This window comes from Phodopus roborovskii, unplaced genomic scaffold (genome assembly GCF_943737965.1).
Source record: "Phodopus roborovskii unplaced genomic scaffold, PHOROB, whole genome shotgun sequence".
In the NCBI taxonomy this organism is placed as follows: Eukaryota; Metazoa; Chordata; class Mammalia; order Rodentia; family Cricetidae; genus Phodopus; species Phodopus roborovskii.
In genome coordinates, this window is record NW_026126517.1 from 43144062 (window position 1) to 43288240 (window position 144179).

The 144179-nt window shown below is 41.4% G+C and overlaps 3 protein-coding genes, 1 non-coding gene and 1 pseudogene across 4 annotated transcripts; 2 read left to right on the plus strand and 3 right to left on the minus strand.

Annotated features, from left to right (window-relative positions):
- Positions 1 to 2400: 2400 nt before the first annotated feature.
- Rab8b (RAB8B, member RAS oncogene family) lies at positions 2401 to 73633 on the minus strand. Its single transcript, XM_051197829.1, has 8 exons — positions 73411 to 73633; positions 19693 to 19753; positions 16374 to 16434; positions 9968 to 10045; positions 8836 to 8925; positions 7733 to 7798; positions 5088 to 5138; positions 2401 to 4292 (listed from the first exon to the last, which is right to left on the minus strand). The coding sequence occupies exons 1-8, from the start codon at positions 73532 to 73534 to the stop codon at positions 4200 to 4202; spliced, it is 624 nt and encodes a 207-aa protein (XP_051053786.1). The 5' UTR covers positions 73535 to 73633; the 3' UTR covers positions 2401 to 4199.
- On the plus strand, positions 26770 to 26860 carry LOC127232046 (uncharacterized; annotated as a pseudogene).
- Positions 73634 to 103806: 30173 nt separating the features above from the next.
- On the plus strand, positions 103807 to 106817 carry Rps27l (ribosomal protein S27 like). The gene is made up of 4 exons (XM_051197830.1): positions 103807 to 103872; positions 104518 to 104626; positions 105262 to 105372; positions 106629 to 106817. The coding sequence occupies exons 1-4, from the start codon at positions 103867 to 103869 to the stop codon at positions 106655 to 106657; spliced, it is 255 nt and encodes an 84-aa protein (XP_051053787.1). The 5' UTR covers positions 103807 to 103866; the 3' UTR covers positions 106658 to 106817.
- A 3964-nt stretch (positions 106818 to 110781) lies between these two features.
- Lactb (lactamase beta) lies at positions 110782 to 126761 on the minus strand. The gene is made up of 6 exons (XM_051197831.1): positions 126356 to 126761; positions 125960 to 126026; positions 122687 to 122877; positions 121852 to 122203; positions 118932 to 119097; positions 110782 to 111561 (listed from the first exon to the last, which is right to left on the minus strand). The coding sequence occupies exons 1-6, from the start codon at positions 126701 to 126703 to the stop codon at positions 111036 to 111038; spliced, it is 1650 nt and encodes a 549-aa protein (XP_051053788.1). The 5' UTR covers positions 126704 to 126761; the 3' UTR covers positions 110782 to 111035.
- Positions 126762 to 131173: 4412 nt separating this feature from the next.
- Positions 131174 to 131281, minus strand: LOC127232036 (U6 spliceosomal RNA). The gene has a single exon (XR_007835337.1). It is a non-coding gene; the product is annotated as a U6 spliceosomal RNA (small nuclear RNA).
- Positions 131282 to 144179: the final 12898 nt, after the last annotated feature.

Sequence of the window (144179 nt, forward strand, 5' to 3'; positions counted from 1 at the left end):
AGTTTTTATTTTAGATGAACATTATTGTAAAAAAAAAGTTCACCTGGAATAAAATCCATTTTTTAAAAAAACACAGCATCAGTATCAGTACAGTTAATGAACTGGCTTTAACAGACCAACCACATGACAGGTCTATATTATCCACAGGAGCTTTCCACAGTGAGCCACTGGAGCAAAATAAAATATGTTTAAGCACACAAATAGAAGCCTCTGGAAAAATTCCATAGTTCCCATGGGGATATGATTTTAATCAGACAATTCATGGCATTTTGCATTTAGGGAATTGCAGCATCAGTTATGAATAGTCAAGACAAATCCATCTGTAAGGCCATTGGAATGAACAATCATAAGTTCACTTTTTTAAAAAAAAGATACAAAAATGAAATACAAAATTCTGTTAGTTCCTGGCATATGGCACATATTTCAAGATACAAAGTTAAAAATCTGGAAAATTCTTAAAACAAATGCTTGCTGATTTTCATTTCTGTACTCATTTAGTTTATTTTTAATGAACATGTCATTCATAAATTTTATTAGTATATCCTGACCTATGTCCTTCTGAATCAAGGGATTTCATTTTCAGTCAGTTCTGAATGTATTGAGAAAGCTAAAGGAAGTTCTCTTTGTTTAGTTTATTTTTTTTACGTCTAAAAAATTGAATAGAAGAAATTTTGAGATCAGTAAACCAACATAATGAAATGTGGTTTTAAAATTCTAGGCTTAGAATCTAATCTTTAAAGATTAAGAACTATATTTATAAAAGCATCTAAGTCACAAGCTTGAAAAGAAAGTCTTCTTAATTTGTGTTTTACTGTTCATAGGAAGAACTTTGAGCCCTAATAGAAATTCTCAGCATTTGGAGCCTGTAAAATGCTAGTAGTTTCTTACTCATACAATCCATGTATATTGCACAACTAAATCCATTAATGGACAGGGCAGTAACACTTTTTGTATGCTACTGGATATTTACATGCATGCTTTATTCAAAACTAAGGTACCACATTTCTTTTTTCCAAGGATGCCTTCAGTTCAAAACAAGATAAAACAAAACATACTGTCTAAATTTCATTGAATGCTTAGAGGCTGGCTCACTGTTTTTCTACCATGTATTAGAATATTAGTTAGCTAAATGAGGTATAATTTAAAAAAAAAGTCTTTCAAAGTAAAGAGAAATTCAGGAAATTTATAACAAAGACTGCATAAAATGTCCACATGAACAGTAAGAAGCCCTGCAGCACCTGACTGATGCACAGGGAGACAACTCCCATCATCTGGAGTAAAAGAGGCTAGAATAGGTTCCCAGTGAAACATTCCACAACTGATTCACATGCTAGTTACAGCACACTTCACTGTCTGATACCTCCAGACTCAATTTCAAAATTTTGAGTCCAACTGTTGTCAAAAATTAGCACATTAATAATAAGGTGCAGCCACTGAACCACTAATACTGCTGCAAAAATCTCTATGTACCCTATCTTATCTGTGAGACCACAACCATGTTCATACACACACACACACACACACACACACACACACACACACACACACACACACACACCCTAGATTTCTTCAGTTTCAGCAGGGAACAGACAATTATCTGTCACTAAATTCAACTACAAATAGAAAAAATAATGCACCATATATACATTATTAAGCAAAGTAGACTATTTGTTGGGTTATTTTTGCCATGCAGAAAGTGAATTTCCTATGATCTGAGCTCAAATTATATACAATTTAGCAAAGCTAAATGTAAGAAAATAGCAAGGACAATTTATTTCTATATAACAGAGAATATAATCCCAGTTTGCTGCTACTTCAAAGAGCACTTTTAGACTCACCTAAACATTTACAGGCTCATTCAAAGAGAAGTTCATGGAGACTAGTTATTAACCCACAAAAGACACAAGAAGAGTGAGGAAATAAAAAAGAAAAGAAAGCATTCTGGGGAGGGAGGGAGGGAGGGAGGGAAGGAGAGAGAGAGAGAGAGAGAGGGAGGGAGGGAGGGAGAGAGAGAGAGAGGGAGGGAGGGAGGGAGGGAGGGAGGGAGGGAGGGAGGGAGGGAGGGAGGGAGGGAGGGAGGGAGGGAGGGAGGGAGGGAGGGAGGGAGGGAGGGGGAGGGAGGGAGGGAGGGAGGGAGGGAGAGAGAGAGAGAGAGAGAGAGAGAGAGAGAGAGAGAGAGAAGATGCTGACCACAGAACATGTCAGTTTTGGTTTGCAGACAACCCCTGAGATAGAAACCAAAGTGTTAAAACACCAAACAGTCAGAGGTAAATACTAACAATTACATTCGTATATGGTGTCAAAGCTCGTGCTTTTTGCAAAGTACTTTGTTACCATTGTAACTGCTTGAACTTTTTTTTTTCACAAAAGTAGTGATAAGACATCTCTAAGATAATACCGTTTCTTTTCAAAAATGTATTTAATTTGAAGATGTTAAACTTACAATCAATTCTCATTGAGACAACTACTTATACCTGGACAGTAATGTGTGACTTTAAGCTGGTAGGTAATTAGAGAAAAGGAAAAAAAAAAGGCTAAAGTTTGTCAACAGTACAGTCAGTGTATCCACCAAAAATAATTCTGGTATACTTGCAGCCACTGGAATGCTTTTGAGTTTTCCCACAGACAGGAAGCCCTGCTGGTCCACGCACAGAAGCAGAATCCCCTATGTAACCAACTATCTATTTTCATGTTCAGTTCTTAATGTATAGCACAAGAGCAGAAGGAGTAATTGCTACCAGTTCATTTCCCTTGTCAAGATTTCAGTGTTAGACACTGAAGACCAGAATAACAGCAGTGACATTGTGATCTGATTTGGCACATAAGTTAACACTAAATACTTCCCACTCACCCACCCCTAGTGTGATGGTTTGTTCACAAAAAGAAATATCAGAACCAGCGTTTGGTGAGAAAAGCAGCAAAGCTTTTGGTTGGCTTTGGCCTGTGTAGCCATACCACTTCTCTAACTACAAGCCTAAACGCAAAGGACTAGGTCCTATACATTCAGCAATGGCTGTTTGAGAGCCAAAACCTGGATCACATGTGCTCTAATAAAAAGACAAGATTTCTGGAGGATATTCTAGGTCTAATCACTTTTATGTATTTTTTTAATTCTAAATAGAACCAAAACTCATTATTTTTAGCATTATTAACAGCTTATACTCACATGTTTAATTTCTCTCCATATAGGTATGTTTTCTGAAAAATGAAATCTAAATGTAACCTTTGTTAACTCTCTCACAGACAGTATTATGGTTAAGAATTGGGTAATACAGGATAATGGGTGAAACTAAGAAAGAATATATTACATATTCTGGTGTAACAAGACCACAGTTGGATATGAAAATAAATCCCCAACGACCATTTCTCGCTTATGTGAAATCTCAGCTCATAAAGTTCACAGACAGACACAGCAGAGCTTGCATATATTATTGGTTTTAGATAAGTAAATAATGACAAGGTGGCAGGCAGGAAAAGGAACAGCAACTATGACCCTCAGAAACAATGAGACTGGAGTGGCTTTCTACATGCTGTTTCCAGAGAGAAGGCAGTGGCAGCCTACTTAAAAAGGCTACAGCTACTAAGGGATAAGCAGAGCTGATAACCACCTGAAAAGATGAAGATGAGGTGGCCTCTGGTGAACACATGGGCAATTTTATGAATTTTAAAAGTTTACCAGACTTTAATGATTTTTAAGAACACTGCAAAATCAAAGCCCTTCGGTAAATGCTACCAAAAAAACTTTTGGCCATATGACCCAGGCCAACCACCCTTTAACTTTAGATGAACCTCTGTTTAATGTTCTGTTGTCTTTAAACATCCCCAAATATATTAGTCTAGAACTTCATGCCACTAAAGTGCTGTTAGGAGTCTAAGATTATGCTGTACCAGAGAAAGGCTGACACTTGTGTGCAAAGAAAGATAGCAGCTTCCCAGGACAGGCAGTAAAACAAGGAACAACCAGTTAGGTCCTGCGTGTCTCCACATCACTGCTTCCATATTTGAAGAAAGGAGCCTGCTCTTTTGTTAGGCCATGAGGCTGGAATCCACTTGGCATTCTGTGTTGAGAGGTCTACAGTTCCATGGTGCTCTCCGCAGCAGCTGGGCGAGGTGACTCTGAGGCTGGGTAACCTGTGCTTTCTGAGAAGCAGGGAAGGGCCCTCTAGGTATACTGCAGTCTCTCAGAAAAGAACAGTTCATCAAAGCAATGAACAACGGAAGAAACTGGTCTTCTTGGACCGGTTTTCTGTTATTTTCACTGGCCCGCCTGCTCCTGATGAATTGCTGTCATTCTGAAAAACAGGATATGAAGTTGCTAAGGAAACCAAAATTCCATGGTTTGACCCCAATTACCTACAAAGTAAAAGCACACCTGGTGTGGAGAATGCACTCTAGTACACTCTCACCCATGCTCACTGCAAGGCTCTAGCACAGAAAGAGTTAAGTCTCAGCACCAACATCGTCTTCTTTGCAAGTGGTGGATTAAAAAGAATATTCTTAGGCTAGATAGCACTTCTGTTTTAACCATGTGTTAGGTAGGATGCTCCTATATCTAGTTTAAAGCAATTTCAGCCAAGGCCTGTAGGGTGTTAAGGATAATGACAGAAACAAGGCTAAGGCAGTAGACAATAAGGCTAGAGGCAAGAAGAATTAGTAACAGAAGGGAGATAGTTTTCATGAGGACCCACATTAAAATGAACTTTAGGGTGTCCTAAAGATTCATCACTGACAGTTCAAATTGAAGACAACTTCAGCAACACCAAGATCATCATTATATAGATATAAATATGTATTATATGAAAATTGAACTAGATAATTTTATGAAAAAAGCAATTTCTGCTATTACTATTTTCATTATTCTGATAAAAATTCAATTAACTACCACTTAAGGAGTCAGAAGAAAGAGCTGAGACAGCTGTAATGCAAAACAACCGTAAAGCAATAGAAATTAGAAACATGATACAATCATATAATAGCATCAGGAACAAATGAGTGTAATGTGAGTATATTATAATCATGCTGTCCATTCTGTTGAGTGTCAAACTAAAAGGCTGTAGCATGGAAATAAAAACGAAAGTGATACAAACCATTTTTCTGTTAAGTTTTGTCATTATATCCCGTGCAAGTGTAAAAAATGCCTAAAGGTAAAACAAACAAAATTACTGTTAAATAGTTATATTTCAAAACAGAAATATAGAATTTTTATTATTTATTTGTGACTACACCACTTCAGAGTTTCTAATTGTAAAAAATAATATAATTAAAATCTTAGCATAAAACAAAAATAGAAATTCTTTTCCCCAGTATATAAGACTTTAGACTCACAAAAATAGGATGATGGAATATTTTCTTTAAATCTTGCTAAATGTTATTAGCTGTAGTTTTCATTTGATAACTGTTTTGTTATATATTTTACTATGTTAAAGTTAAAGCCCTTCTTAAATAAAGACAGAAAAGAGGAGATGATGGGAGATGTCATTCTGTAAATATGTTTCGCTTATTGGTTAATGAATAAAGCACTGTTGACCTGTAGGAAAGCAAGGTAGGTGGGACTAGGAGAGGTGGAGGATTCTGGGAAACATAGTTGAGTTGAGACGTGATCTCAGGAAGAGAGGACGTGAGTTTGGCTTTCATGGTAAGATAAGACCATGTAGAAATGCATATATTAGTGATTATGGGTTAAGAATTAAGACAGAGCTAGCCAATAAGAAATGCTAGTAACTGGCCAACAGTTTCATAATTAAAAAAAAAAATCTTAGCATGAGCTGGGTAGTGGTGGTGCACATCTTTAATCCCAGCACTTGGGAGGCAGAGGCAAGCAGATCTCTGTGAATTCGAGGCCAGCCTGGTCTACAAAGTGAGTTCCAGGACAGCCAGAGCTACACAAAGAAACCCTGTCATGAAAAACAAAAACAAAAATTCAATTACATCATATTTTCCAATGTTGTCACATTGTCATTCATTCATCAGATATTTTATGCATGTAATGCCTATCACAAGTTCCTAATATGGCAACACAGTTATGAGTGGCTTCCTCAATACACTAAGAACAGGAGACAGGCTCTGTTTAAACCATCCTAATCCCCTAGGGAAAGGCTTCATCCTCTGGTCCAGATGATACTTGCCTTAGGGTTACCATCATTGTTATGAAACACTATGACCAAACCAACTTGGGGAGGAAAGGGTTATTTGGATCATTAAGCTTCTACATCACAGTTCATCATCAAAAATGTCAGGATAGGCATGTAAGCACAGCAGGAACCAGGAGATAGGACTTCAAGCAGAGGCCATGGAAGGTGCTGCTTACTGGCTTGGTTTACAAGGCTTGCACAACCTGCTTTCTTGTAAAACCCCAAACCACCAACCCAGGGATGACACCATTTACCATGAGCTCAGCTCTCCTCTATCAATCACTAAGAATTGAGAAAATGCCCTGCAGGCTTGCCTACAACCTGATCTTATGGAGGTGTTTTCTTAATTGAGGTCCCTTCCTCTCAGATGACTTTACACAGGCCTGTGGAAATCAGTTTAAAAGGAAACCCGAGAAACCCACTTCTCACACTGGCTCTTTAAAAAAATCTGTCAGCACTTTTGTTTCCACAGTGGTTTGAAATTAATTCTGTGGCCAAGATTGAGAAGTACCCCACAGGAGCTGGCATAAAACCCCCTCCCCCACTTTAGCAGAAGGATTCCTTTCATAGAAGGAAGCTTGCTATTCTTTTTTTTTCTTTTTCTTTTTCTTTTTTTTTTTTTTGGTTTTGTTTTTATCCATGCTTATGAAAATAAATCATTGGCAATTTCTTGTTTCTCAACAAAAGACTCAGTAGCTAACTTGAGAAATGAGTGCTGGTTATTATGAAGAATGAAAAGTTCTGACAAGTATCCATTGACTATTAAGGCCATTTAAGTTTTAGCCACTGTATAAGGAAGGAGTGAAGAATCTAAGACACTAAAGATTAGAGCTGCAAGGTTATTCAGCATAGGCACTAACTATTACACAGCAGTTAAACAGATCATCTAGAGTTTTCTAGAGCAGGTTTTGTTCACAAAGGGTATAAATACTGATGATATTTTCTGTTCATTTTTTAAAACTGATCATAAAATTACAATTTTTATTCTTTAAAGACCTTAGATATACTTTTTTAAATTGTTTATTATTTTATTTTCTTATTGTGTTTGTGTGTATGTGTATGTTTGCCACAGGGCAAGTGCAGTAGTCAGAGGACATGGATCTCAGAGCTCAAACTCAGGTCCCCTGCCTGGCAAACTCCTTCACTCACTGAACTGTCTTGCCAACCTCCTCAGATAATCTTGTCTTAATGGCTAACTTAATGGAAATGTATTAAAACTAACCTATGAAAAACACTGTCTTATATCTACGAAATGCCATAGCATTATAGTGTCATGCTTAATCTACTTTCAATGTGTACACAAAGGGAATCCATTCAAGAGACAATGGTTTAATTCAAGTGATTCAACTTGTCTGCTACAGGCTAATACAGTGTGATGACAAATAAGCAGAGGACACCGAGTCTGTGATTGCTAACTTCCTAAACTAACAGCTGCACTGAACTTAAACTGAACTTGTATCTCCTCTCTTCCAGGAATCTTAATTGAGCTGCATGCTAGAAATCCTCGAGCAGAGTCTATGTAAAAGCCCAAGGCATAGAAGTGCACGGGAGGTTTTCACTACGCTGAGCTGCTATGTAGCAAGTAACCATACATTTCTTACCTCCTCTACATTTGTACTGGATTTTGCACTCGTCTCCAAAAATTTAATTCCATAGTCAATTGCTAACTGAAAGATAAACAGAAAATCAAATTCAGTGAAAGTGCCCTGGACATACAAAGCACTCAGTAGATTGTACATTCTTCAAAGCCCCCAAGAGTCTATGCCAGAACTCCTATGGCTTTCAATTTTTGTTTGTTTTCTTGTATTGTGCTTTAACTTTACAATTTAACTTAGTTTAAAGATGACACAGCTTCTACTCAAAATGTCATGTTAGAAGTTTGTTCTGTTGTATTTGTGGGTCTCTAATAAACACACAAGAAAAACTATGAGATGGAGTCTCAGCCTTACCACCTGCCTGGGGTCATTTACTCCTTCAAGAATACAACTCTCCAAGTGTAACTAGCCTGACTTTCCCCTCTGAATGAACTACTTTGTGAAATAGAATGGCAAATTTGAACTCTTTTCACAGATCCATCTATTTTCAGGGTCCTAACCCACATAACACTACTCAAATTAAGTGAGGGTTTCCAAGGGCAAATTGGTAGTCAGACTGAAAAACAAAATGTATTTGCACCTATCACCTGAGAAAGTCTCTCAAGACTTGAGAAAATACCGTAAGTAAATGTGCACAAAAAATACCCATGGGCTGTACATCCAGGCACCTGTAAATGTCACCTCTATAGCCTGGCAGTCACCAGAAGCTTACTGCTCATGAGCTGAAGCTAAAGCTGTATGTACTAAACTCTTAAGAAAAACAAGCTGGGAAGTGATGATGGTTAAAATTTCACCTACCCTAGTATAGTTTTTCACAAACTGAGTTATTGTAACTTCAGAGCTGGGCTTTTCATACAAATCTGAAAGAGCCTGAACAAGAGCTGCTGGATCTTAAGAAAGGCCAGTCTGTATCTCCCAGCATTCTCTAGGGCTGAGTCATGACTGGATGGTATAAATGGGGTTGGATTTGAATACTAATTCCCACTATCCAAGTACAGACTACATCACACTGTTGCTTGATAGTTCTTAAAGGACTAAAACATTTTTAAAATGTAAATAAATACAAACAGGAGTAGATTCCATCCTTTATTCATCTGGTTCAAACTTACCTTCTCCCCTCTTTCTTTTGACACTTGTCTTTTGTCATTCATATCACATTTGTTACCCAGGATCATTCTTTCAACATCTGAAGAGGCATGCTGCAGGAGGAAAATAGTGTATTATAAAAATAGCCTGAGAAGAACCACAGAGCTTCTATGGGAAAACCCCAACCTGTTCAGCTTGTTCAGCAATAAGATGATCTTTCATTCAATACAAGCCTAATTCAGAGAAATGTTTAAAGATAGAAGGGGGAATTACTTCAGTTTAAAGTCTTCACAGAGCCTATGCAAACATTTTCTCTTAACTCATATGTAACAGCCAAACCTTCAAACAATTACTCTAGTCAAAAACATAATAAGCCTCCATGTGTGATTTATTTGGGAGCTGGGTAGTGGACCTTTCAAAAAACCAAGAGTGTGTGTGTGTGGGGGTGTGAGGAAACACACACACAACATGCTATGCTAATAAAGGTACTGCCATGTAGTAGATCGTAAATAAGTAATATGTGTTAACTTAAAATGTAAGAGCTAGTAAGTAATAAGCCTGAGACACTTGGCTGAGTCTCAGTCAGTTATTTCAGAAGCGGCTGCTGGGTATTTGGGAACAGACAATTGGGACAGGAAAACTCTGCCTACAGAAAGTAACCTAGGTTCTGAACTATTTAAAAAGACAAACTATGTGGGTTCATTCTAGTTGGTCTCTTTCTGAAATGTCACAGAGGTTTTAAAGAAAACAGTACCAACTGTCCTGAAACTAACCAAATTTCAAGTATCTACAGAGGAAAAAATGTTAGAAAGGCAAAAAAGTTGCAGAAGTATATTTGTGTTAGTGACACACAGCTGAGAATCAGGTATCTTAGCTGTGGTTCTACCCTCAAGGCTCTATGAATACTGGCAAGTTGCTTCTTTCTCACCTGTTTCCTTAGGCATAAAATGCTGTATCTAAGCTCTGACCTGTTACTATCTATATACAGCTGTTAACCTGGCACCATTGGGGATCTAATTTTTTTCCAGTGGGCAGGGTGGGCGTGTCCTGCCCATTCTGTTCCTCAGTAGCAGCCACTTGCAGGAGAAAGCAACAAGCCACCATATGTTTCTAGCAGGCTTCTGTCCAGCATTGCCACTCGCCTTCCAAATATACCTCTTCAATGTTTCTTATCCAATTCTTAATGTTGTCAAAGGATTTTTCATTGGTGATGTCATAGACCAGCATAATTCCCTATGGTAGGAAACAAAAGGTTTTATGTCATACTTCATATACTTAACAGCTCAAAATGCAGGACATGCCTACCTGCCTCTCTTCTGTCTTATTTTGGTCTTTAAAGAGGGATTCATAATAAACTTGAAAAATACAGAGGCAAAAACAAGTGAATGCTACTATTGTCTCACTGTCTAAATGAACTGTTATCATCTTCACTGTTAACATTAATGAATTAGTGATTGTGGTAAAGGTGAGCAGCTCTTTCTACCTGACCTCAGGTGATAAGGATCAGCCTCAACTGGAGCTTCAGGCCTGGTTAAGTTAGACAGGGACAGTGAATGCTCAGAGGAAGAGGGGCATTTCCAGGGCACACTTGCTTATTACAAACAGAAATGATTGTTCTTCTCATTCCTCTACTGAGACCGAGACCATACTGTTCTAAATACAGGCTTTCAATACAGGTTTACCTGTATTGAATACAGGCTTTCAACACAGGTTCACAATGTTATCATTTGTCCTAACATTACGAGAACATAATGCATCTATTACATGGGTTAGTTAAGGCATTGTCATCAAGTTTTTAAAGATTCCCCTGCCTGGTAAAAATCTAAAAGATTGAACTCCCAAATAATTCAAATAATATCGCTATGCTAATTGCCCAGACCACTGATCAGTACTATGAGAACTATATGAGCTGGTCATGGGTGCCCTTACAGAAAAGAGACTGGAAGAGGTTAACCATGAAAGCAGGAAGACAACTAAAGAGTGGGTCAGTAGCTCAAGGAAAAGCTAATTGAGGAGAATCTAGCACAAGAAGAGGAGGTCAGGCTCTGAAAATACTGAGTCATGGATCTCCAGGACCATTCTTCAGTACTGTGTATATTATGTGCTACACGCACTTAGTATCAGTCCATTCAACAATCTGGAGTGGGCTGGTAGTTCAGTGGTAGAGTGCTTGCCTAGCACGGGTAAGCACTGCAGGCTTGATGTCCAGCACTGTCAAGAGTAGATAGAGAGACAGAGATACTGATTCTATGGCTGACCATGCACATATTTGAAATCCTAACATTCAGGAGGCAGAGAAGAAAACTTCAGGCCAGCCTGGGATATGCAGTAAAACTTTATCTAAAATGCCCTCTCTCTCTCTCTCTCTCTCTCTCTCTCTCTCTCTCTCTCTCTCTCTCTCTCTCTCTCTCTCTCACACACACACACACACACACACACACAAACTAAAGAAAACCTTCAACTCCCAAGAATTTGATAAGTACCTACTATGTATCAAATACTCTACTTACACTAGGTACTCTGAGCAGTGATCAGGATAACCAAGGTCCCTTCTTTTCATGAATGGATAACAAAAATGGACCAATATACAATTAACTAGAATTCTATTAACTGCTACAAAGAAGCATGGGAGCTTTAAACTAAAACAACAGGAGCATAGTCTTATCTTGTGGAGTGGCCCAAGTGGAAAGAACTGTTTCTCTGATAAAATGAGTAAGACCAAGGCATGAAGACCAAATAGAGTGAACTTGGCAAAGGGCTGGGACCAATGAAGAGGGAAGTCCATGGTGCCAGACACAAAGCCGCAGCAACAACAAAAAATCAATAGCATTTTGTCACTGAAGGTCCAGGGTACACTCCACTGACTCAAAGAAAGCTTAGCAAGATGCACAAATTTATTGGGTTCAAGAAGGAAGACAAGGCAAAATGTCCTTTAGGGAATACTGTCTAGATACCAGCCATTAGGTATCTCCTATAGTCACCACACATTGTTGGAAGCAAAACAGAAGATTGTGAGTCCCTCCCAAATCTTCTGTTCTCCCTGTACTATCACATGGTGAAGGGCAATAAAACCCCAGCAGCCATGTAAACACCTGGGTGTTTCCCTCAAAGCCAGTCTCTAGGTTCTGGAGATCCCATGATTCAGTATTTTCAGCGCCTGACCTCCTCTACTCATGTACTGGATTATTAGATTCTCCTCAGTTATCCTCTTTTGGAGCTGCTAACCCACTCTTTAGTTGCCTTCCTGTTTTCACTCTGACTTCTTCTAGTCTCTCTCTTGGAAAGACATCCATGATCAACAACACTCAAATATCTGCAGTATTCTCCATTGTTCTCAGAATTAAACTCCACAGCAAAGCCCTTCACAGGCTAGCTTCCAACTTTGTTGGTAAATATAAATGTAAACATATAAAATTATATAAAATATATTAGACAAAAAAGCCAGGAAATAAAAAATATTAAGAGTTCTCTGGCCGGGTGGTAGTGGCACATGTCTTTAATCCCAGCACTTGGGAGGCAGAGACAGATCTCTGTGAGTTAAGGCCAGCCTGGTCTACAGAGCGGGTTCCAGGACAGCAGGGTTCCAGGACAGCTAGGGCTGTTATACAGAGAAACCCTGTTTCGAATAACAAACAAACAAACAAACAAAGCAAAAAGTCTCCTAGGGAGGTAAGATTTGGGATGATTTCTTGGAATTCTTAAAGCTTTTTTTTTTTTTTTAAATACTACTTAGATTCACTGTTAACAGCAAGGGAGAACTATTGTTTTTGCTTATTTGAAACAATCTCACTATATAGCCTTGGTTGACCAAGAACTTACTATATACGCCAGGCTAGTGTTGAACTCATAGAGAAGATCTGCCTGACTCTGCCTTCCTGAGTGCTCAGAGAAAAGGCAGGCATTTTTAAATGACAAGCAATACTCTCCTCTACCCCACTCCTCCTTGCCTCAGTGTACATTTCACTTCAGCTATACACTTTGTAAAAGATTTTTAAAACATAAAAGTGAAAATGTATACTTTTAAGATGAAAAAGTATTTAAAAGTTTTATGCTACCGACAGATCACCACAATTAAAAAAAAAAACAAAAAAACAAAAAACAAACAAACAAAAAAAGTAACAATAATTACTGATGCAGAGTACTTAGCTATCTACAGCTAAAACTAACCAGGTAACTACAATAGCACTATTATCCTTTGGGCTAAATGATGAAGCTATATCACTCATGTGCCCTGTCTATCTCAAATGTCCCTTCCTTTGGTCAGCACAGAAACTGAAGAGTGTGGTGTGAGGGGTAGAAGCTCTTAAGCCAGGTGCTTCTAGCTTAGACACTACCATGTATTTAACAGGGAGACCCTGGAAGACAGTATTTTAGTTTTCTTGGTCTCCAATGTGAGATTCTTCTGAGGATGTCCTGAGATGTTATTTGTAAACTACTTAACCCAGAATTCAGGACATAACTTGGCCTCAGCAAACAGTATTACTAACTTACCTCTTTGATTACAACAGCCAAAGCCATTACACTATTTCCTATGGTTATAAGGTAACTGATATTAATTTGGACCTGGTAGAAATATACATTAAGTATACCAGGTAAACTTTGTAAATCTAAGTTGCCTAAGAATTCAGAAGAAGTTGCTGGTCTATGAGAAATAACAATAATGTAGGATATGGCCTTTGTTCCCCTTACAGCTTAATTGTCCCAAGGTTTATTGTGAAGCCTATAAGGTTGCTGACATGTTTAAAACAAAACTAAGAAATCTATATAGTGGCATACTCCAGAAGCATGTTGCATGCCTGATCCATCCAACCAACCAAAGCTTGCCATGACCACCACCTGCTGGGTGGTACTCCATGCAAATACACCAGCCCTATAAACACCCTGAGAGATAACTTCAACAGAACAGCATTTTCTGGACAATCTTCCACTGATTCACACTGTCAGCAAGTATTTACTGAGCATCTACTGTGTCAAGAAGCAGCACTGTACACAGCAAAAAAAAAAAAAAAAAAAAAAAAAAAAAAGAGAGAGAGAGAGAGAGAGAGAAATAAAGCAAAATCCCTACCTTCAGAATGGAAAAGCCAGTACTATCCAGAACAGCAATAATCCGTAATTATATGAAATAATAGGAAGGAAGATGAGGCAGTAGAAACACGAGAAAGCCAGATGACCCTTGAATCTAAATTAAGTAATACATCTCACTGGCCTCTTTCTTTACACCATGAACTACAGCTACATATCCAAGTGAGACATCTCTACATAAGGTAGTGTTCCTGCCTTCTCAAGGGAAATGGTGAGACCACCTAGTCCCACAATGTAAAAAACTGACCAGCACAAACACCAGTGTGTCTAAGATGGTTCTAATCAAGTTACCTGTGAACTATACAAAACGTTCCCTGTTAAAATGTTTCTTTTTATCTTCTCTGGAAGAAACAAACATCAACAAATGTATCCCTGGCACACAAAGACAGTCCCTTCCCTCTGATTCCAATCTAAGCAAAATAGAAGAGCAGCAATCACTCTCTATGTGATAATAAAAACTCTTTACAATCTTAAAGGTTCAGCTAGTTTTTGTTTTGTTTTGGTCAACTTGACACATGCTAGAGTTATCTGAGAGAATTTTAATTGAGAAAATTTTAATTTTCATTTTAATTGAGAAAATGTTTCCATATGATCAGCCTATGGGGAAAGCCGATGGAGTAGTTTCTTATTGATGACTGATATGGGAAGTTCAATCCACTGGGTGGTCCTGAGCTGAATAAGAAAGCAAACTGAGTAAGCCATAAGGAACAAGCCAGTAACCAGCACTTCTCCATGGCCTCAGCATCAGTTCCTGCCTTTAGGTTCCTGCCTTGAATTTCTGCTCCAGCTTTCCCAGATGATAGAACTACAAGTTTAAGATGAAGTAAACCCCTTTTTCCAAGGTGATTTTGGTCACAGTGTTTTTATCATAACAACAGAAACCCTAACTAAGACAATATCACAGGGTCAAGTGTGGAGAACACATTAAATGGCTAGTGGTATGCTACAGCATTAAAAGGAACCTTCAATCTTATGGTAGAGATGAGTTATACTCAAATAATGGTGGACAAAGGGAAATAGAGAAAGAAGGGGTAACAGTATTGTAGTGGAAGGACCTGGGGATCCAGATCACCCCTTCTGTTCTGTTACCTTCTGTCATTCCCAGTAGGACAGGAATCTCAATAGCTATGCCCTACAACCTACCAGGTGGGCTCCATGAGTTTAATGGCTTAACTTTCAAAGACTATCTGAACATACCACAAAAATCCAAAGCTCAAACTTGGGCTTGGCTTATGTCTACTTAATTTATTTGATTTTTGGTGCTAGAGAGTTATCATCGGGCATGTTAAACCCATGTTCTACCAGCAAGCTACATCCCCAGACTCCTGCCTAAAAGCTAGTGATGAAGCTCTATCCTGGGCCTGACATCCCAGACACAGATAGCCCACAGATCTATTATTCCAAGTGCCTATCGACCATTGTATTACCAACACCACACAGGACCTGCCCAGAGTCAACAGGCATTATAAGTACATTAAAGAGAGAAGCATGTGAAGGCTGAAAACAACCAGGTGATGGAGCTATGACAATAAGGACATGACCAGGATTAGCCAAGAAGGTCCTGGCAGCCAAGGTCTTCTAGAGTTATGAATCATTCAGCCACTTCCTAGCCAGGCAAGAAGTCATAAGCAAGGCCAGATTGCAAGGGTGGAGAGAGATAAAGGGTGCTATGCTACAGAGCTGAGGGATAAAAGAGTAAAACAAAGGAACTCTTAGTCACAGGGTTTGTGGGTTACTAAGACTGCCATCAAGTATTAATAAAAGGAAAAATAACAAAACTGTAATAATACCTCAGCAGAATGTAGAGGAGTTCTAGAAAATCTAAGAGCTAATGGTTCTTAGACTAATAACAAAACATAGAGCCTAAAAATCAAATACAATTTTTAAAACCCTTAAAATCTCTTGTTTTCAGATTTAAAATTTTATTTTCCTTCACTTTACTATGTAGGGAGGAGGGGAAGCCCATAGTGAATGGAGTCCTGACTGAATGGTGAATATTGATAAGGACTCAATATCTTGGACACATGGGAATTAGCAAAGGCTACCCTGGGCCAGGCTCAAAGAACTGGCAAAGCCTTCCTCTGGTCTGTGTGTGAATGTTGACAGAGTACAAGAAGCATCTATGGAGGCTGCAGTTTCTTCCTCCTGGATGTCTAGTGCCTGAACTGCTCCCCAAATGAGACTTTCTATGGAGACAAACTAGCCCCTCTTCCTCTTCTGTATGCCATCAACACTCTGAGATGTTGTGTGGACATGCTGCACCATCAAAGAACACACAGGCCACTAGATACCAGCTTTTCTGTTTGTGTGTCTATGTATCTGTCCTTTCCTCATTCCCTCATTTGCTCCAGTCAGGTTTCCAGGATCAAGCTGGTCTTGCCACAGGCAGTAGTTCTAGACTCTAGCTAACTACATATAGGCAACAAATACCCCTATTTTATTTTCACTTGAAGGGTTAGAAACCCAGAAACACACTCACCATGGCTCCTCTATAGTATGCTGTCGTAATTGTTCGGAATCTTTCCTGGCCTGCTGTGTCCCTAAAATTTGAAACAAAGAAAGGAACGAGTGATTTTAAAAGTTACCAGCAACACAGGGGAGGACCCCAGGTTATAGGATAAAATCTGATCTGCTGTCAGTCAGTGCAGTATGGCAAGGAAAAGAGCAATGAGCACACAGACAGAACATTGTGCCTGCAGAGCTGGAGGCAGCGGTGGCCACAGGCATCTGTCAGAACTTACAATGACTTGGGTGAAAAACCAGGACTTGGTAAAAGCAGCAACAGGAAAATAAATGCGCAGGTCCTGCTAGGAACTGGCATGTGGGAGGAAACAGAGAATAGTTCTAAATTCTTGGGCTCCCAGAGGCAGTGACAGTCCTTTCTCTAAGTGCTATATGATTAAGGCATTTGCTTTCTTGACTGTATGATGTGTAATTTCTGTACAAAGCAAACTGCTGAACCGGACTTACTACTGTGTACATTGTGCTCAGCAGAGCAGAACAAAACATGTCTCTTCCAGGGCTCTTTAAGAGTAGAGCCTGCAGTTAATTACACATGGACCAGGAGTCCAGCATCATTCTCCAAGTTCCCAAAGACTAAATATGAACATCTCAAAGTGACACAATCTTTCACCTAGTCTTCCTTTTGAGCTGATCGCATACCACTAAAATATATATTACAGGGTGGGAGTGTAGCTTAACAGGGTCCCAGGTTCAATCTCTTGCAGAAAATCAGGGCTGTGTGAGGGGAATACACAAGACACACATATACATTCTCTCTCTCTCTCTCTCTCTCCAAGAAATATGAACATTTCTAATTACATTTATAGTCTAAATCCTACAAAAAAAAAAGCCAAATTTTCTTGATATTTGGGGGGAAAATCACTATTTTTAAATTTGCCATTTATAGCCAGAACTAGTTGTTGCTTCCCGTGATACTAAAACAATCTAATTTATACAATTTAATTGCAAAGAAAAGAGAGAAGTATTTGTGAAACTATATTGAAAATCTAATACACACAAAACCCTACTAAGGGATGAAGGTTCAAAAGAAATAGTCAATTAAAGCAGTAAATATCTTAATATTTATATCTACTTTACAAAATACTTCCATAAAGTGCTCATGTGATGCCCACCACAGCCCAGCATGAGATGGGGTGATACTATCATCTTTACTTTGCAAAAGATACATTGGGCTTAGGAGCGCTATGGTCCCATCTCTGCCACTCAACAGCTCAGACTTGAAGGAGACTCAAGCATTGTAGGTCTCAGCTGCTGAGCAACCCTATATCTTGTAACTCTCTTCCTCACCAGCATTAGAGATATGAGGAACTTATTCTGTGCTTAGTAAACAAGGAGGAACACAGAAGCCTAGTACCTTTGAGTGGATTAATCGCATCTCCTTGACTCAAATACACTAGTGATTTGGAACTAGTGTGAGCACATGCACACGCCCCCACACACACACAATTTTTAAGGGTAAAAGTGTTTCTCCAAGTTCTGTGATGGAACAAGAGGTATATGTGTGTTGAAGTAATAGGTGTGAGTGGGATCTGCAGTATGTGGGATTGTGCCCTCAAACTATGATATCTAAGGCTATCTCTAGGTGCCAGAATTGAATTAAGTTAAATAACACCCATGTGGTATCCTTTGGAGAACTGCTTGGGGGTGTGTGTGGAAGTGTCTTGTCAGTGAACTTATAACAGTGGCCACACCCCTTTGGGTGTGGCCTCAAGCAGATGGAAGCAGAAAGAGAGGAGCTTGAGGTGTGGCTTTCCTGTGCATGCTCTTTCTGGTGGGTCAGCGGATCTGGTAGGAAGCACAGGGAAATGCTCCTGCAGTTCTTTGTAATTTTCTGTGTAATTGTTCCCCAGTAAACACCCACTTATCATTTATCTTGGATTTAGTGATATCATTACATCATTGCCTTCAATTAATGTCCCACATTGGGTGCCATTTTGTTATGAGCACTCTTTCCCTCCAGTCTGGTCTTACAGCCACCTTGCCTCAAATGAACACACAGATGCTATATTGATTATGAAACTGTTGGCAGCTGATTAGGGCTTCTTATTGGCTAGCCCTGTCTTAATTATTAACCCATTTCTATCAATCTATATAGTGCCATGAGGCTGTGTATTACTTGGTAATGCCCAGCATGGTATTAATCCTCCAGTAGCATCTGTGACTCTCTCTGGTGGGCTCACTCTGCCTACTTTTCCCAGAATCCTCTTCCTTTCCCAGGCTGCCTATCTTCCTGCCTGGCCATTCAGTGTTTTATTCATCAACCAATAAGAGAAACACATACAGAAGGACAACCCCATTGTGTGTGGAGGTGAACCCCATATACATTTGGTTTAAAAGAGTTTTAAAAATCTAATTTTTTTTTAAATTCACAGTAGCCTAAATCAAGACAAGGCATTACTAATTTTCTTCCCAGTTCCTCAGTTAAATAGACTCTACTTAATGAATTATAAACTATCAGGGCTATAGAGGACCTCTACTCTTATCAATCTAACTCATTTACAGGCAAGAAAAAGCAGGGCCTGAGAAGGCACAATGGTTTGAAGAAGTTTCCCAATGGCTACATCTTAATGGCTTAGTCTGTGGGGTGGTGGTGGTACTAGGGGGTGTGGAATCTTTAAGGGACTGGGCTTATTAGTAAGTCCTTAGGTCACCAGGAGCACTTTCTTCAAGTGGATTGTAGGGCCCAATGGTTCCACAATGGTTCCATCTAGTCTAGGACTAACTGGACCAAAGCAAACCATTTCTCTTTATAAATCCAGTGTTTCAATTATTCTGTTTTTTTGTTTGTTTGGTTGGTTGGTTTTGTTTTTTGTTTGTTTTTTGAGACAGAGTTTCTCCATGTAGCCCTGGCTGTCCTGAAACTCATTTTGTAGACCAGGCTGCCCTTGAACTTGAACTCACCCTCTTGAGTGCTGGACAGAAGGCAAGAAATTTCCCTGAAGACCTCAGTTTACAATACTGTGACTAGACATTCATGGTCTGTGACACTCAGCTATTTTGCTGCAACTACAATGCAGCAGTATTCTATGCTTTTGAGAATTTGTTTCTTCTTGTACAGAGCTTTGGAAGAATGGGCTCTGGACCTCTTCTGGATCAGTTTCTGCTTCTCACCTCCCACTCTGCCTAAGAAGATGTGCAGTGCTTATTCTCTTTCATTTTGACAAGAAAGGTCTGAGGAATGGCTCCATGTTTCTAACACCTTGATTCACATTTTAACCCCACTTTCAATTCCAAATTCAAATTGGAACTCCATGTTTCTTCATTTTTTAACTTACCATATCTGAAGTTTAATTTTCTTTCCATCGAGTTCTATCGTTCTGATTTTAAAATCAATTCCTGCCAGAAAACAAAGAAGGATATGCTAAGTTCCTCAGATTCAATCCAAGTCTTATTAGGGAGGGAACAAAGATTTGTATTGAGGGAAAAAAAAAAAAAAAAAAAAAAAAGCTCTCCAACGCACTGGAAAATGTGAGCACACAGAGGGTGTGAATGGCATGTTTCCTCTGAATACAGGCTGGAGAAAGGAATGCTAATCACTCTGTAAAGCATTCCCACCATGTGAAATGCAGGATTACAGGCCTCATTATTTGGGCACAAATGGCCCACATCCTGTAAAGTTACATAATTCAAAAGGACTGAGAACATATTTTCTCCTTCCTGAAATACATATACACAATACTCTCAGTCCTTGTGTCCCAAGCTTTCCCTACAGAAGGACATGGAGCCTCTTTAATATAGTTTTCTTCCCCTCTCTTCATTTGTTTAGTCAGAACCTGCAAACTTAAGAAAAAAGAAATTGAGACTCTGCACATTTGATGGCAAGGGAGGGAAGGCTTATTTTATTTTATACAATTAGTAGGGGCTTCGTGTACATCTTAATAAATGTCCCAAGGGTTACTGCCTAGAACTGGAATAGCCAGCATGGTTTTTTAGTTCTGGCCATATTTCAGAATTCCAGAGAGAACAAAGAACTCACTTAACTAGGCCTGCCCCCTCCCAAACTTCTGATACCCATTTAGCCAGTCACAAGCCAGTATCAATATGTAGCTGAGTATGACCCTGAATTGATCTTTCTGCTTCTCTTCCTTCTAAGAGGTGGAACTGCCCATATGCACACCATTCCACTGCACCAGCTTAGGAGGTGGTGCTGGGGAACTTAGGGCTTTCTACATGCTGGGCAAGCACTCTCCTAACTGAGCTATAGCTCCAACCCCAGGAACAAGGGCTTCTGTGGGGATCAGCTGGGCAGCAATCTGCTAAATCCCCCTCATATGCCACTCAGCTGTACTTAGTTTTTTCCCACTCTTTCACCTTTTGAAACACTGAACTCAGTCTCCAATACTCTTCAAAAACACATATAAACTGGGTGTCCTATAAATGGGCTTGAACAGTAACTGCAGCATTTGGAGTGTGGAGGGGTATCATGCAGCCCTGTGTAATATTTCTTTACAGGGAGGTGGAAAGCACCCAAAAAGATTGCTTCCCAGCTCCAGCTTTTGGTAATGCATATGCATAAACCAACTGGATTTCACCCTCTCCTCCGGGTGGTACTTTTCCACAAGGAGCCTTTGTAGCTTTCTCCATGTGGAGACAGAAATGCCACCCAAGCTGTCTATCAAGCTAGTCTCTTAATCATTCTTTTCTCTCACTAATGGCCCTGGACTGTGGGCAAATACAACCTGATCCCAGTGTTTCCAGGTTATGCAGCTCACATTTCTTCCTACAGTAGTTGGCATTGCAGGGGCAGCTGGTAATATACCCAAAACTTAGCACTGTAGCATAACTATTAGTGCTAGCATCCCACAACACGTGTGTCTGCCCTTGCTTGTTTCAAATGTAGTTTTTATTGTGACTTGATTTTTTAAAAATATCTTCAAATCTAGTGTAACAATGACCCTGTAGAAACGCTCTTTGGAACAGGCAAGGTGTCTAATGGGTAAAAGCTCTTTTCAACCTGAGTTCAATGCTGGATCCTACAGTGGAAGGAGACAACTAATTCATTCCTTTAAGCTGTCCTTTGACTTCCACATAAGGATGTGGCTGGTGTGTGTCCAGACCCCCCCACCACCAGACACACATAAACCTTGAATGCAAAATAAATTAAAACTAAAAAACGTTCTTCTAGCCTCCATCTCTTTTTGACCCCTACATCAAGAACAATGCCTAACACCCAAGGGCATTCAATAAATGTTTCTTGAAATTAACATTCAAAAAATTTTAAATTATTTTTAATTATGTGTATATATGTGTGTGGGTGTATGTGTGTGCAGAGGCCAGAGGTATTGAATCCACTGGAGCTGGAATTACAGGTGGTTGTGAATCACCTTATATGGATACAGGGACTTGAACCTGGTGGCACACACCTTTAATCCCAGCATTCAGGAGGCAGAGGCAGGTGAATCTCTGAGTTTAAGGCCATCCTGCTACAGAGTGAGTTCCAGGAGAGCCGGGGTCATGTAGAGACCCTATCTCAAAACAAAAACAAAACAAAACAACAGCCTGGGTCCTCTGGAAGAGTATGTGCACTTAACTGGTGAGCCTTTCCAGAACAGAAATAAAGCTAGTAAGAGGGGCAAAGGGGACTAGAAGGGGGCTACAGATCTGCAAGTTCACACAATCAGGAAGACAGTACTCACCACTAAGCTATAACCCTTCCAAACAAGGCGGTGGATTGAGAAGTGAATCTCAACATATTACCTCAAAACAATGGAGGCTTGAGAAGGTATCCATTCTCAGGTGCTCCAACAGATGGAGAAAATGTGACTTAACTCAGCACTAAACTAGCTTGATAATTTGCTTTATAAGGAATAATGATCTCAGTTAATCCCATTAGCCAAGCTTCAGACAAACCAGGTTCAAAGTAAGGCAAATGCCAAGTTCTAGTCAATGAGCTGTCTCTGTACCTCACTCCCCTTTTCTGTATTGTTATCTAGCCAAGTGGCAGGCAGCCCTAGAGTATCACTGAACCTGCCCTGTTCTAGGGGCCACCTGATTCATGATCCACTCTGGGCTCATAAAATACCATTAAATGTAATTTGTTTGAGGCCTGTTTTTTCTTTCTTTCCTTATTATTAGCTTATGTGTGAGAAAGAGCTCCGGTGTGCACCACAGTAGTGTGTGGAAGTCAGAAAACAACTTCCTTTTTGAATGGTGGTATTTGGCATTAGCTAACATGGAAAAGTAATCAGGACCTTTCACCAGAAATGGAGGGAATTAATATTACTGATAGAACTGAACTGGGAAGTGAAAGACCTAGATAGGAGGCTTAACTGCTCTGGACCACTGTATCCTCAACTATCCAACAAACAACCAACAAACAAAAAAACCTGGGAAGGGGATGCTGGAGAGAAGGAAGGGGATGCTGGAGGGAAGGAAGTGGGTGCTGGAGAGAAGGAAGGGGATGCTGGAGGGAAGGAAGGGGATGCTGGAGGGAAGGAAGGGGATGCTGGAGAGAAGGAAGGGGATGCTGGAGAGAAGAAAGGGGATGCTGGAGGGAAGGAAGGGGGTGCTGGAGAGAAGGAAGGGGATGCTGGAGGGAAGGAAGTGGGTGCTGGAGGGAAGGAAGGGGGTGCTGGAGGGAAGGAAGGGGATGCTGGAGAGAAGGAAGGGGATGCTGGAGAGAAGGAAGGGGATGCTGGAGAGAAGGAAGGGGTGCTGGAGAGAAGGAAGGGGATGCTGGAGGGAAGGAAGGGGGTGCTGGAGGGAAGGAAGTGGGTGCTGGAGGGAAGGAAGGGGGTGCTGGAGAGAAGGGGGTGCTGGAGGGAAGGAAGGGGATGCTGGAGAGAAGGAAGGGGATGCTGGAGAGAAGGAAGGGGATGCTGGAGAGAAGGAAGGGGGTGCTGGAGAGAAGGAAGGGGGTGCTAGAGGGAAGGAAGGGGATGCTGGAGGGAAGGAAGGGGATGCTGGAGAGAAGGAAGGGGATGCTGGAGGGAAGGAAGGGGATGCTGGAGAGAAGGAAGGGGATGCTGGAGGGAAGGAAGTGGGTGCTGGAGGGAAGGAAGGGGGTGCTGGAGGGAAGGAAGGGGGTGCTGGAGAGAAGGAAGGGGATGCTGGAGGGAAGGAAGGGGGTGCTGGAGGGAAGGAAGGGGGTGCTGGAGGGAAGGAAGGGGGTGCTGGAGAGAAGGAAGGGGATGCTGGAGGGAAGGAAGGGGGTGCTGGAGAGAAGGAAGGGGATGCTGGAGAGAAGGAAGGGGGTGCTAGAGGGAAGGAAGGGGGTGCTGGAGAGAAGGAAGGGGGTGCTGGAGGGAAGGAAGGGGATGCTGGAGGGAAGGAAGGGGGTGCTGGAGGGAAGGAAGGGGGTGCTGGAGAGAAGGAAGGGGGTGCTGGAGGGAAGGAAGGGGGTGCTGGAGGGAAGGAAGGGGATGCTGGAGAGAAGGAAGGGGGTGCTGGAGAGAAGGAAGGGGGTGCTGGAGGGAAGGAAGGGGATGCTGGAGAGACAGTTCACAGCTTCAGAGTTTGCACTGCTCTTGCAGAGGACTCTCTCAGTCCTCAACATTCATACTGGATGATTCAAAACTGGCTGAAACTCCAGCTCTAGGGAATCTTCCCAAGACCCTGGGGGCACCTGCACTCAGGTGCACATACCCACATACATATACACATAATTATTTTTAAATAAATAAAAATACTTTTGTTGCTGTTTGGGACTTTTCTTGTTGGTTGGTTGGTTGGTTGGTTGGTTGGTTTATTTTTCTAGGGCTAGGAGGCAAGTCTGATTAGTGTATCCGTTGCTTGTCTTGGGAACATGAAGACCTGACTTCCAGCCAGGCTGGGTGGCTGGTACTTGACTCCCTAGTGCTGTGGGTGGAGACAGGCAGGCAGGTCCCTGGGCTCACTGCAGCCAGCCTAGCTTTACTTGATGAGTTCAGGTCAGTAAAACATCCTGTCTCCATAAGCTATATGGATGACACCTGATGAACAACGTCCACAGTTGACCTCTGGCCTCCACATTCAAGTGCACACACGTGTGTCCTCTCACCCACCCACACGAATGCATGTACTCATAATAGTTACTATCATGAAAAATCTCTCTTTAAAAAAATGAAGATATTTATAACTTGATTGACAATAATATCAGTAGAAATATAGTGGATCAACATTCTCTTTAACATTTAAAGAAGATACTTTTTTGAGACTACTCAGTGGTAAAAAGAATAATTACCAATAAAATTGTACCAGTTAGGATACCTTCAGTGGAAAGTACAGCCTTCAAGTCAAACTAGTTTAATGTAATCGGTTAACTGATACAGTAAGCCCAGTGGTGGTGGCTGAGGTTCAGGGAAGGCTCAGTCTAGGGGTTCCTTCTGGCTCATTTTCTCTGTACCTCCCTCGGCTCTGTCCTTCTGAGAGGATTGGGTTTATCCCAGGACTGAGATCAGATCCTAACAACAAAAGCAAAAAGAAACAGACCTCTTCTCTCTTCCAATGCACTGCAATGGCCTTCAAGACTAATTCTTCCTCCTTTCATTTTTCTTCTTTTCCTTCCATCTTCTCTCCTTTTTTTAGTATGTGCACTCATGTATGGAATGGGTTCACGTGTGTATGTATGCAGGCACATGTGAAAAGATCAGAGTCTAGCCTAAAGTGTAGATCCCTATATCTATTACTGGAGGTAGGGTGTGTCACAGTGGGGGTCAGAAAACACCTCGTAGGAATCTGGTCTCTCTGTCCACCAAGTGAGTCCCAGACACTGAACTCAGGTTTTACATTTTTACCCATCTCACAATGCTCCCCCACCCCCTTTCCATCCCTTCCTCCTTCCTTCCCTCCTTCCTTCCTTCCTTCCCTCCTTCCCTCCTTCCCTCCCTTCCAGAATGAACCTCTTACTGGCCTTTTACAGTTTTACCTATCTCACAATGCTCCCCCACCCCCTTTCCCTTCCTCCCTCCCTCCCTTCCAGAATGAACCTCTTACTGGCCTGGAACTTGTGATGAAAGGTGAAGCTGGCTGACCAGGGAGGCCCAAAGTTTCTCCTTCTGAGCATTGGGAATTCAATACACAGCTTCTCCCCACCCCCCATAAGATTGAACTCAGGTCCTTGTGCTTGGAACTTTCCAACTAACCTCCCTCCCCAGGCCCTGGTTTCTCATTTCTCAACAGCTTGTCATAGGAATGTCACGTTCTGGTGAGCTAAGGCCAAATGTCTGCAGTAATCACTGCCATGGGACTTACCAAGACTGAATTAATATAAATTCATCCAAAGATTTAGGTTAAGGCCCATCCTTTAAAAAAAAAAAAAAAGCTCAAAGAGTGGATTGAATCACATATTTTTATAATATTCAAATGTATTTCATTAATAAAATTTCTTACTTGCATCTATATGAAATTGGAAAACCATAACCTGTATCACTTCTTCCTGTCATGAACATTCCTCCATTTACTGATTACCTGTTATGTCCTCTGATGGTAACTTCCCCTAGTGTTTAATCATCAACCAGAAAATAAAAAGGCAAGATGGTGAGCAATGCAGGAATCTGACACATTCTCTACTAAACTGTGATGGTTACAGCCAGGACAGTCCTCCAGTCCTCCCAGCTTGTTCCAATTTCCCAAATGACCAGAAGCTGAAAGGAAGAGAACCTGTCACAAAGCCAGCACCAACAACCACAGTGCAGGCATTTGTGAGGAGCATGGACATATGTCCAGGCAAAACACCCTCATACATGGATAAAATAAAAATTTTTATAAAAATAAAATTGAAGAGAACAATTAGTCTCTAAAACAGAGCTTTTTGCAGCTCTATATTTAGGGTCAAAAGCCTCTTCTTGTTTCAATAGACTTTTAAAGAACATCAGTTTTTGGCACCGAAAGATACAATAATTTGTGTTCAAAATGACAGCTCTGTGTCACCCTGACTCATGAGCACTCCATGACCCACCCACAGGCTATGTGTGGCTGGCTCATCCAGCTGGCAACCCAAAAGCAACATCTACCTTAGGAGACTAGATTCTGGAGTTGAATCTATAATACTCAAATATATCCAATAGGATTTTTTCTTTTGATAGTTTTAAAACAGACTTAGCTTGCCCATTATATACTTATTCAAATAACACTGGAAACACATTGTTAGAAAACATTCTCAAGGGATTCAAGGTCATTTTCATTTTGACAATTTTTTCCTGAATTGAATATTATGCTAAACGGCTGCTTACAATTGATTGATTCATGTTATCCACTATAAGGAGGCAGAAGAGGGATAATAGGACCACAGAATCACAGGCCTGGAAAGAACCTTGGAGATTTAATTACACAGGTTTACTTTTATAGCTAAGAAAACAGATCCTGACAGATGTAGGAATTTAATCAGTCATAAAGACCAATATAAATGATGGCTTAAAAAATAAATTTTGTGTGCTTGCTTCATCAGCACATTGGAAAGATACAGAGATTAATATGACCTCTGCGCAAGAAGACACGCACATTTGTGATGTGTTCCATATTTTTCATCCATTTGGGACTTTACCTTGAAGTACTGCCTTCTACAGGAATTATTAGAGATACCAGGTAATATAACAGTAATGAGATTTATTTTTTTAAAAAAAAATTCTATTGTGTGTGTAATGTGATTATGGGTTTTTAGGCCATGACAGATATGTGGAAACTGGAGGACAACTTTTTGGGATCTACTTTTGACCTTCTTTATATGGTGATCAAGGTCAGGTTGCCAGCCTTACACATCAGACATTTCCCACTGAGCCATCTCACTGAAGCTCCAATAAGATCAATTGATACGTTATACCAATAAACCATTGTTTTCTTCTCAGATTGTAAACATACTGACATCTAAGGATGGAGGAAAATTGGACAATATGAATAATAACTTCTATTTGCAGATAAAAAATTAAAGTTAAATTGTGTTATTTTTAAGATCTGGTATGTCCACCAGTAGGGGAGAATAGCAAGAATACACTCTTAGTTTCTGAAGACTGACTGTTCTGAGGCACTAACAATGCCACACCTATCAACATGGCTGAATCTAACACAACATAATATTAACTGGAAAAAAAAGTTGCAGAAATGTAGTCAAATTATTACTGAAAATACTTAAACTGGTAAAAAATAAAGTCTATTTCCTTAGCACATACATCCATGTGTGTAAAGTAGTATAATTTATACTTATATCAATTGATAAGTAAAGCATAAAACACAGGCCTGGAGAGATGGCAGTTAAGTGCCATGGTTGCTTTCCCAGAGGACCAGGGCATTCGATTCCCAGCACCCACATGGCAGCTCACAACTGTCTATTAACATTAGACTCTGGATCCATCGCCCTCTTCTGGCCTCCACTGGCATTGCACATAAAAGATGCACTGATACTTGTGCAGGGAAAACACCATACACATAAAACATTTAAAAAGCGTAAAACATGCATGAAAATGGTTGGTAACAAATTAAGGATAACTATAACTTCTGGAAAGAAATCAAAGGAGGATTAAGTTGAGGATTCAAATGGGATTGATTCTATTTTAACTAATTTTTAAAAAGATTTATCTCTATTTTAATCACCTCCCTCTCTCTCTCTCTGTGTGTGTGTGTGTGTGTGTGTGTGTCCATGTACATATCCACACATGAGTGCAGGTGTTTATGGAGGCCAGAAGTGTTGGATTCCCCTGGAACTGGAGTTAGACCTTGTGAACTACCTGACCTAGGTGCTAGAAACTGAATTCACGTCCTCTAAAAGAGCAGCATGTGCTCTTCACTGCTAAGCCATCTTTCTAGCCCTATAATTTTAATATTATTTAAATCAAGCAATTGGTAAATGGATATGAGCATGTTATATTAGCAGTACTTTCATGTACACATAAAATTTTAAAACTTCTTTTTATTTATGTATACATGTGTGTTGCCTGTGAAGGTACATGCACATGTGTGTATGTGTGTATACATTGTATATTTGCAGGGACTAGAAGAGGCTGTCAGGTTCCCTGGAACTGCAGTTACAGGCAGTTGTGAGTTGCCCTATGAAAGTGCTGGGAACTGCCCTACTGTCCTCTGGAAGAGCAGCAAATGCTCTTAACCCTGAGCCATCCCTCCAACCCTTTTCTCATATATATATATATATATGTATGTGTGTATGTATGTATGTATGTATGTATGTATGTATATATAAAGCTTTTTTGAAAACTGAGTACAGTGGTGCATACCTTTAATCCCAAGCACTTGGGAAACAAAGGCAGGTAGATCTTTGTGAATTTGAGGCTAGCCTGGTTTACATAGTGAGTTCCAGGACAGCCAGAGCTTCGTAGTGAGATCCTGTCTTGGGGGAAAAATCACAAAATCAAATAAACTAAAAATGTTTTTTGAAAGCAAATATTATGGTTAGGGTGATGCCTCAGTGGATAAAGTGCTTGCTATGCAAGTATCAGGACCTCGAACCCATGCTAAAACAAAACATTGTGTGTGGCACTGTCTACCCATAGCCCCAGGACTGTGGGACAGTGATACTCCAGTGTGGGCCTGATAGATCAACCAGCCTATTCAAAACAACAACTCCAGGTTTGTGGGGACATCTGTCTCAAAACAATAATGCTAAAAGTGACAGAGGAAGATACTTGACATTGTCCTCTGAGTCCCCCACATACATACACACAAAATAAAAGATAAAAAACAAAAATGTAAAGCAAATATTAGTTCTTTGGAAAACAAACATGAAGGTGGGCACCCATTCATAACATATAGGAAAGCCATGACAATTTTTAGTAATGAAAGAGACTTAAAAAGATCTAGCCACTAAGCCGGGCAGTGGTGGCTTCTACAAAGCTACACAGAGAAACCCTGTCTTGAAAAACAGAAACAAACAGACAAACAAAAAAGATCTAGTCAAAGACAAATAGACCCTGCCATCCTTGTTCAATATAGAGGGTCTTTGAGCCCTGTTAGGAAGGCTCTCTGTGTGGGTCGGGGGCTGGGTCAATTAAGGAACCCTGATTTTCCATTCAGTGTGAGGGGAAAAGAGACCCCATTCCTCCCCCGTGGGGTGAGAACAGGGCTCTGCTAATGTTTACTCTGAGAAGAAAGCATTTTCTGGGGATACCCACAGGACACAGGGCTTCAAAGCATGAGGGAGGTGTGCCATGGAGTGTGTGCTCATTCACAGTGCTGCTTACAATATGATTCTCAGAAACCAGTGAGGCAGCTGAAGCCAGCTGGAAAGATGAGTTTCCCCAGAACTGGGGAGGAAACAAGGAGCCTAGCCCAACCCACACTAGACAGACTTCACAGGGCAAAGGAACGTGGGTGAACAAGAATGGGCGCCATTTCATCCCGCAAGTGAGAAATAATTTAACACAGAGAAGGAATAGCGTGGCAAACTATTTTACACTGAAGTCAAACTAGTTGACAGAGGTGAATACACTAGCCACCTTCCCCAAGAAAAGAAGGCCGCCCTGGTTAGCTGCTGAGTGTGGGAAAGACTGCTTTTAAGCTGGCCTTGGGAACTCTGAGGGTCAGCAGGCCAGCCATCCTGACCTTTAGCATGAGCTGTGACTTGATACATTCTGTCCTGTGGTTGCTACAGCTCAGAACTACACTCAGTCCTCTCCATTCTAGAGACTCCTGGAACACTTGGGGCATGGGGGGTAGGGGGCTGCTGCCTGAATCATGAAAATGAGGAGTGCAGAAAGGTGAGAGAGACCTTCAACCTGACTTCCCTATCCACTCCTACTCAAGTTTAGAGGCTTGCTAATGTTACATTTTATTTTGTTTTTAAGATCTGATCTTAAAACAGTGGCGGCAGGCACCAGAACCAGGAAAGTACATTATCTGGATCCCTCGGTCTTGCACTACATGAGAGCAAAGCACAATTTTAAGGCTAGGTTTACTCAAAGTGCTGAACATTTTCTACATGGATTGTCCAATCCTTTTGATGCACTTTAAGAGGCAGAAATTTAGCATCGAGTTTTTACAATTAAAAAGGGAAAGATTTACTTCAGTTTAAAAACTTGAAAAACAGCTGGAATCCCAGGCTGTCTGCATAGGGTTATATGGTTTGTCTGTTTACATTTCTGAGCTATTCCAGAAATGCGAGTGGGCTTCCCAAATACTGAAATCTACTTATAGAAATCTACATATAATGTCTTAATTTAAAAGGTTGGTTTAATTTTTTTATTTTACATAAATGGGTACCCTCAGAGGCCAGTCAGATCCCCTAAAATTGTAGTGACAGACGGTTGTGAGCCACCATGTGAGTGCTGGGAATCAAACGAGGTCCTCTGGGACAGCAGCCAGTGCTCTTTCCTGATAAGCCATCTCTCCAGCCCCCTTGTTTTTGTTTATGATTCTTGATATTTAGGCTAGGCTGGTCTCAAACTCAAGACTCTTCCAACCCACCCCCTCATCCCCCCACCCCCGCAGTGGGGCTACAAAATCTTTATTGTCAGAGATTCAGATACAGCACAGGCAGACAGCTGGTGCCAGTTTCCAAACTCTCTGCCAGCCATGTCTGGCCTATGCTTGTGTGTACTTCTAAACATGGGGAATGATAACATTTTAGAGCTGGCTTCTAGGTGATTACTTAAAATCTCTAATTAGTGAAATAGGTAAAAGGGAGTTACAGACTGAAGCTTTAAAATATTTTTTTACAAAGAAAAGGAAAACCTTAAGAAAACATATAAAAGTAGAATTATAACTAAGAATGCTGCTTAGTTTTTAAAGGAGGGGGATTAAGGTTCTATTCTTTTATGAATAAACATTCTTCTGAGTTTTAAGACTATTGTTATCATATAGTCAGGTGATGGGAGATGTCATTCTGTATATGTTTCTCATACTGGTTAATAATAAAGCACTGTTGGCCAATAAGAAAGGAAGATAGGAGGGACTAGGAGACAAGGAGGAAATAGAAAGTAGTAAGGAGGGGTCAAGATGGAGAGTCTGGAAAAAAAAAAACGTACCCCTTACAGTCAGGGCTACTTACTTTTGCATCTGTATATTAAAATTTACTATTTGTCTTCCAGCTTGAAATTTTTAAAGTCTAATATTTAAGAGGCAAACATTTAGATAAGACTTTAGATGACCACTGACAGCCATGCATATTTATGTTAGTTCAGTTAAATCCATCCAGAGAGTAGATTTTTTTTTTTAAGATGAACTAACAAGTGGTCAGAAAAACACAAGCTATCATTTACAAAGACACCTAACATACTAAGAAATGCTGCAGAACGTTTCATATTTCTTCAGTTCTTCTTCTCTATGAATAGGAAGTGGCAAACTAAGTCTCATTTGTGGTAGAAATTAACTATGACATAAATCACCACTTCCTCCTTGAAAAAGCTGCACAGCTTTGCACTAATTTAGATTTTTCTACTTGTATCAATTAAATGTGGCCTTCTTCATAAGACACCTGTACCCATTAATTAGATCTGATTGAACGAATAAGAGATGACAAATCAGAGTTAGTTCTATAAACTAGGGAAGAATTCTCAATTTTTCTTTAGGCCACAAACATAACTGACAGAATGAAAATACTACAGTTAAGCACAGCTTAATTAATTTGTTTGGCAGTGCTGGAGAGAGAACCTCAAGCCATGGAAATACGAGGTAAGTACTGTACCAGTGACCTATGTCCTGAACCTGTATGTGTACTTTTATCTTAAGAACTTAAGTGTATGTGCGTGTGTCTTAGTATTGCTGTGACAGGCCTGACCATCCTGGGGTTCTCTGGAGGAATGTGGAAGACTAGAAAAGTAATTGAATACTGTAAATGGGGTTATGAAACCATCCCAGCTGGGGCTTTCTAACAGTAGAGCTGAGAGCCATGTAGAATATGGAGACCTGGCTCAAGAGGTTTCAAAGAACAATGTTAGTAACTAGAGGCTAGAGACAATTCTTGTGCTACTCTAGCAAAGAATGTAGCTGCTTTCTGCCCCAGCCCTAAGAACCTGCCTGAGGCTAAAGGGAAGAGTTTGTATTAACTTCATTGGCACAGATGATTCCAAGACAGCCTGATATCGACTCTGTTATGTGGTTGTTAGTGATCACTCCTACGCAGGTCTACAATGAAAAAGAATAAGTAGGGCAAAAAAGAAATAAAAATGTACATTTTGAGGAGAAAAAGTACATCAGAAAATTTAATGTCGGGACCAAGTCTTATGCTCAAAAGTAGGAAAAGTTTAAAGAAAGGCTTGATGTTATGAAATAAAGGGAGTGATACACTAAAGGCACGACTCCTTGTACCAACTCATTCTTAGTTACTTGTCTATTGTTGTGAAGAAACACCATGATCAAAGTAATTGAAGAGAAGAAAGCATTTACTGGGGGCTCCCAGTTCAGAGGGTATGTAGATAGTCATCACAGAGGACAGCATGGCAACAGGAGGGCAGGTGACCCTGGGGCAGTAGCTCAGAGCTTCATCCTGATCCATGAGCACAAGGCAGAGAGAGCCAACTGGGAATGGCATGGGATTCTGAAACCTTGTACATGTACACACCACACACACACACACACACACACACACACATACACACACACACACACACACGCTCATGAGTACTTACACAAACAAGAAATGTGTCTCAAGTGTTAGTCTGGAAGTAACAATGAGTTTGACATTTACCAACAGGGGATTTTAAGATTCTCTGTGAACAAGTGTTTTGTCTTCAATCAAATCTCTGTCCACAAAGAGTCTTATATGTGAACTACTTTTTCTGAAAAATCCAAGTTCAGAAAGCACCAAGATTTCCATTTTCTCCCCGTGATTAATGCATGATCACCTCAAGAACCAAACTGCTTGAAAACAAAACCAACTGAATCTTCTCTGCTCCATCCACTGTTGCCAAGAAAGCCATCCCTGCAGCAGGAAAACCCCTATAGTATGACTCACCAGACTCTTTAAGCCTGGAACTCTGGAACTGCCTTGTCTGGACTTTAACAGCTCAGTTGGGATTTTTACTCAGAGGTGAAGGAAAAACTGCAATCGCTGAAGGAAAAAAAATCTTGAAAACAAATAGCAAATTCCTCACTTTATACAGTACTGTAATGGGGGGGGGGGCGGTGGTGGCAGATTGCCAAATCACTGGATTTAATTCTGGGAAAATGAAAACTGCATTCCAACGATGCTGGGGGAAAAAAAAGCATCAAGACATGGAGTGGATCTCTTGGATCTGTCCATCACCGTACATTATCATACCATCCATTCATTTAGAAGTGAGAAACTGAAAAGAAAGATATTAGGAGCCAGCCAGGTATGGTGGCACACACCTTTAATCCCAGCACTCAGGAGACAGAGGCAGGTGGATCTCTGTGAGTCCCAGACTAACCTGGTCTATGGAGCTAATTCCAGGACAGCTAAAGCTATATAGTAAGACCCTCTCTTCTAAAAACAACAGGGGGGGAGGGAAAGAGGGAGGGAAGACTAGAATTAAGTAACAATGTCACAGTACAAAAACTGAAAACAAAGGATAGTCTAATTCCCTCTCAGTCTTAGCTCTTTAGACAGAAACAGTATTATCCATGCCACAGGGTTGTGATAACCTTAGCAATCATTTGATTATTTTCTAGGAAAACTAGTTTATATAGTGCAAAATGTAAAACTTAGAAATTCACCTCACCCAGTTAATACAAATCAACAAATTGGGGATGGGGGACAGGGGAGGAAGACCTGCACCAAATTATTAGGGGCAGAAAGAAGAATCTAAAGGCATACTCCCTCCTGCAAACCCATTCGGCTTCTTCCCAGCTACCTTCTCTGGAGAAACACACCTTAACTAGAGGTTGTGAAATCAACCCAAGAGAAAATGCAGCACTCTGGATCTAGCAGCAAAGCCTTTCCTTCATCAAGCCAATGCTAATGCTGCAGATATATAATAAAATTAAGCAGCTCTGTCAATCACTGCAGCTCAGACAACAGGTGGATGGATAATTATTAGGACAAGCTACTGATGCCAAGTAATATTAAAACAAAAGGATGGAGTATGTGACAGTAAATATTAGACAAAATCACCAGAAATAGCATAAGCTAACACTGTTTTTCTAATAAAAATGGAAAACTACTAATGATTACATCATTCTGATTTGTAAGCACATTCCCTGGTGATATGATAATTTAAAGCTCACAGCAGTGAATATCACATTTTGAATCTGAACTGTCCCTCCCAGGTTCATGCTGTGAACACTCAGTCCCAGGGCTGTGGGTGGAACTCTGAAGACTGTGGCACCTTTAGAAGGTGGGACCCAGTTAGTGCAAGTAGTTCACTAGGAAGATCATATTCACTTGGAATCCTTGGTTGGCCACAATGTAAGGCATAGGAGGCTCAGGAAAGCAACCAGGCCTTTGCTGCATGACTGACTGAAATTCTCTGAAACCATGAGCCAAACAAATCTTTTAAGCTGTCAAGTATCTGGTCATAACCATGTAAAAGTAATTAACATACTTAATAACCTCCACAGACCCAATGATGCCTGTCTGTGTGTACAAGTCAGTTCCTGCCTTAAGCTGATTAACAATTGTTTTTATATATAACTTTATAGGTGCTGAAGGATTCTGTAAAAAATTCTTCCCTGGTTTAGCCTTTAAAGTGAAAGAAGAAGGAGAAGGAGGAGGAGGGGGAAAAGGAGTTTGTATCAAGTAATTGACTTGATAAATTTAAGACCTATCATCTAAGTTCCAGACCTAGAGATACAATCTGGCCTGGCCCAATGACAGAGATGAACACATTTATCTCCTTCAGTCTCTTTTGTTCACCCAGGTAATTGCCTCCTTAAGTTTTCAGGACATAAAGAATGAGGAACAACTATATTTAAAGTATAAAATGTGGGAGTTCTCGACACATGCTACAGCAGATTTCAAGTTTAATCCATATTTTCGTATTTTTCTGCTGCAAGATTCCAGTATGCAAACAAGAGGAGAGAGCGAAAGGATGAAAAATCTTGCAGCACACCCATGACACATTTTACAAAGTCAGCCTGAAACTATAATGTTTTGGAGAATCGTTCAATACCATGCTTCATAAATTTTCTTAAGGGACCATGGTTATATTTCAAACGATTTTTTAGCTTTCACAAAAATAAAACCAAAGAAAAAATAAAAATAAAACAAAAACACAAAAATAAATAAATAAACAAAGAGAAAAAAAGAAAAGATGAAAAAATAAAACCAAATTTAAAGTAGAAGATTTCAATAAAGGCCCTTCTACCCCTCCGGTAGCTAAGAGGGGGCCACACACACTCCTACCCAGACACTGATATTTACTGTGATAGCATTCACAACAGCTGGACTATTGTCAATGGTGCAAAGAGCAAAGGAAGTGTGTAATACTCACATGATGGAATTTTCCTTCTGTCATAAAGAAGAAAGAAGCTATGCTGCTTGCAGGAAAATGGATGAAACTGGAAATAATCACATTAGGTCAATTACAGCAGTCTCAGAGAGACTGCTATCCTATGCTTTCTCTTCTGTGGCTCCTAGATTTTAGAGATCTGTAAAATTGTGTGTGTGTATGACATGCGAGCAGAAGTAAAACCACTGAGGAGGACAGGGAGGCAACGGGGGGGGGGGGGGGAGGGGTGAGAAAGAGATGAGAGCAAGAGAATAAGCTCCACATATATTTTGTAATAAATCTTTATATATATATATATATTTGTAAATGCATGGGTATTTCCACCAACTGACTCCCAGTCTTGGGTAGGAAAATGATTCAATTTATGTTGCCTTTTCTCATTCTTTCAAAACTGACAGTTCTTTCTAGAGCTTGGAGGTGCATGTTAACGATCACCCAGTGTCCATCAGTGCCTGCTTTCCTCAGGCTCAGGCACACATTTCAATTACAAAATTCATGCTTGTTAGACACCCTCAGGCAATTAGCTGCCCCAACTGATAGGCATGTGAAATATAAAAGACTCATTTGGAGATCTCTAATCTGAGATCTCAGGCACAGAAAGAGTCCGCCTTAACTCTTAACAATAGCTGGAGGTAAGCAAGTTTCTTAAAAATGGCTTTGTGTGTCTGTCCCACCCCACCCCTTCCTTCTCCTTGTCACAGTAGCTATTGGAGATTTCATGCTTTATCATCCACCATGGAGCAATGCTTTGAAGCTGTTAAAAGTGGTCTTTGGTGGGCAGTGGTGGCTCACACCTTTAATCCTAGCACTCGGGAGGCAGAAGCAGGTAGATCTCTGAGTTCAAGGCCAGTCTGGTCTACAGAGTGAGTTCTAGGGCACTCTTCAAAGCTACAGAAAGATACCCTGTCTCTAAAAGAGTGATCTTTGAACATTATCAAGATTACATAGAAACTTTCTAAGTGTTTGTTATAACATTATAAAAGCAGTAAAATGTAGACTTTGTTATATCTACAGGTATGTGAAAACAGGAGCTATACAAGTAACATGCACTGCAGTAGAGTAGTTTACATCAGGACAGTGTGTCTACACGGGAGGATTTTCAAAACCAGGAAGTTAAAATTGGTGCTTACTCTTACATTATCCTTCAATTAAGTAATCTTGAGGAAAATATTTCATATATGGTAACTAAAACAGCAGTCAGTATGACTATTCTTCAAATTCTGGATTACAGTAGACCTAGGTGGCTGACCCTGCAAAGATTTCAACATCAAGTATGTTGTTTACATGGGGGGGAATAAAGAGGCACACCAAACAACCAGCTTACTCTCTGTGTGTGAGAAAAAAAGAGCAATATCTGAGGAGTTGTTAGATCTTTATTTATTAGTATTTTTGTTGTCATTAAGATTCCTTGGGGAAGTGAGCCAGTGAGAGCACAGCTAATAAAAGTGAAACAGGAAAGAAACAGAACGAATCACGCCCATTTCGCCTTCAGCAGTTACTCTAACACTGAGAAGACCGTAGTAGCTACTACTTCCCAGGAGGAATGCCGACTGCGAGGCTACGATCTCTAGCTACCAAATTGAGCAAATTTGTTCCTCACTCTCTAATCCTACACTTCCAGTTTATTTGCTGCCACCTGGAAGAGAATGTGTGAAGACAATAGAAAAGATAAACACCAGCTTCCATTTATGTTATATGTTTTGTGATATCTGTATAAACAGACTCAGGCGAGCAGGCATCCTCTATAGATGTCATTTGTCCATTTTGTTCCTAACTCTAATTAGCTCAGATAATTCCAAGTTTGCCATACTATAATTTATCCAATTAATGTAATCATCTATGAAACAGAAAGGGCAACTTTGCAATCTCTGATAAAGTGAGTTCCCTAGATTTTAAAAGCTACTCAGCTGAGATCAGTTAACTTCCACAGAAAGAACAAAAGTAACTCTGGTACTCTGCCTTCTTGTGAGATGGGGACAAGGAGTGGAAGTTGGACAGTTTTAAACTCAAACTCATGATCCTCCGACCTCAGCCTCCTGACTGTTGGAAATACAGTCATTTGCAACCACGCCTGGCTTTGTATATTTAGTTCATCTTTCTATTCGTAAGATCCCATATGAGAGTGGGACGTTAAACCTAAGAACAAAACAAAACAAAAAACAGGAACATATATTATTTTAAAGTAAATTCATGGGTGTAGAAGATGGAGAATTCTAAGTTTTTACATGTCTGGGAAGAAACCCAGAATGATTTCATATATAAACAGTTGAGGGCTTTTGTTTATTTCAAAGCAAAAAAGAAAACATTTGAAAATGTTACCGCTGCAATCAGCAAGTTGATTTCCAAAGTTACGCTTGTTTTCCTAGTTTGTGACTGATCCAAACTGTTTTTGGCAGTATTGTAACCCTAAGTTACTAACACAGAAAACAAAAACAGAACTATGCACTCACCATGAGCATTTCACAGACACACTGTCATTTCAAGATGTCCTTGGGCAAGCCTGGGGCAGAATTTCCATATCTGGTGGCCACAATTTTTATGCTCCCAGTTTGGCCCAGCAGAGTCATTAGGTCGGGAAATGCACATGACAGTGATGCAAAGAAATTGAGAAACACAGCACAGTGACTGTGTGGTTTTAGCCCCAACAGTCTGCAAGGAGATGAGAATGTGAAGGAAAATACTGCTGGCCATATGGGAAATAGAAGAGATCACTACCACAGGACAGCAGTGCCTTGCAGGAATTTGAGGGTGACAGAAGTCTCTCTCTCTCTCTCTCTCTCTCTCTCTCTCTCTCTCTCTCTCTCTCTCTCTCTCTCTCTCTCTCTCTCTCTCTCTCTCTCTGAAGCTGATATTTAATCTACTCTGAGTAAGCAATATATGTTTCCTGGCCTCCAGGCTAAAGGTTGAAGTGGATGTTCAGAGGCTGAGACCAAAGCTGGGCAGTGGCAGGCGTGGCCCTTTGCAGAGCTTGCAGCCTGGGTGGGAAACAGTCTCAGTTTAGTTTCAGCACGCAGAACAGGAAATGCACTGAGGCTGCTTCATAGGATGCAGACAGGAAGGTTTTGCTGATGTAAATATAAAAGTCACACTTTTGTGACTAATGAAAGGACAAATGTCGGTATTTCATTTTACAGAGACTGGGGCACCTCCAGAAGCCTGAAGCTGAGCCAGGCACTGCGTACTCAAAGAAGAGTGGTGGGTTCTGAGGACCTCCAAGGATAGTACCAGAATGTCATCATGTGCAAAGCCTGCTCCACACATGGGTCTCTTCAGAAGCAGAGCTAACTAACACAGATGATGAACCTAAGAGATCAAACTGCCTGCTTTAATGCTGTTCCTATGAGATAGCACATGATTATTTCCCCAAAGGTGGGAATAAACAAGTGTCACCTGCCTATCACAAATGGAAAGTATAACAAGGGAAAATGTTTCTTCTTGTTTATAAACAAATTTAACTTAAAATTCAAGACAGCATAGTATTCATTATACTATCCCCTTCATGTGGCCTCTTAACAGCCCAGTAAATCAACTACATTCTGGGTCAAGTTTGAAATTCTCACTAAATCCCAAGGGTTTTGATGACTAGTTGAAATTGAAAATTATCAGACATGATTATATACAATGATAATATTGCAGGCATGATGGGGCATGACTGTAATCCCTAGCATCCAGGAGGCTAAAGCCAGAAGACAATGAGTTTGAGGTTAGCCTGGGCTACACAGTGATACCCTCCTCTCAAAAATTCATAAGAAGAAAAAGAAAGACAAAGTATTAAAAACAAACAAACAAACAAACAAACAAAAAACCCTACTGTTTTGATTGACAGTAGACCGGCCTACAGAGAATACTGAACTCCTGACTCCAAGCTTTCTCATTTGATAAACACAGTGATATAATTGATGTGACTATACTTACTGTGTGCCCTTAAGAGCCATCCTTTCCCCTGTCTCAGCAATAAAGAACTGGAGGTTCCACCAGGTTAAGTAGCTTCACTAAGATGCCATAGTAGTATAGGCTTGACCAATGAGGGATACATTCTAAGTCCAGTGGATGCCTGAAAACTCTTCCTGACCATCAATACTGTGAGAGAAATGTGCGCCCAGTAGAAGTGGTATTTTGAATTTCAATCTTTTCCTGTCTTATATTCAGGTGCCACCACCACCCCCTTTTGATTCCTGGCAGTAGCAGCACATGGTAACAAGATACAGTTCCCTGTCAGTTGGGCTACTGTGAGAATGAACAACTACCACTGTCAGTACACTGTGTCGCTGATGGTTTTAGAGAGAGACATGCAATAAGCTACAGAATATAGTCAACTCTTACTATGATGCAGGCATGTGTGTCATCTGACTATGCCCACATTTTAAACAGGCTAGGCCATGTGACTCTTGAGAGGCTTGTACCCACTCTTGGGCATGTACTGTCCTTTTCCTAAGCACCTCCTTTTCCCTTGTCTGTTGCTCAAATCCCTACCAAAACGTTTTCTGAATAAACTTCAACTCTGCTTCATTAAACAACAAGATGACAGGCTGAGCTAAACTACAATGTTTGCTAGGTCAGCCGATATTAAAAACTACTTCTACCTCGTAATGGGCTTATCATGAAGGACTGCTACAAGTCCAGAAGCATCTGTGTTTTCCAATACATAAACATGATAAAGTTTCACTTATGAATTGGGCATAGTAAAATATTAATTAATAAAAGAGACCAACTATACTGTAATAAAAGTAATTTAAGCAGGGTGGTGGTACACACCTTAATCCCAATAACTGGAAGGCAGAGGCAGGCAGATCTGTAAATTGGAGGCTAGCCTGGTCTATAGAACTAGCTCTAGGACAGCCAAGACTACACAAAAAAACCTTGTCTGGGGGGGGGGACGACAAAACAACAACAACAAAAAACAATTTAAAACTCTCAGGTTGTTTACTTCTCTAATTTTCACTTAACATTTTTGAGCAATGGTTAATCCGAGTGTCTGAAACTATAGGTAGGTGAAACCAGGGAAAGTAAAAGTTAGGCAATGGGACTGATGACTTTGAGGCATGGAGCTGGGACTTCAGTTAGTACCTGCCCATCTCCATACCTGAACACCCTCCCTGCAAGGGTGTGAGAATCCTGCCACAGCCATACTCTCAGAATTCCCTCAGACTCTATCCAGGAGGCATTCACTCAAACCATAAAGAATCTGGAAAGAAACAGTTGACCCTTGCTAGCTCTAGGTCACTTCTTGTCCCAAAAGCAGAAAAAGCAGAATGGGTTAACTCTTGGTTGGCTAGAACACTAGGTGTTACTAGAGTAGCTTAGTATGGCCAATTTAATTTTTAAAAATCTTATTTCTAGGGCTGGTGAGATGGCTCCATGGGTAAAGACATCTGCTGCCAAGACAAACAACCTGAGTTCAATTCTCAGACCTACATAGTGGAAAGAGAACCAATTTCCCCAGCCGTCCGCTGATCTCCACTTACATGCTGAGAAAATACACGTGTATGCATAAAGATCCACACATACACATAGACATGCACAATTGGCCAGCAGATGTATCTTGAAACATATTTCTAGATAAACCTAAAATGATCTGATCATCCTGACTTTTCTTTAGTGGCGCTATTGAGGCTCTAACTGAGCTATATACCCAACCTGACCATGGCATCTTTTGAACTAGAAAGGATTCTGTCAATAAAGATCTACTTTGAGTTAAGAGTGAATCTCTCTTGTACAGCAAGACTCAAATGAAAGGCTGGAAGATGGGCAGAGGCAATTTTCTGCTCTTATGACTGAAGTATCTATCTCATGAAAGCCTACTGGGGTGGTGACCTGCTGTCTGCATGGAAAGAGCCTATTTCTACAGTGAGGCTAGGAAGAATCAGAAACTGGGGTGTTAGCTGTGGTCAAATTGTTCTTGGCATTTAGAGTTATCTCTTAAGTACACACATATATACCACCTAAAATGACAGATGCTTGGTATAATTTTGTATAGCTATTTTATCTTCCAATTCTGAGTTTACATTGAGACAGAAACTACACCACAAACAGCAGCTGTCCATAAGAATTAAAAAACCAGCAGCCTGCAACCTAGTTCTGTGACACCGCTAAAGCTCCATGTGTCACCTGAATAAACCAAGAGTTCATCACACATTTGTTTTGCTAATCACAGACTATCTGCAGATGGAGGAAGGATAATGGAGATTTATTTCACTCAGAGACACTGAGGCCAAAGCCACTTGTGAGTGAAGTGATGGGATCAGGATCCTAACCTGGTCCAGGGACTCCAAAACAAGTACTCTCCCCATTTATAGCATGCTGCTTCATTAAGAGATATTTGTGTGGGAGAATAAGAACAGCTGTTTTTATAGCTGTTTCTGAGGCTGTACTTGAAGGAAAAAAAGATGGCAGGCAAAAGAAAATTTTCTTCTTTAAATGCCTCTTGGTCAGGATCTAACAAATCATTTCAAAGACTTGTAATAGAAGGAACTTACTGTATACTAAAAAGGTATCAGCATGCAGACTCTATTAAAATAGGCCTGTCTATTTTGTGGTGCTAGCAATAGAACCCAGATCTTTGAAAATGCTAGACAACTCCTTTCCCACTGAGCTCCTAAGTGTTAACCTAATTAATCTTTATCAATAAATATCAGTAGTCAGAACCTGAAATACCAGAGAAGCAGGGAGCTGCTACCAGTCCTTCCTACCTCCACTGTTCCTTTGTCTAAAAGGGACAAGATCCTCTCTCTGAGCTGCCTTACTACTCTGTCTCCGTCCTCTAAACTTCTTTGGTTAATTTAGGCCAGCCAGCAGCTAGCTCTGCCCTCTGGCTCCAAGCAAGCTTTATTTCTCAAAACACAATCAAAATACCACACAACCTTTTCCCCTTCTTGTTTTAACTAACAGTAAAACTATATACAATAAGTACAATAACTGTATACAAATATATACAGGCAATGTCCAATCCATTTGCATTTGACAAGCTCCTATCCTCAGCCCACAGTAGAAAGAATTTAAGAACTGAAATTGTTTATACAAGCCAGGAAGTTCCTGAGAGTCAAACTGATAGAAAGTTTAACACTAACAGGGAGCATACAACCCTAAGTCAGTGACCAGAGGAAGAGAAGGTGTTACTGGAGCTTAAGGCTTGTGGTCTCTTAAAGGAACATAAGGGCATGGTGGATCTGCCCAGTTGGAAACAGGACCACAGAAACCATCTCTGCAGAAGCCGCCACCCAGGGGGAAAAAAAAGGAGAACTCTCTGACTTCTCTTTCTCCTTGTACATAATCTCTCATCAAGTCTCTATGCAGCTGAGCCCCACCTGAGGCCACCTGCCCAGGATCCTGGACAGCAGAGAAGGGACAGAGGGATCTGAGAGGAAACTATGAACTACAGTTGACAGGAAACTTCAGAATCAAATGAGTGGTCGTGTGGAAGCCACTGAGATTTTGGGTTATCAAACCTCAACAGAAGCTGATGGAGAAAGAGCTCTACAATGATAAGTACATAAAATAAATAAGCAGGGAGGAAAATGAAATAGAGACTCAAAGTGAAATAGTGGCAACAATTACTTCCTGTAATTTCTCTGAGGAAAATGTTCCCACCATTCATCTGTGAGTCAAAGGTGAAGAACCTGTGGCCTGTGGGGAGATTGGGCACGGCCAGCAACTGACTAAGAAGTGGTATGATGCCAGCTACAGGTGCAAAGTAGGGCAGATCATGACTATCAAAGCTTCTCAATCTACTGGACTGTTTGGGACAGGCTGACCCATTGACCTGAGAGTGTCACATGCTGTGAGTCAGGAACCAGACCTTCTAAAAAGGAAGTCTGCCCCTGAGTCAGCACTGTGGCCAAGCGGTACTAATATAGCTCATGGGCAGCCAATGACATGGCTGGGTGACTCCAAGCTTTTTTGGCTATACCACTTTTATCCAAATACAGTACAGTCCTGTTAGTAATTTACACTTCCTTCTCCCAAAGTAGAAAGAGGCATCGCTGAATGTGAGCAGCCGTTTTAGCTCATGTAATTACCTACCTTAAAATACAAAGCTCCACCCAACGTATCTAACCCTATTTTCCACAATTTCTTAGGACAACCACCTCAGGAATGCCTCCTTTATCCTCTGGTGTGTGGTATTCCCTGTCTCTAAGGGGCAGGAGTCTACACTGTGTAAGACTGCCTGAATCATGACAGCGCCTCAATTCTCAGCAACTCCACCCTCTGTCTCCAGGTATCCCACACACTACTCTCTGATCTAAATCCCCACAGGGTCTAGGATGGATATGGTTAGACTGCATTCAGTTACTTTTGCTGTTTTGCATGGCAAAGTTTTACTTTCCCGAGTTGACTTAAGCAGAAGTCCCAGCACAGTAAGCAGCTGGCTGGGAAGGGTCCTGAGAGCTGCTTGAAGGAACGAGTGCAACGAGAGCCCTTTAAAAGTGAGAATCTAATCTTTTACTTAAAGCTCTTCATTTGCAGTCTCAGTTCTGTTTGCCAAGTAAGTTCCAGGCACTCAGTAAATACTTCCTGACACTGATTAATTACTTTGGAATACGGTCAGGTTCACAGAGCTCTAAATTGATCCTACTGGGATGCATCTTAATGATGCTCTGAACTGAAGTTACATATTTAGACAGCTTTAGTGTATAAACATATAAAAGCAAAGGCACAAAAGTCATTTGAAACACTTAAATTATTAGAAAAAGTACAAACAAAAGTACAGTATTGAGTACACATAAAATAGATGTCTTCATTCAAGACAGCAGTGCAGTCCTGAACAAAAGAGTAGTGAATGAAGAGTTCCACTACCATTCCTCATTCTAATCTTTGAAATCATCATTCAAATGGGCTTGGGGGCTTTAGGTTTTTGTTTTTTTTTTTTTTTTAATCCACATACAACAAAACAAAAGCCCACAAAGAGATACACCCCAACTGTGTAATTATATTAGGTAGAGTAGCACACAAGCACTATACCAACAAAGTAAAAAGAATGGACAATTTCCTGTTGGCTGGGAAAGTCTCACTGTCCTCAGAAGCCACATTTTCTGAAAACTTGGAAAACAGTCATGGAACTGTATGCTGCAGAAGTAAGTCTGTGTGCTGAGGGAGAATGTCTGCCATCGCTACAACCACCACATGGCCTTCCAAGGTCCACAGAGAAAGACCAAAACACAGGAAGTCCAAAACCAAAAGAGACAATAGGCTTATTACCCAAGAGACCTTAACCAAAAACAAAACAAGCCAGCAGCCAAAGCTCCATCAATAGAGCCTTGACAGTGGAAAGGGCCAATTTCTCTCATGGAAAAGGGGGATCTGTCCAGTCAACTTCAGCCTCTGTAGAAAGGACTTGGTTTTAAAACAAGCTGAATCTTTAGTGGCAAAATGAAGGGACAGTAAAGACTTTCTAGCTTTTCTGACCCACGGGGTAGAAATACTTTTTGTTGTCCCCCCCCCCATACACATATACACACACTCCAAAGTTTGATAAAACTGTATCTGACTTACACTTTTTCTCAACACTGTCTTATTATGTAGCCCTGGTTGGCTTAAAATTCCTTATGTAGACCAAGCTGGTTTCAGACTTGAAGCACCTTCCCAACTCTGTCTCCCTGGACTCAAAAAAGAGTGAGCCATCATGCCTGGCTGACCTTGTACATGAAGTAGACTCTGTGTGCTCTATTCTTACATTCTGGACTATTTTCTTCCCTTCCATTAAAAGCAAAAGGTAGTTATGGACATACTAAATTTACTTCATGACCCAATAATGAATTGCAACCCACACCAAAAATAAACAAATAAATAAATGTTGGCTTATATACATTCTGGAAGTTAACCAAAGGTCATATACTCTTTCTTTTGTTCTTTAAAATCTATTGCTGGTAAGGCTACTCTTGGATAGAGGGGAGGAAGGTGAAATAATAACTTCAAGACTTTAAGTGTAGTTGAAACTAGCTTTCTTTGTGTTTTGTAGGGAAGGACCAGCCATAAAGAGAATTCCAAAAGTTGAAATATTGCCCTGGCATGGCATCTATCCAAGTTTTCTGCATCCACCAGAGATGCTCCCATCTACCAGCTTCACTAGATGAATAACAATCATCACAAAAATGTGGAAGAGTTTGACAGAATTTGGTAATCGACCTTACTGTAAATGAAATACATCCTTTAAATGAGGGAGCAATTACCTGCAAAACCACAAGCTCCAGTTAAATCAGCTTGGAATAGTTAGAGCACATACTGTACAAAGAATAGAATGAGCCTCAGATTAGATAACCCTGGATAACGGAATCAAGTAATATTCCTCGACCGTCTCCTGAGACTTCTCCAGCTCATTAGATGAAAATGTTGACAGCTGCAAAATAGGCTATCATTATTAAAAATCACTAGTGCATGTTGGGGAGAAAAGTCATAAACAGTCTTATCCAGCTGTGAACGTTGAGCTGCAATAATAACTGTCCTGGAAAGGTATGCCCATTGGTATAATAGTGGCATGAGTATTGTGAAGTAACCAACCTACTTTTGATTTATGTCCTACTTCACAGGAGAGAACTTATGCCTGGTACTGTAAACATGGCCAAGAACCCACGGATACGTATAGGTTATAGGCCCTAATAATATAGTTTAGTATACAACTGCCTTCTAAGTACTTATCTTTATATCCATATATCTTATTTAGAGTTTCTATTGCTGTGATGAAACACCATGACCAAAAAGCAAATTGGGGAGGAAAGAGTTTATTTGGTTTATAGTACCACATTGTAGTCCATCACTGAAAGAAGCCAAGCTGGGAACTCATATAGGGCAGGAACCTGGAGGCAGAACCTGACGCAGAGGCCATGGAGGGGAGCTGCTTACTGGCTGCTCACTAATTAAGAAAGTGCCCTACAGCTAGATCTTGAGACATTTTCCAAGCTGAGACTCTCTCTTCTCCAGTGACTCTAGCTTGTGTCAAGATGACATAAAACTACACCATGTATCAGTGCAACTCCCTGCCTTAATCAGAGAAGCTTCTTTTTGCAGTGGACAATGGTTAATGCAAAGACAACTGGTCAAGTTCAGAGAATAAGTGGCTACGGAGTACTCTGCCCTAAATGAGACATCTATACCATACCCTCGTCCCCCAATGGTCAGCGAAAGAGTAGACATAAAGATTTTAGAGTCAGAGGTTGGGAACAACTGCTAAGACATAACAGCAGTTATGGCTGCCTATACAAACCAAGCCACTCAAGAATTCAGCTTGCATAGGAAAGGGGCTCATGAGACCCACCCCCAAGGAACTCCTGGCAATTGATGGCTCCTAGAGAAGGGAGGGTTTTCCTCAGGAGAACTCCCCTGGCAGGTTGCCCATGCTCTAGTAAATCCACGTGAAAATGAGCAGCACTAATTTGACTCTACGGTTTATGAAAAAAAAAATTAAAGAAAAGGTCATGAAGTTGGGAGAAGAACAGGATGGGGAGGGAGAATAAGATGAGATGGAAGAGAGGAGGGGTATAGATATGATCAAAATACACTATATTTGTGTATGAAACTCTCAAAGAAAAGAATTTTAATGTATAAAAATCACTAGCACTTCTTAGTAGCTCTTAGTGCCAGAAAGTCAGTATATTAAGTACTTAAACACCTTACTACTTCTCAAAACAATCAACCAACCTGTACAAGGGAGGTTACCTCCATTTAAGACAAGGGGAACGGAGGATTAAAATAAGTATCTTGCTTAAAACCATACACTAAAAGTGAGAGGGCTGGCTGGCATAATAAATTCAACTATGTCAATTTGAATTCTCACCTCTATTTTGGCAACAGTTATTACTATGTGAGCTCTTATAGGGGAGTGGTTCTCAACCTGTGGGTCATGGCCCCTTTGGGGGTCAAAGGACCCTTTCACAGGGGTCACATATCAGATATACTGCATATCAGATACTGACATTACAATTCACAACAGTAGCAAAGTTACAGTTATGAAGTAGCAACAAAAATAATTTTATGGTTGGAGTCATCACAACAAGAGGAACTGTACTAAAAGGTCACAGTATTAGGAAGGTTGAGAACCACTGAGCTAGAGAAAAGAATGTTGACATTAAGATAAATTTCAAAATGAGAGTTTGCTTTTGACATGAATGTTGGCTATTGATACAAAGTTGCACAAATACAATAATATAACCCTCCCTATTCTGAAAGGGGGGGGGGGAACCTGTCTTTATCAGATTTTATTTCACATTACTTTTCAATAAAAAAAAAAAAAAAAAAAAAAAAACACCTGAAGGAAAGGAAAGCACATTAGTGTAATCAATAACTTAATTATCCACTGGAGAAAACAGTTACTCCTACAAGGAGCACCTTCATGATTAAAGCCTTCTCCAGCTTTTGAGGTTCACAAAGAAGTATCCAAAAATCACAGTCCTTTCTTCTCACCCCTGCTTTTGAACAGCCACACACGGCTCTTCCAAACCAGGCTAGGGATCTAGAATTGTTATGACCAGCACTACCATACAATGCATTCAGATGGGGTCTCCTCAGTGGTCTATAAGCACAATACAATACACAGAAAACTAAAAGTTATCTTAAACACCCAAACAGCTATTAAAATAAATATCAGAGAAGATTAGAAAGTTCCAGAGGAGACTGGATATAATGATGAGTACCCATATCCCAGCACTAGCAAGTCACAGGAGGACTGAGAGTTTGGAGCGATGTACCAGGACTGTGGGTAGGAAGGGAGAAAGTGAGGGAAGCAGAAGAGGAGGGGGAAAGAAACAAAAGAAATTTCTGATAGAAAATCTCTCTATGCTATTCAGTTTTTTTTTTAAACATAAAGAACCTTTTGCATAACAGGAAAATTATCATAACCTCACTCTCATTATGCTAAGACCTCCAATCAATGGCCCCCACTCCTACCATCTCTTTGCTAGTCTCTTGGCAGCACATCTGTGTTCCTTTTACCTAATTACAGGTACCCTCCTTGATACAGTGTTTGATTATTCCTTCTTTAAACGAGAGCAGCTACTGTGAGCACAGATAATAGAAAATCAGGCTCGATGACACCAAGAGAAACACAGATGTAATCAACCCCCCATGCAACCAGTGAGAGCCCTACTTTTCCAGGGAGAAAATGCTCCACTGAGGTAGCAGTCAGGCCAATTGCTCTGATGTTATCTTTTGGCTAAAGAAGGATGCATGCTTGAAAAGTAAAAAATCTCAGTGAGGAATCAATATTTAAGAACCACACCGAAACATTTACATGTATATTCAAGAAGGGAGAAGCCACAACAGATAACAGACATGAGAAATCACAGAGAAGAAAAACACAGTGCTGCCTTTTGTATGGGCTCTTAGGTAATACAAATCTGTAAGAGTTAAGTATAATACGGTTCCTTTTTCTTCTACATCTTCTGCCAATTCTCACTTCTGTTCAGTAAGAATGCAGGGTTATGAAAATAAGACCACTGTTAACCAGAGACAGATTTTAGTATCTCTGAAATTGAAGCAGTTTGGTGAGGAATTCTAAGACAACTTCTAGAATACCTTAAAACAGAAATGAAGTACAAAAATCTATTTTAAAATAAAATCTGTACCACAAAGCACATCTCATAATGAGGCTACATCAGAGTTTAAATCTGAAAGTGGAAGAGGGTGGAAGACAAGTGATGTCTTCAACCCTAGATTCCCAGGGTCACAGCTGGTGAGCTGGGGTAAACACGGTAACTGGTCTGAGAGTAACAGGAGGTATCTCTTTGTCTGGAATGGGGACAGTCATCAGAATGATTATGTACTCCTGACCTAGTGATAACATGCTAGGAGGCATGAAAACAAAAGAGCTCTATGTATCCAATTCAAGAGAAATAAAAAGAAATACCATACACATAATCCATAGAAAACACCTTTCCTTGTTTGTTTGGAGTCAAAGGAGGATGACATGCAGTTTTTAAGTTAGAAAGGAAAAGAAACACGAACTCTCAAAAGCAGAAAACTCCCATCTCAAAGTTACATAATAGAAGAGAAATAGAACACCTGAGCCTAGAAGCAGAACTGCCCTGGCCACGCCCACCATCTGAAGCAGAGACTTTGCAGGACCTGGCACTGCACACAGCCATAATCAAGGAAGCTCTGCCGCTAGAACCTTTTCCAACCGAAATCAAGCTCTCATAACTGAATGATACTCTCTGCCTTCTAACCACGGTATCTGGGAAGGAATGAGCAGGCTGAAGTTTATAGCAGGAACTGCTACAATCTACAAGTTATCTCAAGAACAAGGCCAATTTTGTTTTGTTCTTGAGAACAGACGGGAAATAGAAATAATCAAAAATGTAGAAAATTACTTGAGACACAGAATTTACTCACTTTAAATTCCAACACAATATAAACAAACAGCTGTGAAGACTTATGGGTGAATTCTCCATGGCCAAAAGGAAGAATATAGTTCAGAGTGCATGTTTGTGTATCTGTCTGTGTGTCTGTGAGTTTGTGTGTGTCTCCATACTACAAGTTAAATTTACAACTTCCCTTTTATCATTATTTTTATAAACAAAAGCTATCTTGTCTGTCTATAGACAAAAATAGTCTACTAAATTTAAAAGATGCACACATTCCAGTTTAGAGATAGTGACTCCATTTGAACAATAAATTCTTTAGGCAGTATAGTAGATTGTCTGAGCATTTAGCCCTATATAGAGAACCAATTGACCTAAAGCACATTATGGGCAGGCCTTTCCCGAGTCACCATCCACACAGTCTCCATCTGTTTGGGGTAAGGAAAAGGTCCCTAGAAGACATTTGTCTTCTCAAATAAGGACTTATTTGAAGGAATAAATAAAGAATCATGTAGTACAATCTCAGGTACTACCTGAGAAGGACATAAATGAAAATCAATCTATGTACAGGCTAGAAAGAGCCAGTTTGAAAGAATAGGGCTTGGGAGGTAGCTCAGGAGACAAAGTGTGCAAGTGTGAAAGACCGAGTTTAGAACTCTAGAATCCACATAAGCCAACTGTACTTAGTAGTTTTTATCCCAGAACACTTTCACAAGATGGAAGGCAGGACAGTCCCCAGAAGCCCATGGGCCAGCTAGCTGACATACACCATGAACGAGAGACCCTGCCTCAACAAGGTGGAAGACAAGGACCGACTCCCATGTGTGTGCCTGTGTTCACATACACAGACACTAGTGTACACATGAACATGCACACACACACACACACACACATATCATATAGAGAGTCACCTTTCATTCCAAAGAGGAGAAAGAAAAGAAAAAAGAAGTGAAGAAAAGATTTAAAAAGAGAGAGAGAGAGAGAATAAGGGAGAGAGAAAGGGAGGGAGGGACAGCCTAAGACATTAGAACACACTTTAGGTTTCTTCCAGAGTCTTTGTACAAACTAAACACAAACCTCAGTGTTTACTGATAATCGCATGTGCTTTTAATTATATTCTGGAACCATGCAAGCAAGCCAGGCAAAATCACATCATGGCTTTCATTTGCATGTTATCATCCCTTCACCAGGGAAAGGATAAGCAGAGGCATCTGGGGAGGATTGTATGTGAAGACTGCCTTTCACAATCAGGGTTAGATGTTCAGTGTTTTTCTATTCAGACATCAATCATGAGTCAGTTCTCTGGGGCTGTTTTAGTGAAAAGGGAAACATTTGGGGAAATTTAGAAACTACCCTCCCCTAACCATATATGGAAATTCTAGAATTCCCTCCCCCCCCCTTATGTTTTTCCTACAATAAATCTCAGAGATAGTGTTTCCTGTCCTTTGTCTTATTATAAAAACACCTTGTATCCTATATATACTCTGAGGATTGTTATTTTCTGAGTCAAAAAATGGCATCTGTTCATCACTACTATCTTTTCTGATTCTCAATCAGAATCCCCATACTCTAGCTGGAAAATGTCATTTTTCTAATACAAAAATAAAATAATTTATTTTAAATCCACTCAAAACTGGGTTGAACTAGTTGGGTCTGTTGGCACACGCCTTTAATCCCAATACTTTGGAGGCAGAGGCAGGCAGATTTGTGTGAGTTCGAGGGTAGGCTGGTCTACAAAGGGAGTGCCAAGATAGCTAGGGCTACACAGAGAAACCCTGTTTCCAAAAAGGGGATGGGGTAGGGTCTTAAACTAGAAAAATATATGAGTCACAGCTAAACACGAACTGAAACAGAAATGTACTGGTAAAAAGCCCTCCCTTGACAGCTCTATTTTACAACCCAATATTCTAACCTTAAACACATAGCCAAGGGCAGCCTACATGCCCACTGTTAATATTTGTTTTCCACTGTGGATGGTTTAGCATGCATTGCTAGCTACACATCAAGGACACTGCTACACTAACACACCAAAGTGATTGTCAATACACTGCGCAGGAAGGTCACTTCTGAAGGAGGCAGAATGACCAATCAAGAGCTTTTAGATGGCCAATCAATATGGCACTATCAAGGAAAATAGGATGCAAGGGGGGAAAACCTCACCAAACTATCTATGGACTTAATGGAGGTTCATTTTGAACTCTAGACATACACTTTTACTTCCAGCATTTTTAACATTTAGAAGGAATTGTTCAATAAATACAGTACCAAGTGAGGATAATTTCAAACTACAGCTCTTGCTAAAGTCCTGCTTCATCATTCTTCCCTGTCCAAATGCTCAGGTTAAAGACAGAGGGTTAAATAAGCTTGCATTCAGGGGTCTGCTGAGTGTGTGATCTGTGGTGGGTGCAGCTATAACCTCCCTACCTCCCAAACACCTAATCTGGCTGTGGCCTCAGGTGCATCTCCATAATGTCTACCTTTCTGATCTACACAGGACAGTCTACTCTTTGTTCTCTTGTCACAAGAACAGTTAGGTGGCCAGAAGCCAAAAGGAAAGCTTAACGTGAAACACTCGCTTAAGCTAATAGAAAACAGACTGAGCTTTCTGCTTGATTTGGACTTTTACAGCAAAGACACATATCTCAAACTAGCCATGGAATCCCCTCCTCATCTCTTTTTCTGCTCTTTTGATATCAAAAAGGCTGTATGGTGATACCTGGTGGCAGAAGATATTACCTCAGGTCTAGTTGGGCACTGGCTCTTCAAAGATATTAAAGCCTCTCACACAGGAAGGTGAGCATGCTGCTTAAAAACACTGGGGATGTGAGGGTAAGCCTTCATTCTCTTCAGTCTCTCATCTTTTATTTGCTTGCCACTCAACACAAAACCAGCCCACAGCTTAGTAAAAGAAGACCAAAAACCAGTCCTCTGTCACTGTCTACAGGTGAAGTCACCATCTGAACCACCCATGCTCACTGCCCACACCCCACCCTTTCAGAAGACAGACCAGGCAGAGGAGGCAGTAACATGATGGTCTCCCTACTCCTTTCAGTGTCTTCCATGATAGAAATCCTGACATTTCCCCCACAAAATCTAAAATAATCTCTCAGGGCTAAAGTCTTAGCCCAATGCTGTTTGGTGGACACCCCCACCTACCCACCCCAAAAATCCACAGACCTACAATCCCAGCATTTGGAAGGTACAGGCAGGAGGATCAGAAATTCAAGGACAGCCTGGGGCCACATGAGATCTTGTCTCAGAACACAAGTGTTGGGGATGTGGCTGAGTGGTAGAAAACCTGCCTACCAGGTATGAGGCCTGGGCTTGATCCTCAGCACTGGGAAAAAAAATATAATCTCTGTCTCAGTAGGAAAACAAACAAACAAAAAAACTTGAAAATGCCTCTGCAGAAGGCATTTGGACATCAAATGTTGCCTTGAGGGTCGACCTCTCTGTGTCACTACCCACCTCATATCCAGGTTTGTTTTTACACAATTCAAATCTGTAACGCAGGATTTCAGCATGCCAAGCCCAAGCATGATGGTGCACACATACCACTCCAGCAACGGAGGCTGAGGCAGGAAGATCTAAAGTTCCACATTAGCCTATACAACTTAGAAGAACATGTTTTATTCTTTTTTAAATTAAAGGTCCAGGGATGGAACAAAATGGCAGAATGATTGTCTAGCATGTGCAAGACCTGAGGTTCCCCAGTAATGCAAACAATCAAACATCTTGAGGAGGAAAGATTAAGCAGGCAGAAATTAATGAATTCAAGAATATAAGCAACAGGCTTGTGACTAGTGTGCACGCGCGCGCGCGCACACACACACACACACACACACACACACACACACACACACACACACACACACACACACACACACACAGCAACAGACCTGTGAAAACGGTTTCTTATAATCCTAGAAAAAGCCCCATCCAAATCAGGCCAAAGTTAAGAGTACTGACAGCTCTAGAGAAGGCTGGAGGCAAAGAAAGTGTAGCCTATCACTTGAAAAAGATTTTTCAGGGCATCTTCTGTAAACTAAACTCAAAATCAGCTTCAGCAAAAGTTTCACAGAAGTCTGCCAGATGAACTAAATATTTTCTCAATTATACCACCCAAACCACAGTAGGCCTAAATCTAGGGCTATTCATTCATCTTCATAAGTGGAGACCCATACTTAATTTATGTCAGAAAGCAGCTATAATTCAGAATCACTAGAAAAAGATTCTAAGACAGCTGGGGATGTGGCTTAGTGGTAGAGCATTCACCTAGCATACATGAAACCCTAGGTTTGATTCCTAGCACTACCCGTGAACATGAGAATTTCACTTCATCAAGTTATTTCATCAGAATTACTCTGAAATTTCAGTTCAATGAAATTTTTGAGCACCAAAGACATAATCAGTACCAAGAACCTAAAGATAAAACAAATTTCTGTCCCAAAGACATTTCCCACAAAAATGAGGCGAGGGAGGAGAAAAGGAAGGTAGGACTCCTTATAATACAGAACTAACACAGTACACACTAGACAAAAGCCAAAGTGTACAGGTTACACACCACTGAGGAAGGAGAAAACATCCTCAGGTTGGCAGGGATGGGGGAGGGTGGGGAGGGTAAAGAAGACTGGCAATGTCCTAATGAATATGACAGGTAAGGAATATTTTTCAAAGATTAAAATATTAGCCAGGTAGTGGTGGCATACGCCTTTAATCCCAGCACTTGGGAGGCAGAGGCAGGCGGATCTCTTTGAGTTTGGGGCCAGCTTGGTCTACAGAGCTAGTTCCAAGATGGGCTCCCCTCTCCCCCCCCAAAAAAGATACAATTTTATTTATTTATTTACCTTGTACAATATATTTAGAAGTATATACACTGTACCATGATTAAATCTAGCTAAGTAACATGTGTTGCCACATGTAGTTGCCATGAACCTAAATGTCTATGAAAGAATGAAGGAATAAAGGGAACCTGGTACATATATGCCTGTGCATGTGCATGTGCATGTGTGTGTGAGAATTCTGTCTTTTCAGGGAAACCAGGATGTACCCCTGGTGCACGAAAGAACTTTGGGAGCACATTCCCCATGGAGGAATAATTCCTTAGCTTAGAGGCAGGAGGGAGGGCTTAGTACCTACTCCAAAAGACTTGACAGATTTTGATGATCCCTCCTGGAAGGCATCACCCTCCCAGGGGAGTAGGGGGGGGGATCGGATGGGAGGGAGGTTGAGGGCATGGGAGGGAGGGAGGGACGAAGGGCGGGAGGAAGAGAAAGGGAACTGGGATCAATATGTAAAATAAGAAAAATAATACATATACATATATATGAAAAAAAGAATTCTGTCTTTGGCACAACACAGGTGAACAGGGAGGGCACTCATGGGTGGGAACTACTGATGAAAGGATACACAATTTGTCAGACAGGAGGAGTGAAGTCCAAGGGACCTATCTGCAACATGGTAACTATAGTTACCAATATACTGTAGTCTGAAAACTTCTCTAAGTTACAAAGTATTCTTATCACAAAAGTTGTAACTGTGAGGAAACATCTTATGAATTAGCTGGATTCAGTTACTGCACAATTGATCTGCTTCAAAATAGTATGTTGTGCATGGTAAAGACATACTTTTTCTCTCTCATTGGATCAGTTAAGAAATAAAAATGAGAAATTTTTCATGGAGCTACCCCTTTCTGAGTATAACACTGATCTCCAAACTTTAAAATTATTCAATTAACAAGTACCCCCCCAAAAAAAAAGTGGTTATGGATAGAAAGAAGTTGAAAGTAGGTCAGCCTGGTCTAACTAGTTAGTTCAGGACGCAATAGCTATGTATAGAGACCCTGTCTAAAAATAAATAAAAACAAAGGGAGAGGAGACAGAGAGACAGCAGAGAGAGGGGGAGAGAAACAAGAGAGACTGAAAACTAGCAACTCTCTGCTCCATAAAATTTGCTTGAAAGAAAGTAAGCGATCTGAAACTGGTCTCCTCTCTCAAATAAAACAGTAAGAATTCCATTGTGATATTTCTGCTTGCTTGTTTAGTTTTCAAATGATAGGCAGATAAATAATGACTGTGTATTATCATCATTTTGTAAGTAAAGAAACATTTCTAATTCTAAAAACTTGAAAATGGCATTCTTGTCTTAGTTATTGCTGTGACAAAATACCAGACCAAGGTAAATCATTTCATTGGGCTTATGGTTTCAGAAGTGTTTATGAAGGAGCAAAGCTATGGCAGCTGGAAGAGTTGAGAGCTCATATCTTGACCAGCATGTAGAAATCATGAAGAAGGCATGAGAGCTAACATAGAATATTGTGGGCTTTTAAAACCTCAAAGCCCACTCCCAGTGACACACCTCCTTTAACAAGGCCACACCTCCAAAACCTTCCCAAACATTTCTACCAATTGAAGACCAAATATTCAAACATGTGAGCCTATGAGGGCCAGTCTCATCCAAACCACTATAAGGCCATTAATAATCTTACATATGCCAGGTGGAATGGAGGTACAGCCCCACACAGCAAGCCTCGGGACCCTGGGATCGGAGATTCCTGTTAAGAGCAGGAAGTACAGCTAGCACCACACTATAGGGAGTTCACAATGACAGACCAAGGATGAGGTGTCTGATCAAGCAAAGTATAAAATGTGATTTAAAAAAAAAAAAAGAAGAAAAAGAAGGGCTGGAGAGATGGCTCAGAGGTTAAGAGCACTGGCTGCTCTTCCAGAGGTCCTGAGTTCAATTTCCAGCAACCCCATGGTGACTCAGCCATCCTTAATGAGATCTGGTGCCTCCTTCAGGCATGCAGGCTTACATGGAGGCAGAATGTTGTTTACATATAAATAAAATGCTTAAAAAAAAAAAAAAAAAGTGGCTCAAGAGAAAAAAAAAAAAAAGAAACGAAATGAATGACCAATGAGAGCTATGTTCTAAAGTTAACTAGCTTATTAGTGCTGGAAAAAACTAGGGACAGAGATGTTGTCCAAAAGAAACTGAAAATGCTTAGGACACTTAAGGAACACTGTAGTGTCTAGATAAGTCCTATCGAAGGCCTAAACCAGGGCAGGTAGAAGACTGGAAAGAGACAAAGATGATGTCCAGATTATGAGCCTGTATACAGAAAAGAATAAATGGCAGTGTTATTACATAGGTAACAAATCATGAAAGGGCAATAAGTTCCTGAGGTCAGAGGCTGAACAAGGAGGAACTTGGAAGAGGATAGGAATTTAAAGTAGAAAGTTGGGGAATCACAAGTAATGAGGAAAAGGTGCCTCAACCACAGGGGACTTTTTAAATTCGTTGTATTTTATTTACTCGTTCATTTGCCAAGCACACAGGCCACGGAACATGGGAGTTGGTTCTTTCCTTCCACCTTGGGAGTTCTAGAGATCAAACTCAGGTCAGGAGGCTTAGCAGTAAGTGCTTCTACCTGCCAAACTATCTTGCCGTCCCAATAAACGGTTTCTGAACATTTGCAACCTGACAAGCACTGGACAGACAGAGATCCAACAAAGAATAGCAATACATCTGCTTCCTGCACTCATTTGGTTGGCAAGCTGGCAGGAGGGACAAACATTAATGCAAGAGTCATACACATGAGCATGATTACAAATTGTATTAAAGTGTGTCTAATTTCCAAAGAGAAAAATCACTTGGAAATCAGCTTTAATTACACGGCAAAATGCAACTACCTGAGAGCCACTTTGAAACACATTTCATTGTTCAGGACTGAGCAGTAGCCAAACTCACCATCACAAACCTTTACACTTTGTTCAAAAGCAAAATTCTGACCATCTGGACATTTCTTACACATGAATCTGTGAGTGGTGTGTACATGTGCAGAGGCCAGACGTGTACATCTGGTGTCTTTCTAAAATGTTCTTTACTTTACTTACAAAGGCAGGTCTCTCATTGAACCCAGCCCATCCAGCTTGCCCTGAAGGTCCCTGGGTTTGCCTTCAGAGCACAGGGGTTACAGGCAGGTTCCACATCCCTTCAGCTTTTATGTGGGTGCTGAGAATCTGAAATCAGGGTCATTTCTCCAGGCTGGGTCATTTCTCCAGCTCAAACACCTTAGAAATTTTAACAGAACATTTTTCTAGATGCATCACAGTTTTGGGAAACAAAGAGGTCCCTGGCATGTTTTTTGTTGTTTAGTGCTTTTGAACCCCCAAAATGAACTCTCAAAACTAATGAAGCCTTTAAAATTATAAGTCAAATGTAAAATACAAATTTGAGTATAATCCTTTCAACTATAGTCAAAATAAAACTTATCCCGTTATATTGTCCCAAAGCTCTTTATGACCCCATCCCTGACATTCATTATTCTCTATCCATCTACCCACTGACCCATCCATCCATCCATCCATCCATCCACCCACCCACCCACCCACCCACCCATCAAGCTCAGGCTGGCCTGAAACTCACTATGTAATTCTGACTGGCCCCCAATGAAAGATTCTACTGCCTCAGCCTTCTAAGTACCACGATTATAGGCTACTGGGATTAAAGATGGGTATACCATTCCAAGGTATCTATCTTTTTTTTTTTCCTTTCTATCTTTTTTTTCCCTTTCCTTTCCTCCCTCCAAACTTCCCATGCAACTCCTCATCCCCATCCTCCTTCAAATTCATGGCCTCTTTTTCTTTATTTATTGTTAAACCAGTTCCAGCTACAACACAACTCTTGCAGCCTATGGCTCAGAGATCAGTGCAGAGAAACAGGGGATTTGTTGTAAGATCTAGTTTCTTAGGAATGTAAGAAGCTATACCCTCAAAATCTCACCTGCATGGCTGCCTAAATGTACCCTGAACAAAGGCAACATTAATAGACATGTTAACATGAAAGGGAGAAAGCTCATTAGGCCTCAGCCCCAGACAAAGAATTATAGGCAACTATGGAAAACTTTTTTAATGTTCTTATTAGCTCTTTGAGAATTTCACAATAATGTATTTTTAACCTATCTGTGCCCTTCCCCCAACTCCTCCCAGATCCTGCCCTACCAGCTAGCTTTAATGCTTAAAAACACTTTTAAGGCTGGGCAATGGTGGCACACGACTTTAGTTGCAGCACTCTGGAGGCAAAGGCAGAAGGATTTCTGTGAGTTCAAGGCCAGCCTGGTCTATGGAGTGAGTTCCAGAACAGCCAGGGCTGTTACACAGAGAAACCCTGTCTCTAAAAAAAAAAAAAAAAAAAAACAAAAAAAAAAAAAAAAAAAAAAAAAAAACCAAACAAACAAAAAACCCTTTTAAGTTCTCACCTTAGCTTCTTGGTCCAAAACAAAGTCTATATAAAAATGAAAACCAATTATGGCTTTATGTCTGCCCTGTACATATAACCATCATCTACAAACTACCCTAAGAGAGAAAACGTTCAGAGGGAATCATACTTTATACTTATGCTGACACATTTATTTCCTTAATTTTCCGAATCAGACAGCTTAATGATTACAAAGAAATTAATAGCATGTATTGATGCTGTAAAAGCATGATTAATGACTTTCCTAAGATTAAAGTATTATCATCTTGATTATTAGATAAAGAAAAACCTATTAACTAGCTTTCAAGTTGGGTAATTTATTCCATTAAAATCAGCTATACTGTTTCAAGATTTAATGCATTGTTCACATTCATGTATGCAAACAAATTCATTACAATTCAAGAGATTTCACTCTGAAACTCACTGCACTTAAAATCCAGAGCCCTAATAGAGGCCATAGAGCTAGAATATTTAAACTGAGATATTTGTCCTTTCTGGACAGAGTATTCTACACTGTTTTTGTTTGTGTTTTCAGCCAAATTCATACTCCCCTGAGAGTATACAGCAGGTGGAAAGCCAAGATTGCACCTTACACAGCCCAGGGCTGCTTATGGGTCTCTTTATGCCACCTAAGGTTGGAACTCATCACCTTCACTCTAGAGATGAGTTTAGAAAATATTTCTAATAATATCTTTGTAAGAAAAAAATAGACACAGCCCTAAACTTTAGACTAATTTCCTAGAACACATACATAAAACTCATTTTAAAAAAGCAAAATCTTCCTGTCTATATTTTTATAGAATTCATCCTAATAGGTATCTCTTAAGTTCCTTGATAAGTCAGAAAGACCTCAGCATTTCCAAGCCTACTGTTTGTCAGGCCATGAAAAACCCTTTCCTGGATTATGTCATGAGCGGGCCCCTGCCGAGAAGAGGGAATGGAGACCAAGCAGGCTGAAGAACTTAGCGAGGACACAGTAGGAAAAATAGTAATCATACAGTCTATCTCATGCTGCGCTGCCTCCTTTAAAGGTAGCCACTTTAAAAAAAAAAAAAAAAAAAAAAAATCTGCTGGGGCAGCTTTAAAGACCTATCAAAAGTAAAAACTCCAGGGCCAGATGGCCTGAATTTAAATCCACCTGGGTTCTACCACTTCTCAACCTACATGACTTGAGAAGTTACTCAAGTAATGTGCTTCAATTATGTCATCTGGAAAGTGGGGACAGTAACACAAAGAAGACACTGTAATGATTCAATAGGTCAGTCCTTAAAAACATTCATGTCCAAAATAGCACTTCATATACAGTAAACACTCTGTAAATGTTAGTTCTTATGAAAAGCAAATGCTATTCAGTTAAGTCCCCAGGGATTTCCAAGGTTCATTTAGTTGTCTAAACTTACTCACAAATGTTCAACTGGAACTGACTTGATCTATACAGTTCCCACATACATAACTGCATGTGTGTCTAGTTTTAAAGCTATACTACATACAACAATGCATCTTTTACCAAAACAAAAGTCCTTAGTTAATTGCTTCTTTCATCAATTAAGAAAATGTTAAAGCTGGGCAGTGGTGGTGCATGCACTCGGGAGGTAGAGGCAGGTGGATCTCTGTGAGTTCAAGACCAGCCTGGTCTACAAGAGCTAGTTCCAGGACAGCCTCCAAAGCCACAAAGAGACCCTGTCTCAAAAAAAAAAAAAAAAAAAGAAAAAAAAAAAAAGAAAAGACAATGTTAAAATAATTTACCATAGGATCTCAAACAGGAAGTGTTAAAATCAGAAGCTGAACTTGGGGGTTTCCAGGTCAAAAGCCCAAGTACTTTTACATAAACTGTTTGGGTTTTTCTGTCTACTCTCCTACTTTGTCCATTGGTTATAACTTAGATCAGAGCTCTGAATAAGACTTTAAACTCTTCTAGCACAAGATCCCCTTCTGCACATGAAGAACAAATATCCAGAAGGCTTACTACTAATTTACCCGACACTGTGTGATGAACATCTTTCGAACAATATCAAAATGCTGCTGTGCACTCTCAGACATCGGTAACCTGCCTCTAGGAGGCCTTCACCTCTGCTTCCAGACTCACAGAAGCCGACCCATGCCAACATGCACCATAAAACTGTGGAGGCTCTGTGCCCAGGTGCAAGCTCAGAGTAAGTGGACTTGTCACATCAAGTTTAGACTTTTCTTTGTCCTGGCTCATAGCAGCATGCTGGAGGCTCAAAGTTAACAAACAAGTCAGATGTAGGTCTACTTTACAATACCACTGAGGAATACTTTGCCAAACAGGGTTTTCTAAACAAAGCCAGAGTTAGGCAGAATTTCACACTCAAAACCAGGATAGGCTAACAGGAAGATTAAACCTGACTTGAGGAAGGAAGAAAACTCACAGTTAAGGTAGCTGTTCCTAGCAAATTACACCCTATATACGCACACATTAAAAAAAAAAAAAAAAGCAATGGCACCATGTGAAGAGACAATGCAGAGATTTCTGACATAATTAGTTCCCTTTTCACCAGAGTAGGGTTCATAATTAAACTGTAGCCCCTCCTGCCCTTAATTCTGCTGGGCACATATTTGATTGCTTCCTAAAGGATTAGGTTAGTGGCTAAGAGACAATTTAAAACCACAAGTCCACTGACCTCCCAAGCCAACAAGCAGCCGCTGCTGCTGGGAACTGTTAGGAGGGGCTGGTTCATGTCCCCACTCAGCACACTTAGACCACTGAAAGGGTTGTCCCTAGGTCTAGATGCCCAACACACTGACACTCATAGAAACTTCCAGCAGCCACTTTTAAGAGATTCAGCTTGCCATGGACAAAAGGCCCAGAACTGGTGTGAGCCTCAGGATTAGGCTCCATTATCTACTTAGAGGAGTAAGAGCCCCTTCTCCTCCAACACCTTTACATCCCTCACCTAGGATATGGCAGTCATCATCTCTTCGCATCTTCTTTGGTAATGCAGAGGGTTATACACAGGAATACACGTAGAAACACTCTGCCAACAGTAAAAGTCCAAGTGTAGGAAGAGCAGCTGGGACTGCTAACCCTAACCAGCCTTCCTGGGTGACATCCTTCCACCACTCCCTGCTGCCCTCAGGCTAAAAAGTTTCTACTAATCTGCCCTCTACCTTTACCTCTGTTCATATCCTCTTCCATTGGCTCAGGTGCCAGAGTTCCCCCAGGAAGCTATGCTAGCCATGCAGGAAGTAGCTAGCCCCTTGCCCTCCCTCCCCTTCGCCCCTCCTTCAGATTCTGATTTTCTCCTATAAGCTCTCCTCAACCTCACTTTGGTGAGATAACACCATTTATTTATCCTGCTGCAGCCTTTCCTATTACTGTGTTAAAATGACCTGGATACTCTTCATTTTTTCCATTCTCAAAGTTTTCAGACCAAAACCGAAAGGGGTGTGGCTGGCAAGATGGCTCAGACAGTAAAGTATTTGCCGTCCAAGTACCTGAATTTGACCCCCAGAGTCCACATAAAACCTGGGCATGGTGGTATGTGCTTATAAACCCAGAACAGTGCAGACAGGGTCAGAGGCAGAGACAGGAAGATCCCTCCCTGGTCCTTGTTGGCTAGCCAGCTTAGCTGAATCTGCAAGTTTCAGGTTTTTGGGTTTTTTATTTGTTTGTTTAGTGTTTTTTGTTTGTTTGGTTGGTTGGTTGGTTGGTTGGTTGGATTTTGGTTTTTTGAAACAGGGTTTCTCTTATTGCTTTGGAACCTGTCCTAGAACTCGCTCTGTTCAGGCTGGCCTTGAACTCACAGAGATCCCCCTGCCTCTGCCTCCAGGCACAGGCATGTGCCATCAATGCCCAGCTAAGTTTCAGGTTTAATGAGAGACTCTGTCTCAAAATCAAGGTTCACAGCAACTGATGAACAACAACCGAGGCTGACCCCTAGCCTCTACATATGAGTACACACACATGCACACCAGCACATACAAACGTGGTTGAGGGAACAAATATAGATAAAATGCTGTGCTTGACCTTAGTAATCAACTAGCTACTACTAAATTCCCTGTACAACTCCATAAGCAATGAGACCCCAACTCCAGCTGCTCCTTTTTAAAACCCAAACATGAATAGACAATCTTATGTCCTTGGAGTCCAGATCGCTGAATTTAACCCCTGCTTTTTTCTTCCACAAAATGTTCAACACATCCAGATTGTATGCTAAATTATTACTTCCTTTTTAAACAAGATAACTGAAGGCAAATGAGGTGTGAGAGAAAGGAGCATGAAATCAGAGCCAATGCTCATGACGGTATTAAAACCACCCGACAGTCTCTTCAGTGATCCGTTTACATGCAAGGATAACACGAGGCTACTGTGTCTTCATTGTGCCCTCTGACATGCCAAACACAGTGCCCACTGGTGAGAAAAGGCATAATCATTAGCTGGAGAATGAAAAGGAAAATCTATTTTTCTTTATAGACACTGATTTAATAGACTGGCAAAAGGATGATGCCTGGGGGACTCTGAAGACAGGGAAGCTAACAATCTTTACCGCTGAGGAAGAGGCCAGCCTAAGGTCCTTGAGAAGAGCTTGTGCAACAACGGATGAAGACTGAAGTACAGTAAGTCATCACTCTTTCCTAATGGTTTGTGTGTGTCTGTGTTTAAGAAGATGAGTATTTTGTAATATCTCTCCCAGATAAACATAAGAAATAAACTAACAATTCCATTCTTAAGCAGCTGAGGGGATAAGAGAGATGGCTCGGTGGTTAAGAGCATTTACTGCTCTTGGAAAGGACCTAGTTTCAGTTCCCAGCAAGTTGCCAGCTTACAATTCCAGTTCCAGGAGATCCAACACTCTCTGACCTCCTCAGGCACCTGAACACATGTGTGCACATAAAATTCACACAGGCATACATAAACAAAAATATAAATCTTTAAGAGATTCACTTGTATTTCATAACAAAACTTGATCATAATTTTGGGGGATGGCCCTTTCATTTTATACTTAGGGAAAATGCTTATAACTAGAAGGAAACGAGTAGTCATTATATTGCACAGTCACAGTAACTAAGAGACCATTTAAACAAAAAATGTAAATTAAAGGAGAACAAAACCTAAATTTAGAATGTAATGGTATTTATCAACGTAGAAGACTGAGAGACCAAGACACAGAAACATCTTTGATAGTAATATATATATATATATATATACATACATACATATTATATCATATATTATATATATTTTAATTTACTGTGGAATTTTATATATAGGAAGTTACCTATTTGAAATTTTCGATGAAAAATTTCAGACTGTGGGACTAGACTATTTTAAGACAATGGAAGTAAACAAAATAGAAAGTACACCAACTCAAATACTCTGTCTGGGTAACAGCCTCATTCCCGTGTTGTTGCTCATTGCCACTGGGACTAAGGCAAACATCATCTTTCTACCACCCAGCTCTAAACAATATGAAAGGGTGACAAGAAGCAAAGGCAGGAGTTTCTAATCCCTCACCCAATGGTTAGCTTTAGCTGCCAACATGAAGCAAGACATTGAAGAAGGAAACAAAGAAACTGGTAGGAGGGCACAGAGCATGGTTTTCAGTCTCCCCCTCTTCCAAACCAAGCCCTTCTCCCCAAATACGGCAGGAGTGAAGTGCTAACAATGGTCAGTGAATGAGAGAGTAACCTAAGTCACTTCAAAAATAGAATCGAGCATTCTCAATAAAGCTTTTTTCTAAGCTGTATCAAAGAATACTATATAAAAGGTAAAGCAACCCACCCCCATCCAGATTCCTAAACAACAAACAGGGTACAGCTGGCCACTGGTATCTCACAATGCAAGCTTTTCACCTAATGGCCTTTATGTATCTGCATGTGTTTAGGGAGATATTGACTATTTCAGAACACCTATTCCAGATAAATATTGCATCATGTCATAAAAAATAAATGTAAAATTCAGCTTTGAATTAGTTTAGCCTATATTTCAAAACAGAACTTGATCAATACCTAAGACTGCCCTTCTACTTTATATCAAGAAAAATACATGTGATTTATTAAAATAAGCACTGCCTAGTTCTTCAACAAAATAGTAAATTAAATATGATGTGAGAAGCCCTGCCTGCCAAAACTTTGGCAGCCAAAAGCTTTGGAACTTCACATACTGCCTAATCTCTCTGTGGTTGTTTTTTATCAGGATGGGGTGGGATTCCACACCTCACTCTGCTTCTTCAAAGTACCTTGAAATTGTGCCATGCTACTACAAGCTGCCAAATGCCACTGTGGTCTTTGTTAGTAACCACACACCTAAATTTGATGAGCACGATGCCATAAAGAGCTTTAGCATTTACTCTGGGAGCCAAGAAATAAAATTTTGGACAGAGGATAAGAGCTCCCTGGGAAACATCCAAAGGTTCAGCAACAGGTAAATACCAAAGTGCCTAATTAGCTGTGCTAGGCCCTAAGGTAAGGCAGCAAGAAAGCAGCTTACAGAGCTGCTGGGGGAAAAAAGCTTTTACCAACCACTTCATGTGGCTTCCCAAAGGAAGTCCTGAGCAACTAAGCATCAAAACATGTATTAGCTTCTTTGTCAAAGAAGCCATTCCTTTCAGGTTCTTATTCATTCAATTAAAATAAGAAAAATCCCTTAACTTAAAAACCGAGCATAGAAAACACCTGTAACTCCAATTCCAAAGGTGCAACGACCTCTACAGGCACCTGCACTCAGATACACACATAAGAAAGAAATCTTTAAAAAAAAAAAAAAAAAAAAAAAACGGACAGTTTGCTACATACAATAAGTCTAATAATTACTGTCTAATGTTTGTTAATACTGAAATTTAGTCATAACATGTTGCACATCCAGCAGCTACCTGCTCATGCTAGAAAATAGCTTATGTGTAGGAGGGTGCCACCCCCACTTCCCCATGACAGATGGTAGAAATCCATCATCATCCTCCGTCTTGCTGGGCTCAGGCAGGACTTCAGACCTCCATAGAAAGCAGCAGGCCAGCAGGCCACACCAGCCCACTAACACTGGTGTTTTCCCTCCCAGTGCTGTACTCCTCATCTGTTCTGCTGAAGTCTCCGCCCAGCTGAGTACCCCTCAACACACTATGCCAAAGGACTGCACTTTAAAGAAAGTTACCTCATGGTAATTTCATCTCAAGAAATGCCACAAAATGGCAATTTCACTGAAACCATAAAATAGTAATACCCTTCCTTTAATAATGACAGAAATCATAACTGCACACATTAGCTTTAGGATAGATAGAGGCTATCTCAGTAGTATATAATCAGTTCTCTATAATAAGCATATAAAACATATACATGTTTTAAAATAGAAATTGGTAGTATTCAACCCAAAAGCCCAGCACATTCCTAATCCACTCACTATCCTGTGACTCAAACAAGTGCTGTGCAGAACACAGACACAAACACAGCTCCATCTGCTAATTAAAAATGGGCATGAAACTGTTAACAGGCATCTGTTGCATTGTTTGAAGCTAATGGGCAGAGACAAAGCTGAAATGGCTCTTCTAATGCAAACCCAGTGATTTCACTCATTTTCTGTTTGGTATTTATAAAAGTGGGGGGTTGGAAGCAGGGTATTAAAATGGCTTATTATGCACACCAAGAGATAAGCGAAATCGCTTTCATATTCTAAAACTGATTACAGGAAGGTAAACAGCATTTTGCACTAGAGAAGATAGCATTTCTATATTAACAAGTCAAATTAAATATTTTCATCTTAATTCAGATTAACCTAGTCATGTCTAACACTATGAAAGAACAACAAATTCACCCAATGATTTCTTTACAGTCTGTAACTGCTTTCACAATTCATCCATCTATCCATTCATGCACTGCACAGCCCTATAAAACAGGCCTTGGAGATTTACTTACTAAGTGACGCTGACTTGAGTCTTGCCTAGGGAAATGCACAGACCCTGACAACTACATACAGATGATAACACTCCATCAATGATGAATCAGTTAAGATCCTAGAATAACCTACTCATCCTAGGCCACAAATCTAGAAAGAGGACGAAAACCCTCTTGGAACTGACTTGGGACCTGCTGCACTTTTGAACTTATCATGCCATTTCCCTACCACCACAGATGAACCATCCTGTGTCACCTACCTAGGAACTGAAAATGACTAGGGGTTTATTCATGAAAACACAGTCCTGATGAAGGATTCATTTTCAAACTCTGTGACCACCACACATCCTTGACCACCACGCCTGGTTTGTAAGTGGGTGGTTCACAAGCCTCCAGCAGCCACAGATAATGTCTATCTTCTGTGTACCACAACACTGTTCAGTTACTTTTTAACTGCTCAGACATATGTTTGTGTTTTTCTAAGAAAAGTTCAGCCTATCTCGAGGGTGAGATTTCCCCAGCATGGCAATGATAACAATGCAGCTAAGCCACATACATTCCCTTGGCCCAGCAGGCCAAGGTCCACACCACCCTCTACCACCTCCCATTCCGGCTCCCACCTGACCTATTTGAGCTTGCCCCCTCACCCTGGCAGGAGCGTTGATAATCTTACTCTGCATTGCTCACTTCATCTTTCCACAGTCGCATACGTCTCATACCCCAAAATCTGACTCACTACCTGGTATCTATCTACTCCCCCATCTGGAACCCTCTTCTCATCCTGCTAGGAGAACCCTGGCCTGAAAAATGTTTCAGGTGCGGGTTACAATACACAGGAGTGCTGAGCTGTGCCGCACAGGGCTGCGGGCAGGTGGGCGGAATGAGATCCCCAGGCAGCCCCAGGCCAGGCCTGCAGCTCCTACTATCCTCATTCCAGCTCCATCCTTCCTTTTGGATTCAGTTCAAAAATCAACTACTAAGTTTTTCCTGGTCTTCAAAGACTAAACTTATTTTCCTCTAAAACAATATCCAAGCTGATCCTCCCACCCCCACCCCCCCCACCGGCTTTTTTCAATAGATACAATGTTGCCGTTGTTGCCAAGTGAACCCGCCCCCAACTTGCTGCTTGGAGAAGGGTAGCTAAAGCTCTTTAGAAAGGAACACTTAAGACAGCTCCACATTCATACCCAACACTCAGTTTCCCCATGCCTGAATTTTAAGACAGGTTTTCTCATGGACTAGGGCACTCACTGAAGAAGGAGCATGACCCCTTATCACCCATTACTAAGTCCTACCTCTGCCTAACACTGCTATCAACACAAGCACTGAGATGGGAAGCCTAACTAACTAAGAGCACTGAAAGAACGTAATGACATTAAAAGGAGGCTTTATGCACAAAATGTTCAATTTGAACTTGCGTGTTCCTTGGTATTTTAGCTAAAGAAGGTGAAAGCAAGGAAAATAACTATGAAAGTGAAACTCGACTTCCTCTATGGATTTGCTTATGCTCAGCCAGATGTTGATATCATCTTGGATAAAAATATAAATATGACAACTTGATTTTCAGTCGATGAGTCTTGACAAGAGTTTTGAAATGAGATCAACCAAAAGCAGCTTTACATTTTAAGCAAGGGTCAACCAACTTGTTCTACAAAGGACCAGTCAGTAAATAACTTTGTGGGTCACATATAGTCCTTGTTGCACTCATTGTTTTCATCTTTAATAACTTATTTTAAAATGTAAAACAAAACAAAATAGAAAACCAAGAACCCCATTTGGCCCATGGGTTACACTGCATTAACTGACTCAAAGGCAAATGAACCCAAGACAAGAATACAATGTTACAGAATACAATGCCTAACCATGTTCTGCTGGCATTTAGCATCATCAATTACCAGTGTGAGCCTATAAAAATGATTTCATTAAGTTATTTCACACGTGGAAAGAATGTTAATGGCAGGGTGCACTATGATCTCTTGACCTGAAACTCCAGGTCTGGAAGAAAGGGCAAAGGCTGTGTGCCTTTGTTATCTTCATATAGAGTCTCTGTCAGGACTATTTCCCTTAACAGAATGCTAATCAAAGTGGAAACACCTTACCTTCCTACAGACACAAAATCTAATTACTGTCTGGAAAATGTGGCTTTACAGAGAGGATCACACTCATCTGCAGTGATGAAAAGGATAAAGACTTGATTTGGATCTTCACCAGCAGTTCTGCTGAAGGTGAGGGTTTGCATTTGTAAAGCTGGAACAGGGCATAAAGTAGGTAATTTCTACAACTCTCTCTGATGCCAAACAATGACTATACTAAATAATGAAACCACTCAGGAAATACCTAACAGGAAGAAGGGGGCAGGGAGGAGGAGAGACAGCCAAGGGATCAGCTTAGAAAGCCCCATTACAGGGCAGAGAGTTGGGTTCTCTCTGTTCTATCAGCTCCTTGTTCAATAAAGACCATTTCAAGATGTCAGGGTGCCTTCATATCAATACTAAAATCACCCACATCCTACAGGATATGTGTATACACACACACACACACACACACACACACACACACACACACATATATATATATATATACATATGTATATATATGGATAGTGTCACCACTTCTGTCTTAATATATTTAAAGGTATTTTACCTAAACATTAATTATGATTAGTTAGTTGTTCTGAGGCATTACACCTGTAATCTCAAGTGACTACTGCATCCTTATTTGTGGTTACCAGGTATTATCTGACTGACAGACTAGAAGATTCCCAGTAAGTCACATAAAAGAAAACTCTACTCAAAGAAGGACTCAAAGTGCCAAACTTTAGAAAATGAAAAGAAAGGATAAGGGGCAATTGTACCTAGAATCGAAATGATTGTCTCATCTTTCATAATGAAATAACCCCATCCACACAATCTACAGTTGACAGAATCCCCTTTAAAAACAAACAAACAAACAAACAAAAAACTTAAAACACTGGCAAGACACAATTAAAATGAAAGTATATTTTCATAGTAAAAAGCAGACACGGGACATATCTACATATCTGCCACACACACACACACACACACACACACACACACACACACACAAACCTCAGGCCTTCAGAAGGGATCTTTCTTGGGGCATGGTGCTTATCAAGTCTGTCAGCAGTGTTAAAGAAGACCTTGTCAAGCCCAGCCATAGAAATGCCTAGGAGTTTATACAAATGAACACTTAAATTATGGTGGGAAAAGATGGGTTACCAACTGTCACCTCAACAACTTCAGGTCACCTAGAGATGCAGTTTGGGGCTTGGCAGAGAGAGACATGACTGCTGAAATGTTAATACTCCAAATCTGTGTTTGTAGTCAGTGAGGAGTCTGGAAGTTTTTACTAGACTGGTGTGAACTTCACCTCACGGTTCAAGCATAATTGCGAAGCATTTTAGTTTCAGGTATGTAAGTTCTCTGGCTGTCTACTACCACTTCCTGTTGGAGCTCTGAGGCTAAGAGGCAAGAGATTTCCCCTCCTCCACACCAACTGAAGAACAGCTTGAAGCTTCTTTTCCAGCACATTCACCACACAGAAAGTACAAAGACCAAGAGTTCCCATGAGATTCACGATGTAATATCCATCTCCTAATCTAAGCCATCAGAGGACACCAGCTTTAATGTTTTAATAACTGCAACCCTCCAAATATGTTCATTCTAGTCATTAAAAATAATCCACTCAAAAAAGATTCTAATCCTTCACTGTGAAACGTAATACACTTCCCTGTGTCTCTCATCTCTGTCTCTCTCTCTGTCTCTCTCTCTCTCACACACACACACAGGGGGGGAGGGCTAGAGATTAAGTCCTGTACCTCATCCATATTGAGCATATACTATACTATACCATTGAGTTAAACCCCTAGCCCAGAAAAATGATTTTAAAAAAATATTATGTTAAAAGCTAGTAAATATCCTTATGGGAAATGTTGGGCAAAGCGCCTGTGTGTAGGGGGGTGTGGACGGACTAGTAAATCTATTCCAGGGAAAACCCAAGAAATGCAACAAACTGAATCAGTGAGATTTATTCACTTTCTTTTTATTCTTTCCTTTAAAAATGTTTATGTATATGTGTGTGCGCCTGTGTTTGAGATTTATAGACCTGAGTGCAGTGTCCAGAGAGGCCAGAAGACCATAGTTGCCCTGCAGTTGGAGTTACAGGCCTATAGATATTTGTGAACCTTCTGATGTAGATGCTGGGAACTGAACTTGGGTCCTCTAGAAGAGCAGCAAGCACTTACTGCTTGCTGATCCATCTCTCTTGCCCCAGATTTACTCGCTTTCAAGGCAGGAATAAAGTTCTGAGAGAGGCACACATAGAATAAACAAAGGCCTCCCCACTCGACTTGTTAGAAGTTGTCCTTTATCATAAGCACAGCAGTATGGATTCAGCACCAAATAAGAGTTATTTGAGATTTTGGAATTGATACCGAAAACGAATGTCCTTTCGTAGCTGTTCCACCAAGACTCTTACAAATACACTTGCGAGATGCAAGATGACATTTAAAATCTGCTTCCTCAGAAAAAAAAAGTCCCACTCAAGACTAACTGCCAAGAACTTGCAACTCAAACTTCCTTAAGCCCAGACATCACAACATCCAGATTTCCATTCAGTCTGTGCAAAAGAAATTAGAAGAAACCAAGAATATTTCTACGTAAAAGAACATACAAATATATAATTGTTTTGTTTTTAATTCATGTATATGAGTGTTTTTTCTTGCACAAATGTATGTGTACCATGTAAGTTTCTGGTCTCCACAGAGGCCAGAAGAGGGTGTTGGATCCCATGGAACTGGAATTAAAGGCAGTTGTGGGGTGCAGGTGGGTGCTGTGAACAAAACCTGGGTCCTCTAGAAGAGCAACAAATAAAAGACAACTTTTCAGCCATGAAAACATACTTATTACCAGCACACTAGTTTCCCATTGCTTGTGGATCACTCAGAAAACCATTTGAAAAATGCCTAAATAAGCTAGTACTGGAGGCTGGAAAGATCACCCAGGCCATCAAAAAGCTGATTCTTAGGGTATTTAATTGACTTCAGCTGTTTAACAAGGAAAATCATGTTAAGGTTACTCTACTGAAAATTTAAAACCAGTTTTGATTTGCTCTTCAGTTTATGACTTAAAGACCTATTACCTGCACACAATGTCTTTTATTACAAATGTAAGAAGGACAACTTCCAGGGAAGAGTGGAATTTTTTTTTCTTGAATCAATTAGAATTGGTAAATACATAGTTGTGATTCATCTAAAAAGTAATTAGAAACAAAGGAATCGATACAGGGAGGCAGGTGGAATTTGTGCTCAATCACGTGTCTTAGACGTTACTAAATACTCAAGTTCGAGAATTTAAAAAGTTGAAACACAGTGCTTCCCAAGACACGGAGTAACGGGGTGAACGGTATATTTCTGACCACATCATCCCTAAAACATCGCCATCCCCCATTAATACCTTTTAATATACAGAAAATTTTAACACTCCACAGACATTACTCCATCATTAGTCACTTTTTAAAATCTTGATTCGAAGAAGTCAAGAGAAAATGGAAACCTGCACTCCCAGTTCCTGGGGAAAGTCCTGCACCCCACGTTTTCCATTTCCTCTCTTTTCTCTGCTCAACCCCTGCACTACATCCGCTGCTTCCCCTTCTCCTTTCTAGCTGACACCCAGCTCTCCTTTACTTTCCCCACCAAGTAACCTCAGGCTGCCCTCTGGTCCCCCGAGCCCTTCTCCCATCTACAATTTTCTTCTGTATTTGCTCTTGGCATCTCTGTGCACACCTTTATAGCCAATGTCGCTTCATCCCTCGTCTCCCGAACATTCATTCATTCCCCTCAATTTCTTTCTGACTGCCTAGTCTCACTTCTGTCTCTGGTGTCCTCTGTCCCTTTACTTCATTTGAAGCCCCTCCTAAGTCTCAACTCTTCATGCCCCCTTCACATTTCCTTCCTCTTTCCTGTCTTTCTAATTCATGTTCGTATCCACTCTCCCCACCTTCTCTCTTTCCGTACAATTTCCTGTGTTCCCCTCGACTCTGTCCCTCTGGGACCCCCTCCGCCGCAGCCCGGGAGCCCCCTCGTGTCTCCAACATCTCCGGTTCCCGATTGCTCCGGTTCCCTTTCCTCCGTCGGCAGCCCCGCGTCCCCGTCCGCCCCTCTCGCCCTATTCCTGCCGGCTCGCACTGCCCTCTCGGCGGCCCCCAGGGTTTCCCTCCCGGGGCGCCAAGCCCTCGCGTGCCCTCTCCCAGGCCCCTGGGCATCCGCCCCCCGCGTCTCAGCTCCCGTCCCGGGCCGTGGCCGCTCCCTCACCGATGGTGGAGATGAAGGTGGTGTTGAAGGCGTCCTCTGAGAAGCGGAACAGGAGGCAGGTCTTGCCGACGCCGGAGTCGCCGATGAGCAGCAGCTTGAACAGATAATCGTAGGTCTTCGCCATCTTCTCGCTCCGGCCCTCTCTGACCGCGGAGAGCAAGGAGGCGGTGGAAAGAGGCGCGGAGGGGGCCTCGGGCGAGGGGGCGTGTCCGCCGAGCCTCCCGCGCCACGCCACGCCCCTAGCCACTCCCCCTGGATGCGCTCAACGCGCCCCGCCCTGCACCGGCCAATCCGCCGGCGTTTTGTCAGCCCCTTCCGCGCCGCGAGGCCTTATGGGATTTGTAGTACTTGAGGGAGAGCCTCGGGCGTGCCTGAGCGGGGCTGTCCAAGCAACCTCGGAGGATAACAAATATGAGTGATATGGGACGGTGAGCTAGTAGTTTCCACCCATATTGGGGAAAAAAACACTTCGTTTCAAACTCCTCTAGCCATGGGCACTTGACTTCGTTATTTCTTTGTGGGCACTTTTCAAATCCAAGACTTCGGAATCTGAGTCCCGCAGTTCATGCATCTACTTACCGGTACCTTAGAGACGCTGTGGTCCTCGAAGTCTGTATAGTATTATCCAGCTTCTCCAGCACTTGCCCTGCTCCTAGGTCCCGTTCCACAGCCATTCAATCATAGAGCCCAAAGAGTGAATTACCCGACTATCTCCATCCCCACTTGTGTCCCTGAACTACAACAGGCCACAGCTAAAATACGATGATCATTTCAGAAGATCTGCTTCACAGACAGCGCCCCGCTAGCTGAAGGAGGATGCATTTTTTGGTTTGGTTTGGGTTCTTTTGTTTTGTTTTGTTTTGTTTTTGTTTTTAAAGAACTAGAAAAATGTGGGAAGGCTTGTGCTACAGTTCATGTAAAATATCATCACCTAAAACAGGAACTTTGGCCATGGAGATGTAGAGAACAAGATTTGGATTTAGTCTTGGCTAAGCCATTTATTTCACTGCTATGTGAAGTCTCACAGGCTTGGCACATCTCAATTTTCTCATCTATAAAACGGATGTAAAACAAACTACTTCATAGGGTTGTAGTGAAAATTAAATACTGAATGTGAAAGCACTTTGAAACTTGTAAGGTGCTGTGAAGTGTAGGTGTTGGCTGTGTTTAAATTTATCACTCCTTGGGAGGCTTGCAATTAATGGGTGTCAAAAGGAATGGAGGAAACAGCACTTTGATGTGTTCAATTCAAACCTTCATTATTTATTACCCTAGACTAGTTCTTTATTGTTCAGTGCTCTTTTATCTGCAAGTGGCAAAAATCCAGACAGATGAAGCTCCTATGAGAAAAGGCTGTACTGTCCAGGTCATGTGGAAGGAGGAGTAGTTAAGGGAGCCAGGAGATTTATCTTGTCAGAAGTCTCTATCTCATCGATGCTTCGTTTCCAATTTTAATTTAAAATGTCAAATACCAACAGCTAACACAGCCCCACCACACACACACACACACACACACAGAGAGAGAGAGAGAGAGAGAGAGAGAGAGAGAGAGAGAGAGAGAGAGAGAGAGCAAAAGTTCTGTGGATTCCTCAATATTTTTTTGTTTTTGAGACAGGGTTTCTCTGTGTAGCTTTGGAGCCTGTCCTGGAACTAGCTCTGTAGACCAGGCTGGCCTCAAACTCACAGACATCCATCTGCCTCTGTGCTGGGATTAAAGGTGTGTGCCACCAACGCCTGGCGGATTCCTCAATAATTTTTAAGATAATTAGGAGGGCCCTGCTGGACACTGAACTACATGAGAACCATTAGGACAAATACCTTAGAGGCAAGGAAATAACTTCTAAGCAGAAGTTGTTACAGGAAGCAGTGGACTTAATCATTAGTGCAAGAGAAAGGAAGAAAAAAAATAACTTGGACAGTTAATTGAACAAGTCAGCAAACTTTTCTAAGATGTATGTTGGATGCCTATGATTCCATGTACAATGTCAATGATGTTGCATGTCTGGTCCTATTGTAGCAGAAAATTTAGTTGGCCCTAATATTGGCCTTTGCTTTGATGGAGAGAGGATGAAAGGCATCATTAACTCACACTTGTTGATCACACAGTAAAAGAGGGAAGCAGCTGCTTCTGCTAACTTAATATCTAGTGTCTAGAGTATACCTTAGGTCAAAACTGCCCTCACAGTCATGGTTCTGAGGAAAAACTGAACTTCCTTTGGAAGAGGAATCCTTCCCTCTAGCAAAGTCTGAGCTTCTTGTCCAAACCAAGTTCTGAAGCATGCCTCTGAACTTGGCTTCATCCAGGATCTGAACAATTGTGGGTGGCTCAATTCCATTCCTTGGTCCTCAATCATGGAATAGAAGGAAGGAAATCTTCAAAAACCACTGGAATCGTCTTAATTTCTCTATTTTATTTAAATTATTATTATTATTATTATTATTATTATTATTATTATTATTATTAGGAAGTGGAGCTTGTGTCATGGCCTATGTGTAGAGACCAAAGTGGGGGGGGGATGTGTAGTTGGAATCAATCTTTCCATGTTTACTTACCCTCATGGGATCAAACTCAGGTCATCATACTTGCATGCTGAGCCACCTTACTGGCCCTCTCCTTTCTTTTTAAGAATTCATATCTACTGAAATACTTTGGAGGGGAGCCAGAAAGATGACTCAGTGGTTAAGAACACTAGCCGCTGTAAGAGGACCCTGGCTGAGCTCTCAGTACCCATGTGATGGCTCACAGTCTCTTCTGGCCTCTGTGGGCATTGCACACATGTGCCACCATGCACAGACATACATGTAGCCAAAACACCCATACATATTAAAAAAAAATCTTTCAGGAAATAACGTTGGTTCCAATAACTTTTGACATAGTAGGCTATGTCAGCCATTGTCATTCTTTTTAACTAAGTTCATGAGAGAAGTGAGAGTTAAGACATTTAAATTCCCTAAATTTCCTTAGGGGAATTTTGTTAATTAGTGGGAACTTTATAATTCTGTCATATTTTCAGTTATTCAGCTTTTTTCTACTACCAACTATGTAAAATATTGGGACTTTATAGTCCTACATGTGTACACAGTGGTGAACTATTCAGGCATTCTGATATATTGACTTACCCTAAATCTAAGAGTGTCCCTTCATTATGCATTATTAATCCTCAGGTTTTGTATATTAGAGACCAGATCCACGGAGATAGTAATGGGGTACCACTGATTCTAAGCAGTTTGCTCAAAAGTCTCATTCTAAGTATTTATAGAGTTAGGGTACAGCAGGCAACAGATTCCTTGTTGATTAGTTTTCAATTTGATGATATTCTTTTCTAAAATGTCACATGATAGTGATCCAAGGAAAACAACTACATCCATTCTTTTTGCCATTTGCTCAAACTCATCATCATGTGCATGGATCAGCACATTCAACTTGACTAAGAAAATATAGGCTAAAGCCTTCTGTACTATAAATATTGTAAATGAAAACTGAATACAGACATCTCCGGAGTTTGCCCTGTGTATATTTATTTCATGACCCAAACAGTCTCTCCTCCTGACTCTAGAAAGTTCTTCCCCCACTGGTGACTGAATCACAGTACTGAATCTTCTAGCCACAACAAAGGCACCTGATCCAGTCCTGGCCAGTCTGAGTTCTTCCTTGTGGATTTTCTGATGAAGCAGATAATGATACTGGAATGGGGTTTGGCGTGAGGTTGGGTCTGATTTTGATGAGAGCTTGACTTTGTTCTTTGCATGCTTTTATTCCTGGCCAGCTGACTTTGCTCATGATAGTAAAAGAGATTGCCATGTTGTACACATTCAAGGGTATTACTATCTCTCCACTAAAAACAACTATGACATTCTTGAGAGACACTGTATTCTCTGTGAAAAACTTCAGTATAAATTAAGAATTTGTTTTGAGCCTGGCAGTGGTGAAGTGCACACCTTTAATCCCAGTACTCGGGAGGCAAAGACAGGTGGATCTCTGAGTTAGAGGCCAGCCTGGTCTACAGAGTGAATTCCAGGACAAACCTTGTCTTGAAAAATCAAAAGCAAAAAGAATTTGTTTCAACATGTCTATATGTATATTGTGTATGTGTGTGCATATTTGTGTGTATTTTGGGAGCAGTACATGCTATAGTGTGCATGTGGAGGTCAGAGGACAACCTCAAGTGTCAGTCCTTGTCTTCCATCTTTATTGTGGCAGGGTCTCTTATTGTTCATTTCTGCATACCAGGCTAGCTGACACATGGGTTATAGGAATTCTCGTGTCTCCACTTGTCATTACAGATGCACATGCAGCTTTAAGTGGGTTCTAGGGATTCAAACTCTAGTCTTTACACTTGCATGACATGTACTTTATCCACTCAGTCATTTCCCCAGCCCAGAATTTTGATTTGATGATCCATGACACTTAGTATGAGAAATGTTATCTTAAAGGAAACTAAATGTGGGTGAGACCCCTACTTGGCAAGGTTGAAACTGAGCACTAAGGGGAAATTTCCTTCCCTTGGTAGTATTCTACAAGAACCCAGGTGCTCACATGAGCCTGGTACATTAAGGGTGAGTAGTCTCTGAAATTGAACCCTCCATGTTGATACTTCTACCCAGCTGTTCTTGAGTGCTGGCCCTCTGCCACTGGTTGAACACAGCTGTCCCGGTGGGCTACAAAGATGTCCTTCATGGTCACTATCCTCACTGACTGATGACTCAGCTGTGGCGTAAGTCTCCTCTGTGTAATGAAATAATTTGTATACTTCTTTGTCTTCTCACTTCAGTGTTAGAACTCTTCTGGGAAAGAGACATCACTAACTTCTTCTATGCCCAAAATACCCCCACTGGACACTTTATACATAATAGGTAGTTGGGTAAATTATTGAATGAATGAATGAATGAATGAATGAATGAATGAACCATCATTCCAACCAGCTGGTCATCCCAACCAGCACAGCTAACTTAAAAAAAAAAAAAAAACTTTAGGGAGAACTTGGGTTTTTATTGGCTAAAAGGTCTACATCCTTTGGGCCTCATCAGTATCTTTCTATTAATACTCTACTTTGTATTTGTTATTTGTTCTGTAATTACACTATTCATTGTTGTGTTTAAGAAATAACTTTGATTATATATTCTTTTTCTAGTTTGTCAAGATCATATCACACTGAAAGATAAGCCCTTAAAAATACCAATTCCCTTATCACCTGTGTGTCATCAAAAAAACATTCCATTTGTTTAGTGATATTCTGCTGGTATAATTCTATAATTATCCTCTTCAGAGAGGGACAAGCTGTACTCTTCCACCCACTGATATTTCCTGTGCAATCACCAGGTTAATGATGTCTACTCAAACAAATATTCATTAAGCTTACGTTATAAAGCTAGCTCAGCAAGGCCACCTGCAGGTCACACAAAAACCTGTCCTGTAGTGCCTGGCCTCAGTTTCTTCTCAGCTAGCTGAGGAGTGACCAAACAAGTGAAAAGCTGAGTGACAACTGTGAGCAGACAATTTGATGGCACATGCTGGGTGGATCAAGGGACCTCCCTGATTGGTTGGTTTTTAATTTCCATCAAATGCACCCATTCTCATTGTCTGGTGTCTGTTTTAATATCTGAGCATCCATTCTGATTCTTCAGTCTTCTACACTAATTGGCCAAGTATTAATACCAATCCATGGTATATTTTCAATAATTCTACTTGATGCAAATGTTAAGTAAAATCATATACTATTTTAAGAACTGACACGTGAAATTCTTGTATCTGCTTGCCTAACAAGTCTCTGCAAAGCTAGCCTCCTGTAACAAAGCCAGAATCCAGGGCATGGGAGGATATTATGTATCCCTTAGTGCTGGGCTGATGACCATACTGAGGGAGGCTGTCTATGGAAAATGACCCTATTATATTGGCAAGGGCCAAAGCCAATGTCCAGTTGAAGGCAAAACTTTTCTTGCCGGCTAATGACAGAACCCTAGTCACCTGCAATAAAGAAGGCATCTGAGTTACAATATTCTGGGTGGCTCTTTCTGAATAGAAGTCTCGAGGGGTGGTGGTGGCACATACCTTTAATCCCAGCACTCAGAAGGCAGAGACAGGTGGATCTCTGAGAGTTTGAGGTCATCCTGGTCTACAGAGAGAGTTCCAGGACAGCCTTCAAAGCTACATAGAGAAACCCTGTCTTGAAGGAAAAAAAAAAGGATCTAGGTCTCAGAAAGGGGAGGTATGACTTATTTCACCTAAAGCATAATGATGGGAGATGTCATTCTGTAAATGTTTCTCTTATTAGTTAATGAATAAAGCACTGTTGGCCAATAGGAAAGCAAGATAAGCAGGACTAGGAGACAAGGCGGTTTCAGGTTTCAAGGAGGAGATATTCAACTTGTAGGACTGAGAGAGCAGAATGCTTGGCCCTCTCTCCAGTAAGATAAGACTACATGGAAATACTTAGATTAATAGAAATTGGTTAATATTTAAGACAGAGCTAGCCAATAAGTAATGCTAGTAACTGGCCAACAACATTATATCTAATACAGCGTCTCTGTGTGTTATTTGGGGCTAGTGTAGCTCTGGGACCAAGCGGGCGGGAAAACTGCTCAAACAGCAAAGGGCTCAATTCTCTGCTCCAAGCGACTTGAAAGAAATCTATCCTAGTTCCTGTTAATTTTTTTCTTTCTATAATAACAACGTTTCTAATAATAAAAGGTCCGTTCCTTTAATTAGCCTAAATACTGATTTATACCATATAGGATTTTATGTCAAAGAAGGTGGAGGTCAGAGGACAACTTTCAGGAGTCTGTTCTCCAGTCTACTATAGGTTTCAGGAATCGAACTCAGGCTGTCACGCTTACATGACAAGCACTTTCCCCTGCTGAGCCATCCCTCTACCCCCTTGTAAAATTTTTTAATATTTTTTTTCTGGCAGTGGTAAGTATTAAATCCAAAACTTCATGGGTGCCATGCAAGTGTTCCACCACTGAGCCTTGTTCTACCGCAGCCTAAGAAAGTCATTTGGGTTAACTTTAAATGGACTTTGATCCAATAGCAAATCATAGCTGTACACCCCAACAGGTGTTGAGATGCCAAGTAATACATAAAAGAACAATTTTGGGTTTTGGATCAGATAGAGATCTAGTGACAAGAGAGGCTTAATCCAGCAACTCAGATGGCATGCCTGGGCTGTAGCTCCTTCTCCGTTTCATATGATTTTTCAAAGTACCATTTATTTCAACAGGTCAGCCGCAAATAATATGGTTACAACATGTCTTCCAGAAACTTCTGGTCTCCCAACTTCCACATTGAAAAAGAAGAATGTAAACAATCCTCTTTCATGCTCTGAAAATGAGTTCTTCAGGCTTTGATTGCCCTTCCCTAAAATAATCAATCATCCAAGATTAAGATGACTGGCTGAAGCTACTAGAATTGAGTGGGGTTAATCTCTCTGTACACACAGAAGTCTGTTAGATATAAAGAAAGTCAGAGAGCCGGGCAATGGTGGTGCATGCCTTTAATGCCAGCATTGGAGAGGCAGAGACAGGCAGATCTCTGTGAGTTTGAGACCAGCCTGGTCTACAAGAGCTAGTTCCAGGACAGGCTCCAAAGCTACACAGAGAAATCCTGTCTTGAAAACAAAAAGAAAGAAAGTCAGAGACACCACAAGTGAATATTAACAGGTATGTTTAAATTGGACACAGGGACTTTGTGTCTAGTTCTGCCAAGTAGAGGAAACACAGGGTTGAACTCAAGAGCAGCCAACTTGTCATTCTCTTAAGCAGAAGGACTAATGTTGACTTCAAAGAAGGAAACATGGCCTCCCTGAGAAGGGAGTAGATGGTCTAAAGCTAAGATTAACCAAATAGTTGGACATCCAGACCCTTTCCTACTCTACTTCAGCAGGCAGATAAGATTAAGATTAGGTTAAATACTTGACAATCTCAGAGCTATCTGTCAGGTTCTGACAAGGCTGCCCTGAAACTTAGTCATCGAGGGGTGTGGCTTGTGATCAAAGCTCTATGTCACTGCCTCTGTGGCCTTAACAAGCACAACAGCCTCTATACTTCCATCTCCTCATCTTCGAGAGAAGGTGGATGGAGGAATTGCATTATCCATTTTCATCTCCTCATCCTTTCTGCTCTTAAATTAAGGTTTTTATAACAGGTAACCTTAGGAATGAAGACACTGATCTGAACCACCCAAACACCTTGATTGAATCAAGTGGCCTCAGAGGTCTTCATCCATTACAGGTTGTGGTGCCAGGAAAGTAGCTCATCGCACCTAGTTCCTTATTCTCAGTAATGTTCTATTTGCTCTATGACTCAGTTATCAGTACTTCTCTCTTTACAAGGAGTGCAGAGTTCCAGTACTTTCTGAAATGGCAATGGGTAATTAGGTTACTAATGATTTATTGAATTATGAATTATGGAGTTAAAGATTACAGTTAAATTCTGGTGCTTGAGATATGGCTTAGCAATTAAGAGCAATTGGTACTCTTCCAGAGGACTCAAATTCAGTACCTGACCCATGCTGGGGGCTGACAACTGTCTGGAACTTCAGCTCCAGGGAATCCAGCATCTCCTTCTGGCCTCTGTGGGTACCTGAATACACATGGCCTCCCCTACTAATTCTATTTTGTATTTTGAGTTAAATCTAATCAAAGTCCTGCCTCCCATTTGACTTAGTATGGATAATGATTTCCTGAAAAGAAAAAAAAAATAAGCTTTCATTCCATTAATTAACAGCAAGGACTTGTAATCAGAGAAATTGTTGAATTATTCCAGAACCTATGATAAAATGTCCTCTCTTCTTCTGAAATTCCTTTCCTCCCTGTTCAGACAGAACAGAAGAGTTATTGTGAAAATCAAGCCAAATTCTTTTACAATCAGAAAAACGATAGCAGCAATGGAATAGACTGCAAAAGAAATAAAGGGGAACAGACAATTCTTTGGAGCCATCAGGAACACTCAGATGTAGAAAAACTGCTAATGAAATCCCAATCACACCATGATTTCCCACCTATTATATTCTGTAATCCAAGTAGCTATATGGCCTAATGAGGCTTGTTTAGGGCATTATCACCTCTTATTTCTGCAGTGACTAGCTTAATATTCATTGAGGCTTTTATGAAACAGAGAGGTTTCCATATGTCTCTAGAGCAAAACATTTGTGTGTGCCATCTGCTACTCAAGAGTGGTTTTGGAGGAAAAGAATGCAAATTGCTTAGTTCTTTAATTACTTTGGGGGCAGGCTACACTATAGTTGGGACTCTGGAGAGAACACTGTTATTTCCTTAGTCACCAACCCCCAAGAATTTTTGTTACAAGAAAATAACATGAAACAATATAGAAGCCTAAAATTATTTATATCGTGATATCGTGTGTGAGTGTGTGTGTGTGTGTGTGTGTGTGTACATGTTAATGTGTGGGCGTGTGGGCTATGTATGTGCAGGCCAGAGGTGGATGCCAGGTATTTTTTATTTTATTTTTTGAGACAGGGTCTCCCATTAGCTTGGAACTCATCTATTAGCCTAAACTACCCGGGGCAGTAAGTCCCAGAGATCTGCTGGCTGTTGTGCCTGGTGCTTTACATGGGTGCTGGGGAATGGAGCACTTATCCTCATACTTGGGCAGAGAGCACTCTGTAGACTGAGCTATCTCCCCAGGCCTTGTGTCCTTTTCAATTGAGGCAAAGATCACGTGAAATAATGTACAAGGCATTTTCAAGCTGGTGTAAAGAAAATGGTATCAGGGGGTTGGAGAGATGCCTCAGAGGCTGTGGCACAAACGTAAGGAAAAGGACATTAGTTTGGAACTCCAGCACTTATGTAAAAGCCAGGTGCAGCCCGCATGTGTCTATCATGCAGCATGGGGAAGGAGGACCTTGTTGGCATGGAGGTCTGGAGACAAGTGAGTTGAGCTTAAGCATCAGGCTCTGTGGCAAGCGCCTTTATCCACTGGGCCATCTCTCTGGCCCACCTTTTCTTCTCATTGGCTTCTTGGATTGTGGATAATTGTTTAGTAATACTGCCATTCATTGAAAGCTAGGCACTATTAGAAAATATACTTCCTGGGCTAGGGACGTAGCTTAGTGGTAGAGCGCTTGCCTCACTGGGTTCAATTCCTAGTACTGAGAAAAATTACATATTTACCATGTTTTCTGCTCATTAATCACTTCCAACAACAGTGTTTAGTGATGATGGTTAATTGTGACAGTCAACTAGACAGGATCTAGAATCATGGAGGGGGGGGGAACCTCTGTGAATGTCTGTAAGGGAGTTTCCAGACTGGGTAAATTGTGGAGAAATGCATCCTTACTTTGGACAACACCATTTCATGGACCGAGGTTCCAGATTTAAAAGGGGGAAGAGGGGCAGAGCGAGCAGAGCACCAGCACTCATCCCTCTGCTTCCTCACTAGGGATACAACGTGACAGCTGCCTCCAGCCCTGCTACCACCCCTTCCCTGGCATGATAGCCTGGACCCTCGGCATGTGAATCAAAGTAAACCCTTCTTAAAGGTGCACTTGTCAGGTGTTTTTTAACTAATACTTCAACCACAAGCAGAAATTCCCGAGTTTAAGGTTCATCTTCAGGTTTCAATTCCTGCTGCCTTTTCTGTTTCTTGACTAGTGTTTTCCCTCACTGCATTTGTCATAATACAGTATGTAACAAGTTGACAAGCAGAAGTGGCCAGGTGTGGTCCCTGCCTGAGACTCCTGGCGGGTCACCTGTCCTCAGGGGACCACTGATCTCTCAGCCAGTCTTCTGCTTCAGATGTGACTGCAGCTGTTTATTGCAGTGTTGCTCCAAGTGTGTACCTAAGTCACTGAGTGAGTCAGCAGATGGCAGTCCGTGATAGGAGAAAGGGTTTTCATGGTCAAAGCCTTTCGAGAAGAAACAGTGCTAAGATAGTGCTGTCAGACCAGACCCTCAAAGCCTTTACTACTCTGAGGTTCATGGAGACTGTCCTCAGCAGGGTGTGGCATCTGGGATCTGTGCTCTACAGGATATAGGTTGAGAAACTGGTTTCATCTTAACCCTTCATTTGAGATACCAAGATAGCAAACTGTGAAGTCCGAATGTCAAAGATAAGAGTCATGATGTTTACAGGAAACTGTCAGGAAGATGGGCAGAAGTCCTGACTAAAGCCTCAGAACACCTGCCCCTGCCTCCTGGGTTCCAGGGTGGTGCTGCCTGCTGTAACCTCTACCACCAGCATACCCACACAGAGGCTGGGGCTGAGGTCCCCAGCTACTAAACTAAAATAAAAATCACCATACCTAGAAGCATATTTACCAAAAATTCCAACAGTGCAATAAAACATGACCCTTTTGCATATATATGTATGTTATGAATGTACATATGCATGTGGTGTGCATGTCCATGTGTTCTCATGCACGTCAGAGCTAGAAGCTGACATCATCTATCTTCCCGAATGACTCTCCACCTTACATACTGAGGCAGGATCTCCCACTTGACTACAGAGCGCACCTATGGACTATACTAGCTATCAGCTTGCTATGACAATCCCATTTCTACTTTCTGGTCACTGTGTTATAGGCAGGTCACTACACCCACTTGAGATTTACATGGGTGTTGGGGAGCTAAATTCCAGTCCTCATGATTAGGTGGAGCCATCCCATCCCTAAACTTGGCTCTTAATGAGCATTTTGTATTCTATGCTTTTGAGAAATAGACTAATGTCAAGTAACTAAGATATTTCTGCTTTTTCCCCCCTATGCCCTGTTACTCTGTCTTGTGGATGGGTTAAACAGTATGTCAGAGGGTCCCATCATACCCAGGTTAATTTGTTATACTGGCATTTACAATACTGTAAAATGATATGCCTGATGAGATGAATTATGTGGCTTGATCTGCTGGGGGTCCCCTGGAAGTGGCACCAGGACCTATCCCAGGTGCATGAACTGGCTCTTTGGAGCCCATTGCCTATGGCGGGATACCTTGCTCAGACTTGCTACGAAGGGGAGGGGCTTGGTCCTACCTCAACTTGGTATGCCAGACTTTGTTGACTCCCCAAGGAAGGCCTTACCCCCTCTGAGAAGTAGATGGGGGTGAGAAGAGGAAACTGGGGTTAGTTAGTATGCAAAATGAAAAAATAGCTTTTTGGCCGGTTGTGGTGTCGCACACCGGTAGGGTTTGCTGAAAAATAATTTTTTTAAATAAGAAAAAAAAAAAAGAACAATGACGAGAAAGAAGTCTGTACATGTTCAATATAGGCACAGTTTTTTCCCCAAGTATTTTATATATGTGGTTAGTTGAATCTGCAGATGTGAACCCCACAGACACAGCAAGACAACTATAAATGATCTAGTAATGATATTAATATGTGGGTAGTTGGCAGAGCACTTTGTCATCAGGTCCTAACATCCTTCTTCTGTTTCAACAGAAGAAACTTGGAGGAGTATGGGTTTATAATTCACTGAGACCACAGAAATATGCCATGGCTGTTTTCAAGCTGTTTAAGGCCCACACTGATGTGGGCTGTGCTGCTGCCAAGCTCCTCTTCCCAGCCGACTTCCTTAAGCTGCCTGGAGTTAAGCACCTAGCATTCTGAAGGCCTCTTTGAGGCAAATAAGAATGAATGAGAGAAGGAATGGGGCCAGGCTTCCTGGAATGAACCCCACTTCACTTCAGCAAATCCCTAAGCCTTTCTATCTGCTTTGTCAGCTGTGAAATGAGCAGACCAATTCAGCCCTGCTTCAGAGGGCAATGAGTGGCAGGTTTAATTAATGATGATTGGGATGGGCTTTGTAATGTAAAGTTGTCCATAAATGAAAAGGGGCATTAGCACAAGTTCACCCCAAGTCTGCTACATTTGGAGTGCATCCTGCTTGTCTGCCACAGCCAAGCCTTCAAACCCTGCTCGTATGGGTGCATCTCCCAGATAGAAAGCAGGGCTTGGTAATAGAGAGGCACAAACATGAAACCAGTGCACGTCTCAGATGTCTGGTTGGCAGGCAGCACCAAGATCCACTGGGCCCAACTAGTGGCAGGTGATAGGTTGTTTTTCTGCAGCCAAAAAGAACAGTGTGCATCCCTTTATACCCTGAGCTATTCTAGAAAGACCCTGGAGATCTAAAGCATCAAATTGGTGGAGAAAGTGATCTCCAAAGATCTCCCTTGAAGTAGTTCCTGCCTCTCTGGCTTGTTTTTCTGGCTGACAGCTCACATTGACAGTATTTTCGCCAGGGACAATTGTGTACTGAGAACATGCAACAAGGATCAGGGCCTTCTGGTATCTACTCCTTTAAAGCCTGTGTCTTACTTTTAGGGATTTCATTCAGTAGAACACATAAGGACAGAGCTATCTGGTTTATCAGAAGTCACTCTGTTCTGGTTGAGTCACACTGGGAATTTGTTCAATTGCTCCTTCCCTTTGAACACGATAGGAATGCTACCTCTCTCACGTAACTTCACCTAACAATAAGCATTTGCAGTAAACTGTAACTTGCACATATTTATTGGCTTTTATGGTTGGGATAGTGAGTGTCTTCAGAGGCTCATGTGCTGTAGGTTGGACCCCAGTTGGAGATGCAGCTGAGAGGTGAATGGATCATGAGAACACTAACTCCATCAACGGAGCCATCCATTGGTGAGTTCATAGCTAAACGTGTTGATAGGCGGTGTGACCTTATTGGAGTTAGTAGGTCACTGAGTGTGGCTATTTAAACAGGAAATTTAAGTCTTGAACATTTGGTCTCTAGTTGGTGGGACGCTTTGGGAAGGTTTAGGAGGTGCAGCCCTGCTGGAGGAAACCTGTCACTGGAGGTGAGTTTAAAGAGTTTAAAACCTCATCCCATTCTACCTCCAGTTCACTTCCCTGTTTCATACTTACATGCAGATGTGAACTCTCAGCTTCCTGCTCCTGCTGCCATTCCTGACTGCCATGATGCATTCTTGTTCCTCTGGAACCACAAGTCATGGTGTTTTATCACAGCAACAGAAAAGTGAATGATACACTGGGCATGCCTTCAAAAGGTAAATCTTGTCCCCAGTCCCTTTGGGCTTTCTCTGCTTCTTGGCTGCCATGAGCTGAGCAGCCTTCTCTGTCAAAGTGTCCTACCACCATGATGTTCTGTCTCAACACCAACAAAAAGCAATGAAGCCAACTGGCCATGGACCTATACCTCTGGAGTCAGGAGCCAGATAAACCTTTTCTCTTCCAAAGATGATTCTCCGGGCCTGCAGAGATGGCTCAGCGGTTAAGAGCACTGACTGTTCTTCCACAGAACCTGTGTTCAATTCCCAATACCCACATTGCAGTTAAGAACTGTCTGTAACTTCAAGATCTGACACCTTCACACAAACATATATGCAGTCAAAACACCAATGCGAATAAAATTTAAAAATAAATCATTTTTTAAAAAAGAACATTTCTCCTGGGTGTTTTTCCAGTGGTAAAAATCTGCCTTAACACAGTGGGCATGGTTGCCCCATCTCTTAACCTTTCTAGTATTTTTAGGATGACAAAGTATATTCAGTGTTGTGCTCTAAATATTCTGACAGCTTCTTCCTTCTTAGAGAATGACCTGGAGCTCCTTCAAAACCCCAAGAGGATCTTCATCTTTTTTTTTTTTTCCTTGATAGGGTTTCTCTGTGTAACAGCATTGGCTGTCCCTGGAACTCACTCTGTAGACCAGGCTGGCCTCGAATTCACAGTGCCTCTGCCTCCCAAATGCTGGGATTAAAGGCATGTGCCACCACAGTCCAAATACTTTTTATACTATCTCCAACATTAGCCCCAATACCTTATTTATAGGACACACACACACACACACACACACACACACACACACACACCCCTGTAATCCAAGCACTTGGGATGAAGGCAGGAGGATCAGGAGTTCAGTCATCCTCAGCCATATAGCAAGTTTAAGGTCAACTTGGGCTACATAAGACCTTGTCTCAAGAAACACACACACACACACACACACAGAGAGAGAGAGAGAGAGAGAGAGAGAGAGAGAGAGAGAGAGAGAGAGAGTCCATGTGAAAATGCTTAGCATAGTGCCTAGCATAAAACAATTGTATGGGAAATATTTCTTCTTCCTCTTCCTCTTATCCCTTCACCATCATAATCATTAGTTACAGATTATTGGGGAAAAAGTCAAGGTTGCTCTTGGATCCTAGAAGCAGACTTAATAACCTGCCCACCCCATAGTTCCTTTGATGCTGCCTTATAAACCTGGAGCAGGAATCCACTTGGATCAGGGCCTCTGAGTTTTCTGCTTCTCACCCCTAATTCACACTTTATTATTTGGCCACTCAAAGTATGATCAAACCAATTCTCATTTATACAGAATAGCTCTGTGTTAAATGCTATTTGCAAATGAATTACTTTTATGTTATGTATAGTCATTTTGTTGGTTATAAAACATACTGTTGGGCACATGTAGATCTTCTCAATTTAAACTGTTTCTTCCGTCCATGTTTGACTTCCAGATTTGATTTTTCTATATGAATACAACTTTTTGTAAATATTTATTACCATGAAGGTTATGAAGAAAATGTTTTCTATAAGAAACTATAACCACAGTTGGGCATGTCTTTGATCCCAGCACTTGGGAGGCAGAGGCAGAAGCAGATGGATCTCTGTGAGTTCCAGTCCAGCCTGGGCAACAGAGCTAGTTCCAGGACAGGCTTCAAAGCAATACAGAGAAAACCTGTCTCAAAAAAACAAAAAACAAACAAGAACAAAAAAAGAAGAAGAAAAGAAAAAATAAGAAACCATAACCACTGGGCATTGATGGCACAGGCCTATAACCCCAGGCAGAGGCAGATGGATCTTTATTAGTTCAAGTCTACATAGTGGGTTCCAAGCCAGTCAAAGCTGCACAGTGAGACACTGTCCCAAAATAAACAAATAAATCCATGAAATAAACTATATTCAATTAACGTTCTGTGTTTTATGGAGAAGGCAGAGCAGCAATGAGACCAGGTGAAGAGGGGCAGCTTCTGCCCCCAGGCAGCGGTGAGAATGGTTGGGAAGGATTGGCACTTTGTGGGGCTGCATTTGGTCTATGCCCCTTTCCCCATGCCCTTCCGCCCACACTACCACCACCTCCAATGCCCTGCTACCCCGCCACAGATGTTTGGGGAAGACACTCTAGACTCACAGAGACTATAATTCTCTCTCCAGCACATTTAGAACTGGGACAGAGAGCTCTGGTCAGTCACAGTTGGCCTCGGAAGTAGGACAAGCATATAAAAGGGAGCAGGTGAGGCCTTATTCAGCATGTATACAACAGGGAAACAGAGGAAAGTGGGCTATGGAGGGAAGAGACCAAAGAAGTGTCAGGAAGACGAGATGAGAAACTAGGTTACCCTGAGCGGGAAAGGATGTGGCAAGAGTACAGCCGTCTCCATTTCCTGTGGCCCCTTAGAACTTTGTTCCTCCTCCCGTGGGGCTTGGCCCTGGCACATGCCCAGTACTCAGCTCGTTTCAGCTCAGACCAGTGTGAGAGCTCTCTTTGACTTGAAACTCAACAACCAGGGATAAGCTAGTAGGCAAGGAGAGGGACCAGCCAGGGATCTGCCGTTTGATACCTACACTGGTGTTTTCGTAACGATAGCCTGTTAGTGACAGTCACATGCAAAGTTTCTACTGATTAAATTAGAGGCAGAAAATTAACAGTTATCCTGAACAATGCTCTCTCTCCATCTAGCCATTTTCTAGTACATTCTCATGTGAAATGGGGAAGTGGGTGTCTTGTAAAGCTACACCCAGGGTTTTGCCTAGCCTGGAATTTTTCTACAGAGTGATCTATACCTCCAGCTGACACTAGTCAAGTATGTTCCCGAAACAAACAACAGGATAATTAAAATCCTCTCCAACTCTTCCAACCATGGATCAGGCCCAAGTTCAGGGACTCTGCCTTTGATTTGTAAGTGTGTGCCTATTTTAGATTCAAAAACAAATCCTGGGTCTAGCTAAAGGCTCTGGGGAACCCTATTACAGGAGTGCAGGGGACATGGGCTCCCTCATAAATTGTCCCTACTCTAATAAAAATGTAGGTTTTGACCTCTGGGCTTCTGCTTTCAAGATGAAAGTGAGTTTCAATTCCAATACCTTGTCATAGAGCTTGCATCTATGACATAGAGCCTTTGTGCAGCCCAACCAGGGTCCTGAACTCTTCAGAACCATCACTCTAGGGCTGGAGAGATGGCCTTAGGGGTTAAGAGCACTTGCAGAGATCAGAGTTTGGTTTCCCAGCATCCATGTCAGGTGGCTCACAACCACTGTAATTCCTGCTCCCGGGGATCTGGTGCCCTCTTCTGGCCTTCAGTATTTTGATACCAGCAGAAATGATATCAAAATTATCATAATCAACAGAAATTAACAATGGGTCAGCACATGTATAGCTTGTATGACACAAACTTGTTTACTAAACTTCATTGCTGGAGACTAGACACTATACAAAGACAGCACAGCTGGCCTTATTCATAATAACAGGCCTCTACTACATGCCTGAACCAGACATCTCCATAATTTGACACACTTGGGCCTCATGCTTCACGTAGAAACATTTTTCTGCAAGGGACATTTGGAATTTAAGTACTTTTAATTCAGTCAAGTAGTTTCAGATGGATGAAATATTTAGGAGAAAATACTAGGGGCAAATTAGATTCATGATTGTCTCTTACACCATATAACTTTCTTTAGGAAAACTCATGGTAACTGTTGACTGTGTCTTAAGAAAATCATTTACATAGCTGTGTGTAGGGTCATCACCACAGGCCAGAAAGAACTCTTGCATCAGGAAGGTTCCTGGCCAGCTCATGTAGGAACAATAGCTCTTGCGCCACCTACTGGCACTTGAGAGAACAACCTCTTTTCTTTTGTTTAAAGGTAACAGATTTCTGTGAGTTCTTTGTACCGATGGAAAATAGTCACAAAATCCTTAAGGTAGAGCTAATGTAAAGACATTGCATTTTTCAGTCCCTATGAAGTAGCTTGTCATCAGTCTGAGACGTAGAGATCTAAATCATGTCTTCTTTTTTGGTACTGGGATTGAACCTAGGGCTTCAGACACACTAGACAAGGACTTGTCACAAGATATATATATCCACCTAGTCCTGAAGAAGAAGAAAAAAATTGTTATACTATAGGACCTCCGGTCATCTAGGCTGGCCTTGAATTCACTCTGCAGCCCAGGTTAGGCCTTAATCTTCCAAGTAGCTGAGAGTATAGGCCTACACCTTGGGGAGGTCCAACTCAAACTGATTTTTTAACTTATTTTTTTATTATATTATCAATATTAGTGTGTGTGTGCATGTGAATGCTCACACATGCACACACTCGCACTTGTGAATACCATAGCATGCTGGTGGAGGTCATAGGACAACTTTGTGGTGTTTCTCTCCTTCCACCTTTATGTGGGTTCCAGGGATTAAACTCAGGCTGTCAAGCTTTCATCGTGAGCACTTTTACCTGTTGAGCCATCTTATCAGTTCCCCAAATGGTCAGCAAGCATGCTGGACATAGTGGCCCATTCCTTTAACCCCAGCTCTCTGGAGGCAGAGGTAATCACATCTCTGAGTTCAAGGCTAACTTAGTCTACATAGTGAGTTCTAGGACAGCCAGGGCTATGCAAAGAGATCTTGTGTGCCCTTCCCTCCACCCCCAGGTCAACAAGCACAGTAGATTGTAGTTGGCATTTATTGAGTGTTTTACTTAGGGTTTCTATTGCTGTGAAGAGACACCATGACCATGGAACATCTTATAAAGGAAAACATTTAATCAAGGTGGCAGTTTACAGTTTCAGAAGTTCAGTCCATTATCATCACGGACAGGGAACATGGCAGTACACAGGCAGATGTGGTACTGGAGAAGTAGCTAAGAGTCCTGCATCTTGTAGACACAGGAAATCTACTGAGACACTGAGCAGTGTCCTGAGCATAGGAAACCTCAAAGCCCACCCAAGTGGGCCAAAGAGCAGTGACACACTTCGTCCAACAAGGCCATACCCACCCTATACATCCTAATAGTGCCACTCCCTATGAGATTATGGGGGCCAATTACATTCAGCTACCACACTGGGCACTTATACTATGCATTGTTTCATTTTATGAAACACTTTATGAAATAATTTTCATTTTAGGGAACTGAGGTGGATAAAGTGTTGTTAAGCACAAGGACCTGGATTTGGTCCTCAGCACCCACAAAAAAGCCAGGCATGGTGTGCAGGCTTGTCATTCCAGCACTGGGGAGACAGGAGGATCTCTAGCCAAGCAGCCCTGACTAATCCAGTAAAAAGACACTGCCTCCTGAAGCACTTATACAGAGGTTGACCACTGTCTTCTACTCACATGCACACATATGTGCACCCACACACTTGAATGCCTGTGTACACACACACACACACACACATTCACTTTCATTTTATAGTCAAGAAAACAGCTTGAGAGGTAAGTGGCTTTCAGCTAAGTTTCTGAGATCATGGGAGAGAGGTTTATATGGTCTTCTACTCTGCATATTACAGATATTTCATTAACAGTTGCATAAGATGGGACAAGAGGGGGCTAGTGAGATGGTTCAGAGGTGAAGAGCACTGGTCCTGAGTTCAATTCCCAGCAACTACATGGTGGCTCACAACCATCTATAAAGAGCTCTGGTGCCCTCTTCTGGCATGTAGGTATACATGCAGGCAGAACACTATATGGAAAACAAATAAATCTTAAAAAAAAAAAAAAAAGATGGGACGAGAGGAGGGAGAGGAAAGTATAGTCAGAACAGAATATAAAATAAATAAATTAATTTAATTTATAAAAATAGTTGAATAAATTTTCACTGTAAATAACGAAAGCAGCATCCTTCTTACCTACTTTGAGCCCTTTAGCTACCATCTTTAATCAGATTTTAGCTGAAAAAAAAAAAGAAAGAAAAAATTCAATTTATTTTGCTTGTACAGATTTTCAAAGAGAATAAGCCACATTTACTGGAATGTCTCATTAATCCCAATATGAGTACAGATTAGTCTCTTGATTCTAGAAACGAATTATCTGAATTCTACCCAGAATTCAGTAGTTTCTTGTTTTAGGGGTTTCCTCACCCCCTTCAGGGATGATAATGAATGGTATTCATCAAGAAATATCCAGAAAAGTTGTAACTAGAAGGATTCTAGATGAATCACATGGCCAACCCACAAAGTCGGTAGTGTTGAGAGGTAGGCCTGCACACCTAATTGAGGAGAGCTTAGTTCTAGGCATCTCAGGATAGGACAAATCCTTTGGTCTTTGATAAGCATGTACCCTTTTTGGGGGGGGGGTTGGGCTTTTCATTTGTTCGTTTGTTTTTGAAACACTGTTTCTCTGTGTAGCCCTGGCTATCCTGGAACTCTGTAGCCCAGGCTGGCCATGAACTCAGAGATCCACCAGCCTCTGCCTCCTGAGTGCCTACAAGAGTGTTGGGACTAAACATGTGCAACACCACTGCCCTGCTGCATGTGGGGTAGAAATGGGGAACCTTCCGCTAACCAGTGCGGATGCACAGAGAAGAAAGCTCGCACGGGACAGCAGTGGTGGTTAAGAAGTGATTAATGTAGGCAATAAGAGAGTTCCCAAAAGAGAGAGGCTCAATTCCCATTCATTTATGCTGACCTCAAGATCTACATAAAACATCTCTCCTTGTGCTGCAGGATCACCATCAGCTTTGAAAAAGAGTACATTGATACGGCTCAGGCCAAGTAACTCGATTTCTTCCCTGGCCGTTTGGGCAGACAGTGAGAAGGTTTGCAAGCAGCAATAGCAGGGGATGTGAGGAAAGGACCTGGCCCTCAAAGGCTGGCAGGATGCATTCTGGGAGCTCTCATCTGGCTACTAAGGTTAGATTTGTTTGTTTATTGATACTAGGTCTCACTTTGTGGTCTGGAACCCTCTCAGTAATTCTGCTACTGCTTCCCAAGTGCTGGAATTACAGCCATACCCCACCACACCTGGCTGTATTTACTTTTATATGGAGAAAATAAAAAGGCCCACATACTGTTCTCGAGGTTGACAAGGGCAACATTAAGGCAATAGTCTCCCATGAGGGTCTGCTTGCCGTGTAATTGTCCCCCCCCCCGCTGCCACCCCGTGTGTGTATGTGTGTGTGTGTAGAGAGAGAGAGAGAGAGAGAGAGAGAGAGAGAGAGAGAGAGAGAGAGAGAGAGAGAGAGAGAGCACATGCACAGTGGTAGACTGTAGTTCTTTCTGGACTTTGCTTTATGAAAATCCTAATCTGTCCTGAAAACTCACAGCAATGGCTCTCCACCCTAGCTATACACAGAAATCCTCAGAGAGTTGATTTAAAACAGTTCCGTGGGAGGTCTCCCCAAAACCCTCTAACTTAATTGGCCTGTGCCCCTGCTTTGACACTTCTAATGTTCAGTTCATGTGAGTATCCTGTGGTAGAGGAGGGCCCGACTCGTTGGCATGAGAAGTGGATGCCCCTTGCAGGGGAAGATGGATGGTTCCTTGCTCCAATCAAGTGAAATATTCTTGACTCTGGAGTAGCAGGATCTGACATTTGCACTGGAAAGGTAAAAAAAGACCCCAGAAGGTGTCAGCGAAGGGCTGATGGTTTAGCTCATAGAGCATGTGTTTGGTATGTGCAGGTTTTGAATTATACCTCCAGCACCACACACAGAGAAAAGACTGCAGTAAGTCTAGGCCAGTGCTTCTTAGAAGGGGGTGTTTATACACATGACTGGAAAATGATAAAATTCAGATTCTGGCTCTGGAGATCTCAGAAACTGCTGTAGACTATTTCCAAAAGGTTACTAAGTGATGGGATGCTACTCGTCTGTGGAATGGCCAAGACCTACAAGGCTAAGCCCTAACACTGTGAAACGTCCTCATGTACATTTCAAATGGAACAGGAGGGACCTGGAGCCTGTCAAACTCTGGGTTTCCGGGGGCAAGGATGTCTAGATTAAGACCGGGCAAGGACTGAGGAAATGCATCTTTGGGTCTGTGGGGATGTTTCCAAAGAGGACCGCCATGTGGAGTTCTGACTGGGCATGGCATGGGGGTTCTGCTCTTAATGGCACCTTCCAACAGGCCCCAGCCTGTATAACAAAAGAGAAGCCAGAGGAAGGCTGCGGCTGTAAGCCATTTTCCTTCTGAGTGAGAATGTCCATGCCGCCGTCATCGTCTGACAGACTCTAGAGTCTTCAGCCTTTACAGTTAGAGTTAATACCTGGGACTCTCCAGGGGACTTTCAAACTTTCAGTTTCCAGACTGGGACTGTTGAGGCTTCCAGCTTCCCAAATTGGTATGCCACTGGGTTCTCGGCCTCTCTGACATACAGTTGGCCATTGCTGGGCTACCCAGCCACTAAATTGTCTCCCTTCCTTCCCCTTCTTCTCTTCCTTCCCCTTCTTTCCTCTTTTCTCCTCCTCTTCTTCTCCTTCTTCCCTCACCTCTTTTTCTCTCAGCTCTATCCTTTTAAAGAACCCTGGCTGTCCTAGACCTCTCTGTGTAGACCAGGCTGCCCTCAAAGTTACAGAGATCCACCTGCCTCTGCCTCCCAAATGCTGGGATTAAAGGTGTGAGCCACCACTGCCTGGCAGAGAACCCTAATTCTTTCCCTCATCTCACAATCTGAAATTTAAAACATTTTTTACTTTATTTATTTACTTACCATGTATACCAACACTGAATGCAGGTTTATTGAGGTCAGAGGACAGCTTGTGGGAGGTAGATCTCTCAATCTACCACATGAGTTCCCTAGATCAAACTCAGCTTGGCAACAAGCACCTTTATTCACTGAGCCATCTCACAGGCCCCACAGTTTAAATCCTGATATAATCAAAACCTTACCTATGAGAATGTTCTCTATATGTTGCTTAGTTGTGAAAATTAGGGGTAGGGGTGGAGGAGGGAAACAGTGAAAGTTAAGATTGGTTTCCAGGTCTCTATTACTGTATTATTTCTATAAGACATCACCATAAATATAGTGATTTAAAACAATATGAACATATTATCATAAAATCCTGTATTTTAAAAGTTTAGTAGGGTTGGGTGGCTGGAAAGATGACTCAGTAGTTAAGAGCACTGCTGTATTGCAGTAAATAAGGATCAGGATAAACAAATAGGCCGAATAGATGTTTATTCAGGGAGAAATAACTTACAGCCTAGACAGATGAACACCAGGAAATTCAACCCGATCCTCTCCTGTCCGAGTCACGCCAGAAAGAGCACACCTTCCTGGCCCCCTCCGACCTCCTTCCTCAGGTCACTTCCGCCCATGGCTCCACCCCCCAATGGGCGTGGTCAGTGCTACAGAAGGACTATCTCACTACAATTCCCCTTTTAGTCTAAAGAAAAGATTTAGGCTTAATACAAAACTATATACAAAACAGTGAATAACAAGTGTGCTCCAAGAAAAGGAAAATCGAGAACAAAATGACCTACATATCTAGTCCTAGGGTGAGGGCATAATGGAGTTTACAATAGAGTTGTCCTAAGCTGGAAAACGTAAGTCTAGTACCTAATATATCTAACTAGGAAGAGAGAATAATAGTTGTGATAGTTTAATCTTCAACCTCATCAAGACCTGAGAAGGAAATTAACAATACTAGAGTAGACAGGAAATGCGGATGGACAACTTCCAAAAGGTGCAGCAAGGACAGAAACAGCAAGCCACCTGAACAGTCACCCTAGGTCTCACAGCGACGTTGGTACACCCAGATTTGGCTAAGGCCAAGAGAACTTGACAGACTACAACAACAGCAGGGAAATAGAATGGCTGTCTTACCCTGACTTGGCAAGGTCAAGCAGTCTTCTATATTTGTCTCCTGCAAGCACATAGGACTGCATGTCCAAATCAGTGGTCAAGGTGGGGGCAATTCTATGCCCAACAGGCCATTAGCTGAGGCGAGATTGAACTCCAGCAGGAGCAACAACAGTGTCCAACATATTTTCGGGAAAGTGCACGGTGCTGTCAGGAGCAACAGTGTCTCATGTCAATGGAGTACTAAAAACATTTAAATGCCATGTTCTGCATGTCTATGAAGTGATTGAAGATTAAGCATCTATATCTGACTAATCTCATAGGTACAGGAAATGTGAGTGAAGATAATCTGTAATACTCGGGAACTTAGCTAAAAAGACTGATTAAAACTTTCCTGAGTAAAGCAGGAACAAATACTTAAACAATATAACTATTTACATATACCTACATGTAAATCCCTAAAATAGAGGTAGAGTATAAGTGTCAAGACAAGAGGTAGAACTATAAAGGGCAGCAAGATAAATATCCCAAATTGTATCAATATGCAAAATGTCTTGAATACAAGAAAAGTATATATACATAGAATATGGTAAAAAATAATGTGCATAAAACATTGTAAGTGGAAATATTTAACACAATATAACAAAATATAAACTTAATTTTTACATAGCTTACCACATAAGAATACACAACAATGTAAGCTGTAAAATACTATCTCATTCTTACTCAAATTCTCAAGAAAATAGGCTAATCTACCTATATCCCATCTAAACCATACCTTTACCAACCATTCCCTATTCCTGTCTAAAAGATAAACCCGAGTGTAAGCATCACCCAATCCCAAATAACTAAAACCAACCCAAAGACGATGACTATTATCCCAAAATTCCAAGGGTAGGGAAAGGGGGCGTAGTCATTTTAAGATTACTTCCTGCTGAAATGGGACGATGATTGCTCCAATGGATCCTGTAGGAAGAAAATTTTTAGCAACCAAATTTCTCAACAGAACTGGCTGTGACATATGTAGTTAGTCACTGTGTGGCAGAAAATTCTTGACTGTAGTAAGGCCATGTGAAGATACATAGATCAGCAGAAATGGGTTAATAATTAAAGGCAGAGCTAGCCGATAAGAAACAAGTAACCGGGCCAACAGTATTGTAAAAAATACAGAGTCTCTGTGTGTTATTTGGGGCTGGCTTGGTGGCGGGACAAGACCAGGCGGTGGGGGGGGGGGACCCGTACTCGTTACAGATGGCACCCACGTGGCTAGTAAGAACTTCCACTTAAAATTTAACAAAAGGTTAAAAAAGGGTTTTAGAAACAAAAGAACAGAGACAAGCAAGGTTTCTTGGTAACAGCATTTTTCTCGGTTGGACTCTGTTTTGCGAGAGACAAGCAGATATTTGCGAGGCTTCTTTTAAGGGAAGATTCCTGACTCAGCATAAGCGGCAAAAAACCGCACAGCTTTTAAATAACTCTGCTAACAATTTATTGGTGTGTATGAGAGATGGCAATGGCAGTGACCACATCTCCAAGCCGGCAGCATGCTTTCTGTGTGGCAGTGCAGACCAAGGCGGTGAGCACAGCTTTCCGTGCTGGCGGGTAAAAGTACCCGCCACCATCTTTGGTAAACTGCGGCTGACACAGCTATGACTTTCATTTTAGCAATGTTGTTATTTACCAGATAAAAGACTTGTGGCCAGACGAAGATAAAGATTTACAGTAAAGACAGATTCATATTAAGAAAAACCTCTAAAGGTTTATAGTGTGTTTTAAAATATACGTAGACATGAAAAGAAAAATGGTTTTAAAGAGACAAAGAGGAACTGGGTGTTGTAGCACACTCCTTTAATCCCAGTGCTCAGGAGACAGAGGCAAGTAGATCTCTTGTGATTTCAAAGTAAACCTGGTATGCAGAGTGAATTCCAGGACAGATAAGAGTTACACAGAGAAACCTGTCTCAAAAAATAAAAAATAAAAAATAAAAGAAACGGAGTAATAATAAAGCCATGTAAAGATGAAAAGCTTAGAGAAAATCTGGTTATTGTATGCTATTGTGTTGTCTCTGCATTGTTTGACTGCTGAGAAAATAACAACTGATAAAGGAAATGCTGCTGCATTAATTCAATTTATATATTTTAAAAATGCTTTGACTCAAACATTTAAGTTCAAGGACAAGTTACTGGGGAAAAGGATTTCTATTTTTGTTTCCACAGAAAATGAAAAGCTGTGGATTCCTTCCAGACTAATGTGGTTTGAGCAAGCCAGACCCCCTGAAACAGAGTCGCTGGTGATCCAACATTCAAAACAGATTGGACAAAGCAGCCTCGCAGACTACAGCCAAGATTTCTGCAACTTCTTAGGATCCCCATGACAGCGCCCCCTGTCAGCAGGAAGTAGTTTGGAAAGAACAAGGCCCAAATTCCCAAATATTGTTTATAAATGTTTGTTTTCATTTAAATGGACTTGGTTATAAATGGGTAATGTTCACAGCCAATTCTTTTTAAAGGTAAAAAGGGGATTGTGGTATAGATATGACTACTTTGTTTTGGAATGGATTTTCATTTATTGATTACTTTGTTTTAGAATAGATTTTCATTTATTGATACCATTTAAGGTCAATTTTGTGATTAAGTATATTTCTCCTCTTGTTTAGATGTTGTGTTTATATAGCTCATTTAGAAATGTAATGTATATTTTAGTACAGATTTTAGATAGTTACCTATAATAGTCAAAACTTATAGCTAGGTGAGTTAGGTTTTCTAGATATGCAGAGATGTATTTGAGATAGATAGGAATTCTTCAAACCTTTCAAAGACCTACAGAATATGGCATTTAAAATGGTTTAGGGTTTTTCTTGACAATGAGGCACAATTGCTCCTGGCAACATCACCTGCATCAGAAAGGAAGATGGACATTGAAGAAACTCGTTATGGAGTTTGCTTCCAATGTGGCAAGACTAGCCATTTGGACAAGATACTGCTCTTGTCTGGACTGTTTGACTTTATGCTGTATAAAATGGGCATGCAGGACCCACAGAAAAGTGACTGGTGATTCAAGATGGACATTGCTACAGAGTTCCTGCTTCATGGAAGAGTCTGCCAGACAGTCTGCAGGACACAGAGAAAAGTGACTGACAAACTGCCAATACAAGAAGACATTTTAAAGTTTCCTGCTTTGCTGAAGAGTCGGTCAGGCACACTATGGCCTATGGGCTGAAGATGGAAGATTACAGAAGAACTTCAGGTGACTGAAAAGGCAAGATGTCTCTGTCATTTCTAGAGCATATATTTTCCTTCTGTGGTCTTTGAAGGAGTTGAAGACAGATGGTTATGGTTATAGTTTTCATTAGTTAGGATTAAAGATAAGTTACTTAGACTTTAGACACACAAAGATAGAATAGATGGAATATTTTCTTCAAATCTTGCTAAATGTTAATGGACTAAATATTGTTAAGTGTGATTCTTACTTGATAACTGTTGTATAATATATTTTGCTATGTTAAGGTTAAAACCCTTCTTTTTATTTAGACAGAAAAGAGGAGATGATGGGAGATGTCATTCTGTATATGTTTCTCATACTGGTTAATAAATAAAGCACTGTTGGCCAATAGGAAAGGAAGATAGGAAGGACTAGGAGATAGGAAGTGAAGATGGAGAGTCAGGAGAGAGCTGGACGCCAGCCGCCTCCCCGGTAAGAGAAGGCCATGTGAAGATACATAGATCAGCAGAAATGGGTTAATAATTAAAGGCAGAGCTAGCCGATAAGAAACAAGTAACCGGGCCAACAGTATTGTATCAAATACAGAGTCTCTGTGTGTTATTTGGGGCTGGCGGCGTGGCGGCGGGACAAGACCAGCGGCGGCGGGCGGAAAAACCCATACTCGTTACACTGCTGTTCTTGGAAAAGACCCAGGTTCAATTCCCAGTCCCCACACGGCAGTTCATGGCTGTCTGTAACTCCTGTTCCAGAAGATCTGATTCCCACATACAGACATACCTGCAGGCAACACACCTATGTGCATAAAAGTAAATAAATTATTTTTCTAAAAAAAAAGTTTAATGAAGATCTCACCGTGTTTCTTTCTGGAATTCACTCCCTTGGTTTGCTTTATGTGAACACCTATTCCTTGACTCACTGACCCCTTCCTCCATCTTCAAAGTCAGTAGCAATATCTGGTGTGCTCTTGGTACACACCTGCCTTCTTAGCATTCTGGAGGCTGAGGCAATAGCATCAGGCATTTGAGGCTATCTGGGGCTATGTAGCAATATCCTAGCTCCAAAAAATTAAAATCAAAACAACAATCACCACCACAAACCCACTGTATTAGTTACTTTTCTATTGTGATGAAACACTATGACCAAGGCAACTTATAGAAGTGTGGTGGTTTGAATGTAATTGGTCCCCATAAGCTCATAAGGAGTAGCACTGTTAGGAGGTGTAGCTTTGTTGGAGGAAGTGTGTCACTGTGGAAGTGGGCTTTGAGGTCTCATATATGCTCAAGCCATACCCAGTGTTCCAGGTCACTTTCTGTTGCTTTTGGTCAAGATGTAGGACTCTTAGCTCCTTTTCTAGTAATATGTTTGCCTAGATGCCACCATGTCAAACCATGATGGTAATGGACTAAACCTCTGAAAATGTAAGCCACCCCAATTAAATGTTTTTGCTTTAAAGAGTTGCTATGGTAGCTAGGCGGTGGTGGCTCAAGCCTTTAATCCCTGCACTCGGGAGGCAGAGGCAGGCAGATCTCTGTGAGTCTGAGGCCAGCCTGGTCTTCAAAGAGAGTTCCAGGACAGTCTCCAAACCTACAGAAAAACCCTGTCTCAAAAAAAAAAAAAAAAAAAAAAAAAAAAAAAAGATTTGCTGTGGGGTCATGTTGTCTCTTCACACAGACAAGAAGGAAAGGTTTATTCAAGTTTATGGTTCCAGAGCGATAAGAGTCCATTACCATCATGGTATGGATGTGTGGCACCAGGCAGGCTTGTGACATGAGCAGCTTCCAATGACATACTTCCTGCAATGAGGTCACACCTCCTAAATCTACCCAAACAGCACCACCAACTGGGGATCAAGTGCTCAAATGCCAGAGACTATGTAGGACACCTCATTCAAACCACAGCCACGAACCTTAATTACATTTGTCTGATAATCACAGGCCATGGGGATTAGGACATTGAAACCTTTAGGGCCATCATTTTGCCTATACAACTATAATAATGTACATAGTTATCTGTATGATAATATTGATTCATATCTTGTCATTATTATTTTTGATGTTCTAGAGAGGGTCTTGTGTAGTTGAGAATGACCCTGAATGTCTGATCCTCCTGCATCCAGCCCACTAAATGCTGGCCTAATTTTATCGAGTGCTGGAAACCAAACCCAGAGATTATACTAGGCAAGCACTCTACTAAGGTAGCCCCTCATGAGGTTATTTTAATTTTTTTGTTTTATGCAAATTGAGTGTTATACATGTATTTTTCCAAAGAAATAAAAGATAATAAGAAATGTTGGTAGGACAATCTTAAGGTAAAGCTTATAATCAGTGTGTGTGTGTGTGTGTGTGTGTGTGTGTGTGTGTGTGTAAGCCAGAGGTCAACCTCAGGTTTCTTTCTCAGGTGCCATCTACCATGTTTTTTGTTGTTGTTTGTTTGTTTGTTTTGAGACAGAGCCTCTTACTGGGTTGAGACTCCTAAGGCTAAACTGGCAGGCCCTTGAACCCCCAGGAGTTGGCCTCCTCTGTGCAGGATTTAGGCTCACAAGCTTATGAGGCAAGCCCTTTATAAACTAAGCCATCTCCTTAGCTCTCTGGCGGTTTTCTCAGTTTTGGCTCACACAGGTCCAAAATATCAGTCAAGTTTGTCTTCCTCACCTTGGGCCCTGGGAAATAACCATCATCTTCACAAGGCAGGAGCCTCTTGGTGCACCAAACATAGCAGCAAATGGGTTTTGTTTAAAAACTATTTCAGAGCAAAGCAAACCTGAGGTAAAACCTATCTTGTGCAGAACTTCAAGGCCCACTCCATTGAAAGAGCATGCACAAGGCTATGAGGTTGTTCCATAATCCTTCAATGGGATCTTAACTGTTAATAATAATTGATTTATTTAGTGGTGTTGGGGATCATGCATGCAAGGCAAGCACTCTATTAACTGAGCTACACCCCCCCAACCCCACTATCACATTTTTAAATTTAATTATGTGTGGATCTCTGTGTGTGTGTGTGTGTGTGTGTGTGTGCGCGCGCGCGCGCGAATTCCATCAGAGACCAGAAAAGAGCTGTACATTCCCCAGGAGCTAGAGACTAAAAACCAAACCCAGGTCCTCTGCCAGAGCAGTGAACACTCTTAACCGCCAAGCTAGCCCCTCGCACCTTCCCCTTTACCCCCCCCCCCATCATCTAACAGAGATTATTGTTGTTCCGTGTGTCCCTGCATCCTCCCATCCCCTGCCCCGCATAATGAATATGGGGGAGGAAGCCAGGCTGGGAGCAGCCTCGAGTCTGGCTTTCCCCTAAAGCCTACTGTCCAAGACCCAATAGCCCAACCATTTAGATCTTCCGCGGATTTGTCTGCGCGCTCGGGATTGGGAGCTGCACCACCGAGGCGGAAGCCTAGAGCGGCCGCCCCGCCCCATCCCACTCCACTCAGCTCCGCCGCCTCTATCCCGGAAGTTGTAGCCGAACACTCGGCAGCGAGCGCCTCACCTCAGAGATCTGGATCGCCGGTGCTGGCCAAGCCGTCACCATGCCTGTGAGTGTTTGACTTTGGGCCGGGGCTTTCTTTTTTCCGGCTTTCTGTCCGTCCGGCTCCTCGGCAGGCGGCTGAGCCCGCGGCGTCTCCTGCCTCGCGGAGCGGGCTGGGGCGCGGCGGGCTTGTCCGGACTTGTCTGGGCAGCGCGGCGTGGTGGGCCCTGCGTGCGCTTGAGCGGGCGGCGCCTGGGGAGCAGCTCCCAGCCTCCGGGGCCTTCGGCTTTCTGCTCACTAACGGTCCTCGAGGCTCCTGACGCGTTCCTTCCACCCCGGGCGGGCACGCGGCAGCCCTGCGCGGCCATCGATGTGGAGCCCCGGGGCTGAGATCATCCGGCCCTGCTCTGGTCGGCTGCAGTGCTTCCTCCGCGAGGCCCGGGCCGGAGTCCGTTCTTGCTTAGCTTTGCTGGCTTTCCAGCTGAACGCAGAAGGGGGTTCTCAACCTTTTGCGCCTCAACCGCCGTAAAGTCCCGAGACAAGGACTCGGCGAAGGCGAAGTATGGGTGAAAGTGATCCGATTTTTAAAAGTCACATGTAGTGTCCCCGCTGCCGAGTATGCCTGTTGCTCCCACTTTGCGTTCGTCGTGTGGTTAAATTCGCCAGCCATGTGCTTTTGACTTCAGCAGTAACAATATGCTTCCTTACTCAGCTGGCTAGAGACCTATTACACCCTTCCTTGGAAGAGGAAAAGAAGAAACATAAGAAGAAACGGCTGGTTCAGAGCCCAAATTCTTATTTCATGGATGTGAAATGTCCAGGTAAGTTTTCCAATTTTTTTGCCCTTGAGGATATTTCTGAAAAGAATGAAGCTTTAGTAAGACAAGCCACAGTTGACTAGAAATGAGATCACAGAGTTGTCACATTAGACAATAAACCTACACAAACCTTAGTAGAAACATATGGGAGGGAGCCAGGTGAAGATGTGTTTGACCTACAAATCTTTAAGCTGTTCATTATGATGGTGAATTTTCTCTTTTCACGGTGCAATAAAGTATGTTGATTCTTGAGTCTAAAATTATGCTGTCCGACACGTTGGCCATTATCCATATGTATCTGTTTAGTACTTAAAATGTGACCAATGAAAATGGAGACAGTGATTAAGTGTAAAATCCTAAACTCTGAAGATGACATGTCTGTTGCTTGTTGAAATGTTACTGTTTCAGAAATACTAAGTTTGATAATTTTACCTTTAAGTGGCTTCTGGAATAGATTCATGCCTGGCTTGCTATTATAGCAGGGGCCAAGGCTTACAGGAGACGTGTTAAAAAAAAAAAAATCACTTCTTTATATAAGCAGCATGTATTTACATATTGACAAGAACTATGAAGAGCCAGGAATATGTTTTCATCTACTTTTCAAATTTTTAATGTATTGTTCCCCTCCCCCTTTTTAGGTTGCTACAAGATTACTACAGTTTTCAGCCATGCTCAGACAGTGGTTCTTTGTGTAGGTTGTTCAACGGTACTGTGCCAGCCCACAGGAGGAAAAGCCAGGCTCACAGAAGGTATATCATTTGGCATTTTCTAACCCAGTAATAAGGTTTAAAATGTTTTAGTGTGGACTATTTAAATAGTCACACAAGTTTATGCTTGTGATACTGCAGTTATTTTTCTACCTTTAGAATACTTTAAATCTTATATATTTATTCTCCTTGTGTGATTAACTTGAGATAGATTTTTAAAAGTCAGAATGGAAGCAAGTGTAACTGTCTACAACACAGGTTTTCTTTTTAATCGCGAGATTGTAAAGTATTTTGTTTCTTATATATTTGGTGTATAAAAAAGGTTTTTTTAAAAGTCGCTGCCAGGTAAGGAAGAAGTATCTCAGATGTTTCAGTTAAAGTGCCCCACATTTTATTTTTCTGAACAACTATTTAATGCTTATTTTAAAAATCTAATTTACTTTCTAATTTCACTCTATAATACAGTAAATACAAGATTGTATATAGTTTTTCATAGTGATAACAAATTTATAGTTCCATAATGCTTGAAATTTGCATGTGATATTCCACATTTTCACGGAAGAGTTACAAATGAATTAGCAGTAAATCTAAGATCTATTTGATGTGACTGGATGAGATCAGAGTCCAAAGTCAACATATGATGTGTAAGAGTAGGGTGTGGCACACACCTTTAATCCTGGTACTGAGGAGGCAGGTGATCTCTGTTAGTTCAGCCTGGTCTACATAGTGACTACCAGGACAGCTAGGGCTATGTAGACACACCCTGTCCCCAGAAATCAAATCCAAACAAAATAAAATTTAAAAAATAAAAATAAAAAAGACACATACGAGTAATGCTATTGATATGCACTTGCAGGGGTGCTGAAACTTATTTCATGCCATGATCTTGGATGTTTGTATATGCTGAGAATGAAGTCAGAGATCATCTGTGGCAAAGTTCTAATGAGGGAGAACTCTAGTCAAAGTTAACTTCATGAGACTGAATAGAGGAAAGGGATTGAGGAAGTGAGGAATAAGAGGGTCTTCAAAACTGTGACGTTTGTGGTCCTAAATAGATTCCATGGTATAATTTGAAAACAAGGGACCATTGTGATCATGTCAGAATAAACTCATGCAACATTTATTATAGCAAATTTATATTAATCATAATATTCAGAAACTTAAGCTTTCTGCCTGAGATCCCTATGTCTAAGATTCCTAAAGCTTTTTTTGTTTTTGCTTAAAAAATACTTTTTGTCACTAAAATCACACCAGAGATAGAGTAAGATGTTTGATACAATCTCCTGATTCCTTTACAGGCTGTTCTTTTAGAAGAAAGCAACACTAATCGTCTATACATGTTCCTGAGTTGGCGTTTTTTCACAGAAAGCCTTATCAAGTTCAGTACTCTACCAAGACAATGTAACTATGTTTGATTTTATAAAGTATACAGCAATGATCTCCTATTTTGGTGTCAGTTTTTCAATAAAGTTTTAATTATGGACAAACTTGCCCTTTTTTTGAAGTACATGTGCGTATGCTATGCATTTAGTTGTACTGTGTATGTTGATCTTGGTTTAAACATTTTAAACTATATTTTGACTAGTTTGTGTCCCATTTCAAGTGTACACACCCTAAATATTTGACCATTCTAAATTGAGCATTGGATGTAATTAAATGTATCTTAGGATAGTATAGCTCCATTTTCACATGTGTAGGCAGAGTTCTATCAAGCCATGGTATTGCTGTTGTTCCATGCCTAAAGGTTCTTTGTTTCAAAGGTATTGTCATAATAACAAATTTTCTTAATTTATTTCTTTACATCTGGTTCATTTCCTGCTATAGCTCTTTCTGTTTTCTTGTGTACCAAAACCTCACCTTAGAAAAGAATTAGGGCTGAGCCTATAGCTCAGTGGTAGAGCACTTTCCCAACATACACAGGCCCAGTACTTCTCTGCTCTCTAGGCTTGGGGCTGGGAAGACGCTCAGCTTTATCCCTGTATCCTTTATTTCGTTTTGTATTTTTGAGTGATACATTATTCTTGGTTTGCAGTTAAATTTTCTAATGAAAACCTGTAATTATTTTTGTAGCTGTAATAGACATGTTAGCTCTATCACTAAGCTTTATTTCCAGGCTCAGTTTATATTTTCATGTAACTTGGTTTACTAAACTGAATGTTAAAGTTGTACCTCACAAAATATGACTTTTGGGGACTGGCCAATTTTTAGAATGGTTTTTTTAATATGAGAAAACAGGATAAGGGCCAAAATAGCCTCCAGTGTCAAATATAGCTAGGTTTGAGTCAAGTTCTGGTGGTGATTGGTTTGTAGGGAAGGTAAGTAGTTTTGGAGAATAAATGACATGATATACACAAAATAGTGTCTTACACAAAATAAGTGCTCTGATAAAAGTTGTGGGTTTTTTGTTTTGTTTTTTAACTAAAAGGGGAATTAGGTCTATTCAAAATAAAAGTATTTTCCTCCAAATGTCCCTATTTTTTGGCAAACAAAAGCACAGTTGTGTTGACTGTTTGCTAAAAAACAAGCCACCCCAAGTTTAATAGCTTAAGTGGCGATTTATTTTTTTCTCATGATTATGTAAGTTGGCTGGTTCCTCTGCTGATCTCATCTAGTTTCACTTACACAGCTTTAACTGGCAGTGAAGCTGAGTTGTGTCCAGCATGGTTTCAGTCATGCTGGTGTCTATCACAACTGGTGTTAGCTGGTGTCTAGAACATCGTGGTCCTTCAGTAAGCCAGCAGTGTCCTTAGTGCAATTATGTATTACGTATATAGTGCCAAACTAGGAAATAAGAATATATACCAATCCTGATAGTTCCCTGATAGTCAAAAGGAGTGGGTCTTTTGGGTGTTAGCTAAAAGGGTCTTCAGTTTTTCTCCTGTATCATTTTAAGTGAAGAAAATTTGACATGTTCACATTTTAAATTTTGGGTATTGGGGATATGGGTATTGTAAATCTTTTGTGCCTTTTTTTTTTTAACTTTAACAAAAGATCAGTTTAATACAAGACCAATAAAATAAAAATGTATAGCCAATTATCTCCCTTGACAAGTTTCAGTAAAAAGAACAAAAACGGGAATGTGCTTTTTTCTGAATAAGGGTTAGAGACAGATCCCTTCTTAAGGTATGAAGACTTACTTACCAGTACTGTGAAAAGTGAGTGTGCTTGTGGAGGCCAGAAGTCAGTCCAATGCACTCTTATGTTCATTCTCCACCTTTTGAGACAAGATCTCCCACTCCTGATACTACGTGACAGGTGAAATGCAGGCCAGCAATCTTCAGGGACCCTTAGCAGTGAATTTACAACACAGGATATACCTTTTACATGCCAGAGAGACCTGGGCATGCTTAAAAGAACTGCTGCTGTCCATAATTCACACAGCTTAGATAGTGATTTACTGTTATAAAGAAAAAAGTGAAGAAATAGATGTAGGGCTAAGAAATACAGGAAAATTTTTTCATAAGGTATATAAAAACTCTTGTGTCTTCCCGTCTCCACTGGCTCACACAGATAATCTCTAGCATATAGAATCCAGGACTATTGCAACAAAATATCCCAAAGTCCACATGTTACAAGTAGATTTTTCCTGCCGGCCCGGACCCATCTAGGCACCAGCCCCAGTTAACACACAGAGACTCTGTATTAGATATAATTCTGTTGGCCAGTTACTAGTTTCTTATCGGCTAGCTCTGTCTTAAATATTAACCCATTTCTATTAATCTAAGTGTTTCCATGTGGTCTCATCTTACCGGAGAGGGGCCAGCCTCTGCTCTCCCCGTCTCTCCATCCTGACTCCTCCCTACTACTTCCTCTTTCCTCCTTGTTTCCTTGTCCCTCCTATCTGTTCTCTCCAGTCTCTACATGATGATTCCTCCCTACTCTTTCTCTCTCTCCATATGGCAAGAGTAGCCATTTGGACAAGATACTGCTCTTGTCTGGATGCTGTATAAACTGGACATGCAGGACCCACAGAAAAGTGACTGCTGATTAAAGATGGACATTGCTACAGAGTTCCTGCTTCATGGAAGAGTCTGCCAGACAGTCTGCAACACACAGAGAAAAGTGACTAACAAACTGCCAATACAAGAAGACAGTTTAAACTTTCCTGCTTTGCTGAAGAATCTGCCAGACACACTATGGCCTATAGGCTGAAGATGGAACATTACCAAAGAACTTCAGGTGCCTAACCAGGTAGTGAGATGTCTCTGTCATTCCTAGAGTTTATATATTGTTCTGTGATCTTTGATGGAGTTGAAGACAGATAGTTATGGATATAGTTTTCCTTAGTTAGGATTAAAGATAAGTTACATATAGGACTTTAGACTCACAAAGATAGGTTAGATGATAGAATATTTTCTTTAAATCTTGCTAAATGTTAATGGACTAAATATTGTTAACTGTGATCCTTATTTGATAACTGTTGTGTGAGATCTTTTTCTATGCTAAGGTTAAAACCCTTCTTTTTATTTTAGAAAAGAGGAGATGATGGGAGAGGTCATTCTGTAAATATGTTTCTCATACTGGTTAATGAATAAAGCACTGTTGGCCAATAGGAAAGCAAGATAGGTCGGAATAGGAGATAAGGTAGAGAAAGAGTAGGGAAGAGTCAACATGGAGAGACTAGAGAGAGCAGAACCACCGGCCCCCTCTCTCTGGTAAGATGAGACCACGTGGAAGTACTTAGATTAATAGAAATGGGTTAATAATTAAGACAGAGCTAGCTGATAAGAAACAAGTAACAGGCCAATAGCATTATACCTAATACAGTGTCTCTCTGTTATTTGGGGCTGGCCAGCTCTGGGCCCAGGTTGGCAGGAAAAACCTTACTCTTAACATCCACATTACAGTAAGCTGTCTAGTGCCTACCTGCAGGGTTGACCTGTGATTCTTAGACCAATAGCATTTGTCACGTGATGATACAGGGCTGTCTCTGCTGTCCTACCTGCTTCTGTCATCATGACTTCCTTGCCCTGATGGATGGCAACTCTGATGATGCAAACCTTCATTTTCCTCTGTTGTTTCTGACAGGTATCTGGTCACAGTGGTGTAAACTAACAGACATGGTGAGTTCTGGCTTATCAGCAACCTCTTTACAGACTCTGCCCCAGACCCACCTAACTTCATTACTCTTCAATTCCAGGGCCTCAGGAATGGTGGGAGGATACGTGCTTCCTTTAATCTGCTATGTATATGTTCATGAATATATCATACATATGTATTTCTCATGAATGTTTTTACTGTTATTAAAAGGTCTTCTGTTACATGAGATCTCTATTACACATTCAGATAGTATATCTAACTGAGTGTAACACACTTAGTTAAAATATATACTCATGCCTATTAGCAGGGACTTGGGAGGTAAAGCAGAAAGATTGAAGTTCAAAGCCACTCTATGCTACACAGCAAGACTGTAAAGAAAGTAAAAACAAAAATCCTACAGACTAAAAAGTGCTGCATTTTATCAGAATATTTTATTTCAAGAGTTAACACTTTTTTTTCAAAAAGTAGAAACAAGTGTTATTTCCCTGAGTATAGAGAACTAATTGTACAATAAAAAGGCAGTTACAAAATTAAGCAATTAGAGGTACATAATTCTCCACATTTAACTGTACTCTGTTACAAATGTATTCTTAAAATTTTATGTATTTTGGAACGTCAACACTTCAAAGAACAAAAGGCTCACTGTGGATCTGGTTCATTTAGGATTAGTCAGCTCTGTCTTTATCAAATTCCAGGGCAATCTTCAATGCAGTACTGTTGAGGCCAACGGACTGCATGTTGCATATGATAGAGACGATTACTCCTCGTGGGGGAGTCTTGTTATTTGTGGCCTCTGGGTCCAGTTCTTCAGGAAGGACCAGCAGGACACTGCTGGCACCCACTGCACCTCCAGTGTGTGAGGCATAGTGCCGCTGCTTCCTGCAGGAACCATAGGTTTGCTTCTTTTCTACAACGCCCCATGCCATTGCATACTTGCCCTCTTTATCCCAGGACATTTCTGTATTAGGGACTGGGGTCCACATCATCACCATCGTTTCTGGCTTCAGATATCCAGGTAAGAGATTTTCATTTGAATTCTTAAACAGCCCGAGTTGGTAACCATACAGCATTGCATTCCCAAACTTCAGAAGGTCACCCACAGTAGACAGAAATCCACCACCAGCCCATTTATAGGAGTTATCCACGTAAGGAGTGTTGACAAGACGTTTCTTTTTATTGTAAACATAAAATCTAAAATAAAGTAAGAATGGTCATTAAAAATGTGGTAGTCTATTATGACTGACTTTATATATGACAATGAATAAGAATGTGTACAAATGAGGCAGATTGCACTGCAATGTAGTAATCATACATACAAGTATAAACTAACCATAAGCTTTCAGTATGATTCAAATAACAATGATAACTCTAAGCTTGTAAACCTGAGTTACTAATTTTTGTGCTAATTTCTGTATAATTTCCTTTTCACAGTAAGTTGGGTACAATTTTGAATTCAACTAAGATAGGTTAGATAATGGAGTATTATCTCTGAATTTGTCAAATGCAAATGGACTAGACATTGTTGATGTATTTGTTGCCTATATATTGTATATAATTTTTGTACTTATATATAGTTTCTCTTATGTTAGTTACAATATTTTTTATTTTAGACAAAAGGTGGGAAGTGTGATTTTTTTTGTGATCTAACAAAGCTTGCCTAAAGATCTGAGTGCAGAGCTAGTCACACCAGTTAGCCAGAGGTCAGACAGTGATAGCACACACCTTTAATCCCAGCATTCAGAAGACAGAAGCCGAAGGATCTCTGTTAGTTCAAGGCCACCCTGGGCTACATGAAATTGATCCAGTCTAAAAGAGAAACAGCCAAGTGGTAGTGGCTCATGCCTTTAATCCAAGCACTAAGGAGGAGGAGATAGGAAGGGATATGACTGGGCAGGAAAGAATACAAGGCACAGCAGTTGAGGATTCTTAGAGATGGATGCAGTCTGAGGATCAGTCAGTCTGAGGATGCAGTCTTGAGGACAGGATGACCCCTTTTCGGTCTGAGATTTTGAGATTTCGTCGAGGTAAAAACTGTAGTGGTAGGCTGCTCTGTTTCTCTGATTCTTTAGCTTTTCACCTCAATAGCTGACTCTGAGTTTTTATTACTAAGAACAATTAGAATTTATGCTACACTAAAGCATTTGAAAACACTTATGAAGGTTGGACATTAGGAGCCATCATTCTTCCTTTAAGTGTAAAATTACAGAGAACTGCAGTCTTTAATTTAATTTAGAAATCTAAACTTATATAGGCAGATTCTAGACTTGAGTCTCTCAATCCCTTTGGACATGGACAGAAACAAATTAGCTTTTTGTAGAAATAATTTTGTTCAGTAAAATGGTAAATAGAACTATTTAAAATTCTTAGGAACTTTCTTCTTTAAAAATGGAACACAAATTCTTGAAAATTGCTGGTACTACATTGTAACTGAGTAACTGGAGTGAAGCCAGATGACAATCAGCCTCTACTTACTTGGAATTCTCCCGTTTGCAAAAGAGAAGCATTATATAACTACAAACATGTACAGTAAAAACTTAGGAATTCAAATGTTTTCAAAGTATGTATGTATTATTTCTTTTTTTAATTCATATAAGAGGCTTAGAAACCAGCTAAATTTAAAAATGCATATGATAAGGATCTGGGGGTGTAGCTCTGTGGCAATGCTCTTGCGTAGCATGGGTGAGGCCCTGGCTTTCATCTCTGGCATAGCAAAACAGAACATGGTGCAGCACAGAATCAACTACAAATAGCAAACTCACTTAGCATGGCATTAACACTTCAAATGAAGCATCCTGTCTAACATTGCCATCTTTGCTAAAGGTTACACTGAGCTCTTACTGGGTGGCTTTAGGAGTCAGCACCATGGCTGAGGGCAGGAAACTGAAATCAAGAACTACAAGACTTGCCAGGCAATGGTGGTGCATGCCTTTGATCCTAGCACTTGGAAAGCAGAAGCAGGCAGATCTCTGAGTTCGAGGCCAGTCTGGTCTACAGAGTGAAACCAGGACAGCCAGGGCTGTTACATAGAGAAAACCTGTCTCAGAGGAGGAGGAGGAACTACAATACTGCCCCTCTTGACAGCCCCTTCCCAAGCCAGAACCAAGGCAGCGGTGGGGGTGGTGGCATTCGGTTGCAGACACACTGGGTTGCCGCTGCCACTGCCACCATCATGCCAGTCCTACAGGTCTTGGTGAGGTGGGTAACTCTTCAGGATGGGGACAAGCTAATTTGGGAGCAGATTGGATCCAGCTTTATTCAGCATTACTACCAGTTATTTGATAATAACAGAACCCAACTAAGTGCAATTTACATTGATGCATCATGCCTTACGTGGGAAGGACAACAGTTCCAGGGGAAAGCTGCCATTATGGAGAAGTTGTCTCCTACCCTCCGTTCTTTCTCTTGCAGAGCCTTCCCTTCCAGAAAATCCAGCCTAGTATCATGGTGCAGGACCATCAGCCTACACCAGATAGCTGTATCATCAGCATGGTTGTAGGCCAGCTGATGAAGATCAGCTCAAGGCTGATGAAGATCCCATTATGGGTTTCCACCAGATGTTTCTATTAAAGAACATCAACGATGCTTGGGTTTGCACCAATGACATGTTCAGGCTTGCCTTGCACAACTTCCGATGACCTCCACGTGGCTGGATACTCACACTGTTTCCTCCTCCCTCCTCTTCCCAATACTATCTCTCTCCTCCAGATGCTCCAAATATCATACACAAATGAGCAGGGCCGAGGTGGGAGTGGGTGCAGTGCTCTTCTGTCTCCACAGCGTTGTGCAAGATGTTTGGATCCTAGACTAGTTGCATCTAACAGGAGAAGTTTGTGTTGTACCAGCGCATGTCTTGGAATGACTTAAGTAATGCAAAAGATTTTCAGTTTGTGTTTTATTTTGTTTTTTAATCTACTGACAAGTTGCTCTAGTAAGCCAAAGAAGGGAAGGAGAAAGCAGCTGCCTCGCCACCCAGATATTGATTTGTTCAGATGTTTCAATGCTTCATGATACAATAAAACCACAAAAGAGGCAATGTCTCTGTGCAAGAGGCAGCAGCATGTGTACATGCCACATCCTGAGTCTTAGCCTGGGATGACTTCCAAGCAGAAGACATATTTCTGGGAAGAGCTGACCTGGCTCTACCCTGCATCTCCTCTGTCACAGTATCTGAGTAATGGAAGGGGGCCCTGGGTCATGGTGAAAATACTAATAAAAACAAAAATAAAACCAGAACACCTACATTTAAACTGAGCCTGCTAGTCTGTTAGCTGGAGGCATGAAAGAGCTTAAACCAAAAACAATGCTTAGTTCTAAAAGACACCAGGAAACAAAAAGAAAAGTGAAGCCATACCTATAATAACTATCAAGTGTAACAGTCCACAGGACTCCTTTGTTTTGTTTTAATCCATCAATTTAGGAAGCCAGAAGGTCCTCCTTTGTTTCATACAGCACTACGCTCTAACACTGAGCTTACCCAGCCCCAAAACAAGATTTTTACTGCAAATAATATGCAAACAGAAAATATTAATGAGACTTAATAAAGTAATGGATTGACTTAAGGATTTACACACCAACAAACCAAGTTCCTTTCAAGGCAAAAATCATGCAGTCTGCTCTGTGGATGTTAGCTTAGACTTATTTACTATACAGACAGTATATTCTGCTCTACAGACTTAACATTGTATATTACCTATACAGAATCATTGTTTCTATTCTTTTTATTTTGAGAATTTGTTTATTATGTATACAGTGGTCTGCCTGCATATATGCCTGTATGCCAGAAGAAGGTGCCAGATCTCACTATGGATGGTTGTGAGCCACCGTGTGGTTGCTGGGGATTGAACTCAGGACCTCTGGAAGAGCAGCCAGTGCTCTTAACTGCTGAGCAATCTCTCCACCGTGAGCCCCCTGCCCCATTCCTATTCTTGCATCTAGGAAAGCTCAGTTTTATTCAGGATAATAATGGAATCAGCCAGGCATAAACTCCACCTCTCCCTTATAGCAAACTGGCTTTAGGCTACAGTTCTGACCAAAAATAAATTAATATTTTGAGGTATAAGATACTAGGGGAAATACTTTAAACAGGTTTCACTATTTTGTTTTTCTGTTTGATAGGGTCTTGCTATAGCCTAGGCTAGCATACAACTTGTACTAGGCTGACCTCTCTTTGTCCTTTTGTCTCAACTTTACCAAGTGCAGTTGTGTATCATGCTCTGTCTCAATGGTGATACATTAAACACATGCACATACACACTAAAAAGTGCCAAAAGAGACAACTATTCTTCAATAACTCTAAAGAGCATTGGCCAAGGTATTACAACAAACATGATTATAACAAGTGTGATTATGACAACAGCCAGTAGACTAACAAAGCTGTAAACATCTCATTTTCTAAGACAGTATAGAAAACTAATAGGAAGAAATGTGATTACTAATTTTAGTTAAATTTTTCTGGATACATATTTTTGTGAGTTCATTGTTGTTTGTTTTGGAGACAGGGTCTCACTATGTAGCTCTGGCTGTCCTGGAACTCCTTGATCTCACAGAGATCTTCCTGCCTCTGCCTCTCTAATGCTTTGATTAAAGGTGTATGCCACTACTCCAGGCCTGGACACTATTTTTTGAAAAGATTACTTTTACTCCATGAACAGCCCTAAAAAATCTAGTGTCTTTAATCTTTAAAAAAAATTATAAGGAATGACAGGTGTGGTGACACACCCCTGTAGTCCCAGCAATCAGGAGGCAGAGGATCTCTGTGAGTAGAAGTCAAACCTGGTCTACATAGCCAGTTCTGGAACAGTCAGAGCTACATAGAGAGAGACTATCTCAAAACAAACAAACAAACAACAACAAAAACCCAAAACACCAAAAAAGGATCACAGTTAAGTTTAAAGACCTAAAGAAATACTGTATCAAATCAAAATAAAGTAGAGGCAATATTTTTTAGTGTCTTATTTTGTGTTTGTTTTCAACAAAGTCTTTAGTGGCCAAGGCTGTTCTCAAACTTGCTCTGTAGCCAACGTATGCTGGGTAAGGCGGTGCAACTGTGTCTGGTTTTATGAAGAGCTAAGGAGGCACATACACCTGGGGCTTCTTGCATGCTAGGCAAGCGCTCTAGTAACTGAGCTACATCCTCAGCCCTTGTGCCTTATTTTATCAGCAATACTTATAACTAAAATGAATCAACTACCACTTTCAGATGGAATCATTAAGGTCCTACTAAAATCTAAGCAAATCATGGCTGGGAAGTTAAGAGCACACATTGTTCTTGCAGAGGACCAGAGTTCAGTTGCTATCACTTATGTCTGGAAGTTCCTAAATATCTAGCTCTAGGGATCTGCAGCCTTCTGTGGCCTCCACTGGCACCTGACTCACATGAACAAACATACACTCAATCATATATACATACATAATTTTTATAAATAAATCTTTTCTAAAAGCCAAATAAGCAAACCTTTGAATTGATAGGACCCTTTCTTCCACTAAAGAATATTCACTGTAGCTTTTCAAAGAATGAGAGCTAATATGAGACTAACTTACCATCACATGCTGTCTTTTGATTTTTTGCAAGTTATGAAATAGCAAATGATAGCTGATCAATAATCTGTACTATTACAGAGCTTTGGCTTCCAGATAAGAAGGCTTGGGCTAAGGAGATAGTCAGTGGGTAAGTGGGTAAGAGTGCTTGCTATGCAAGCATAAGGACCTGAGTTAGAATCCTCACCACCCACATAAAAGTCAAATATGCCTACACATGCCTGGAACTTCAGTGCTGGGGCCAGAGACAGGTAGACCCCAGGAGTTTGCAGGTAGTCTAGCCAAGGTTCAGTAAGAGAACCCATCTCAAGAGAGTAAGGTAAAGACAGATGGAGAAAGATACCTAACTCCCTAGCTTCTGAATGCACACTCATGGGCTTACACACACACACACACACACACACCACATGAGAGAGAAAGAGAGATAAATTTTAAAAGCAAAGCTCAGCCGGTACACACAATGTCCTTCTGCCCCTCACATACAGACTTACTCATTTTCAAATATTAGATCTAATTCACAATAAGCTCAAAAGTATGATGTTAGCTTTCTTTCACTGGGCGTCAGTGGCACACACTTTTAATCCCAGCAGTTGGGAAGCAGAGGCAGGCAGATCTCTGTGAGTTCGAGGCCAGCCTGGTTTACAGAGCAAGTTCCAGGACAGCCTCCAAAGCTACACAGAAAAACCCTGACTCAAAAAAAAAAAAAAAAAAAAAAAAAAAAAAATCCCAAAAGAGTCTTTCTTTTGATTTGCATTTGTCCTCTTCTTACATTCCCAGTAGAGTGTAATGCTAGACCTATAGATAACACTCAGACGATATGATCCCAAACAGTGAGAGTCTCAAGTGCTCAAGAGCTACAGGCTTTTTCAAAGAATTAAAATTCATTACTTGCTGCTAACCTAATTTCTTCAGTGTCTTTTAGGCCACAGACTGATTTGTAATGCATACTTAATCCTTTAAAATAAGGTGGCAACTTAAAATGGTAATTGAGCCAAAACAATGTAAGATTGAACAAAACTAATGTATCAGCATTTCATCTGACAAAACGACCCTTTGAAGCATATTACTGGAAACATGCAAGGAAAAATTAATAGGTGAATTGTTCAACGCATTACCTTTCTATCACATCAAATATTAACTAATAAAACAAAAACCACAACTGGAAAACTCATATTAGTTGCTGGCCTCACCTCAAAATTCTCTGCCAAAACCAGTTACAAGTTTCTAGCAAAAATTATGATTAAAACTTTTAGTTGGTTATACTTCCCTAAGTTATCTTTCAAATCCTGAGTTCAAATCCCCAGAAACCCATAGAAATGGCAAAATGAAAATGAAGTCTGCAGATTTGATTAAACCACTGCACGAATGTTCTCATTTTTAGAGGATGCACATTTAAGCATTCATGAGTAATGAATACCATGTCTGCAGCTTGTTTCCAAATAGTTCAGGAAACACCATAATACAATAAGATAATATAAATATGCCATTAACGATAACATTTGGGGACTCTGGGTGACAGGTCTATGTGAATTTTTCATACTATTGCAACTTTTTCTAAGTATGAATTACTTCAAAATAAACTTTAATTATTGAAAAGTAAGAGGTAAACACATTAAAAATAAGAAAAGATGTTTAAAGACCAAGTTGTCTAAGTACATAATAAGTAGAATTTTGGCTTAATTACTCAGAGGCTTAAATCTTAACTGCTACTTTATTGTTGTCGTGCTGCCCCTCCCCTTTGTGATAGTCTTATACTAGCTTGGCACTCACTGTGAAGTCTAGATTGGTCTTGAACTCAAAGTAATCCCTGTGCCTCATCCTCTTGGTGCTGGGATTACAGGTGTGAGACACCTTGCTTGATTTACTAAGGATCTTGGGGTACCACAAACATTTATTTCGTTCACTTTACTCATGAAAAACAAGCATGCAGAAAAGCTCCAAGCATGTGACAAGCTGATGTTGAAATGGAAACAAGGATGGTCTGTGTTTTACATTGACAGCACAATGTTAAGATGTCACTTTACCTTGCTCTGTTATAAATCACTGGCTCGTTTTCTTCCTGTACAGTTGTCAGCATGTCCAAGTCATGGAAAATCTTCTGCATATAGTCCAAATATTTATATCCTGAAGCTCTTTCCACTATGGCTGCCAGCAGAGTATAGCCAAATGTTGAATACAAAAACTGACTACCTTGAGACATCATTGCATGGGGAGAAGGGAAGAAATGCTTGATTATTATTTAAACACATGCAAAATATATTCCCACTAAAAACAGTCATACTTTTAAAGCTATAATATTGTGTTTCAACATCTAAAAATAGGTTACGGATGATAAGCCAACACATTGAGTTAACTTTGTAATGTCCATGTTTAATCAGGCTTGCTCCAGGACACAAGAGTGACATAATGATCAATAACAGGCACTGCAAAGTTGTATGAATCTGCTCTTTTATCTGAAAATGAAATAAGCAAATATATCCCACCTCAAAACAAAACAAAATCCTTCAAACTAGCAATCAAATAGAAAGGTGGAAGAAAAGCAAATTTGATTTCCCCACTGTCTTTTTGTGGTAAATGGAAAGTGCTAGGATTGAACCCCAGACAAACTGCCAGCACAGCACAAGCTAAAACCTGGAGTTCCCAGAAAGAAGAGCAGTGATATATGCAGAGATGTGCATACTCTTGACTTTCTTTTTACAGATAAAAGGCAGAACAACTTTATTTTACAGTTTGGTATATTTAAAAGGCAGAGTGGAGTTGTTGGGTCTCTGGTGGGGGGGTGTCAGCCCTTAACTAGAGCTTTAGAGGTCATTAGGGCTCAGAACTACTTCTCCAAAAAGGACACCTGAAGGCATTTCCCTTCTGGCTATTAGATTGCCCAGAAATTTTGAATGCCAAGGGGAGGATGAACTGAGTCATAGGTTGCCCTTAAATTTAGGTTTGCCCTTGAAAAAGCTTTACAGAACATCTGCATAGCAACACAGACCTCATCATACATGGTAGGCCAGTGCTTAACCATTGCACCACACATCTAGATAGCCCTTAATCAAATAAATGTGTTCTCTTCAACATATCCTACTGTTTAAAATATAAGTAGGCATGTGAGTTTGTTTGTTTATTTATTTATTTATTTAGACACAGGGTTTCTCTGTATTGCTTTGGAGCCTGTCCTGGAACTAGCTCTGTAGACCAGGCTGGCCTTGAATTCACAGAGATCCTTGAATTCACAGAGATCTGTCGGCCTCTGCCTCCTGAGTGTTAGGATTAAAGGCATGTGCCACCAATGCCAGGTTGAGTTTACTTATTTATTTAGAACTGCCTGCCTCTGCCTCTTGAGTGCTGGGATTAAAGATATGCACCATCACTGCCCAGTTAAGACTTATTTTAATAACACATATATAAATATAAAAAGATTCATTTCAAATACATGTTTAATTATATATATGTATGTATGTATGTATGTATACACACACACACACACCCATATGGTTCATTTTAGATTTTAATTTCTTAAGATTTTATGATCCATACTAAAAATGGGTTGAAACTTTATTTTTAAACACAAAATCCTTATTTCATTGACCTTCTTAGTTATATTTACATGAAATGTTGATTCATAGTAAGTACTTTTATTTATATATTTAAAAAGATTATGTGCATGGGGAAATTGAGTGCCTAATGAGGGTAGTTGACATCCCAGGCCTGAAGAGTGCATGAGAGTCCCAGGATGGAGCTGGAGTTATGGGTGGCTATATGGGTGCTGGGAACTGTCAGGTTCTCTGTGAAAGCAATACATGCTTACACTTAACCTTTGAGCCATCTCTCCAGTCCCATAAAATGACTTTCAAACTGAAAGTAGTATATCAATCTATGGTAAATTTAAGAAAGATGATATAAAAAATAAAGATAAAGCCAAACATGGTGCTAAACACCTGTAATCTTAGCACTTGGGAAACTGAGGCAGGGGGAACCACATCTGAGGCCAGCCTGAGCTGCACAGTGAGACACTGTCTCAAAGAAAAAACAATTATTTTATAGTTCAGGTTTTAGGGAAGTAAATGTGAGCTGATGAACACTATCTTCTTAAGGAACGAAGGTATAAAATAAGGCTGCTGAGCACTTTACATGCTAATCTTATACAAGTGCAGCAGCAACACCTTTGCCTCTCCACCTGCAACCAGGTTTTGTTCCAACACTCACCACAGTGCCTGTGAACTGTGCATCTTGGTCCTGAGCATTTTCTATGACTGAACAGCCTTCCATGACACTAAAGCTAAACAGCTACCTGCCTGGCTGTTAGAGGAGATAGCTCAATTGGGAAAGAGCTTGTAAAGCAAGTAGGAAGACCTCAGTTCAATCCCCAGGACCCACATAAAAAAAAAAGTCATGATGTACTTGCAATCCTAGCTCTAGGAAGGCAGACAGGCTGGGGTTGGCCAGGGCCAGGCAGCCTAGACTGATTGGTGTGCTCCAGCCAATGAGAATGGGTCTCAAAAATAAGGTGGGGCTGGCAAGATGGCTGGACAGGGAAAGGTATCTTCTGCCAAGACTGATGCCCTAAGTTCAATCCCTGAGACCCACATGGAGGAATGAGAACTGATTCCTCCACACACATAGCAATGGATAGATAGATAGATAGATAGATAGATAGATAGATAGATAGATAGATAGATAGATAGATAGATAGATAAGATGTAAACCAAGGTGAACTCTTCCTGAGGAATGATATCCAAGGTTATCCTCTGGCCTGGCCTCTAACACACACACACACACACACACACACACACACACACACACACACAAAAAAAAAAAACCCACAGGCACTACTCTGGCTCACTACAATCATTAACCTTACTGACAACAGTTAGGATGGTGTCATTTTGAGTTTTCTGAAGAAAGAACACTTCAACAACAAGTTTGTTAGGAGAGGGAGTTAGCACTCACCAGGTTTAAAGAATAAAGGATCATTTTTAAATAATCTTAGGGATTCAATTGAATTTTCAAATTTTTCTTTCAAATATAATTCGCCTTGATCAAAATCATTCTTTTTCTTGCCTGGCTTTGAGTGCCGGCATCTGGCTTCATTTTCCTGCTCAGCTTTCGATTTAGGGGAGTCACTCTTTTCCTGACTTTTGCCTTCCTTTTCTTTCACTTCTTTCTCTTGGTCAGATGGCATTAACTCTTTTGTCATCTTCATAGCTTTATAAGCTTTCTCTTCTTTCACTTTTTTCATATCCTTTTCATAGTGACGAATTCCACTTAAATGGGAAATCAATAATCTTGTTGTGACAGACACCTAAAGGAAAAAAAAAAAAAAACACCATAAAAAGTCAATTACAGCTGGGCATGGTGGTACTCATCTTTAAACCCAGCACTCAGGAGGCAGAGGCTGGTGGATCTCTGTGAGACTGAGGTCAGCTTGTTTTACAAAGTGAGTTCCAGGACAGCCAGGGCTGTTACACAGAGAAACCCTGTCCCAAAAAATCAAAACTGAAAAAAATAAAAAAATTCAACAACAGTGTTAACCTGCAAATAACAAGCCAACAGCCTTGGAGCGGAAGACTTAACAGTCTCCTTGCAGAGCTGCTGCTGGGAAACTGACATGCACTGACCCTTGCTCTAAGTTACAGGAATGTAGTCAATAGAGAATCATCTACATTGAAAACGAAATCTATGAAACAAAAACAGAAACCAAAGAATTCTATTAGATATTTAAAGTATAATTCCAGTATAAACTACGAGACATACCGGTGGGAGAATGAACTGGGGGAGTCACTACCTTTTCACCCTCGTATTCTTTTTCTGGGAACTCGGGAACATAGTGTTGCACTGGTAGGTCCAGATCCAGTTTCCCTGCTTCCCACAGTTTGGCCAGAGCCACCATGGTAAGACTCTTGCTGATGCTTGCAATTCTCATAACTGTTTCTGGTTTGCAGGGTACCCGGTTCTCCACATCTGCGTAGCCTAAACCTTCAAGGGAAATAAAGTGCGATAAGTCAGACACTGAAATTGCATTAATTTAAACATGCTGTGTATCGCTTTTATGAGATATTTAAACTGGACTTGGAGTGATGAGAGTCTTGCTGATACTGACAATAGGAAGCCTAATGATTTAAGTTTATAGATGAACTGGAATTTTACCTGGCACCCAATAATTTCCCATCAGATATGCTCAGATATTATTAATTGTTCTTATCTTAACAATATGATGATTATCCTTCTTTTTGTGTTTTTCAGACAGGGTCTTGCTACATAGCCCAGGTTAGCATTGTATTCAAGATACTCCTGCCTCCATCTGGGATTACAGGTATTGTGATGGTTAGTCTTAGTTGTCAACTTGACTACATCTGGAATTAACTAAACCCCCCCCCCAATTAGAGGGCACACTTGTTAGGGGTTTCTGTTTAATTTGACATGGAGAGATCTACATTCTAATCCAGATCGTTGAGGCAGGAAGAAACACCTTTACTCCAGGTCTAATCTGGGCCAAGCCTTCTGCTGGGAACCTACATAAGGACATGGAAGAAGGAAGCTTTCTCTCTCTGTCTGCTTGCCCTCACCTTGTTAGCAAGTCCATTCCTTCACTGGCACTGGTGCCTGCTTCTTTGGGATCCCAGCATATACTGAAGACCAGCTGAGACATCAGGCTTGTGGACTGAGCAACTACTGGACTTTCCATTCATACTCAGCCATTGCTGGAGTAGTTGGATCATAATCTGTAAGTTATTCTAATAAATACCATATATATATTCTCCTTTCTCTCTCCCCCCTCTATATATCTATACTGAAAAAGAAATCTATGAAACAAAAGAATTCTGTTAAATATTTAAAATATAATTCCAGTATAAACTGTGTAACATAACATACCAGTGGGGATATATATATATATATATATATATATATATATATATATATATAGAGAGAGAGAGAGAGAGAGAGATTTTTATTCTATAGGTTTTGGTACCAAAAGGGGTGACAGATGTTGAAGCCAGATTTATATCATCATGTTTGCTACTCCACATTTTAAATAATTTACATTTTTAAAGTAAACATCACCATTCTTTATAATTCTTCATATTGTAGTCTTCTCCATTTTTGAGTATTTTCCCTGAATTCTTTAAAATAGCCAGCCACAAAATGAATTTAAAACATTCCCTAACCCTACCACCTACCAAATCCAGCTGAACCAGGGGAAAAACAATATACTGTTAATTTTTTAAAGTTTCTCCTAGGAAAAAGTTTGGCTTCATCTTATGTACAGGGTGAAAGTGTGCAATTAGATGTAAGAAACGTAAAAACTGAAGTCTGAAAAAATAAAGTGGTAAATGATAATAATTGTATAAAGCTCCTACTTATAAAGATGGCAAGATGGCACTTACTAATTTTTTTTTTTTATGGCTTTGGAGCCTGTCCTGGAACTAGCTTTATGGACCAGGCTGGCCTCAAACTCACAGAGATCTGCCTGCCTCTGTCTCCCATGCACCACCAATGTCTGGCTAAGTTCTTTTTTTTTTTAATTAAATTGTTTTTATTACTTTTATTTTTTCACTCTCTCACTTCCCAATCTTCCATAGTGTGTGTGTACAACTTGCAAGAGTTGGTTCTCTCTTTCCACCCTATGGGTCCCTAGGATTGAACTCATTTTCAAGTTTGGACTTTTTGGACACCAAACATGCACATGGTGCAGACATACATGCAGGCAAAACACTCATACATGTAAGATGTATATGCATACATCTTACTAGATGTGAGTGTCAGATCCCTTGGAACTGGAGTTACAGACAGTTATGAGCCACCATGTGGGAACCTAATCTGGGAGCTCTGCAGGAATAGCAAATGTTTTTAAACCACCAAGTCATCTCTCTAGCCCTGCTCATTACATTTTTTGAGTCAAGATCTTGCTGTCTATACCCCAGGTTGGCCTCAAACTCAAGGTGATCTCCTGACTCAGCATTTTGGTGCTAGGGTTATAGGCACATGTTACCATGCCTGGCTTATTAAATTTTTTATCACAAGTTTTTTTTTTACCAATTAGTTATGTTTATTAGAATACACATATACTCAGGGGAAGTATAATTTTTCAAAACCCCACTGCTGCTAGCAATGTCTTCTAAAACTAGGCCTTTCTTTAAATAATGTCTGAAATATCATTTACTAAAAACTAAGGTGATGAACTGGAACAATTTGTCTGCATCAGTGAAGTTATATTACAAAACAGTGCTTTAATAAACTTATCAAAAACAAATAGAAATGTCTGTCTCAAAGCTTCTAACTTTGGGGGTTGGAGTGGGGACCAGGGTCTTACATGACTCAGATTGGTCTAGAACAAACTATGTGACCTTGAACTTCTGATACTACAGCTTCCACTTCTGAGCAATGGACCACACCACTTTAATTTATGTGCTACAAGGGATCACACTGAGAGCTCTCTACCAACTGTACTACATCCTGAACCACTTCAAGATTTTGTTGATAAAAACAAAACAACAGCTAGTACTTCTGACTATTAAAAATACTAAAAGATTATAACTCATTAAGGACAGGTGATATTGTGTGTCCCTAGTACTTAGTATAGTGCCTTTTACAGAAACGGGGATAAAAACGTACTGAATTAAAGAATACAATTATATAGAAACTTAAGTTTTATTTAGTCATCAGGCTATCTACAAGGGCTATATGTCATGGTGGATATTTAATGGTTTGTTCTACATTACATTCTCAGGCCAATAAATCCACTCTTAAGAGTAACCTAACAGAAGAAACAAGCCATTTTGAACACTTCCATTTACTTGAGTCACATTTTAATTATTTACTTACTTTTGGGTTTGAAGCTAGGCTTTACACATTAAGGTGTAATTTCCACTGAGCTACACTCCTAGCCCGGTTAGTTACATTTTAAACTTGGCAGTAAAAAATAAAACGGCCTGATTATTCCTCAGATACATTGTCTCTACAGTATGTGCCACTTTTTGCAACTCCAACCAATAAGATATCAGTATTTTATTTCACCAAATTACAAAATGAGTCACTAAAGAATACTTGCTCAACCCACCTTCTGACCAGACTTCTTTTCCATCTACAGAAACTCCAATCACTATGCCGGGGGCACCAACCTCATCCTAAGAGGAAAAGAAGAAAGATCTAGGTATTTTTAAAGTACAAGGTATCTTATCTATCTGTACACAGGGAGGCGCTTTCTGACCCCGCCCTCTCAGACCCCGCCCACTCTCAGGCCCCGCCCACCGGAGCAAGGGTTCTGCTCAGCTAGCAGTGGCCCGCGAGGGGTACTCAGGGTTAGCTCTTTAGAGGGGAAGGGGCGGTCCCCTCCGTGACCGGTGACCTCAGCTGCGACTTGAGCAATCCCGAGAGCGTCAACCCGCGGCCCGGCGGTCGGGAAACGGGAAGTCTTTCTCGGAAGCCGCCGCCCAGGCGTCCGCTGGGCCCGCACCTTGATCCGATGCAGCAGATCGCGGCTGCTCTGGATGGCTCTGGAGAAGCCCCTGGCTGCGGGCGACGCAGGCGTGTGCGGACTCCCGGGACCCAGGGTCTGCTCGTGCAGAAGCTCAGCGCCCGCAGCCTCGGGGTCTGCGGGGGACTGAGTGGAGACGGCGCCCCGCAGTCCCACCACCAGCTTCGCCCCGAGAGCCAGCCCCAGCCCGAGCCCCAGGCCCCCGGCCCAGCCAAGGCTCATCACAGGCAGGCCGGGTCGCCCGTGCGCCCCGCGCCGTCCTCCGCTCCAGGCCGGGCCCGTGGCGGCCGCAGCCCGAGCTGTCACACTTGACAGGAGCCGGTACATGTTGCCGCCACTAGCCGGCTGCTTCGCTGCTCGCGCAGGCCCGGCCCGCGGCGGGCAGGACGAGAGAGGCGGGGAGGGGGCGGGGCCTTTCAACCCGTGCGGTTGAGTCCCTACGTGTGAGCGACGAGCGCATCGAGCGTCTGGTCCTGGCTCCGTTTCTGCCTCTTGGCTACTACTAATCCTCACTGGTTCCTCCCCTCCCTTTATCGCTTTCTTCTCCCTTCCTCCCTTTCATGACTTTGTCCCTTCTTTGATCTTCTCTCTTTCCTTCCTATATCTCTTCCCCCTCTAATTCTCTTTGTCTGCTTTCGCTCTCACTTCATTCCTCCCTCTATCCTTTCTTTTCTTTATTGACTTTACTTTCTTTAGTTATTTCTTTTCCCCCCTCTTCTTCCTTCCCGCTTTATTTTCTCTACCCCTCTAGCCTCTCTTTCTTTTCCTTATTTTCTTCTCCTCCACACACTGGCAAGTTTCTCCCTATCCAGTATTCCATCAATACCTTCTTGCCACCGTATGCACACCTTAATAATACTAACTAACCCCTGGGCATCACTGAGATATTTGCAGTAGACTTCTCCTAGCAGAGGTGTGGGCTTTGGGAAACTGGGGAAGTGAGCTGCAGCAAGTATAACATGCCCTGGGTATGGCACAGCTGTCGTTCCACGCCCAGACCTGTTCCCTGCAGCATTTGCCAGCTTCTGGGGGTGTATAAATAGTAAATGTCCTGATGCATGTCTCCTTTGCATCTATGTAGTTAAAAACACTCCCTTTTCCCTCTCATGTAGGGGAATAAAATAAATACCGTCCACTGGTTATGTGTTAATAATTCATTTTCTATGATAAAGTGGCCTTTGAATTTGCAGCTAAGGATGTGCCTGGTGTGAGTGGCTCAGGCCCCTCCCTTCCAACCTTCACCTCCACCTCCTGACTGCAATTTTACCTCAGTTCTCTGAAAATAGAAGATAATCACTACAGTCCTAAGTATACAGTTGTCCATCCTTCTTCTGCAATGTTCATTTCCCCCCATTCAATGTTGTTTTCTTCTTGATATCATGCCCTATTGCAGCCCTCAGCCCCAGGTTACAGTTTCTCTTAACTTTTTGGCTTTGACTTTGAGCTCTACCTGCCAATGATTTGTGAGTTTCTTCCCAGCTAAGGATTAGTTTCAGTGACTGGCACAGGATAAATTTCAACAATATTATGAAAAAGTCTGTGTGAGGGTTGTGGGAGATGGCTTGGCACAGCTCAAAGACCTAAGTTCAATTCCTAGAACTCACATAAGCTTGGCTGGATAGTGTGTGCTAGTATGAGAAATGAGTTTTTTGTTTTGTTTGTCAATGGTAATTAGCCAATCAATGACCCCTATTTCCTGAATCCACCCCTCCCGCTGAGTGTGGATTAGATGCCATCCCCACCTATGTCAGGTATAAAAGGCAGGAGCCATGGTGGCCCTGGTGTGTTGCTGGTCAGTTTGGGTTCAGGCACACTGCTTTTGTAAAGTGAATTGCCTACCCAAGATACTTTTTGCTTTGTGTGTCTTTGTGGGACACTAAGATTATTTTTTTAAGATTTACTTATTTTATGTGGATGAATATGTTTCTATATGTTTCCCTGCATGTCTGTTCACCACATGTGTGCAGTGCCTTCAAAGGCCAAACAAGGATATCAGATCTCCTGGAACTAGAGTTATAAACAGTTGTAAACCATCATGTGGGCAATGGGAACTGAACCCATTTTCTCTGGAAGAGTAGCCAGTGCTCTTAGCTTCTCTCTCCAGCCTCAACACAGGTGTTTCATTCTTTGTTTCTCACAATTGCATTCCAGTGCTAGAAAAGAGGATCCCTATCTCAGGTGACCTGCTGCAGGCCAATGAGAGACGCTGTCTCAAAGGAAGTAAATGGTGTTCCTGAGGGTGCCACGTGAGGTTGTCCTCCAGCCTCCCCATGTACATATGCATACATGCATGCATGTACACACAAACACATATATACACACATGCACAAAGAAAACTCTATATAAATGAGTTTTAGAATGCACTTTTAAGGACTGGGTTGTAGTTCAGGTGGTAGCATGCTGGCTTAGCATGCATGAAGTCACAAGCTTGATATCCAGCATCACATAAACTGGGTGTGGTGGCACAAGCCTCAATGCTAGCACTTGGGAAGGGGAAGTGGGTAGATCAGAAGATCAAGGCTATTCTTAGATACATAGTGACTATAAGGCTAGCCTGGGATACATGAGGTCCTCCTCCTCCTAACCTCCCTGCAATGTACTTTTTTATAGACTTGCTGTTCTCTGAAGATTTCCATGTTCAGAGCTTGACTTTTAACTTGAAAGAATCCTTTTAGGAATATGGATAATGGAATTCAAGCCAGGAGGGGACCTTAAGTAGCACAAGGCTATTCATTCATACCTTTGGTGAGACCTCACTGTTATTAGACTGTTACTGAGCATTGGGTGACTTCTATTCATTATTGATTTAATAGCAGGTATCATCTCTATTATGGTAGAAATTCCACCCAAGCCCTCCCCGCAATCTCCCTCCAGACCCTGCTACAACTCAGAAAGCTCACCAAATGATGACCCCTCCCCCCAGAGATGCTTAAGACCACCCCCACATGGTATTTAAACTGCCCTCCCAGAAAATAGACTTGTGATTTCTCAGTCTCTCTTTCCCATCTCCTCTCTGGGAGCATTGTACCCATTTAAAGTGGGCTTTTTCTAATTTGGTTTGATTTGGTCTGATTTGGATCATTGCATCAGTGGAGAGGCTTATTGGGGTGTAGAAACTTTTCAATCTCCTCTGTAAGTCAGAAAATCAATTCCAGTCTCCCTGTCCAGCTCCTCTGAGAACCTGCAAAATGATCAAACAAGCCAGTCTATGTTGTGTGTTAAGGCTTACACTGGCAGGCTGGTGAAATAAATGGTTCAGAGGATAAAGATGCCTACCACCAAGGCTAAAAAAATATGGCAAACACATGGTCAAAGGAGAGAACTTGCTCCTACAAGTTGTCCTTTGATCTCTACCTACTTCAGGAACAATTCTGAAAGTCTTACAGTCTGTGGGTCACTTGTGCCAACAAAGGTTCTCTCACTGACCAAACTCTAGCCAGGCTCCTTTTAGTCTTTGTTACTAGGCCTCAGCCTTGGCCTTGAACAAATACATTCTCTCACAGCTCAAGGCTGAATTGCTGGAGTGACCCTATTTTTCTTCAAAATACCTGGCTAAGAAAAAGAAAAAGGTCCCCATTTCCTAGTCTTGGGGGATGGGGGCATAAGTGCCAATTAGCAAACTGGATGGAATTCACATGGGACAAAGTGCTCCACTTCTAATGATTTTTCCCTGCTCCTGACTCAGCCCACCCACTCTCTCTTCTCCTACCCCATATCCTCTGCCCACATCCTATGGAACTTAGTTCTTTCTCTGCATTTGGCAGGGACAGAATACAGTCTATCTTGGTGCATTAACTAGTGTCCAGCTCGGTCTGCCTTTGACACACATCAATCCAACCTGTGACCCTTGAGAAATGGATCCTTGCTTTCAAATCTAGGTCTTCTCGTGTGCATTCACTTTGAGGTTCATGTGTATTGAAGGTTTGTGTGATTTTCCTGTTTACCTTTTAATCTTTAATGTGAATGCTTGTAACAAAATAAAATCTTGATGAAGGATAATTTAGGAGTTGCAACCAGAAAAGGCTGCATAGCCCAACAAGCAGAGACAAAAGCACAAACACACGTGAGGACTGGGAACACAGGAACAGAAATTTGGTGTGATTACAGATGCTAATATTACAGACTTTTCTTTTAAAAAGACTCTATTTGTGGGCTGGAAAGATAGTTGGTAGAGTGCTTGCCTAGCATGCTGGGTGCCATCCCAAGCATCACATAAACTAAGTGTGGTAGCACATGCCTAGAATTCCAGCCCTTGGAAGGAGGCTGAGGATCAGAAGGTTGCATTCTGTGGAATTTCCACCTATGAAGTTGTAGATCATATATATCCTTTTTAAAGCATCCTTTCTTTTACCCAGTGTAATTATTTTGGAGTTGGTGCATGCTAACACATGGACCACAGCTCATTTTTCTTTATTATTTATTTATGTTCATATACAAAAAGATAAAACTTGAAATTGTTCTAGATATTTCTTTCTATTCTGTTACAGGAGTGTGACTGCTCTAGATATTTCTTTCTATTCTGTTACAGGAGTGTGACTGCTCCTTCACAGGGGGAAAAACTGCATTCACATTGATTTGTTTGAGGACCTAGTGTAGATTTAAAGCAACAAGACCTCAATCTAGCAGATCCAATTCCAAACTTGAGGAAAAGGAGCAAAGATCCACTGCAAATGAATGAACTACCATACAATCAATGTTCTTTCCAAAATGTTTGCATTTTGCAACTGTAGGTACATGAGTGTCTGCTTCAGGCCATTTTGGGTGTCTGTGTGATATATATCAGCACACTTTTCAAAAAACAATATGGATCATTTCATGAATTTGAGTGTCATCCCTGCCCCGGGGGCCATGCTAACCTTCTCTGTACTGTTCCAACTTTAGTACATGTGCTGCCAAAGTGAACACAGCTTGCTGCTTTTCAACAAGCAGTAGTATTGCATGAATGGCTACAGCACAACTCACTCAGGCACTTACCAGTGGACTGGGTTTTTCTAGTTCAACCATTGTACATGAAGCTGCTACACTAAATGCAGGTTTTCATTTCTCTTAGAAATTGTAGCCTGGACTGGAGAGATGGACCAGCCATTAAAGACTAGGCTCACAACCAAAACTATAAGAAATTGTAGCCATGAGTGGAACTTCAGAATCATTTCATAACTCTTATTTAATTGTGTTCCAAAGGGTGGCGTTTCTCCTGCCCACCAGTGTTATGAATAGGTCCCCAACCCCCACCCCGACGCCTGGACCCACCACTCCAATAGCCCCAATTAACACACCGAGACTCTGTATTTGATATAATGCTGTTGGCCAGTTACTTGTTTCTTATCTGCTAGCTCTGTCTTAAGTATTAACCTATTTCTATTAATCTAAGTATTTCCACGTGGTCTCATCTTACCGGAGAGTGGGGCTGGTGTTGTGCTCTCCCCAGTCTCTACATGCTGACTCCTCCCTACTACTTCCTCCAATCCTCCTTGTTTCCTAGTCCCGCCTATCTTGCTTTCCTATTGGCCAACAGTGCTTTATTCATTAACCAGTATGAGAAACATATTCACAGAATGACATCTCCCATCACACCAGCATTGTGTAACAGTTTCAATTCCTCCATGTAGCTACCAACACTGGCTTTCTGTTGACAGCCACCAGCAGATAGGAACTGGATCTCATTGAAGTTCTGCTTTGCATTTCCTTTGAGGGCTGATGCTGTAAAGTTCAGTAGCTATTTACACATCTTTTCCTTAACTATAAGTGCTCTTTTTTAAAATTAAGCCATACGTTATATATAGCAATATAGTACACATACCAGTCAGCTGACAACCTCCTATAACTCCACTTCCAGGGATCTTCTGGTCTCCATGGGCATTGCACTCATGTTCGCAAACTCACACTGGAGACCACACAAGGCAGGGGTATTTCAAATTCAAGGCCTAATTCAGTTTCTGTTGCTGTGTGATAAAAAAAAATACTGACTGAAAATGACTAAGGGAGGAAAGGGTTTATTTGGCTTATAGTCCATCACTCAAGGAAGCCAAGACAGGAACTCAAGGCATGGATCTGGAGGCAAGAACTGAAGCACAGACCATAGAGGAATGCTACTTACTGGCTTTCTCCTTATGGCTTGCTTATCTTGTTTTCTGATACCACCCAGTACCACCTGCCCAGGGTGGCACCATCCACCCTGTTGGTTGGGTCCTCCACATCACCCATCAATCAAGAAAATGTCTCCACAGACTTCTTTACAGGAAAATCCAATGGAGATGATTCTTCAACTGAGGTTCCCTCTTCCGGATTTGTCTAGGCTTGTGCTAGTAGGGAAAAAAAAATATATATCAAATCAGCTAAATAACAAAATTCTGTCTCAAGACAAAACAAAATGAAACAAGACAAAAGAAAAGGTTTGCCAAGCACCAACATTCTTTCATTCCTTTGCTGCCATACAGGAACCAGTCCTCTAGTTAAACAAGCTCAAGCAGGTTGTTTTCCTCCCTGAATTTCTCTCTGTTAAACGTTTGGTCACTGTGTGGTGGGTAAAGACCAACTAGGAATTCAGTTTCAATCATCTGAGGAGCCAGACTTGTTCTGCTCTTGGACGGAAACTGGTGGAAAGTTAGTAAATAGTCTTTTCCTGGTATCATAATGACCTTTCAAAAGAAATTAATCAAGTACAGTGAGAGCAGCCCCTCTGCCATCATGGGAATCTTGAAACTCTTTAAACTGAGCTGAACCCTGATGACCTCTTTAAGCCCTAAGCCCTCTCTCTACAGACCAAGAAATTCTTCTATGTTTCTACAGCTGCCTGTGTTCTCTGCTTGGGCCACAGGGTTTCATGATTTCGACTGATGAATGAGCAGGGCAATGGGTGGTCTTTCAGTCAGGCCATTTCTCCTATTCTCTCAGACATATTTACCTCCTGGAAAAATGGAAAGGTTTTTTGTTTGGTGTCAGAAACAAAGAATGGAGCTGGGGAGATGGCTCAGTCCTAGAAGTGTTTGCTAGACAAGCATGAGGTCCTGAGTTCAGATCCCCACCACTCACATTAAAAGCTGGGCATGGCAGGATATACTTGCAGCCCCAGTGCAGAGGAGGGGAAGACAGAGGCATCTCTGGAGCTCAGTGGCCAGCCAGCTTAGCCAAAACTATGAACTCCAGGTTCAGTAAAAGCCCCTGTCTCAAAACAGTAGAGCCAGGTGTGGTGGCACATGAACACATACATACATTATATATACTATATATACACACACCAAAGTATGAAGTAGCCTATAATTATTTTATCCATTACAATTATAAATAAATTTCAAAGTGTAGATATTAAAAAACCAGAGTCTATGGAGAGAGAATGAACCTTCATGTTGTCTATACCACTCCAAGGACCTTCTTTATAACAGTATTTGATATGCCCCTCCTGGGAGGAGCCACTCTCCTACCATTCATTCACAATGCTGGCTGGTCATCAAAATGCTCAGAGTCTTCGGAGTAGACAAAGAGAGAGGCCCTGAGCATTACTGAGCCTTGTGTTCCCTGTAAGGAGGCTTGGCACAACACAAGTGACTGCAGTTTTGCCAAGGCTCCTATTTGCCAAGCCATGGGTTGGCTCAAGGGGAAGGACACCTTTTCCTAGAATACACTGAGCAATGTGCATTCCTAACAGGCCAGGACAAATGTCCAGACTTAGGACTTACTGTGCTCAGCACTATAATGGAGGTTATCATCAATGAGCTGTTTGAAAAAGCCGGCAAGTGAGTCTATCTTGAGGAAGGACTTAAGGAGTGACAGAGAGAAGGGACATTTTAGAAGGGTGTTGGAAATGGTATAGAAACCCATGCAATGGAACTACTCCAATAAAGACAAACAAGGTGAGAGACTGGGGGCCTGAAAATGCAAAGTAACTGTCACCAAGAGTTTTCTAGGACAGGGAGTGGTTTTGCTGCTGGAGGCGAGGCAGGAAAGTGGCAGCATCGGATGCTATAACCATACAAGGTGCATTGAAGACTCTGTGCTTTAGCTTGTAGCTGCTGATTCTCCAACTTTGGTGTGAGCTGAAATAATATGGAGATGGCTTGTTCTTAATGCAGTTTCCTTAGCTCAAGCTAAGGATTTTGAGTCATGGGAGCAGACCAGGAATAAGCATCTTCAAGGATTTTCCCACAAGGCTTTGACACAGTGATCAGTAGAGCATCTAGGGGCTCATGGAGCAAAGATCACCAGCTACAAGAGAGAATGAGAGGCAGCTGGTAGAAAATTTACAAGTGCCCAGTGCCTGGTGAGTAACCTTTGAACCCAGTCCATTAATCCACTCAAGTAAATATTTCTAATAACAGTGTAAAGGGTAAAGAAAGCAGAGAGTAGAAGCCAGAGGTAAGGGTTTCAGGCTCAGCTCTCCCAAGAGGGTGGGTCATTCTAGGGTAATCATTTTCCTTCTGAATTGCAGTTTATGCCTGAAGTTGGATCACACTCTGAGGACACTTTCAGTCATACCATGCAAGCATTCTTAATGTCCCAGCAAGTGGCTCAAGGTTCATTATGAAGCTAATACTAAAGTGTAGTGGAAATCTAGTAGAATCATTGTATCTAGCATAAACAACAGAGTGAGACAGTTATTTTACATTGTATCTAGAGTAAACACAGAATGAAATAATTATTTGTTGGAGGTACTTAGACCTGGAATAAATCATTGTAGATCACAGTGATTGTTTTCTGTTAACTATAGAGCTGCTTTTCTGAGGGAGCTTTATAGCCTTTGCATGACTTTAGTCACAAAACCATCCTGGCACACCTGAAGCATTCTGCATTATTACGTACTGCAAACAGTGCACAATAAGAACTAAAGTTGCCGGGGGGGGGGGGGGGGGGGGGGGTGATGTTTTCCTTCATGAAACATATAGATTAGATCAGAGACTTGTTATGGGGAACTTGTTTTACCAAAAAACCAACTTTTGTGTAACAATCAATAAATACACCTTTTGCATGGATGTTTAAGAATGGACCTCCCTGCTGCTTGCAAGGCCATATTTCATTCTGGAGTAACCTTCTTTCTTTGATTGTCTGGAGTAACTCAGAATACAACACTAGAGATTGGTAACCATTCCTCCACCCCCTGCCTCATGTAATAAAACAAATAAGCAAACACTAATTTTAGAAGTTGGGATAGTCGCCTGAAGGTGGTGGTGCAAGCCTTTAATCTCAGCACTTGTGAGGCAGAGGCAGGCAAATCTCTGTGAGTTTGAGGCCAGCCTTGTATACAGAGTGAGTTCCAGGATAGCCAGAGTGATTACACAGAGAAATCCCATCAAGAAGAAGAGGAGGAGGAGAAGGAGGTAGGAGGAGAAAAGAAGAAGGAGGAGGAGGAGAAGAAAGAAAAGTTGGGTTGTTTAGGAAAAGGGAAGTTCTTTTCTAGAAGTTTCTTGGGCCTCTCCTCTGTGCCCATAGCACTTAGCACAGTGCTCTTCACTCAGCAGGTACTTAACACCTTCCCTTCCCTTCTGTTCCTTTCCTATCACTCCCCACACATCTCCTATCTTTGTCTTCCTCCCTCTCTCCTTTCCTTCCTTTTGTCTTGTTTATTTTGTTCTGTGGTCCTGTACCTCCCAGGCCGGTCTCAAACTCAGCATGTAGCCAAAGATGACCTTGAACCTCTGGTACTTCTAACTCTATCTTCTCAGTACCTGGGCTCACAGGAGTGCACCACCATAGCTGCTTTTAAGATGTTTTGAGGCTTTGTGCAAGCTATGCAAGCTGACCACCAACGGAGGAGCAATCAATCCACATCTCCAGTATTCCTTGCTAGGAAACAGCATCTAGGGTTTCTGGGTTGGATCTTCAGGGCTGGAAACATTACAGGCTGGAAACGCAGCCTGTAATCCAGCACTGACTACTGATACCAGCTTGTTTTCTAGACTTTTGTAATTAGCCCTCTCAGTGATCTGAGTGTTTTCCAGAATGCTCAGGCTGTGATAACCAGGCCTCAGTGATGACTCTGAGGTAAAACATGACTAGGGAAAGGATTAGGGCTCTTGAAGCTGATGAGAAGTTTTTCTTGCTCCCAAACAGCCTTTGGCACATGCAGACTATAGCTTTTATTACATTTACTGATTGATTGATTTAATATGTGGTTGTGGGGCATGCATGTCATGACATCAAGTGGCAGTAAGAGGACAACCCTCAGGAGTCAGTTTTCTCCTTCCACCATTTGGGTCTCAGGGATCAAACTCTGCCTGTCAGGCTCATGGGCAAATGACTTTATTGGCAGACTCATCTCCCCAGCCCAATTTATTGCCTTCAAAACATATCAAAGGAGCTAGGTGGTGGTGGTACACACCTTTAATCCTTGAACTTGTGAGGTAGAGGCAAGTGGATCTCTGTGAGTTTGAGGCCAGCCTGATCTACAGAGTGAGTTCCAGGACAGGCTCCAAAGCTACACAGAGAAACCCTGTCTCAGAAAACCAAAACAACAACAACAAGCCATGTCAAAGAAGGGTATGATGAGGGATATTTGACAAGAGAATAGAAACCGCAGGCAAGAGAAGCAGCCTTTGATTGCTTAGGAAAATTGACTTCTCAAACACATCCATATATGTATCAAAACTTCATGTACATCTTAAATATACACAATAATGTCTGAAGCAATTTCATCAGTTTGCATCAATTTCATTTACCAGTTGGAGCCTTGTGATTTTGAGGTGAAATGTCCCTCCCTCCGAAAGGTTCCTGTGTAAGGCCTGGTCTCCAGCTGGGCACTGTTGAGAGATAATTGGATCATGAGAACACTAGCCTCATCAACAGACTAAATAAGGTATCAGGAGATGAGGTCTGGCTGGAAGACCACTGGGCTCGTGTCTTTGAAGGCACGTCTTGTTTCTGGCCCTTTCCTGATTGTTGTTCTTGTTGTTTGTTTGTTTGTTTGTTTGTTTGCTGTCTGAGGTGGACAGCTTCAGCTTTCTTCCACCATGCCCTTCCACCTTCATGTCCTGCCTCATCTCAGGCAGTGACAAGGGCTGCTCTGATGAGATGCCCTAGTGACTTTTATTTCTGTGGCAAAAATGGCCTGATAAAAGCAGCTTATGGAAGGAAGGGCTGATTCTGGCTCAGTTTTCACATATAGCCTGTCAGAGTGAAGTCACCATCACAAGGAAGTCCCTGTGGCAGGAGCCTAAGGCACCTGATCACATTGCCTCTGGAGTCAGGAAGCAGAGGCACATGCTGTCACTCAGCTGCCTTTTTCTGTTATTCAGTGGGGGACCCCAGCTCATGGGATGGTACTGCTCATGGGCTGCGTTTCCCCACATCCATGAACTCAATCTAGACACTCCCCACAGACCTTGAAGGGTTTGTCTCCTAGGTGATTTTAGACCCTGTTAACTTGACCTCTGGAGGCAGGGATGAGGACAACTTCTAGAATCCAGAAATGTCAATGACACATTCTCCTCCAGAGCTTCCAGGAAGAATGGTAGTCCTGATTTTGGACTGCACATCTTGATTTTGGATCAGAAAGACTAGTTTCAGATCTCTGACTTCTCAAGCTCTCTGAGAATGAATGTTATTTTTTTGAGGTATAGGTTTATGGTAATCAGTCACAATAACAATAAAAAACTAATAGATTAATCAACACAAGTATAGATTAGTGCCAATCTCTAGAGCAGTAGTGGTTCTCAACCTTCCTAATGCTGTGACCCTTTAATACAGTTCCTCATGTTTTGGTGACCCAACCATAAAATTATTTTTGTTGCTGTAATTTTGTTGCTGTTGTGGATCATAATGTAAAATCTGAGCCCTCAAATGGCTCACAACCCACAGGTTGAGAACCACTGTTCTAGAGAGTTTACTGGGAGACATTCAGTGTGCCTGGGCCTGTTTACTACCACGGGGAATGAGAAATCAAGTTTCCTGGTTTGTTAGAAGGACCAGGCTGGTTGGTCTCAACTCCCCTCTCGTGTCTTGGTCTAGGAAGCCTGGCCTAATCAGGCCTTACCAGTCACATTTCCAACCACCTCTTGTCTTAATTAGGGTTGGTAGATTTCCAGGAGAGGTAGTTTATCTGGAAGTTGATTCCAGGAAACTCTAGTAGAAATCTGAGTTAGGAGGAGGAAAGAGACCCTGAAGGATAGTGGCCATCCAGTTTGCCACAGACTGGAACTTCACTTCCTCAGGGAACTCTGGGGACAGGGCTGTCCACCTAAAGAGCAAGGCTACTGGGATCTTTGACACCTGGCAGCTTCTTGAGGGGAAACAATCATTTCTGAATTTGCACCAGTTGGTTTTGGTTGCTACTGTTGTATTTTTGAAAGAGTCTCTTTGTTTTGCCCAGGCTGGCCTCAAACTCCTGAGCTAAAGCAATCCTCCTACCTCAGCATGTGGGACTAGTCTTTGTTTGTTTGGTTGGTTTGGTTTGGTTTTTCGAGACAGGGTTTCTCTGTGTCTTTGGATCCTGTTCTGGAACTAGCTCTTGTAGACCAGGCTGGTCTCGAACTCACATAGATCCACCTGCCTCTGCCTCCCGAGCACTGGGAATAAAGATGTGTGCCACCACCACCCAGTGGGACTTGTCTTTTTTTTTTTTTTTTTTTTTTTTTTATAATGTTCTCCTGTGCCTTCTTTGATCAGGCCTGTGACCTCAGAGCTTTGTTTGATCTTGCTCCTTCTAGGTTTCTTTCCATATATATAGTCACACTGGGGATTAGGACTCACTGAAACCTGGGGATACTCTCAGTCCATAGAGTACGTCTAGAGAATTCTTTAATCTATACAGAATCATTCCTCCCACACACATTGAGTTATCTGGATAATCTAGTCCCCAAGTGGACTAAGATGAGGCCATTCTTCAAGAAAATATGATGATCCATATTTTGTCTTTCTATCTCTCTCTCTGTCTCTATCCCTCACTGCACAAATGGCTATAGCTAAACCCTTTCATGATTAGAGTTGTCTGGGGAAAATGGAACCTGGAGCATAGGAATGTAGATGGCCTTTGTGATCACGGTGGACACGGTCATATACCAACCATCAGAGCATGGGTACTAGCCTGCCTCCAAACAATGCCAGCTAGATACTTCAGGAGCTTAGGCTTTCCACTCTTGTTTGGAGGTGTCACACACTTTTGTCAGATGGACTCTGGTCATTTGTTCCCACTCTCCATCAAATATTAGTAGTTTGTTATGATGGAGCCACAGAAATGATCCCATTCTGGGTCCGCTTTCATTTATGCACATTTGCCCCTCTGAAAGGCCATACTACAAAGCTGTCCTTGGGGCAGCGTGTGGCCCAGGTGCTTGCATAGGATGTCACTGCTCCTGTTCCTCTGTCCTAGTCCCATATCTGTTGATTGGATAAAACATCCCGACTAAAAGCAGCGTAGTGAAGAAAGGGTTTATGTGATTTACTGCTCCAGACTGTGGTCCATCCTCTGGGGAAATCCGGGGCAGGAACTCAAGCAGCTGATCACATGACATCCACCCGTGAGAAAAGAGGAAGGATTGGTCCAAGACAACCTCCACGGACAAGTCAGTAGGCCAACCTGATGCAGACAATCGCTCAGTTGAGGCTCTCTTCCCAGGTGAGCTAGGTTGTGGCATGATGACAGTTAAGATCAAACCTTCACAAATTCTCTCCCACCTCTGCCTCCTTTGGCCACACACTCTAGGTTCCAAACATGCTCTCCCTTTCCCTCTGATACTGATAATCTATTCAGAATTCCCCTCTGGATTCTTTCTTTTTCTTTCTTTTTTCCTATTACCTGGGTTTTTGTACACATTGTCTCATGCATTACACATTAAATTACATGTTAACATTTTTGTTTTGTTTATTTGGCTCTGGTTACTTTTTGAGACTGGATCTTCTTAGTGACAGTTTTAAACAGAGAGATCTGCCCTAGATTGGGGGGTCCCAGAGAGAACTTTCCCCAAGGAAGTGTCCTGTGAACTGAGATCATGAGGGAGAGCAGGGAAGGGGTGGGGGAGGCAAAGGACCATGGGGAGACTCATTGGGAGTTAGGCTTGGACTTGAGCTTAGAGTAGAAAAAACATTCAGTAGGAATGGAGTAACGTGCAGATTTATGCACTGGGACAGTATTTCTGGTGACCATGTGGAGAAACACAGCTATAGGCAGAGCAGTTAGGAAGCTCTGGTGTAGTGGTTCTCAACCTGTGGCCATGACTCCTTTGGGATTGAGTGATCCTCTCACAAGGCTCACATATCAGATATCCTGTATATCAGGTATTTACATTACATATAACAGCAGTAAAATTACAGTTATGAAGTAGCAATGAAATAATGTTATGGGGGGGGGTGGCTGGAGAGATGGCTCAGAGGTTAAGAGCACTAATTGCTCTTCCAGAGGTCCTGAGTTCAATTCTCAGCAACCACACGGTGGCTCACAGCCATCTGTAATGAAATCTGGTGCCCTCTTCTGGAGTGCAGGTGTGTATGCAGGCAGAACACTGTATACATGATAAATAAATAAATCTTAAAAAAAGAAAGAAAGAATGTTATGGTTGGGGGAGGGGGTGGTCACCACAACCGGAGGAACTGAACTGTATTAAGAGGTCACAACATTAGGAAGGTTGAGAACCATTGCTTTACTGGATACAGAGGAGACTCATGAAAGTCTTTAAAACCAAACACTGGAAAGTTTGAAAGATGTAACCAAGCTTCAAGGCAAATGAGTTATTAAGTGAGGTTTATATTAATGGGAACGACACATTTTTAAAGGGGGAAATGCCAGCTCTTGTGTATTTTAAGACAGGCCTAAGTGCACAGCATGAATGAGTCGCTACATACCATGAGCCTCAGATATGTCTGGTGGCATCTTGGGAGAAGTTTACATATTCAAGTTCATATCCGTGGGTGGCCAACATTGTTGATGCTTCTACTATCCAAACACCCATAACATTCTTTTGCGTTATGTGTGTGGGGGATGCGCTGTTTCTAAAACCACACTGGAGAGAGGCTGATCTTGCGGGTGAGAGGCTTACAATAAACTGGGAATTCTGGGAATCTCACCCCAGGAATGCTGGCTTCTTTCCACACTGTGACTGTCTTGTGAACTTTAGGATTTGGCAGTCAGTCAAACCAAATAGCTCCCGGCATAAGAGTCAACAGAGTCCAGAACAATCTGTGCTTCATGGCCTCTTGTCTCTGAGAGGCATGTCTTACTCTTTCCCTTTCTGTTAAAGCAGGTTCTCTTGTCCAAGAACCCGTCTGGACTATTTTTTTTTCCTTTACTTTCCTGTTTGTGTGTGCATGTTAGGTTTCAGGTATTATGCTGGCCTGCCCCCATCACCTGGCAGGATACACTCAGGCAGTGCCCTGGCCAGCCCAGGGTCCTATGGCTGCTACATCACTAAGTAGTCTATCTGCACACAAGTGCAAAGGTTTCTTTAAGAGGCAAACTTCGCCCATCTTCCCTCTCTCTCTTTCTGCCATCTCGCTGAGGAGGCAGACAGATCTCTGCTCTCCCCTCCTTTCTCTCTCTCTCTCTCTCTCTCTCTCTCTCTCTCTCTCTCTCTTTCTCTCTCTCTCTCTCCTCCCTCTCCCTTCCCCCACTCTCTTCCCTTCCCCATAAAACTTTCCAATGTATGTTCTGACTGATGGCATGTTTGCCACCCCTCCCATGGAATTCACTGTGGTCCCACATTGACCCAGATTTAACACATGTGATATGAATATGTGCACATGTGTATGTGGGTGGGTGCATGCATAGGTATGTGGAAGCCTGAGGTTGATGCTGGGTGTAGTCCTTAATCACTCTTTACCTTATTTTTTGAAGCATGCTCTCTTGCTGAACCCGGAGCTTACTGACTAGACTGGCCAGCTAACATGTCCTAGGAATCCTGTCTCTGCCTCTTTAGTCCTGGTGTTACAGGCACAGTACCGCACCCAGCTTTTAAGTGGGTGCTGGGGATCTGAACTCAGGTCCCTGTGTTTGAACCGTAAGTACTTTACTTACTAAGCCATCTCCCCAGCCTTTTCAACATGCTTTCCCCTAATGTGGCATGTAGTTGCTTTACTGGGAGAGAATATCCATGTTTTCAGATTAAAATCTCTGGTCCTAAGCATATTGGTAACATACCCGAATGGTCTCATTAAACTCACTGGTTAAAGTCATTGGAGCCTGTGGACTATCCAGTCAGATTTTGTTCCCAGTGGTCTCCCCGGCCACACACACACCCTCAGCAGAGGAGATATAAGGGGGCCAAGTGTTATGTGCTTGGGGATGAAACTGAAGGCTCCTAGATAGGGAGTGGGCCACTCTGAAAGAGCCCATTATTCTCCTTCAGTGCCTTCAGTGACTCATTATGGAGAGGAAAAGAATGAAGAAAGCAAGGTAGTGCTTGACCACTGTTGCATCCAACACATGTCCTAACGACATCCCAGAACCTCATATCTGAGCTCTATAGAAACCCAAGCCTTACCACGCCCCCCATTCCATCATTAAAACCCATGTTCTCAGCCTTGGCCACACTTTAATTCACTGAGTAGGTGGAGACAGGTGACGTCTTTACAAGAAAAAAATGGTACTGAATGCCTATGGTAATGAGTTTATCCATTGCCAACTCTCCTCCATCACATTTCATCTCATAGCCTGTAAAGCTATGGGTCACTTTCGTTCCATTCCGTCGTTGGCTTTCCTTGCCCAGAACCTACTTTCTTCCTCTCTCCCTAAATCATTTGACCATGTCACCTGAGACGAGCATCTCCATGCAGACATAGTCTTGGAAGCCTGGCCCTTCCTTTCTTTCACCATGTGAGGACAGGATCTGGGCTCTGCCTTGCTTGATAGTTGTGTGCTGATTTCAGGTCCTTAAAAACAGTCTGGGAAGCAGACAATATACTATCCCTGTTTGATGTGTTAATAATAAATGCCTAGAAAGGTTAAGTGGCTCCTAGAACCTCGCCCAGTTCTGGAATTCAGGCAAGAATGGCTTGCCTGATGTTATTTGAAAATAGAAAAAAAAAAGATCACCACCTGCTTACTTGATGATAAAGATTAAAGAGACAAATGTGAGATTAATGAGCTCAGAGCAGACTAGCTGGGACACTGGAAGTCAGCTGACTGAGTTGTAGGTACTAGATGTGGCCATGAGTGTTTTGTATTTATCATCTTGGATTGACCAAACAAAATGCCACAACTGCATTGCTTATACAACAATACTTATTTCCGCAGCTGTGCAGGCTACAAACCCAAGGTCAAGTGCCAGCACAGTCAATTTCCAGTGAAAGCCTCTTTCCACTTGTAGGATAGCCACCAACTTGCTGTATACTTGTGGGGTGGGAGGCAGGGGCACAAAACAGGACACTGTGTTTCAACCCTCTGCCTCTTTTAAACACTACAACCCTACCTTACAGGAAAGAGAGGGGAGGGGAGGGACATGAATGGCTTGGGAACTCATTTAATCTTTATTACCTTCTCATAGGCTTTATCAAGTTCCTATAACATTTCTAGAAAAATTCTGAGAGCTTATCTCTCTGTTCATTTCTCTGTTCTGAAGAGGGCTGGAGTGGGGTTGGTAACAGAGGCACTCTCTTTTCTGTATTTTATGCCTGGTTTTTAGGAAGGTCACCCCAAAAGACATCGGTTGTTTCATTTAAAGGTCTTTCAGCTTGTAAGTTGCTTATTTACAGGTTTTCCCAGGGAAAATACCCCTACTATCCTCAATGCTAAGGGCTTGGTTTGTCTCCCATTACTACAATGAACACATCCAACCTCATCTAAGGGGTTGACTTCCACTCTGCAGTCTAAGCTCTATTCACTCTGTAGATCTTTCCATTATGGAAAGGGAACATGTTTATCCTTATAGTCACTTCAGACTCTTAG

Excerpts from the sequence above, each read along its gene's own strand:
- Rab8b (XM_051197829.1), bottom strand. The coding sequence starts at position 73,534 with ATGGCGAAGACCTACGATTATCTGTTCAAGCTGCTGCTCATCGGCGAC. Across the intron at positions 16,435-19,692 it reads AAAATTAAACTTCAGATATG|GGACACAGCAGGCCAGGAAA; the intron begins GTAAGTTAAAAA and ends TTCAAATTTTAG. Across the intron at positions 4,293-5,087 it reads CAAAACTTAACAGAAAAATG|AATGACAGCAATTCATCAGG; the intron begins GTTTGTATCACT and ends CCTGTTTTTCAG.
- Rps27l (XM_051197830.1), top strand. Across the intron at positions 104,627-105,261 it reads CATGGATGTGAAATGTCCAG|GTTGCTACAAGATTACTACA; the intron begins GTAAGTTTTCCA and ends CCCCCTTTTTAG. Across the intron at positions 105,373-106,628 it reads AAAAGCCAGGCTCACAGAAG|GCTGTTCTTTTAGAAGAAAG; the intron begins GTATATCATTTG and ends ATTCCTTTACAG.
- Lactb (XM_051197831.1), bottom strand. The coding sequence starts at position 126,703 with ATGTACCGGCTCCTGTCAAGTGTGACAGCTCGGGCTGCGGCCGCCACG. Across the intron at positions 122,204-122,686 it reads AAGAATACGAGGGTGAAAAG|GTGTCTGTCACAACAAGATT; the intron begins GTAGTGACTCCC and ends TTTTTCCTTTAG. Across the intron at positions 111,562-118,931 it reads GTGATTTATAACAGAGCAAG|ATTTTATGTTTACAATAAAA; the intron begins GTAAAGTGACAT and ends ACTTTATTTTAG.